The 144,179-nt window shown below is 39.6% G+C and overlaps 2 protein-coding genes and 1 long non-coding RNA gene across 13 annotated transcripts; 1 reads left to right on the top strand and 2 right to left on the bottom strand.

The window, feature by feature from the left end:
- Window positions 1–34,870: 34,870 nt before the first annotated feature.
- Window positions 34,871–47,110, bottom strand: ATP6V1G3 (ATPase H+ transporting V1 subunit G3). The gene is made up of 3 exons (XM_087733998.1): window positions 46,867–47,110; window positions 38,560–38,660; window positions 34,871–35,375 (listed from the first exon to the last, which is right to left on the bottom strand). Exons 1-3 carry the CDS (start codon window positions 46,946–46,948, stop codon window positions 35,202–35,204), a joined length of 357 nt encoding a protein of 118 aa, XP_087590124.1. The 5' UTR covers window positions 46,949–47,110; the 3' UTR covers window positions 34,871–35,201.
- On the bottom strand, window positions 35,406–37,504 carry LOC148052167 (uncharacterized). Its single transcript, XR_015699151.1, has 2 exons — window positions 37,245–37,504; window positions 35,406–36,250 (listed from the first exon to the last, which is right to left on the bottom strand). It is a non-coding gene; the product is annotated as an uncharacterized LOC148052167 (long non-coding RNA).
- Window positions 47,111–78,363: 31,253 nt separating the features above from the next.
- Window positions 78,364–143,959, top strand: PTPRC (protein tyrosine phosphatase receptor type C). 11 transcript variants are annotated; one of them, XM_087731852.1, is made up of 33 exons: window positions 78,364–78,434; window positions 78,520–78,637; window positions 113,640–113,735; window positions 114,564–114,659; window positions 115,021–115,047; window positions 115,497–115,634; window positions 116,438–116,524; window positions 117,822–117,854; window positions 118,632–118,847; window positions 119,404–119,508; window positions 120,361–120,507; window positions 121,370–121,495; window positions 122,956–123,111; window positions 126,001–126,194; window positions 128,610–128,670; window positions 129,419–129,527; window positions 130,712–130,743; window positions 131,920–132,035; window positions 132,576–132,666; window positions 132,763–132,839; window positions 133,069–133,105; window positions 133,544–133,641; window positions 134,616–134,741; window positions 136,220–136,377; window positions 136,851–136,986; window positions 137,699–137,848; window positions 138,286–138,376; window positions 138,744–138,877; window positions 139,905–140,039; window positions 140,365–140,487; window positions 140,906–141,084; window positions 141,744–141,879; window positions 142,674–143,959. In XM_087731852.1, the coding sequence occupies exons 2-33, from the start codon at window positions 78,571–78,573 to the stop codon at window positions 142,944–142,946; spliced, it is 3,750 nt and encodes a 1,249-aa protein (XP_087587978.1). In that variant the 5' UTR covers window positions 78,364–78,434; window positions 78,520–78,570; the 3' UTR covers window positions 142,947–143,959. The 11 variants fall into 11 exon arrangements, with proteins under 11 accessions (XP_087587978.1, XP_087587970.1, XP_087587969.1 ...); XM_087731844.1 differs by lacking the exon at window positions 115,497–115,634 and having other exon boundaries at window positions 113,643–113,735; XM_087731843.1 differs by lacking the exon at window positions 115,497–115,634 and having other exon boundaries at window positions 114,567–114,659.
- The last annotated feature ends 220 nt before the right edge of the window (window positions 143,960–144,179 follow it).

The following is a 144,179-nucleotide window of genomic DNA, read 5'->3' as shown; positions in this document are numbered from 1 at the left end:
GGGCACTCTTCCCTTTCTGCTTTTCCCTCTAACTGAAAAATTAACCCATGAGGGTTTTTTTTGTTGTTGTTGAGATTGGAAGAGTGAAAATAGTATCTGTAGGGGGGAGGAAACATTCTGTGCTCATTCCATCCCTATGTCCTAATCTTTATTTAAGGCTGTAAATTAGGGAAAAAAAAGAGTATTTGCTCTCTTCTAGCGTATCTGATTTAGAAGAAAGGAGATCTGTAGGGATTATCAGCTTGTAACAGTATATATTCATATGATGAAACTGAATTACCCAGAAGACAAAAGAAACACTTGAGATACAGCATTCATCTTTTGTACCACTGTGTGCATTCATGTGTTACACCTTGGGGCAAATCCCAGGCAAGTGCTGTTGGAAGGAGGGGGGGAGCAGAATCTTGCTTTTTCTAGATCAGCAATCCTGGAGGTAATTATTGTTCACAATAATGTATTGTGCGGTAAGCCCACTCATTCAGATCCATAAGGATATTAATGAAGTAAGGTACTATTAAATAGGGGCTCACACTTTGACTCTGACTAGAGATGCATTTGGAAATCTGGGAGTGAGAAAGGAAGGCTCCTTTGGGAATTTGGACTCCCTCGGAGGGGGACGGGAAATATGGAAGCAGACAGTCTATAGGGCACCAATTTAAGTCCATCCCAAATCAACCGTACCAATGCATGCTTTGATGTCCGTTGGCTTAGGTATATGCTTACTTCCAAGTAATTTGCTGAATCAGGACCGTAGGCACTCTCCAGCCACTGGTGCCGTAAGGTACGATACAAAAGCAGGAAGTTAGGCAATTTTGTAGAGGTTTTCTTTATAGGAAACTTCACATTTTTATAGGGCTTTTCATTTAAGAATCTCAGCAAGCTAAGCTGGAGCAATTAATTAAATTTTACAGCTACCCTGTGCACTAAGTAAACACTGCATTATTATTTTTTGCTTTAATAAAGAGCAAATGCAGGATGCAGAAAGGAAAGGATTTTGAAGTGTGTCCAATCAGCTGGGGAGGCTCCTTCCCTCATTTGTAACCCCCTCTTTTTTGATAACCAGAGTCAGATGGACAGTTTCGTCTTCAGCGTGCTGTAAATCAGCGGTAAATTCCTGGAAGACAGCCAGAACAGATAAATCCAACCCAAAGAAGGGCAAAGTCCCTTTGTAAATTTAGAGAAATGCTTAGTTTGACTTTTTTAGTCTTGGTCTCCCTAAAATGAGCAGATTTTGGTGCGTGTTGTAATCAGCATGACTATTTGGCCCCAAGGATACAGGACTGAATAGTGGATGCTAGGGAAGCCTTTGTGCCTTACTGGACATAGACTGTACCTAAATATAATCTATCCTCGCTAGCTGTTAAAAAGAACAGGGATATCCTTTCTTGCCTGCCTGTGTTCGGAGCATGAACGGTGCATGAGAGCGAGCTCCCACATAATGTGTCAGAGGAAGGGGAGACACGGGGCTTCTTTCAGCTCAGCAGATTCTGTGCGTAGAAGTCCTTCAATAGGTTATGCTCCTCCCATCTTGGAGAGAGTACAGGAGAAGTAAAAAAAAACCAAAACAACAACCAAACAAAAAACCAACCCCCCCCCCCCCAAAAAAAAAACCCAAAACAAACAAACAAAACAAAACAAAAAATCAACACCACCCCCCCCCCCCCAAAAAAAAGGAGGATATTGAACACTTCAGAAATAGAATTAATGTTTTCTTCATAGCCTTTTGTAATAAGACAAGCGTACAAGGTGAGAAAACTGTTCTAGCTGTGGGAACAGTTCCTGTACTTTGTGCTATTTTGTATGATTCATTAGGAAAACAACAGATATTCTGTGCATGAGCATCATGATTCTGGAGTGGTTGGGTATGTAGTGGTGGGTATCAAAAGTTTGCATGGACTCAGGAAGAGGCTGGGCACAATGGTGGAAGAAGGCTTCGCTAAAGGCTCTTAAATGAAAGGGCACAAATACCACTTACAGAAAAAGAGAGGTCAGCCTCTCATCTGACCAGATATGATTATTCTTTCTGTACATGGATAATATCCTGTACTTTGCAATGGACTCTGTAAAGCCCTTGCCTCCATGAGGAAAGAGTTGTATTTTTAGTTTAATTGTTGCAAGGAACAACCTGAGCTGAATTTACACAATAGAGAGTAGCCACTCTAGAGGAGCTGCTTTACTTTTTATTTACTAGCTGCCATCCCCTCCTGCAGGCTCTGTATGAGATGATGAAAACAGAAGAAAAGCAAGGTTCTGCCCCAACATGTGCTTTTAACTCAGCTGTAGTGCCCTTTTGATTGACTTTAGTCTTCAAGGAAGCAGACACCTAGCTGGACGTAATCAACTCTCATCCAGTGACTTTCTCCCGAAGTCCGTGCAGCAAATTGTCACCACTAGTGCTGTTTGTGGGACATTCGTGCTCTGCAGATGGCATTTCCCTCTGTCAGCCAAGGGGAAACCTTTCCTGGCTGAGCCAGGAGAGCCGTGTGAAGCGTGTCGCAGCTGGAAGCTGTTCTTGGCGTTATTTACATTTAGCTCATTGAAACAGCATACCTGTCATTGGGGGTGGTTTCTGTGAAACTCTCCATCCTGTCTGTTCATAACCAGGCCAGCCTGGCCTCTCCAGAACTGCTCCTTTCTTCCATGCGCCTACAGGGGTTTTTTTGCCTCATTTGTTGGACTTTGATGTACTTCCAGACGTCCTGCACACCATGCCAGAGAAGTGCATGGAAAGATGCAGAGGGATTTCGTAAAGCATGAGAAAGGTAAGTCCTTTATGACAGTTGAATGTGGCTTTTTCAGTGTGTGGAAAGTCGTTTTTATTCTGACTCTTGGCAGCTCTTACAGTCACGTGTTAATTGAGGTAATGGAAACGTATAGGGTATGGTACTGGTTCAAATAAAGAGCCTGGAGGTGCAATCATCTTTCAGGCAGGCTGGGGACAGAATGAAGGAGGGTGGGTGCAGCTGGCTGTGAATGAGAGGCTTGTGGGCATGACTGTGGGGCAGAGAGGCAACAAGGAGTAAAGATCTGGAGTCAGATCCTGGTTTCCATGGGGTGCAGGTGTGCACAGGGCCCCAGTTCTGCTTGCTTGTTTCCGCAGTAGAAGCGAGGCGTTGGTGTGAGCATGGATACAGGGATGAGCATCCCCCAGGTGACGAAGCAGGAACAGTTGGTAGCATCATATTGGAATTACAAGTCTCATTTGCTGGATGCCCATAGGTGAGTGGCTGAATTCAGAATGAACGTGGAAAAGCCGACTCTAAAATATGGCAAAGAGAGGGTTGGAAAATGCAAAGCCCAGCCATCAGGTTTAACAAGTGAGACTGGCCCCAAGCTGATTGACGTTTGGGACCAAGTGAGAGAATCCTTTGCATTTTCAGTAGGAAATTTGAGAGCCTTAATTATTTAAACCTGGAAAAAGTCACTGAAAAGCATATTAAAAGTTGTTTATGAAGTGAAAGAAGGTTCTCAAAGTGCTGGTAGTGTCTTTCTCCTGTTTGTCTTCCGTGCAAATGCTGCTTTGGGGATGTGACTGCCCATAAGCATTTCGCTGCTCACAGTTGCTGCAGGGCTGAACCTGGAGAGATGTGTTTGCTATCATGAGGCCGTGGGACCTCTGTGAATTTTGGATCATTTTCCTGGGCTGCTTTGGGAATGCCAGGCTGAACCTTTTTACTTGTTTTGAATTGGCTTTGGCTGCTCAGAGGCTGGTATGTGGTACCATCTGCCCGGCTTATTGAATGCGTGAGGGTGTATAGCTGCCTTGGGAAAAAGGGACATATGGAAAATGATAGTTGGTGAATCCCCAGAAAGAAAAGTCACGGGAAACCACCTAATTACCAAGGCTTAATAGCCGGTGAATTGATAGTAAGGAGCTTGGTCCTGAGGTCCTGTGGCATAAATGCCTGATTACGTTAATGCCCCACTGCTACTGGGATACTTTTGTGTTTACAGGGCTTTCTCCGTTATTGCTAGAGGCCTTCAAATCCCAGATAGTCAAAATCTCTATTCAGTGCTGCCTGCTGGGTGTTTAACAAGGGTCCTTGTAATGGGTCCCAGTACAAGTACAAACATGAATGAAGAGTGCAGGGGCCACCATAGCACCACAGGCTGCAAGGTAGCCAAATGGAGGCAGCCGCAGAAAAGCAGGAAAAAGTAGACAATGACCCTCGGCGCCTCAAGGCATTGCTTCAAAAGGTGTCAACACCAATTAAATTGTAAAGGCTCTGTCAGCTTCTGAAAAGTTATCTAGGCAGGGACAGAAAGTACAGAATCAAAGGGGCTGCAATGCGGTTTTGTGCGTCTCACAGCAAAGCCGGTGTACACATGCTCCTGACAGTGTGGGATCCAGCTGGGAGCCTCCCAAAGGCACAGAGCCATGCTTGGAGTGGAAAAGAGGCAAGACAGCTAGCGTGGGGTCTCCTGCACCACTGGTTTTTATCAACAGTGGGGGGAGTGTTTAATAACACAAAAACAGGGTTGGTTAAAGAAAAAGATGAATGTTTCTCCCCCCTCTCAGTCAGGGATTAATACATTTGAGAACTGGATGCAATGTCTTCCCGAATAAATTTGCCTTCTGTGTGCTCTGAGCTTTTTTAATTTCCTTGTAATAAATTCCAGCTCTCAAATTTACTTTATTCATTGCTCATTAGAAAAGGAAATGGTGTTTTAGCAGCTAATTTCTTTTGTGGTTAGGTATGTGTAACTACGAAATTCTTGTGCTATCTTTCCCCTTTACTCGTGGGACTGTGACAGTCTCATCCTGTTGTTTAAAGCGGTTGGAGGTTCAGGGCGAAGGTATGTGTAGGCATTACTCTGTGCCTTATCGACGAGGCCGTTGTGATGCACGCAGATGCTTATCATGGTCTTTTCGGTGTGACAGTCGAGCTATGGAACCTAATGCAGAATGACAGGGGGTGAATACTGAGTCTGGCGCTCATCTGCATTTGTGGGGAAGAAGCATGTTTTCTGTGTGTAGTACCTTTCCATGCAAAAAGGTAAAATGGTTTGCATATAAAATAGATTAAATGGTTCATGCTAGAAGAAAGCTTCTAACTATAGTATTTATTCTCCTCTATGTTGCTCATTAAAAAACTGCAAAAAGGAGTTTTTGCTCTTTTTTAAAACCAACTGAAAATGCTAATTAAAACAAGGAATTAAAATTGTTGCTTTTAGTCTTAGAGTTTGCTCACAAGGCATTTTTATGGCAGTTCAGATGACTGAATGATGTTGATGTTAACTCATCTTTGGAGGTATATATGGTTTTTGTACAATGAGTCCTAAATACGGTATTTTGCCAAACCCCCCCTTGGTATTGTAACAAACCATTTAATCAAAAATCGATTCGGGAGGAGGAATGGGAGTTGGAAGGTTTGGGAAAGATATTTAAATGAATCGATACAGAACTAATGGTGTATTGCTGTGTTTTTGAAAGCCTTTTCCAGAAAAGTAGGCAATTAGGTTGACCATAATATAAAAGCAACAATGGAAATTGCTGGAATACATTCATCTATCTACAGATAAATTTGTCTCTGACTAGAAGTTTGGGAAGTGTTTATTTTTCATTACCTGTTTATTATCATGTCTTTGAAATTCATCATTCCTAAATCTCCCGATACCACACAAAACCAAAAGAGCATTTTCTGATAAAGTTGAAGGACATGTCAGAAATACTCTGAGTCTCTTTGCTTGAGTAGCAGCTCAGTTTAGCAAATGTAATTTTCTCAAATGCTAGAGCAGAAGTACTTTAACGGAGGAAAAAAAATCAAGCTGTATGCGGCGGTGTTAGGCAAACGGCGGAGCAAGGATGCTGAGGATCCTGTCTCTGGCCTTGCCAAGACCACATGCTTCCTGGCATCTGAGAGGACAGTGGGTATATTTTGTACACCCATGAGGATGATTTCATGAGTGGTTTTGGGCAGTCAGCCGTGCCCTGCGGCTGTCCCAGCTGTGCCAGTGGTGAGCAGCAGCCAGCTGGCCTGACCGAGCAGCTGGGTGGGCTTTGGCAGAAGTGCCCAGCTGATCTCTGAAAAACATCACTGAGCAGCCCTGAGCAGGGGGCAGAGCCCCTGTCTTTTCCTGCTCTTAGGGAAGAGCTGGCAGGGGGAGCTGGACTCAGTGGCAGATTACTCTCTGTGCGTGAGGATTTCCAGGCTTTGCATAGGAGTCAGGGCGAGCTTTTGGGACTGGCACCACAGTGCACCTGAGGTAACGCCTGGTCCTGGAAGCAGGTGATACTGCCCATAATCCAGCTCGGTTGAAATGGACAGTGAGCGAGAGTGTGAGTACAGCAAGGAGGTTGGGAGGAAAACAGGAGCATGCTTGGACGGACGCTGATTAGTATTTATCCGTAGATGATGATAGAAGACCGAGTTGTGGCTGTGCTTTGTGTTGGGAATGGAAGAGAGCGAATGTGCCAGAGCTGCCACGTCTGCACTCATCAGAGGTGCTGCTGGCGAGATGCTCCCCACAGGTGTAACTCAATCAGAAGTGATAGGGAAGGGGGATAATCGCGTGAGCCGTAGCTCAGTACCAATTTCATCCTGTGCATTTGTCAACTGTTGCTAGGGAGCTGCCTGATGGGAGTGGAGAAGTGTTGTTTTTTGTTGTTTTGTTGTTTTTTTTTTTTAAAACAGCTTATCACAAATTGCTGTCCTTCTGTGCAAATGGGGAGAGTACCTCCCAGCGCTGCCCTGCCGCCCGCTGAAAGAAAGTGTGACTGCAAGCGGGGCTGTGCTCCTGCCGGCCTCCACGCGTGGGAGACGGCACGGATGCTGCAGCTCGTGTTTGAACTGTCTGTAAACAACTCGTAGCAAGCTTCTCCAGTTTACAGGAGAAAGGGATTAGTGTGCAGAAGGCCACCTGATTATGGCAGGAGACTAAAAATTAGTAAGGTTTTGTTGTGGTTTGGGGCAGAGTTCCTCAATCTAACACTGATTTGCTTTTTACTGATTCATTTTTCATGTGGAACAAAAGAGCTCAAAAAGAAGATATCATTTGCATCTTGTGTTTTGCTATATAAAGCAAAAGCATTGGAGAATTTGGAGAGTATAATTTCTATTGGTAAATAACAACACAATCAGCAGAGCAATTTTTGCCCTTCTGTGTGCATCAAAACAAATTGTACAAATAGACTGTGATTTTACTGCAAAGAAAAAATAATTTTGCTTCTTTAAAGAAATGACACGGTGCAGGCATTCCTCAAGATTTAGCAAAATTCATACAGCTCTTTCTGGCCAGCGAGAGGAGAAGCGTGACTGTGTGTTGTCCTGCAGCCGGCAAGTGTGTAGGCACTCCTCGGCGTCTGAGGGGTGCTTTGACTCTGCCCCGGTTTTGTGCGGACGTACAACACAGAGGAGATTTTACATGGCTGAATGCATTGTGAACTCTGTCACTTCAGGGTATCGCCCACTTAAACAACATCCTCATCATTTTTCTTAGGAAATCATCTGAGACAAAATATTGAATTATTTAGAGTACCACTGGGAGAGGGAATTGATTCCTTGCTGTATCAGAGAGAAATAGCTGCTCTTCTGAGGCTTGATCCAAAGCCTGGAGAAGTCAATGAGAATCTTTCCATTGATTTCAATAGGCTTTAGATCATGCTCTTGTTCACTCATCAACTACTTCTCTTTAGTTAGAACAAAACAATGCATCCTTTCATTGCAAGATACTCAGTTTGCTGTACCTAAGAGAAGTACATTCTATCCCGTTCTGCTGTATATAAAATCACTTATGGCCTGCTGAAATAAGTAGCAAACAGCTTTTTTAACATCACTGAAAGTTAGATTTAGCCCCTATGCATTTGAAATTCTTGTAGCATGTGCACAGCTACCTGCATACATGCATTTTAAACTCAATATATGAACTTGTGATACTGTCTCCTTTCTTTGCAAGTAATTCTTCTTGTTTGGGATAAAAAGATACATCCTACTTCTTCTCTTTCTAGGTTTTCAGATGTGTTTCAGCCTCTTTGCTGCCAAAGGAAAAAGTATAGTATGCTTTCATTAGTTACCAATTCCTATTCTTTTCCTGGGAAAATCAAGATACAGTATCTTATCTATGTTGGAAATGCTGAAATTTCCCATTTTGACACTGACTCTGAAAGGAGTAGCCAAACTAGGCAGGGCTTCTGCAACTGCCAGCAGCTTTTCCAACAGCTTCTTTTTAAAGATGCAAAAGTTATTTTCTTGAATGTCTGACTTGCATCTTCTCTTTCCTCATGCCATACGTGTTTAAACAAAATTTAACCATGTGTAACTAGCACTACTCCTATGTGTGCCTTCACAAAGAAGCCTGAGAGCAGATCGTTAATCCAGTCTCAGCTTGCCATCTTTATAAAATGACTCAAAAATGGACCTAACACAAAATATAATAGGAAAACAAATAACAGGGAGTGCCACACTCAACTTTTGACCTCTTAGGTTGTGTTTGAGTGAGGAGCAAAGTAGATTCATTGTTCACCACCTACAGTATACCTGCTTCTGAGCTCAGGCTGCAGAATACACCTGATGGCTCTTCTGGAGTTGATGGAAATGCAGTTTAGCGTAATTTAGATTAAAAGAAGATGACACTCCTGATATGTGGCTCAGCACAGAGCCTGTAGGGATTGCGTATAGGTACCAGTTTGTAACACTTTGAACATTAACATATTGTGGAGCAGCCTCTGCTGATTATCTCCTGGTGTGCCACAGTCAGCTGCAGAAGGCCGGCATGCCGGCTGGAGACAGAGCACCAGCGCCCTGCATGCTGCGCTTGTAGCGTGCTGTGATTGCAGCATGCTTGCAGCGGGGTCCAGCTTGCACACCTCCTGGGGCAATCCTTAACCCTGGAGGGGGATCGAGAACTCTGTCCAGTGCGGGCTTTGTAGCAAGTGACACGTATTATAGAATTATATTCATTAAATGATTCAGTGGTAAATTACAGACTTGCCATGTAACTTCCTATCAGATAGGTTTCTTGTCATGCCCTGTTTTTCAGTAGAGCAATTTTTACTTCAATAATTTAATATTTTCAGTACATTTTGCTTCTTATCTTGAAGGAAGAGTTTTCAGCTATATAATTATTCAGTCATCCGGAGGGACTTCTGAACAGCAGATCTATGGTGCTCTTAATAATGTTATTCAGAAAATGGGTTGTATCAAATTGTAAACATTTCAAAATGTTAAGAAATGATGAAAGCAAGATGAGATTATCACAGCAGGGACAGGGACAGCGTGTTAAAGCACCACCTGTGAAGACTTCTGCTTTTGGGAGCTATCTCCACAGTCAAAGGCTGGTGAAGAGTTATGGACTCCTTAAAGTAAAAAAATGGAAATATTGTTTATATTACTGTATGATGCCTACCTACAAGTAGACTAATGGAAAGACTGGACTGGATTGAAGTTATTTTTGTTTTTAAGATGACGGAGGCAAGAGTTGAAAGACAAGAAGCAGAGTGTGGTTTCAGAAAAATGCTGCTCAGTATTCATAGCCAGAGGATTTCTGTCAGGGAAAAGGAGAAATAATAGCTTATATAAAATTCTGAAATTTTATATATATTTGATAATACCGAAATATTCACTAGAATCAATCACAGAATCGGTAACAGGAACACATTTAAGTCTTGGTACAAGTTCTACTGAAGGCAATCTGATTGCTTGCATTGATTTTGGGAAGGATGAGAGCGATCAAGATTTTGTCAAAGATTTTGCAAAAGAACCCAAGAGATTCCAGCTAGCAGCCCTGCCAGCTCCACAGTCACAGGGCAACATACGGAGGCTATAATATCAGGAGACCTTGCTGAGAAATTCTGATAGCCATTTTGGGGGGAATTTATCAACTTCCTTTGTCGGTGAACTTCATCCCTCAGCTAAGAGTTAGCAGAGAGCTTGTTTCATATTTCAAATGGGATTCGGTGCTGCAAAGACTGGATTATAGCCTACTAGTAGGATATGAACATGTTGATATCTTATCAGTTTACCAACATGAAGGGAAAGTGTTCTTGAGGTAAATGAATCCTCTTTGGATAGGATAATTAACCTTTGAAAACCTAAACTTGCCAGGATGTGATTACTTAGGTGAGTGAAGCAAGCAGGATACAAACTGTTAAACAGCACAGTAATACTATAGAAGGTTTAATTGTCTATGTTTTTAATTAAAATAACTCTGAACTAAGCACTCTTTTTTTCTTTTTTTTTTAAACAAGTCTTTAGCATTTGAAAAGATGATTATTTCTAATCAAAATTCTGCACACTTTCTGATAACTCTTTAAATTGAAACTTTGAAAACTCTTTAAATCTTGCTGACAGGAATCCTTGTGATTTTTGTAGTTGCTTAAATCTGCTTTCTGTTTAAGTAGGTGATAGTTTGGCAGATCCATAAGAGAGAGAGTTTCTTTCCAAGAGCAAGGACAACGGCAGTTATTCCACAGAGTGGTGGGTTTATTTTCCTGCCCTGCTCCTGTGTCAGCCATCTCTTTCCCCTTGCTTGCTCCCCTTGCATTGTAGTAGAGATTAAGGAGTGCAGAACAGCTTTAAAAACAAGCTGAAGAACCTGGTCTCAAAAGCAGGCTGCCTTTATTCTGAGAATTATTTTCCACCAATTAATTGTCTTTTATTAAGGATTTTCTGTTGATGCTGGTGACTAAAATTTACAGTATTTGAATGAACCATTCTACATGGATACATAAGCAGACTGAATTTGGAACAAAATAGCTTTATTATTAATCTTGATTTATTATTTCCTTGAAATATGAGGGTAAGAAGAAGATTACAAGACCTAAACATTTGGAGATGTGCATGTGTGTGTGGATAAGTAGTAAGGAGTCAAACTGAATTTACTGGTAATCATCAGGGTTGGCTGAGACCGAGTCAGCTCGGTGCTGCCAGCTCTGCTGAGATTTCCTCTTTGGATAAGGACTTGCAGGGCTGGGTAGTTCTTAAGTCTCTTGACGGCACAAAGCCAGTTCCCTGATTCATCTGCTTGTAAAATTTCTCCTTCCAAAATAAAAAGTTCAGAGCATTCGGTAGAGTTAAAAATCTGTCAGTGACTGATATTTTTGTAAATATGGAAAAAACCAAAGATAATATTAGACTCAGAGACACATTTTGTCTTAATTTTTTTTTCTTTATCTGGCTGTATTACAAATTTAGTAAAACTGTGTTTAGCCCTGGCTATTTGCCTGTCCTGACAAGTATAGATAGATACTTTGTTATCCATTTGTAAGCTTAAAATATTTAATAAATGAGCTGAAAATTAGGTATTGATGTTACTAGTGCCTACTAATACATTTATAATTTATAATTGGTAAGATGCAAAGTTATCTGTGTGTTTTTTTACCTGTATGTTTTTGATAACCATTCCGATTTTAAAAGGAAGTAGTATTAGTCAATCCAACAGAAATTTTGATAGGATGCAGTTACCTTTAGTTCCAATCTTGGCTCTCACTTGGACCAGATGCAATATTATCTCTCAATATAACTCATGGTTAAATTTTACTGAAACGATATCCCTATGAAATTTCTATTTGTGCAACAGACTTAGTATTTATCTATCTATCTTATTAAAATCTGAAATAAATTGGGGCAATCCCATCCCACATTCAGGAAAGTGTCCTATTTTTGGTCTCCATGCCAACTCTCTGGAGAAGTGTCTACTATTTTGTACCATCATTACGAGTACATTCTCTTGTTACAAATAATAAGCCTGCTCTCCTTTCTATCGCCCTAGTCTATTCATTTAAAAATTGTTTCATTTTTACAACACTAATGTTATTCTCACCAGCTTGGCAACCCTGGGATAATAGCATAAATCAGTGAATTATTATTTTTGTTTAAGGCAGTTCTAATTTTTAATTAAAAAGAGAAGTCAGACTCTTGCTGATCACCTACAGGATTGTGACTCTCCATGGTTACCTGTCACTCAAAGAGATCTAGCTCTGAGGAATGCTAATTAGCACTGTTAAAGCACTGGTAATTGAACTGTGGAAACAGCCTGCAGAAGGAGGCTGTTTGCATTCAGCACTGCTTTGCCATTTAAATGGACTAGTACAGTCATGAAGGTACGGCGGATAAAAGCAAAAAAAGCACTCAGGCTGTAATTTTTCATTGTGACTTCAAAGTTGTTTGCCAAAGCGTTTCCTAGAAACGAGTGCCCGTACCAAAAAAGTGCCATGCGTAGCAACTTCACTGACAACCTATGCCTAAAAAGTGTACAATGCCCTTCATCTCTTTTCTTGTTGCCTGGACCAGCCACTTGTAGCAACGGAGCTCAAGATGCTGCCCTGGATGACCCACGCCGCTCCCCGTTCAGTGCTGAGGTTCCAAGCAAGGGATTAAAAATTAAGGAAGCACCAAATTTAAAACAAGCTTAAGAAAAACCCTAAAGGAAATTAGTGTTCACGCTGCAGTTGATGACTCTTTTCCAGATATTTATCTGACTCCCGGTGCTGTGATATCCATGTGCCCTGGAATAATGCACCTTCCGTCATAGTATTTTACAGGTTTGCTGAGTAGAGACAGAAGGTCTCTCGATGCAGTAGAAGTGAAACCCAAGCCTTCTGTCGCAAGGGCAGGCTTCTTGTCTGGCACCTTCAGATTGGCTTGATTTTTCTCTGAAGGTAAATATTCAGCATCTCCTGAAGATCTAGTACTTTTAAGAAAAATACCCCGAGAGTGAGAGAGCCATGTCATGCTGATCTAACATGTCTTTGTCATCTCTTTGATTGCTTGTGCGATCTGTTTTCCTATTGTACAGTTTAATGTCTCAAATTATTCTCCATGCCTTCAAAGAGTTGCATATTTGTTTAGTTTAGCAAATATGAGCAATTTCATTCACAGGTATGAAGCTAGAACAATTACCTTGGTCCTTAGGTTGTGATGTGACGCACACGCGAGTCATACATTTAGGTACTCTGAGAATACTGAATATTGATTTTAAAATACGTCTATCAGCTAATAGATGAAATGTGGATTTTTTTCTCTCCATCAGATAAGTGTGTGCACATTTTAGTACCTGCAAGATCATGAACTGATCATTTGATTATGTAAAGTGAATATTTGCAGCATATGACAGCTATACTTTATTAAGCTGTGAATACTTGAGAGAGATGCTAACTTAAGCATCTCAGGATACTGATTACTTTTGTGTTAAAATGCAAAGATATGATAATGCAGAAAGTGTCCAAGTGTTATCTTCACTGATGAATTAAACTTGAAATCCCTTTTATCTTACGTGTAATGCTCCCACCTGTTCTCGATGGGCAAAACTCTGACCCCAAATCTCAGTGAATCCACGGCTTCATGCAGACATTTCAGTGTGCGAGACTGTTAGATGGGTAGCACGCAAGCGCTATCTTTATGCACCTCCACCTTAGTGTTTTTTTAACCAAAACTGTTCCTATGTGAGATGTTCCCAGTTTTTTAATTCTTACTGCTTTCTGGAGAACAGTATGGATGGAAATTTGCCATGTTATGAGAAAAAAGAAAAGGTCAATAGTTTAATGTTCCTGAAAGATTATGATGGCAGTTGAAATCTAACACTTTCCAGATTGTATTATATCTGGAGAATGGTAAGGCTGACCTGAAGGACTGTGTGCCAGCATGTTTCTGTCTTGCTCCATTCTTTCTAATGGGACGCGTTGGCACATTCACCACGTTTCATTTCTCACGGGCATTTTGCAGGACGCGTCATCTCTTTTAGCCTCCTGACCATGGCCTGTGCCAGCTGGGTGGAGAAGGACACACGTACCTTTTCACATGATTTACACTTTGTTATTCAAAAATACTAGGGGAAAAATTTATATCCCAAGGTGTGCTCAGAAGTATAATGGCACATCACTGGCTTTTAATCTGAATCATCTCAGACTGTTGCCTTGGGAGCACTGGCTTTTTTCGCTTATTTACAGGTTGGGTTTGAAGGGGTATTGTCTTTCTCTCATTTATGTCATGCTGTTATCTGTTTAGCCTTCATGTTGCTCGTGACTTTTTGTCTTTGAAATGCTTCCTGCATGCCGGGACTCCTGTGAAACACGGGCAGGGTGCAGTGTGTAGTCAATGTAGGGCATCACGCAGGGTCCAGACCCAAAGTGGAGGGCACAGGGCAGCTGTGCTCTTGATGGGGCCTTTGCCATGTGGTGTGGTGCACCCAGCACGGTGGAGACATGGTGTTGACATCAGGCTGACCTGTCCTCGCTGTGGATTTCCCTGCCTGGCATGCCTCATGGGTGCTGTGGAGGGGCAAGGGTGCTGGCTTTGCTGCTTCTTGCTGGGGCTGGGTGCCTGCTGGAGTCTCCGGTGGCTGTGCCCATATCCCTGTGTGCTGGCAGGCACCTGAAAATAAGAAGGAAGATTGTTCCTAGCTCCCACCTGTCAGTTAAGCAAGCAAAGAAAATCAACCTCAGAAAAGGAGGCTGTGACTTAGCTACCCCAAAGGAAGCCTGGAGTCATTTTGACAGTCCAGGCATCATCCAGCCCTCGAATACATGACATTATTGATCCCCTAAATATGAAAGCCCACTAGTTAAGGCCTGCACAGTATGCTGAAGAATTGAAGGGCAACACACCAGGGTAGTTTCATCTCCCCATAGCTGACCATATTTTTGCTTTTCTGCCCCAGGCAAGGTGGCCCATCCCAGACCAGCAGACTGCTGTACTGCACCAGCTTAGTGCTAATGGAGCCTGAGAGAGGACATAAGGAGAAGCACCTCAGACTGGTTCCTACGGAGACCAGATAAAGTCTTTACTGGGAACAGGGAGCTGTGGCAGAGGCTGGTAAATGAATGGGAGATGCTGTAATGGGGTCTCCAGAGGCACATGGGCTCCCGTGACCCAGTGCCTGGCTAGGAGGTGCCGCTGTTTCTGCAGCAGCCCGTCATGCTTTGGAGCAGCGGCACAGCACAGCTCTTTAATTGCGGTGAGTCTTTTAAATACACAAGTGTGGTTTTTGAGACTAGATCAACACTGACCTATCAGCAAATAGACTTTAAGGTCATTTAAACCAGGTAGTGGACCTATTGTGTATCCCATTCGTCTAGCAGGGCAAGATAGTGTTGTAGGACCTGTTTTTGGACATGTGAGATGGCAGTGACCATGTGGATCTCTGCAGCACTGCAGGTAAAACTGGAGAATTAAACCAGGTAGATTCACACAGAAGAGCTCAGTTTTGAGCTTGGATAGTTGTTTCTGAATATGCAAACCTTTTGCAAGTGCCGGGAGCGACTATGTTGAGCAGAGGAGTTGTATTTGTGTGGGGACCGTGGCGGTGTGGAACACTGGAGCAATAGATCTTTTTTGGTTTATTTTAGTCAATGTTAAGAAGAAAAAGTATCCGAGTTGGGGAAATTAAACACTGACTGTATTAAATTGTCATTTCTCCTCTATTGACTTGCCAGAAGAAATGCTGGTTTTACCAACAAACCCAAAGGCAAGCAGAACAGGTGACTTACCTGGTGTCACTCAACATGTGAAAACCTGAGATGAGACACTAGCTGCCTTGAACCTGTGCCCGCTTCGTTAGCCCAAGCTGCTTGACACACAGGCTGTCAACAGAGATACAGATAAGCAGAGAAAGAAAAAATCTGATAATACATTATTTGCATCTGCCTAGTCTTTTCCAGGGCAGAAAAGCCTTTCGCTTCCTAGAAGCTTTCTGCAAAGGGATATTTCCTTTTATGCTTATGCAAGTATAATAATTATATTGCATTCAAAGCAATTTCATCTGAACTGCAAATAAGTACTTTGGTACTAGGGAGTTGCATCAGTGTCACTAGAGAGGTTTAGTGCTCAGTTACAGCAGTATAATTGCCTCTGTAAATCTCCCCTATGTAGACAAACCCTTAGACAAGCAGAGTAGTACAGATTTCCCATAAGCAGATGCATTTCAGAGCACTGACTTGCCCCAGTGCCGATGACATTTAGATTTGGATTTTTGGAGCAGTGGTACATGCAGACACACTCAAAGCAGCACGTGGCCAAATTTCATACCTGCTGTGTTGTGTATGGACAGGTGTATTGTCTTATGAATTAGGCCAAGAAAATGCATGCAATGTGCTCTACAAAAAAGCTAGTACAAAGGCACAGCTGGTTTTGAACCAGCAGTGGTTTTTCAATACTTGTTATACCAGCCTACCCTCTTTTAGACTAAAGGTTGCAGTGTGTCCATTTTAATTTGAAAACACAGAGGACCCTGGAGGCTGGATCCTTTGCTCATGTAAATGAGCATTGCACCGTTCTCTTCCATGCAGTTGAGTTGTGCTGTCACCTGATCACGTTTGTTTTACTTCTATGGCAGAAGAGTTATAAAAGCCTTCCACTTTTGCAAGTGAACAATAAGTAACTGTACCAATGAAAAAATAGCTTAATAAAACACTAAGAAACCTTTCTCTGCTAACTGTAAACAAACCTAGGTTTGCTTATGTATATTCTCTTACTGTTGGAAACAATTTGAGATTAAATGGATTTCAGTGTCTGTACGGGCCACACTTAGCTGTTGTACGCAGCAATATCGCACAGGTACAGCCTTCGTGGCACAGCCCGAGCGTCTGTATCGCATCCTTCTGACACCTGCCAGGCTCCAGAGAGATGCGCACCTCCGTGTTTGGAGGGTTATTGCCTTCCATGCCAGCCTGATATAATTCGTTATCCTGTTCTAACTGAGTCTGCTCCAGCAGTGAGGAGGAAAGCACAATATTTAGAGCCGCTGTGTCCTTTAAACTACTGCTTTTTGGGGGTCTTCATGTGATGTTGGGTAAATGTTCCCTGGTGGATAATCTCACTGGAGACTGTTGGGCAGCCGGAGTTTATCGTGGCGTGCTGGGGGTTGTGTGCCGCAGCAAGGGTGCTGCTCACCTTGTGCATCACCCACTGCAGTGTGTGGTGTTGCATGGGCTGCCTGTGGTGTGCCGGGAGAGGGATGCCAGCCTCAGCTCCCTGGTTTTCTGTCCCCCAGGAGCTCCCCTATGGCCTTATCCCCTACCAAAGTCAGCAGGCAGAAATGAGTGACTTCAGCAGGTCCTGGATCATATACCACTTCTCTGGGCTGGGATATTTGCATTTCATTCTTCATTTTGTGCTTTTAGAGCAGGTCTCACCCCCATCACCTTTAATACTGAAAAATTTAGCCATTTGATTTGAATATCACATTTCTTCTTCTGATAGTTAAACCATTCCTAAAATAGACTTAGAAACCAATTTGCAGTTTTGTCCCTGGAGCAATCACCCTGGTAGTGGGACAAGGGGCTTTGTGTCAAAGAAAGATGTCTACCCCCAGCACCAGCCTCAAATAAAAAATGATAATAAAACACTTTTAAGAATGCATTTCACAGTTTATCCTTAGTGTGAATTGCTTTTTACACTGTGAACTTTTTGGACTGTAGGGCTGAGAATTTTCCTTCGAGTCTGTCCTGGGTTATAACCAATAAAGGTCTCGGAGCAGAGATGGCAAAGCTTCTGCTCCGAACTCCAGAGAACATGAAAATGGAGCACTAATGAGGACGTCTGTCCTGTGACAGCTTTCCCAGCAAAACAACAAACTGGCCGTACTCTCGTTGAACACTAGAAACCCTTAGGGGATGCTAATGTGGCATGTACTCACTTCCTGATTAACTATACCTGCTGAAAAAGCTTTTTTGTTCTCAGGATCTTATGAATTGCTCCAGTCTGAAGGATTACATTACAGAGCAGTTCATGAGTATGGCATTTCCTGGAACATATTTAAAGAAATATGGTGCAAGTGCATATATTGGCATACAGTCTTCAACCTTCCTGTAAATGAAATATTACCAAACGCAGAAAACAACCCCCACTGCGAAAAAAAAAAAACCCAAACCATTAAGGTTCTGTGAGGCATCTAAAACTAGGTGTGGACTATGTCATAAAGTGCATTTTGTTAGTACAGTATTTTCAGCTTCTGAAATGTGCGTTGAAATTACTGTTATACAGCTACACATTTTCTAGGTTAATGCTGACATTAGCTCAATGATACATTTGAAGTTAGATGCTTCTTTGCAAAAAAATGCAGAATTTAGACAGAAGATTATCCACAGCTCCGTGGTCGCACAGTTTGAAAATGTCCACGCCTCTCGGGTTGAATTCACCAGGCTCTGGTACTAATCTGTGGTAGAGCTTTTACCGTTTTGTGAATGTATGTCAAACCTCTGCCTGCTCCGCAGCTCAGGTACGCTTTGAAGATTATTTTTGTTTTGCTAGCAGATGGATGTGAAGCCTGCTGAGGCTGGTGGGATTTGTTCCATCGTCTTCTGCGGCTGGTGGGATGCAGTCAGGCCTGGGTCTGCTGCCAGGTGACTACTTTCCTCCTGCACCTTGTGGAGTCCTGCAAGGGGAGGTCCAGAAAAGCATGGCCGGCTGCAGTGGCAAGAGGAGCGCGAGGTGAGAAGGGCCCTGGAGGGACCATGCATTGCGGAGCAGGGAATGCGAGACGGAGAACGTAAAGGAAAACTTTTTCAGACTTTAGCTACAAATCAAAATATGTAAGTAAGTTCTTGAGAGAAGGTCTGGCTACCAAAAAGCTGTTCACAAAGAAATATCCTTGGTAATCTTAAACAGTGAGTGACTTGGAGAGGTGTGGGTTTGGTGCAAGAGCCACGTTGCTTATCACCAGAAGTAATGGCTAAATTGCAACACATATCTGATTAATTTGGCCTTGTTTTCTTCATGTGAAATATTAATGAAAATTCACACATACCATGTTTATATTTGTCAAATAAAATTCTCCCTGAATTACTTAGCTTTACCTATGAGGGCTGAACAGCAGTGCTTACAGTGAAAATACTCCTTCAGGCTTAAGATCAGTCATTGCTACTCTGTAGTAATAAAAAAGTTGTCTAAGCAACAACCAGCTGCAGGTACACAGAAAATTGGAAATAGCAGCAGTTATGAAAACCATGGACTGGTGCTAAAGGCCAGTCATTCTGTGATAAGAGAGGTGGGGTGGCAGGGGGTGGCAGAGGGATGGTGCCAGCCTCACGGCTGCCCTGTAGGAGCGGCAGCCGTGCAGAGGCAGCAAGGCAGCAGGCACGCGCCCTGGGCATCTTAAGGATGTATTTTGGTTGCTAGCTTAAACGTATCTTTTCTGGCTAAACAAAATTCCTAATGATATCATACTAATACACCATGGCGCAAATAATATTCATTTTCCTAAGCCATGCTGAAGAGAATAGTTTTCTCCTCTTAAGCAGCTAGTTTTAAAAAGATTTTATCCAGCTTGAAGCTGGGAGAAAATTGCATAGAAAACCCTGTTTGGCAAGGGGAAAAATATATAGGGAAACAATCCCATACTGGTAACAAGTGTGAATGAATTATGTAGATTTGTTAATATTGCTGCTGGCCACTTTCTCCTTGCTATTGAATCATGTAGCGTCAGCTGCCTTTTTTTTTTTGTTTGAGCAGAGCAGAGCAGCAGTTGCAGGTTGCTGTATTTCAGACTGACTACCAAGCAGGCGATGGCTCTTGTTTCATAACTTACTCTTCTGTTATAAGCAGGCACAGGAGACTGGTTTGGTGAAGACATTGCGAATGGCCTATAGACACTTCGTCACCAATTAAGGATCATTTCTAGTACTGGTGGGGGTTAGAGGCCTCAGGTTTTAATTAAGACCCCACAGTCCTTGATATCATGCAAACATAAGCTAGTGTCTTGCTGTTGCATGGGCACAGCCCTGTATCCATGGAGAGCATCAGAGGTATGGAGGAACCTCCTTGCAAGCTCAGAGGCTTGGCAATGGGACATGTGCAACAGGACTACGCTAATTGTTTGCAACCTTTCCTGCCCTGATGTTTTTAATCTAAATAAATAACAAGGACAAATGGGAGAATGGATTCATTGTACCTAAAGCTCTTTGGAAAACGGGGCAGAGAGAGGCTGCCCATGAATGCAGCTAGTTTTCTAGTTTTAAGTAATTATTATTGTCACTCCAGTTTTACAGGCAGGAGCTGGAAACACCAAGTGAAAATTCAAGATTGAAATTACAATGTCTCTGACAGACCTGAGAGCTGACCACAAGATTTCTGAGCTTTGTACCAACCCGAGCGATGGGCCGAAGAGGCAGGGTGGTAGTGGCTGCACACCAGCAGGAAGAGGCATACAGAGCTATAAAGCGAGCTGCATCCAGCATCCCCATGTATTACTGCATCAAAAGCAACAAGGGACTTCCCAAATCCACAGCCAGCCTGAAACATTACTCCCCAGCAGTGCTATAATTGGATTTTGAGCTTATTTACCAAGACTTTGAAATTTTGCTGATCACTCTTGCACAAGCATTTAGCCTGTTCCCAGCACAAATCTGGGAAAGACAATATCAAGGTTTAAATTTTCCACCTGACTCACACCAGAGGTTTAAGCAAAGGTGTCTCCACATCTGCCTGGGAGGCTACGGTAGCTATCAGGCTGCTACAGACTGAGCTGATTGGTTCAGTTTTCCCTGTTCAAGCTCTTTCCTTGTCTGTGGAAAACTTAACTGTTGCCTGGCATTAGGGCTGGAGCTGACGTTGTGTCTCTCAGGTGAAAATCCTAAATCTCTTGTTACCATCCTCCCAGCCAAAAAATGTTTTACCGGTCCGTGTAAGCTGGAAGAGCATCCAGAGGAAAAGGTGCTCAGGCACCAAGTACCCTGCCATGTGATTTGGGCACACTGTTGAAAGGGCAGGTGTGGGTTCAGGGTCCCTCCCATCCCTTGGGAGAATGGTATAATTACCACGTTAGCAGTGTATAAGTGGCCTACGTAACCTCCTTCGATTTATAGCAAGCAATTATTTTCCTTTCTTATTACAACCACTTGGAAGTGAACTGCACTATTGCAGCAGGAGGTATGCTCCTGTGCAGAGAGAAAGAGTAAAAAAAAGTTGGACTTGAAGCAATCCTACTGTTGTTTTCCAGTCCAGATTTCAGACTGGAAAACCGGCCGAAAAGTGAGTGTGCAGCTGGACATGAAATTGCATGGCCCATGGTTTTTAGAAGAGCTGCAACAGATTTGGCAGGTTTTCCCTCGGTGTCTTGGTGCAGGCGCGAGACCTCTGCAGGGACTCGCCCCAGGTCCTCCCCTGTGCCTCTAGCAGGTGTCGTGGGGAAGCCTGGAATATCTGAGCCTTGGGGATGACTTAATTCCTTGATTCTGCACTGTCATCTAATCTCCATTGTTCTGCCTTTTCCCTGCAAATATGGCTTCTGACAGTATGTTTGCTGCCCTCTCCGTCAAGCTCACTTGTGCCTTGCTCTAGGGACAGATGACATAAAGCCCTTCTTGCTCAAAAAGCGAGGCCCCTTGTGCTGCCATTACAGAGCTCTGACTGAATGCAAAACCCAAGCTGGTATTGCTCATACTTAATCAATTGTGTCACTGCCGATGGTATTGGTAATTCCTGAGTTGGGTCTGCTAGGCAGGCTGGGAAAATAATAAGGAATGGCCAGGAAGAAAAATCACTTTGCAACAACCAGGCGTGCAGAGCCTGAGATGGCAGAAATTTACAGCATGTTCTCCTTGGGCCTGAGACAAGATGATTCCATGCAATGTAAGGTAGGCTCAGCTTTTTACTGTTGTGCTTCTTTCCTCTCTAAATTTTAAACGTCAGAGTTTTCACTTCTGTGCCATGGTTGAAACTGTTGATTGAACTCTCTCTTCTGTTGGCAAAATTTTTGTGCTTCACATGGTAGAGCTATTGCTTCTCAGAGCAATACTTCTGTTACTGCAGATTTTAATTACTGCTCATTGAGAAAAAGATAAATGGAGCTTGAAGTCCATAGCATTAAAGCTATCCGTAGACAACCTAACTGTGCCTGTTACTGTGCTTAGATGATGTCAACAGCATACTATTTACTTAACCTATAAATGTCACTGATATGATCTGTGCTGCTGAAGAAGATTTGGGGAGAAATTCTAACATGCAGCAGAAGAAAGAAACCTTTAAGGAACAGATGGACAGGCAGGATTTTCACACTCACTGTTCAGATGTAAAGGCATGGAGAGCCCATATTTAAGGCAGCAGATTTTTGCTGGGGGTGAGCACATCTTGCACATCACTTGGCATGCGCGCAGGAACACGCCTTCTCTCCGCACTTCGCACCGGCCAGCGAAGCCCTGCGGGAGCCCAGTGGGCATGAAGAGGTGCCAGGTGGGTGCCAGCTCTGTGCCTGTCAAAATAGTTATCCTACCAGTGCAGGTTAGGATGAGTGCAGCTGGGCCAGGAGAAGAGTAAGCACCCAGATACACCAAGCTGCTCCTTTGAACAGAGCTTGCCTCCTGGCAAGCACACGCTGCAGGCAGCAAGGCTCTGCTGCGGAGCTGCTGACTCATGCCGTGCTCCATCAGGGATGTACGGTGCTGGCGAAGGAGAGGGTGAGGCTGCCTCTACCAGCCTTTGGATCCCAAGTAGAAATTTTTCTATTTGGGTGGAAGAAAAAAAGTCTCATAAACTCTTCTCCACCTGTCTGCTCTCAGCCTTAAAGTTGCCAACAGCCCGCGGTTAGCTGGATGGACTCACGGACCCCCTGCATGCATTTATACATGTGCTGCTGTATCAGAGCCAAAGGGGGTTCGTCTGTGGAGCAGAAGCCTCAGGCGAGGCTTTCCAAATGCCAGCTCGACCTCTGGGGCTGGATCTGCAACTCTGCCTGCCAACTTCTCCTCTGAGCTCCCTGGTGGGTTGCTCCCGGGTCCTCCTTCCAGCTTTCTCCTCCGGAGACGCCATTGTTCAGAGCAAGGGAAGGACAGAGGAAAAGGTGTTCTTGGTGGGTTTTTTTTTTTTTGTTTCTCTAGGTTGGTTTTTTTTTTTTTTTTTCTTTTTTTTTTAAATCTCACAGGAGGTCGTGAGCTAATGTAGGTCAGTGACGGGTAAGGCTGGGGACGTTTTAGGTATAGCTGTTTTTTGTGCATTGGGGTGTAACACAGCAGGCTCCACAGCCGATTTTATTTTTGGATGGGTGGCATGGGGGGAAAGTTACACCCTCTGAATTTAATTCCTGGTGTGTGTCAAGTTGGGTGTATACTTTTTTCCCCTCTATTTTTTTCCCTTTTTTTTTTTTTTTTGATAAATTTATACCTCTTTCTGGTCTCCATCCTTTTTGATGAATTCATGGTGCCATCTACTGATTAGAGATAGAATTAGCACTGAGTTCTAGTCGGGGATAGCATTCTGCACTATCTATTTCAAAATAAAATTTAATTAAGTGATTAAACAACAGCTTTAAACATGGAAAGCACCGAATACTTGGGATTTTTTTTTTTTCCACTGGAAGAGCTCGGCACCTCTAAATCACCCTGACTACTTTGGGATATGTGCCTGTCTCTGCTGGAGGCTGAATAAGAGCAGTGCTTTTGAAATCTTGCCCCAAATGTACAGTGGAGCCCCAAGGATTTCTTCTTCCTCCTGTGCTCAGAGCATTTGTACGCCTCTGCTGCTGCTCTGCTCCTCAAAATAAGAAATAGTTTTCAAAAACATTGTGAGCTTTTTGGAAACATGGAAGATTATGGGTTTTTTTCCTTTTTTTAAAAAAATAGCAGTAACCAAAACCAACAGATCAAAATGTTATGTTTTGAGTTTTTTTGTGAAGCAGACAAATTCTTTCCTCATTTATCTGGAATCAGCAATATTATACAATCTGATCACATGGCCAAATCCGCAATTTAAAAAACCAAACAAACCACCAGTGAGAGGGGAAAAATTGATCTTAGCTGTCTTTATGGATGATATTTCTGAATTTCAGATTTCAAAAAGCCCCAAACGTTTTGATTAGAAAATAAATAAATATTTTGCTGGTTCTACTGAGGGTACGTGAACGGGGATGAGCTTTGCTCCTGCTGATCCCTCCTCCAGCTTTAACTACTGTCTCATGCTATTATTGTCTCTTCCGTGCTGACTGCTCCTTCTCTCCCAAACTATCTGTTTCTCCTGAAGCATCCTGCCCTTCCGGAGTCTGTTTGCCATCCCTAGGCAGATGCACAGCATCAGCAACCTAAGAACCTGGCAGTCGACCTGGAAAACAGGGTATGGGGCTAGAGTTAGAGATCCAGGACATCTTCATCCCCAGGTGGCTCTTGCCTTTTGAAGGACTCTCTATGAGGAGTGATCAACAGAAAAGGTGTCTCAAAAGTACAAGCAAGTAGAAACATCTTTAAAAAAAAAAAAAAAAAATTGAGTACCTCATGGAATGCAAAACAACTGGGAGGCTTAACTGAGATACATTGGCTTTGCTTCTGAAATACCTAGTTTTTTCCTTTAGAAGAAAATGCTAAATGTATCCTAAATGGCAAACAATTTCCACATACACCTTTAAAGCACAGCCTCTTTTCTGTCCTTTTTCTGTAAGCACAGCGATTGCCCATAATAGCTTGCCGATGTTCCTAAGGTTAATAGATAAAATAGATAAGAGATAATAGTGTTCCATGTAGTGGTGCTTTAGGGAACACTGCGAATATTCAGGTAATTGGGAAGTCTGTAAGGGGGGGGTCACCAAAGAGGAGTCGAGGTAAGATTAGAAAAGCTGAGCTGCAGATCTCTGGAATATTTGATAAAGGTCAGAACTAGAGGCCACTGGATCACTTTCTCTTGAAACACTGAGTCAAATAAAGAAGAGGGCAGAACTAGAGCAGTACCTGTTATTTCTGACATCTAATTCTTGTATAGATATTGTTATTTTAATAAGATTAGCCAGTGGTAATGGCAAAGCAGTAGACCCTTCCCTTCTTTGTATATCTGATAGATTAGTCTGCCTGCCAGCAGAGCAGTGGCATGCTTAGAGAGGGGCATACTATAGTTAGGCATGATAGATCATAGGATGGTTAGAAAAAACTTTGATGGTTTCCTCCTCTCCTTGTACAATCAGGTTCAGCTTTGCACAAGCTGTTAATGGCAGGTGGTGGGGAGCCAGCTACAAGTTAAGAACTGGCTCAAACGATTCTGTAAATGGACAGCCGGTATTTATATGAGGAAGGCTTGGAATTTGGAGGGTCATTATTTTTAATCCAGGTCAGACCTGTTAAATTGAAGTCTTTCAGTAAAAAAAAATGCAAATGGGATTTGTTTTTTGGTTTATAATGTGCCTTTTTAATCCCACACAAGGAATATTCTTGCTTTCTACCAAATGTAAGAGGGACGGGTCAGAATTACCCACTGCTTCTCATTTAAAAAGGCCAATGGCCTAGTTCAGCCTGCCCCCCTTTTTAGTCTAAGCTGAATTTAGGAAACATTTTGTTCAACTTGTAAGTGATTTGGTATAGCTGTGTTGATGTAAGCAGGCTGTAAACAACTGTTGCATGATACTTCAGGAAAGTCAGATTCACATGGGCAATAGTGGGCAATGCTCTGAATGTATTCATCGGAGCCCAAACATGTGCAGCAGACTTGCAAACCAGTTCCAGGCAGGGACTGCTGTTCTTCAGTTTGCGTAGGGCTCAGCACAACAGAACCACAAACTCTGTTGTTTACTAGTAATAATTTGTGTTTGGTAACTCCTGGGCACAACAGTCATGGACCAGGACTGCACTGAGGTTGGAGGGGAGGATGGTTCCTGTCTCCAGGAGCTTGTAGCACAACATGACAGCAGTTGAATAGGGATATGAGAAAACAAATTATTGAGACATTATTGGGTAATATGATAGTCGGTAGTCCTGTAACACAACTCATTTTATGGTTGTCATGCTCTTTTAGTAGGATTTGTGGCAAAATTAATCTTCTTATGCGGAGTCTGGAGGAGGAAAATGAAGCAATGCGGTGTGTGTCTATGAGGAATTCCTGTTAGAGAAGGAGAAAGCATGAAGAGGCTGATTTGAAAAAGTAATTATAGGATAATGGAAGCTGGATCCATAAAGTAAGTAGAAATTAAGGAGGTTATGGTGGGAATAAATTAGGATACACGTTAGTAGTAAAGAAAAGGAAGTTACATTTGGTGTGAGAGAAAATGTTGGCCTGATGAAAGTAAGAGGCCAGGAAAGTTTTGGGGTGGTTATTTATTTTTTTTTCCTTTTTTTTTTTTCCATTCTGCACAATGACAGTAGTGGCTATGAGAAGGAGAGTAACCAACAAACCAATTACTCTAGTATCTACACTCTCTTGGTGTGGTAGATATGTTTAATTTGAGCAAGGATCCTGTGAAAGGGACACAAATTCAGTATCTAGAATTATGGAGAGATGACTTCAGGTCTTTCAGTCACAGCAGTACCTCCGTGTGATCTTTGGAAAATAGGCCTTCTCTGCCTCATGGATATACTAGAACAAATTCACAAAAACTATAGGACACCCCAATGGTTGGTGAAAGCCACTGCTGTGCAGAGGAGCTGGATACTGCACCTCTAGCAATTTCCTTAGGGCATTAGCCTGAGGTTTTGGGTCAGGAACTGGACCTCTTACAAACCCGTGTTGTTGGAGTGTGCTTCCTTTCGTTTATAGGTCTCTGTTAGGATTGCTCTTTCAATTCCCAGCTCTTTCATAGGCGTGCTGAAGTCTGAACTCCAGTAGTAGCCTATAAGGTCAGCAAATGCTTGTGCATGTACCACTAATGTTTTTCCTATGCAAACATTTGTAACTGCTGCAGTGCCAATTTATTGGTTGACTTCTGAACTTGGTTGCTGTTAGTACTCTGCAAGACTCCAGCCTCACAAGAGCAGCTGAGCGGAAGCACGGCAGTGAAACACAAACTCAGACACGCTCGTTATGTTATATGCACCTTCAAACTGATCTTCACCTCTCATGGACCCGAGTTTACAAGGCAAAAGAATAGTTAAAAGAGTTGGAATAAGTCGCAGGGGGGTGAGAAAACAAAGAGGCTCATTAAACTTTATGCCTGCATCTCACCTATAAACAGCATAGTGCAGTTTTTGTTAATGCTTTGAATTTTAATTACATGCTGCCTTAACTAGTACACATCTAATCTTATCTTTTTCCACCTGGTAGTAGAGAATGAATCTCAAGTTTAATTTAAAAGCTGCACAAGATTTTGAGGAATGCTGGAGTACGCGTTTGTGTGTAGGATACAAGTTTGCTCACCATTTCAAAGAGAGGAAAGATATTTTCATTCTGAAGCACATCAGGGACTTGATTTTACTATCCACAAAGCAATTAATAATGTCTTAGTATATATGACGGCATTCAGTGTTTGCTGACAAGTCCACATGCTTCTGTGTAGAACATATTTTCTTCTGAATGTGACATCTTTCTTAACCGCCGAAGAGTATAAATATTGGTCTTAGTGCTTGAACGAGTCACATCTCAAACAAGTGAATCACATTTTTAAAGCACCATGCTATATTGTGGAATTACTGAACTTCTGTACAGATCAGAGCTGTGACAAATTTTCCTGTTGAACATGGCCATATCCATTTTTTCTGTCCAAGCAGGCAGTATTCCAGGGGGTATCACAATGTGTTTCAGAATAAGTTCTCTTTTTAAAGTTATTGTCATTGAAAATCACAATTTAAAGCTTGAGCTGATTGAAAAACTTTTAATGGAAAGTTTTCTCGGAAAACGCCAATTATACTGAGACACAATCCTGCTTTGAAATTCTCTTTAATTCTCTGGTGTACTCTGCAGTCTGTTTCACTGACAGCAGGCTATTTTGGGAGGCCAAGTGACTGCACACAGGCCTAGCACAAACAGTGACCATGCACATCGGCCTTATTCTTGTGCCTTGTTAGTCTAGCAACTCTCTCCATCACAAAGTGTTTTTCTTACTGAATCTGGTTTCAGATAAGAGCAGTAGTATAAGCACAGCAGCAGAAGTGCTGGGACATTACGGAACAATGCAGGGACATTATGGAACAACACAGTGTAGTAAGTGCCAGAGACATGCCAATGCAGAGCTCAGAAATTTTCACAAAACTGAGTTGATTGCTGCTCCGTTGGTATCATCCGACTTACGGTGATTCCCAGCAGATGACAATGAAATCTAAGCTGTTTTTCTCACAACAGTTCTACACAACCAAAAGTTCGGAAGGAATATTTCCAGGAAACCTCTGATTGCTTTGGAGAGCATTCTCCTAGGTCAGATTTAAAAACCTTTATGGTGAATATTGGCTATTTTTAGCAGTGATTAAATGGAAACTGATGAATGATTCAGGCTTGAATTTGATGCAAATAGGAAAGTAGATTTTTTTTTTATTTTTTCCAGGGTAGATGAATAATTATGGTCAAAACCAGAAACTAAATGAATAATGAAAATTACTTTAGCTTTTTTAATACAAAGGATACAGATGGGACATTTGTGCTCATATACATACGTATCTGTAGGTAAAAATTGTTTATGTTGGTAGGAATTGGAGTACTTACGGAAATGTGTGAAGATTCTGCAGATGCTTTATCTTGGAGTAAGTTATGTCTCAGTGACGCTTTTGTGGGTGACTCCAAAGGATACTTAAGAAATGATATGGAAGAAAAATGGTTTAAAAAAAGAGGAAAGTGCTGAATGTTAATTTACTTACTCCAGAGCTGAATGGAAAAGCCATTAGGGAAAATATGCTGAACAGGTTTGGCAGCCTGTGCCATGAGAAACATTTCCCAAAGCACATGCAGACAGAGCAGTTAAGTGTTAATAGGAAACAATGCTGTTTTTTTTCCTTGAAACTAATATTAGTAGATATGTTGTTAAGAAGTGTTAATCTGATATAAGACACAATTATTTCATTTATTAAACGTTCTTCACTACTGCTAACAGCTGGGAAACCACGAGTAAGAGGTAAAATACCCCCTCCTGATGCATGGGGAGCCAGGGTTATAAAGTAGGTTATAAAGTAGCTCCTGAGGTTATTAAAGAGTCACAGTGTATGTTCCTGGGATGGTAGAATAGCGATGCTGGTGCAAGCCAGAGGGCAGCCACCGGGCGCAGAGAAGAGATGTGGGTCAGAATTCACGGCAGGAGCAATTTCCAGCGCCCTGCAATGCCCTGGCAGCCTGTCCTTGCTCGTAGGCCTCAATTCTGCTCTCCGAGCTGCCACCGTGCTTCACCTTTGCTTAATTTTAAGCACATGTATGAATTATCCTACTGCCATCAATGGCATTGCTCATGTATTTGCACTATTTCCCACAAATAAGTCTGAATGGAAAGAGGACTGCCACAAAATGCGAGATTTATTTTCCAAAGTGACATGTGCATGATTAAATTACATTTATGTTATATATCTGTTTTTATCTATCTGTCTAATTTCTGCAATAAATCAGCGCCACAGGATTGTAAAGTAAATATTTATATGAAATATATAGAAGAGGTTATACAAATTGGGTTATATTAACATTGCTGTTCTGTTTTATATTGGTATTTATGCTGTTTGGTTTGTTACAAGTGAATTGAGTTATAAATACTGTGTTTCTTAAAGTCTATTTAATAGCAAGTATTGAGGTAATTTTGCTGGCATGATATTTCATGGAAAGCTTGTTTTTAACCAAACTAGCAGTTTTTGGAACACAGCTCTACTCAAAATTTCTGTATTTCAAAAAGTGATATGGAAATTTGGTAGCATATTGGAGTCTGATGTACCTGTAAATAAATCAGATATCTGGGGCAAGAGGGACTTTCAGGAATCACCCTGGGTCAGGTAATTCAGTTGCAGCGTATCTTTCATAAAAGCAACGAGGAATCTCAGTAAGTTAATAAGCTTGCAAGTCATCACATTTTCCGCATGTAGTCATGTCCTGTAAGTGCAATAGAGTGTATTAATAGTACTCCGATGTAACATTTTCCAAGTGTTTTGTAGTAATACTAGTTGGGCCATGTACTTCTAACAAGCATTAACATTCCTCGGGGAAGACTCAGGGTCTGAAGTGCCTTATGCTACCATAAAATGCGGAATAATCAAACCTGTGAAGGACAGGCCACTGTGAACATGGCAGGAATATATGACACTTGTGTACTGTGTAACAGGCATTTCCTCTATTTCTGTGACAAACTGGAGAAAATTATTTTGAAGTATATGCATTGTATACATGAAGCAGAACATAACTTTACATAACATTCAAGTTTCCTACTTAATCAACACAACTGTGGTGGGTTCCTGGAATGGAAAACAACTGGAATTGCTGCTGTCACGCCAAAATCTTTGCCTGGTATCCTTTCCTCGCCTTATGTTTATTTTCAGTAGCACCTGGCTCCCCATTCGGTTGTTGGACAGTCAGGGAACGTTCTTTGCCCCAGGGTATGGAGAAGGTGACGATGAGATGCCACACAGGTATGATTCTCACAGGTAACTCTTTTGGTAAGGACATCCTAGAGTAGGAACTGACAAGTGGCTGGGCCGAAAAGAATTGTGCCTAGATAACATTTGATTAATCTGCACGCTATTATTTGAGAGAGAACAAATCCATAGTCGAAAGGTGCAACACACTTTCTTACAATTTTAGTTAAGAGGAATTCCCGTTGAAGGTAATGTCTTCCCATTAAGTGGACCGTAGGGGCAAGGGTCATTCTTTCTTTTTTAAGAACTGTTACTATTTCACAATAGCTATATCTTTCATTGATGACAGTACAACCTGCCTGTCAATATAGCTAATAGCCAATGCCACTGCAAATGTTGGAAGGTATTGCTTAGTAGCCTAAAAACACGTTTATATTTCATCCCCAGACTCAATCTGGGGGTGAAATATAAATAAGTGTCACCCTGCCTAGATATGTACCTGAAGATCGACACAGCCCCTTGCTGCAGGGATGCTCAATAAATCCTTACACATAGACATCTTTCCTGCTTTGTCTGCAGTTGAGGATGCTTCTGGGCAAGGCTGCTTGTGAAAGTATGTATCTGCGGGTTCACGTCTCCAGTGATCATATGTCATGGCAGCCTGTTGTCACCTGTCCTCCTGTGGTTGCTGAGCTCTGGAACAGCAGGTCATCTTGTCCCATCTTGCAGGGAGACATTGCTCACAGTCCTTGAACTACAAAACCTTTTAAGTCAGGGACTGAAATACTTTGTTCTGTAAAGAGCTTCACACATACACTTACATCCTACATATGATCATTTACAAGAATGACTTACGTTTTACAGATTATATGAACTTCCAAGTGTATTTTAATATGGAAAAATAATTCATGCAACTATATACAAGGAATGAAATCTGATTTCAGTTAATATCATAATCTGTGTAATAGATTAACATCTCATTCTGACTTCCCCAATCTCTGCTTTCAAACTCTTAAGAAATTAACGTCAGTAGAAAGCCTCTACATAGAGCACAGTATTAATTCTTCATGTCTGTTTCATTTTACTTTATTTAGACTTGAAAGATATTCTATCTTACCTGCATGAGTTCAGATATCTTCCCTCATCACCCATGAACGGGAATCACATCACTATGTCCTCACATATTATAACTCAAAGGAGAACACTGAGGGAAAACAGCCAGAGAAATTCAGCCCAAACCATGTCATGAGTTGTATAATAAAACAGTTCTTGTACTTTCCACTGGTCTGACCTTTTCCACTACTTGTTGTCTGAGACACTTTAATCAGTGAATTTAGAATTTATTGTATAATACATCTCTTCTTTTCCAGACAGCAAAAGCCTTGTTAACCCTCTCTTGTAAGTCAGTGTAGAGTTTGGCCAATCTGGGAAACTCCCCGAGTTTGTTGTTTCAGTCCTAATATTTCACACTGTGGGTGTTTTGCAGTTGATTTTCATGGGATCGGACATAGACCTTGAATCAACTCCATTCATTTTATTGATTACTGATTTATTGATAATTAGAAGATACTAATTGAAATACTGAAAGTGCTAATCACTGTTGTTATGTACACTTATCACTGGGCAGGGAGGATAATAGCTGCTCCTTACAGAGTCTGGCTTCCAATGATGTGAAGAAAATCCCTCTGAAGTGGTGTCATGGTCAGGTAACCACTGTTTCCAAGGGAAGAGCATGGGTGGAGAGATGTAAACCTTCAAAGGAGCTCTTCAGGTGTTTGCTAAGACCCTGATTTCAGAGGTATTTATGAAAAAAAAGATTTTACAAAGGCATGCATGCTATCTATATGTGACTTTCTTAGATTTGTGTGTGTTGTGATATGTGAAATATTGCCATTTTATTTGGCAATTGCCTTGGTGCCTATTAGCGTGTCCGGGCACTGTGAGGGCCGGGGGCTCCCTGGGGTCTGGGGCTGCTCCCCAGGGGATGGCAGGGCAGGACCTGGCAGCCAGGGCCCATCCCACCCCAGCCAGGGAGTGAGGCAGGCGGGGGGGCAGCACTGGGCACCTCCCCGGGGACTGGGATGGGCTGAGGACAAGCTGGGAATGTGAGTCATGGTGAGAAGCACATCACGGGGGAGGGGGGGGGGAAGGGAGCATGTGGTCAGGGCCCTTACAGACATCTGTACAGACTGATAGATTAAACCTCGAGGGCTTGTTTTGCTCAAGGGTGATCTAACCAGTCATTTGTAATCATCCGTGGTAGGTAAACTGCTAATAAGTAAGCATTTTTACTTTTTTTTTTTTTATGCGTTTGAGAGCATTTTGAAATTAAACCTCATTGCTTCTATTATTTCTTTTTCTTTTGTGTGGAATGATTATTTGCTGTTATCCTGAATATGCAAATGTCACACACAAGATATTTTGTGCACTTGTAAATTCAGCAGGCATTTTCTTGGCACCTCAATATTCCATTGATGCAGCTGGTACTTTACACTCTTAATTTAAAAAAAACCAATATCTTGCCAAATTACATAAAGTCTAATTTGGCCTTTACCTCTGTATAGCTAGAAGTAGTGGCATAACCACCCTTTCCCTGTCCAGAAGTAGGAATGAACGTAGAAGAGAGCAAAGGCACAGAGTGCTCAAAGCTCTCAGATTTATATCTCTCAGGATCAGAGACAATTGTAATGAATTAATTCCTTTTTCATAAGCGGTAGCTCTTCATTCTGGCCACTGTTCAAGAAAATAATCACGTTCAGAAAATTTGAGTGCTTAAGACCTTAAGTGCTTATATTCCAGGTATGCAGGTGATAGCAATGGTACAGGCAGGTCATTGCCATGATTGCAGTGCAGTGTCATGGCATGAGAGATGGCACAGCTGTACTGTCCTCTACAGACAGTGCTTATCCATGCTGCGGTGATTTCTGCTGTCCCCCACCATGTCCTCAGGTTTTTGTCAAGGAGGGTGTATTCATGGGATAATGTATTTTAAGGAAGATTTAATTAGGAGATGTGTTTGTGGCTGTTAGGACCAGAAGGGTAGAGAGTAGCCTTGAAAGGAGGGCAGAAGCATTGCAAGAGAAGCAGTTGGTGACAGAAGACAGATTTTTGGCAAGAATGAGGGAAAGGGGTAATGTCATAAAAAGAAGCAGGGCAATGCAAGAAGCCAAAGCTTTATTTCATGTAACCTGGGTGGCTGGCCCCCTGAAAAGCTGCTTCTCTAGTTTGCTGCCCACCACGCTGTGGCAATTCTGCTCTCACCGTACAGGGGTGTGTATTGTTATCCTATACAGCTGGCAATGGAAACCCCATTGCTTTAGTTCTGCAGCTGAACCTTCAACGTTTCTCTGTGTTTAGAAGTGGTAACCAGTGGAAAGGGTGCTGAGGTAGCCCGGAAGGGAAAGCAGAGCCGTCCAGAACAGTGCAGTGAGTTGTCATGAGAGATTAGTGTCCACCTTGGTGACCGTTTAAGTTCACAGAAAATATATGCTTCACAGTTGAGCACTACACTGGGACTGCAGCCGTGACCCAAACTGGAGGCATGTGCGCCTAGGCAATGAGGCAATCCTGACTGCCCTGTGCTGTGCAGGAGGGTGCCTGAGTTGGCTCGTGCGCATAGGCTGGGACTGAGGTTCCTTCATCCCCTTAGTAAATCAAAGCCTATCACAACTTGATTCAAAGCACTCCTAAATAAATGAGCCTTTTAGCTGATGTCAATAGGATTTCTAGTCTCTTTCCCATTCCTAGGCATCGTTGCGTCCCCAGAGAATATAACCAAGCACAGGAGACTGTAGCAATCAGGGCTTGGGGATTTTGTAGCATCCAGGCACAGCCTTGAAGAGTCATGTTTGCTGACATTAAGAAGTTGACTACAGCTTTACGGTCATTTTACACATGACAGCATGTCAGCTGCGTAAACCTGGCTGGAACAGGAGATTGCCTATGACTAGCTGCTGTGAAATTGAAATGATTTGTCTGTGTCTACGTGGACTGAAAATCATGGCTATTGTTTGCGAGTCATTGCAATTTCTCAAGCTTCTTTTCTAATTCAGTGTAATTTTGTAGTGGAGACAAGGCATTAAGGGGGTTCATGATGCAGGTGTGTGCCAGACCCCCACTTCATCAGTGCCTCCCATCGTCCTCCCATCAGATTTAATAGACTTCACCTTGAAAGCACCAGATCATATTGTATTTTCCTAACTTCAGTAGAATTTATTCCAAGGGAAAGCTGTGCCATTGCAGAAGGGAGGTATTACTCAAGGTCGCTTAGGGTAACAGAAGTGAGCTCTAACTGACGTGATTTCTGTGAACAACCCATGGACTAAGGTATCGTTTAGTGTAACTGGTGTAGAGTTTGAGCTCATGGATTCCTGTGCTTTCGGTCTAACTGTATAGATAATGATGGATGTGCTAGTCTGCACCTTGAACCAAAACAATTTCATAAGTAATGATTACTCCTCTTCTCATTTTTCAGACTTAACAAAGCTATATAAAGTTTGTGGTGTAGTTAAACAACAGGACAATACTCTGAGTATGGCTTTTGAACATAATTCTGTACAAGACAGCTGTATTTTTCTTTAAATTAGCATACAAAAATTGAAAATGTTTTGACCTATTCTTTTTGACCAAAAGCTACAGAGTTCCTATATGTTCCATAACCCGACCACTCCCTGTGTCACAAGGAAAACAGAAATGCTTTACTTTAAGTTTTTGTGATATTCTATTTCATGTGACTTGAAGTACAATAAAGATTGGGATAAACAGACTTTAAGCAACACCACGTCTTAGTACAGAACATTTTATAAGAGAAAGGGAATAAAGACTCCCACTGAAAAGCTGCTGGTGTCAAATAATCATTTATTCTGCTGTTGTTGACTTGCCCCCGTCTAAATGACAGGGGCTTAGCTACCAACGGGAAACAATATTCCAAAAAATGCTTGTGAAACCCTGTATAATTCTTGTCACAGCAAAAGCCTATGTAGAACTCTGTGCTTTTGGCTTTAGTGTTCTTTTTTTCTCACACATAGAGAAACTATAAATGAGGAAATATTTATGCTTATCAAGAAAGAAGGCTACTTTTTATAAACATCCTTCCCCAGCACATCAACGGATCTTAAACTGCATGTCTGAAGTTTGGGTGAACTTCAGGGTTGATGTCACATATCGTGCTCAAAAGCTTTTTCATCATGCTCTCCATGTTCTTGTGGTAGCTGCTAGTGAGGTTTCGGACGGTTTCTGTTGTTTGCTCTTCTATTTTAGCAGAGAGGTTACCTTGGGAGCCCATTACCTGAAAAGCAGAAGTCCTCTGAGCAAAATAAAGGGTTACATATGATTATGTTTATTGTACTTTTCTTCTTCATCTAGAATAAACATAACACAAACACGTCACAGTGCTTCCTAACAGTAAGGGTATCATCTAGGTTGAACTGTATACATAAAAACAGGATTAAAGGGAACTCTTTCATATGCTCATTAGCAATGGGAATCTCCCCATGTAATGAAAGTTTCCCAGCTCACTGTGGGAACAACATTGTACATGTTTTGTCTTTTATATCGCTCATTTTAATTTGTTTTCTATTTTAATGACTAGTCAACTAAGTTCTATCACCAGTATGCTTTGTTTGGCCTCACTGAGAATGAATGTGAGTGCGGCTAAGGAGCAAAACATGGGAAAGTCTTCCTGACAATGCATAATTACAGTTTCAGAGTACGTGAAATGTCTTCAGCAGTTAGTGATGTATAACCCTCAACAGGCCTCAGACAAGGTCTTTTAATGTTACATTTTTCTTATCTGGCGAAATACCAGACAGCTTCTGGCACAGTTAATATCAGGACATTCGCATAGAATTTAATTGACTCTAGACTCGCTGAACAGTTTAGCAAGGTTATGTTATAAACAGATGCACACGTTCCAAATCCGTGACTTTGTTCCCTCCTCCCCCACTGCCCCAAGATCTCTTGAATTCTTCCCTTATGGAGAAGTCCTTCAGATACTGGCAGAGAAATTGCTTTCCAGCTAAAGAATTCCACAGGGGAGAGCAGAAGACATTTCTGCATGCTGACAGAGTAAGAAAGGAATAAGTAACATATTCTTCTTGTTCCTGCCATGGTTCTCTGGGGTGGACTAGCAGCTGAAGCTAACCTGTGATGTTAGTGGGATACCTAGAGGATGACCAGAAACAAGGGTGGAATCATTAGCTTTATTTTCCATGTGATTTCAGCCCAACTTAGTCCTTAAAAGAAGGAAAAGCAGCTGAGTTAAGATCATTTGCACAATTCACCGTTGCAATTCTATTTATCAGTACCTGGCAATGTGGTAAGAACTTTGTCTGTAAATATCGGGAAAAGATTATAGTCTTCTATAGTAACTATTTTTAGCTGACATTTTATTTTAGATTTTAGACAAGTTGTAAGGGTCTCATGTGGGAAAGATTGTACAGCTTAGACCAGATTTATGAAGCATATTTTTTCCCCAGTGGAAAATAACTTTCTAGAGATCCCAGATGGTTGCATGTTATCCAGCTATTAAATACTTTTGAAAAACCTCAAGAAAAGTATTATAATTTTAAGAAGAGCCTCTGTAGACTGGGAACCTGCTCTCTTCAGTTCATGCTAATACTGTAACTTGAGGTAGATGATTCTTACTCTTCTACCTATTTTTCCCCCCTATTTCTGCTTCTGAATTTGAAGACCTTTTTCTTGTCAGAATGCAGACAATTCTCTGCTTAGTCTATGATTTCTGCTAACCTTGAAGGTCTGCCCCTTATTTTGCCCGTACCGGTTTTACGCTAGTGTCATTCCAAAGTCGTTAAAATGTTACATTGACTTGGAAACCACAAAATTCAGAACTAGGCTGCAGATCTCCAGGGTTCAGTGATCTCAGACCCTGAGTACAAACACCATGAGCACTAGCAAAATTGGTTTGAGATCCGGGCTTCAATTTTGTATATTTTGAAAAACGATCTCGCATATTGTCACTCTAACCTCAAATTAATTGTTATTTTCTGTTGCTGCTGTTGTTCATTCTGGAGTGATGTGGAACATCTCATAGTATGAGAAAATTTACCCCAGTTTGGATACAACATCACCAAGTAAGAGAAGGAATGGCATTAAATGAGACTGCGACAAAGAATTAAAAATACTTGTGTCCGAATACCTGAGCTAATAAACCGAACTGGGCGTCAGACTTCCCTCTGCACTGGCTTAGCTGGAACTCCTGACTGCCTTCCAGGCACAGGTTAATAATGATGACATTTGTCTGGGTAGATAAATGTTCGACATAACGGGGTCAGGAAATGTGAAGGAGGACTGCAATGATCTTGTACAACATGCTGTCATTTGAGGAGCAATATGTGCTCTGTCCTGCTTGTGTGAACTGTTCAGTCGACAAACAGTGGCCTTTCCCTGCAGCTTTAATTTTGTTTGTGGTGAAAAAATTGAGTTCACTCCAAAGCAACATCTTTTCTCTTCTGCTATTTCAGACCTAAAACAAGAAGTCTGGCTTGACTGAAAAGGTGAACAAACTCTAGAGGTGTTTTTACTTTATTTTAGTGTCAGTAAGCATCTGAAATTGTACATCTGAGACAATTCCACCTGGCCTGGCTGCGTGACAGCGTGTCTGGGGGCTGGCTGTGTATGTTAGAGATTTTGTGTGTATATCTGTTCCTAAGGCTTGTGATCTCTGCTGGAAAATGTTTTACGTGAAGTGTGACTAAAATGGCAGGTTTGTAAAGCAGATTTTATTTGACCTCTTTGGGGTTTTTTTGTGGCTGCTTTTGCACATGTAGTTTCCTTGCCTTTGCACAAAACAAGCAGGGGAAAAAACAAGAACAAAAACGTAAGAGGAAGGTCACCAAGTAAAAAGAGAATGATTTGTGAACTTTCATGAAAATACTAGAGAAAACTGTAAGATGGCATAAATTTATAAAATGTACTATAATTCAGATATGAAAATATCAGCCAGCCCGCTTTTACTATGAAAACGTAGTGAAAAACTCCAAAGTTTTGGTGATTTCAGTTCATCAAAGAGGCAGTCTTGTATGCAGTCAAAAAAGTCAGCTAAAGTGGAACAGAAATAGAAAGACAGACTTTAAATCTTTGCTTTTACCAAAACATCCACCTTACTGAAACCTCCAGTTTCAAGACAGGAATGAGGTCTGTCTGGAGTTAAAGAAAGAGGACCCAAAGCTATTTTTCATTACAGGAGATACGTCTTCAAAGGACAAGCATGAACCAAATACAGAATCTGGACAATTTTAGTGGTGAAAGTCCACAATACCTTCTACAAATGCATTCAAAGCCTGTGAAGAAGTCAAGATGAAGCATATACACATCATAGGTGATATCTCTGTGTTTAATCCGTACGATCACGTTGGTTTGCAGAAATCTCCATGTAACACTGTTTGAAGCAATTTGGTTTACCATTGAGCAGATTGACACTACAAAAGAACATATACAGGTTTCTTACTTACATTTGTTTGCTTGTTCCTAAATTCCTTCTCCCTCTGTAACCGGTAGTGGTCTATTTCAGCTATGGCTTCTTCTTTGGCCTGCTTCAGTCTCTTTCCCTTTCCTAATGGGGGAAGAAACAGGGATTTGCTTCACACTTGTTAGTGTATTCCAAAAGATGAATCTCTAAATCAGAGGTATTTTACATGGCATAGTAAAACAGACAAAGCTTTGATCAAAGTCAACAGCAGCTTTATTTGCACAAGAATGGTCAGAAGAGCCAAAGTGATTTAGGTAGGGTACTTTTTGATTGAAAGCGAGTCACGCAAGTACCCATCTTCTGAGACCAACTCCCTGTGCAAAAGCACACATCAAATGAAAAGCTTGTTGCTTTGCTAACAACAGAAGTCTTTTTGCAACTACACATTTTCTCATAACACAAATGCTTTTTTTTTTTTTTTTTTTAAATCACAGCTTGGCGTTTAAATAAATATCTATCTTTCCTTCATCAGCAATAGTAGCAGCCAGATAACAGATTTTAGTTGTCACTGATGGGAAAAGACGTTATTCTGTAAGATTTGCTGTATTGATTGGTTGCCAGCATCCCTTCATCCCACACCAACTGGATTCTGCTTAGAGCTGGCAGATTTCCAAAGTACTGCAAGATACATCTTAACCACTACCAAACTGAGTCGCAACCTTCAGGCTTTGTCCTCTTCTCCCCCACCCTTTTCCCTAACATTTTGTTAAATGCAGAGCTGAGTGATTAAGAGAAAAAGGAGGTCAATGGTATTGTTTACTAATGCATAGAAAATATAGAAGTGATTAAAAAGTCTTTTTTTTCCTTTTCTTTTTAAACAGGAGGATCATCTGTAAGGTGGAATTTTAGGCTGTAGTGGAAACTGGAGCCTTCCTCCTGAATAGGCTTGTTTGCATACTTAATTTTGTTCACTGTGAATAGTTACTTTGCCTTAGATAAAATGGTAAGGGTTTGTCAAATCAAGCCTGTGTAAATCATTGCAGTACTGGGCATAAGGTAGTTCCTGGGTCTAGCAGGGATGTTATGTAAAGGATAGGAGTAAAAGGTTTGATGGGCATGTGTTGCTTAAGTTTTTCCATGAAGCAAGTGTTGAATATGGCGTAACTACCCCACGGTGATGCACCTCTGTCTGTTTTGTATGAAGTTGGTAAAGTTGCACAGGGCTCTGCACAGGACTCTGCTACACTACTTTGTGAGGAAAGTCACTTTGTAACTGATGGGGCTGTAAACCTCTTGCATTAAAAAACCTCTTGTTATACTTCAGACACTGGGGCTGATGCTGATCTTTGGGGTGTCTTTCTGCTGTTCGGCTAGAATTTTAGGAATGGGAGAGGATAAACTTGCTTCCTTTTCTTAACGGGAGAAATATCTTCGATGGCTGAAAAAGCCATTGCTTAGTTGCTTAAATTAGGATATCACAAGAATGAGAGAATGGAGGCTAAGGAACTGAAAAAGACATCTTGATCTGATGTGTGAAACATCCATTTATTTATTTACTTATTATAACCGCCTACTTAACATCACTGAGCAATATGAATACTTTTGTAAGTTGTTTTTTGTTTTTTGTTTTTTTTTTTTAAATCTTTCAGTTCAAACATGGAAGTTGAAAACAGTACCTTTTCTGAAATCCTAAGGAACATTCTCCAACTAGGCTAGAAAGATGAGCATTAGTACTTCTGATTTTTCTCCAGGCTGCTACACTGGATTGGTTACGCCTGTGCTGAGCTTCTGAAGCCTTATCAGGTGGGCATATAGCAATCTGTTTCCACTGAGCATGGCACAATGAGGAAGCTGAATCTTGGGAGGAAGACTGTTATTTTTGATACATCTGAGATTCAACAAAAGCCTGGGTAAAATGCCTCATCCAGCAGTAAATTATCTGCCCAGTTGACATCTCCTTCTGAAGTCGTTACCTGCAGATGGGTGAGTAGGAGCAGAGAGATGCCTGAAATGCGAATTTCCTTTTAAAGTCTTGATTCCTGGACTCTTTGATTTTGTGGGTGTGCTTATTGTGGGACCTGGGGTGCGTGACTTTTTACAGGAAGGAGCAACCTGGTGAGGAACTTGATAGCTTTACTGACTCTCAGTTCATCAGTGCGGTGCTGTCTTGTTTAGCTAATTTTATTTCTCAGAGTTCTTCTGCCACCGAGGCACTGTGCTGATGTATAAAGGGGCAGAGAGGCAGTTTAAAACATAGCATGTACTTTTCCAGAGTTTGTAGTTGTTTGATAAGGGCTGATTCCCTCAGCTTCCGCCACTCACTGTATGAAGTCTTGGGACCAGTATGTGTGAACTGACAGATTTGTGTGAGAGCCTGACATCAGTCTGGACAACAAAATTTGGAACGAGGTTTAGATCTGTATTTTGAAGTTTCCCTTATTCTCCTCTCCAAATTTGGAGCTGATCAGCCTTTTATAGAGTTTTCCTCTAGGACCTGAGCCGGGGCATGATTCTCTGGAGCTGGAAGTCGGGGGGAGTGACTACGATGAAGTTCTGCCAATTTCACCAGCTGAGGAACTGGATCTCTATAGCAAATTAAATTATTTCAAAATCAGTGGGATTTTAATTTCAAATTCCATCTGGGGGGCCATCTGTAGTAAATATGTTGCATATTTGGCCACCAGATAGATAAATAAATCCATTTAAATGCACAAAATGGAAAGAGATTAACTGTAAAACAACAGTTCATTTGCCTCTGACAATGTAGCTAGTGAACCAAAAAAGTATATATATACATACATGTCAGCTCTTGACAGTGTACTGGAGTAAGCACAATACATAGGGTGTCACTGTAGGGTGGCAGCCATTTCATTTTTCCATGATGCCTTTAGGATTGGCACAGCAGGAACCTGCTGCTTCCTATTTAATTAAGCGGAAAAGCTGTGAGTAAATTACTGCTAGTTCAACAATGTTGTGGACAGAATCGGCAACTGCCAATGTATGCAATAGTGCATATGCCGTACCTGATTAAGTTAAGCAGAAACTAGAGCTTAACCTGCTGTTTCACTAGAGACAAACCAAAATTAATTAATCAGTCTGTTATTAACCACTTGTCTGCTACCTTAGTTGTGCAATATGGGATCGCCTTTTCAAAGTCTTACTGATCTTCAGGATGGGATTCTCTACAGAGCACGGCTGAGCTGAAATCAAACCTTACACACTGAAGGGTGGCAAAGCATTGAAATTCAGTCAGGATCATGCAAAAAGAGGGCGAGAAATACAGGAGGATGGGCAAACCAACCGGTCCCTATGACATTTCCTCTAGGGTCATAAAGGTGAGGTACAGAAAGCTCCAAGTTTGAAGAGACTTTTGCCCCAAAGGGCATGCTGTGGGGGCCAGGTTTGCTGCTGCCCCGTTGTCCCTCCTTCCCATCCTTGAAGATGGGGAGCAGCAAAGCAGCTGTGCTATGCCTGATTTCCTTGTCCGCTGTTGTCCATGATTACGGTAGCTGACAGCCTATAAATTTCGAGGCATTACGTTAAATTGGCCAAACTTAACCAACTTTCTGTAACAAGTCAGCCCTGTATTATATTTTCTTACCTAACCTGAGAAGGCATTATGAGCATGGAGAAAGGTTGTATGCTTCTTTCTAGGTATTTCTGTGATGTTAATGAAATACCTAGATCTGGTTAGATCCAACAGAACTGGCGAGGTTTTTTAGGTTGCTGGGCATTTTTAGATCTTGCAAGAAGAAGACAGTAGAAAGCAAAAATGTTGCATTCTAATTTGCTCAAACACTAAGTTATCTTCCTTTCCAAAAACTGCCATGCTAAAATTGGCTTTCTGTTTTCAAACATATCCTCTAGGCTTCTAGCTGAATTTCTGCGTAGAAATCATGTCATATTAAGAAGTTGCCAAAAATTAATCCTATTTTCTTTAAATAGGACCACTTCAGTTGTCTTCAAGAGTGTTAAATTGTCTGCAAAATGGGATTTAGGGATGCTCATTTTGAGAAGACTATTTTGCACTTGTAATAAAATACAATAGAAGCAGCTGATCAGTATGTATAGCTTTTTCAGCAGATAAAATATGTCCTGGATATTATCCAAGAGAGCGTCATGGATATAATTCTGTTTACAATAACTTATTTTGTTTAACATTTGTTTTTAATCTGATTTCCTGAATTCTTTCATCTGAGTTTTCATTTTATTAGGCACTAGAAATTCAAGCCAAGATATAAAAATCTATAGGAAAACAAGTTTTGCTAAACCCAGTGTTTGTGACACATTTGTTTCCCTGGTTTTCCCCAGAAGGATTTTCAGCAATTGACGTCTTGGCTCTGACAATGCTCAGTTATTTCTGGGATCCAAATTATGCTTAAAGCAAAAATGATAGATAAAGCAGTGCTGTGTATAAAAGGCCAAAGGATCGCAGACTGTTTTGTTTGCGTTTAATGAATGTAATAGTTTCAGCCTTGCATGTGTGTATTTACCAACAAACTATTAATAATTTGTCAGGTATAAATGACATCAGCCAATGATACAGTAAAGATATTGCAAGCCAGAACAAAGAGTATTGAGCAAGAAGTATGAAAAAGCATGTACAGAGGAGCTTTAGCACTATATTTTTGCTTTGCTTCATGTCTATAAATATAATTTTATTTACTTTCTAATTTTTCAGTTATCCAAAGTGGATTTTGCTTTACAAGCAGCTGCACATATATCAGCAAAAACTAGGCCCAATATCTGTTTATATACAATATTATGTGTGTTCATGCTACATTTTGATCTGGTTATGCAAGTATCAACTGTAAACACTGAAGGGTTTGTATAAGGGTAGTTTTGCTAATCACATTTCCTTGAAAATGGCTTTTCCTGGCTGTGTCCCATGAATGATCTGCCTTTCATCCTTCTCGCGTTACAGTGTAAATAGAATAGTCGAACTCATTCGTACAGAGGTGTTGTGCAATGGCTGTTTGCGGTGACAAAGGAGGGTCATGTGTACAGGTTAGCAGGGACGGGACTGCATTAGCACTTGCTGGACGGGTTCATTGCTTTCACTTGCAGCCCAGATCTGCAGAGTGCCAGGCCCAGAGCAGAAGCTGCTGATCTGAACTGGTACCAGGTGGATCTGGGCTGGTGTTTCCTGGGGTGAACCAGCATGTCCTCACCTTGTTTCTCTAAATTGTGTGTGCACAGGTTAACTGATTGCACTGGATATATTGATTGTTTCGTGTATTTCCTTTTATCTTAGTTTTTACGCTTAGAGGCAAGCTATGCAATCCTTTATGCTGATCTAACTGCAGAATCACTCTGGGGAAGAGACTGTTTGAGTTATTCTGACTTGGCATAACTGGATTTGGCACAAAAAGAATCCTTTTTGTCCTTGTCCCACAGTATTCAAGTTATGCTGGTATAGTTAGGTATCTAAGGTGGTGTAGTGACATTGCTATGAAAACTATTGAAATTAAGGACAACATGGAAACTTTTAAATTTTTATTTTGTAGCTTCACTGCAAACCTATTGCAATGTTGAATAGAATAATGATTTTCTAGGTATAATTATTCTGCTAGATTAGCTATAATGCTTGGGTTAGCACAAAATCCGGGGTGGAGTAGTCCTTAGAAAAACCCGAATCGGAAACATTAAGGCCTGACCTTGCTCGTCTGATCCATGAGATCTAAAATTCACAAGAGCTTTGCTGTTTGCACCCTAGTAGAAACTGTTGGCAGTATTTAACATGAACAAAAAGATCCACCAAAGTCTTTAGGCAGTAGGTGAATATGCCACGTCGGCAGTTATTTGCATTTTTTGCCCTTGATCTGCTATACCTAGGAATAAAATCTCTTAGAAATGCTTGAGATTTTTCATGGCATTGCACAGAGCTGCTGAGGCTGGAAGTGGCTCCAACCCCCTGCTCAGGGCAGGCTCAGCAAGGGCAGCTTGATCGGGGCCATGTCCAGTGGGTTTTGAATGTCTCGGGATAGACTCCACAGCTTCTCTGGGCAGCCTGTTCCTGGGTTTGACCTCCCTCACAGTTATAGAGTTGTTTTCTTATGTTTAAATTTATGTTATTGTCTCTTGCCCTTTCAATGGATACCACTGGAAAGAATCTGGCTCTATCTTCTTTACCCACCTCCCATCCCTTTTTTTTCCTTCAGATTTTTATGTATGAGAAATTTTTATTTTCTTTCATAGTTTTTATAAAGGCAAAAAAATGTTTGGCTTTAAAAGTAATAGAGAAGTCATACTAATGAAATATTTTTACTCTAAATATTTTTACTGATAGCAAAATGCTTAATAGCTGTTTTCCTGTAGCTGCTGAATAACTCCTACCTCAACACTAATACACTGGTAGGTGTAGGCAGTGGTTTAAGTTGAGTTTCTGACTCAGAGTTGTCTGGAAGATACTTTATCTGTAAGAAGCCCTGTGCTTATCACAAGCACTCTGTGTGGGGCTGAGGTGATGACAGGGCAGTGTGTTTTTTTAAGAGTAGAGTAAATGTACCTGTAACCATGTCTGGATTCCACAAGACACTGATCTTCGATCATTACTTTCATGTTATAATGATGCTTTTTGTTTTTTGAGTTTCTTAATTTATGAAACCTCTTTTTAACTGGCTGTTTTAGAAAAAGCCAGTCTGACCTTTCTGGTTTTAAAAACAACAGCAAACCAAACAAAACCAAAAGCAAACCAAATGAAAACAAAAAAATTAAAACCAAAAGTAAAGGGTAATCAACATCAAGCTATCATAGCTAAAGGCCTGATTCTGCAGCCCGTGTTCAGACCAAACCCCAGCTCCTTCCTCTGGGCGCTGTGCCTTTCCAGGTGACACACTTTCTTGCTTCTTGCTTTGGGGAACAGCGTGTTTCCTCTGCCCTATGTGAGAAGGGAAAAACGATCCTACTGAGAGCAACTTGTTTGGCTACATAAGGGTTGAATCACTTAATTATTCCTTGCTTTCAGGCTGGGAGCAGCAATGCCAAACACCTTTTTGTGAGCCTTCTCTTTTATGAAGATGGGAGATTCTCCCCCCCGCCCTTGCTTCTGCAAGGCACAGGCAGTGGCTGGGTGCTCAGGGAAGGGGTATTGCCTTCCTACTTATTTTCTTTGTGCTGTCGTACAAATTAACACGTCACACTAATAATTAATGAACACACAGCAATGCTGATTTCTGTGTAGAAGGGATATAGGAACTACAGAAATTATTTTTGTTCAGCTTCTATTTCTCCACAGAAAACAAAATATATTCCTTCATCACACTTTTGCAGCACATGACATCTTCATGCATTTTAGTTAAGTCCTGCAGGACAACATTGTTTTCTGCTTCTGGTTTCTAAATCAAGATAACTCCATGAAACGGTATTAACGTTTCACTGCTAATGCAGGTCAGTGACTCATGCGGTTGGTACCTACGTTCAGGAGAATAAGGTCACCATATTTTGCATTAAATCACTGGGAGATGAATGCAGAAAATGAAAGAAATAGATAATGGAAAGACTGCCAGGAGAATTATTTCTTTGGTTGAAATTATTCTAGCAGATACCTTCATTTTTACTTTTTTTTTTTTTACTTTTTACATTACTTTTTTGCTTATATTTGACTAGAATAAAAATATATGAATTTATTATTATTGTATATCTACACATGCTTTTCCCTGGGCATTTAGGCATTCAGCGAACAAGATATTTATTTTAAATTGAACATTTAATCACTGCTGATTGCTTGTACCATGTAATAAGACTTACAGGAATGACCTATCCCAGTACTGACAGTTCTTGTGATTGTACCGTGACTTTCATTACTATCATTGTGCTGAAGTATCCCTTTGTTTTCATACAATTTTTTTTGAAGCCCAGCTGAGATTAGAAGACAAGTTACTAGATTTTGTAAGTAAAGAGGAACACCGAAAATTTTATACAAGACCTATAAAGAGAAATACAGAGATTGGAGTCTGGTCCTCTAGAGCTGGCAGCCAGAGGCATGCAGGCTTCTAGTTTAAATACCTAAGGAAGGATGTAATGATGTTATTGGCATTGAGATAAAGCAAGACTAAATCTAGCTACAGGATGTATATAACAAAGAAAACCTTGTTTAATGTAATAAGGCACTTGTGCGCGCACGCACACAAGCACACATGGGCACAGAATTTTAAGCAAACTCTGAATGTTCAGGTTTGGTTAAATGCCTGGCTGCAGTCAAGGCACAGCACTAATGCAACTGAGAAGAAAGAATAGGAGCAGCACAGCTGTGATGTATACAGATGAAAAATGTTGTTTTTCTGTGAGCCACTGTAATTATGAAGAGCTTACAGTAGAAAACTACAGTAAAACCAGGCCAGCTACTCACTTTTTTTGGCTTCCTCCAGTTTGTCCTTGGCACGTTTTTCTGCCTGCAGGAGCTGCTGGATTCCCTGAGACTGACTGGTCATGCTGATTGCTGAGGCTGGTGCACTTCTGTGGGGACTGGAGCTTGGAGGGAGTTTTATACAGCTGCCAGGCTCTTCCTTGTGCTTTTTGTTCTGTCTGTTATTATAACAGCTTTCCAGATTGCGCCAAACCAGCCGGCTCTGCCTGGATTGCTGCTGGGCAAAAAGGCCTGCTAGCGTAATCAGAAAAACACATCAGTGAGGTTGAAAGGAATGTTCTCCTCTCCTTAGGGTCACTGAAAAGCTGAAGTGTCCGATTAACACATTGGGAAAAGAAGAGAAGAGCACTCCAAGTGACTTGTAGTTTAATTTTTTTCTTTCTAATCTTCTATTGCTGAAGCAGAATATAGTTAATCTTGTCAGAGGAGCTGAGGAAAAAAAAATTGTTTCTTGGAATTTCCTTTTCATAAAACTTCCTATGAATGTGAAGAATCAGACTCAGGCAACAAGTAGTTTTGGTTGAACACAGTGAACTGGTTGCAGGCTTCTGTTTGGTGTTACTTCTTAACATTATTTGTTAGAGTTTTTTCACTTTAAAAAAATATTCATTGGAAATGAATTCATCAGGGACTAAAGTTTACAAAAGCATGTGGTGGTTGAGGTGTGCTCTGTGTTTTAATCTGCCATGAGGGAGATGTGTGCTGTGATGGGAAGCTGTGGGATTAGCTCTAAGGTACAGACTCTGGGAAGGTATGACTGGTGGTCTAGGTCTTACTTTCAAGTCCTGCTAACACACACAACAGTCAAACAAATGTGTGAGTGTGGCTGTAGATGCACATCCCATTCCCTACAGTAGGAAAGAGTGTCTTGTGAGCTACTGCATGGATGAGCAGCACATTCATATTTTGAATCCTTATAAAAAAACCCACAACAAATCCCACTGTCAAAGGTACTTTGGCCATTGCACAGGAGGGGGATATGTCAAGATGCATAATTAAAATAGATTTTTTTAAAGATACTATATAGCATGAGTAAAGCATATTCATTGCAAGTTCTTCTGACACAGTTGTGTCAGGACCAGAGATCACCTTCTGATGTAAATGGGCTTTTCTGGCTGCAATTTTTTATATATATACACACATATTTGTGTGTATATATATATATATATGATTTCTGCATATATATTATAAAATAAACTACGTCTATATAAAAATTATTTGGTGCTCTATGCTAATGGCCCTTGCTGTAGGGCCCTTTCTTTTCTGGGGCTTCCTAGGGCAGCTGTGCCATGCTACTTGCTTGCTGCAAGGCTGTTACCTGGTCCTTATGGGGAAATGTGTACTGTTATGAAGTTCCCCGCGCCCCCCCAATAGCTGAAGCCTTGAGGGTAAATGGAGGGAGAAGCCTCTTGCCCTATTGCTGTCTTCATCTGTGCTCTGAGTGACAGTAGCACTGAGACTTTGAAAATGAAGTTGGTTTGTTTTCTGATTTGTGATATCGGGGAGTCAAATTCCACCCAGGCTCCTTCTTGGGAAAATGCCTACTTCTTACAGCGTATTAGTCACTGAGTTTCTTCCTTCATCCAGAAATGGTGTGAGATGCCTCCTTATCTCCAGCACTGAAATCAGAGATCTGCTCTAGCTGCAAGAGAGCAGACATGGCACTATTTTTAGAAGATTTTAACGCATAGCCTTGAAGTTTATTTTATTCAAACGTATAAGAGGAAGTGATGATCAGTTGTACAGAAACTGAGGAAACTGTAGGATTAGGAAGCCTGTTGTGCCACTGGGTCTTGACTCCAAATGATCTGACTGGCAAAGAAAAGCAGAAGTGGAAAATGAAAGTAAAAAATGAAGAGATTTGGTTTACTTGGGGCAGGAAACTTGGGCTCAGAACTTTAAAGCAGTAGTTACTTAAATAGGAAGCAGAAATGTTAGGCTTGTCTTGAACATCAAAAGTAGATTCCAGGCAAAGGGTCTTGTCAAGCAAATCTCATTGCTACAAGAAATGTTACGAAACTGCTAGCAAACTAAACTGTTTCAGAGTTTCTGAACTTGGCTGAAAGCATCAGGGGTTGGACCCTTTGATTTTTCAGAGCAGTTCTCAATGCTGTAATTATGTTATGTGGCCCTCAGTAATGATCTGAATTTTGATATTTACAATCTGTTAATATTTCACAGAAAATAGTTCTGTATGATGAATTTTTATGGAGAAAAAAAAAAAGCCACCCTTGAACACATTACAAAGCTCTTCCATTGTTAAAAAAAATTCATTTATGTCTTAAGCAGATCATTTGAGCTGCAGATGTCACAGTTCACATATCTCAATGTTTTTCTGAATAAAAAAAAAAATCTCAGTTTATAATTTTCCTTGTAGTTAGTTCATATACAGTGTGGTGGCATGCCATGCTGGCATTCCTCACAGCATCAGGCAGGTACTGGTATGCTTCTGCAGGGGAGATGATGATCATTTATTTTGGCCGGTGCCTATACACATTTTGTTAGACTCCACAGAAAGTACTGCTGCTTAGAACTAATTTCAAAGCTTGTCTGATGATGATGGTGATGACCTCAGACTATGTTGACATGACTCTGTGTATCCCACTTCATGGATAATTCATTAAAATAAAGTAGGTTAAGCCACCAACTGACCGAACAGGCTCCTACTTCATCACACAAGCTAATAAGAAACTTCTCTGTGTCGTAGTTACTGGCTTTCTTTCCAAGTCAGCTCCAGACCCATTTAATTAGAGAAGAGAAGCCGATGTGGTGACTGGTGGGGGGGAGGAGGAGAGGTGTTACCAGAGGGAGTGAGGGCAGAGAGTTTTTTGTTGTTGTTGTTTTCTTGGGGTTTTTTTGTGTTTTTTTTTTTTGTTTTTTAAGACTCCTCTCTTTTCTTCTCAGCATTTCATTTAGCTATCTTGGTCCCCAGAATTTCCTGAGGTTTTTCTGGTTATCCCCACTGACAGAAAGGGAAAAACGGGCTCAGTTCTGGCATTCTTGCTCCCCCAAAACAAAGCTGTGGAGCAAGGAAATGAAGAGTCTTACAAGTGGTGAGAGACCCTGTTGAGCTCCCCCTGCTCATCCACAGCTTAACCAGCAGAAACACGCTAAATCAGGCATTTCTATTTTAGACAGAGGCTGTGCAGCTGCTGTCTTCTCTCTGCAATGGGAAGGTCAGGGCCAGTGGGTAAGTTCACCCCAGGTAGTTCAGATTGTTTTATTTAGAAAAAAAATCTGCTTGCTGTTACTCAGATTGAGCCTTACCTAGCATGAATATAACAACTTCTCAGTCTATCTACCACTGAGCAGTAAAGGCAGTGCTGTGGCATCCTTTTATTGTGGTTTAAGTGTGCACAGGTTCTTCTGTATGTAGGAGGGCAGCAGGCAGAGTTTCCACTGAAATGCATTTAAGTTGAAGGTCTCCCATGCATTGTCTCTGTGGCTGTATTTCCCAAAGCATGCACATTTTTAATCACTTTTTTTATTATAAAAAATATTCTTCCAAATAAGCTGCTATGACTACTAAGTAGTATGCTTTGTTCAGGCTACAGCTTCAAAGCAGTGACATTGATTCAATGATAAAGCGTTAAAATCAGCAGCACATCAGGCAGGGCAGCTGGCATGGATGCTTTTGTGTGTCAGTGTGCGCCTTTTGTTGCTCTAGAAAGGCCTACGTAAGGAAAAGCAGGGTGCACACCTGCATAGCTTCCCACATCACGAAGCAGGGTGCACACCTGCATAGCTTCCTACATCACGATGGGGACTGCTTTTCTGATGAAAATGGAGCACCCTCAAAAGGAGTAAGATCTATCATGTGGAGAAACAGTAGCAGGCTCCTGTCAGCGTTAATGTTAAAAGGTCTTTGTGCATAAATAAAAATGTATGCAGTGAAAATCATCACACGTTTCTCAAAATCATGGCCTTTTCTCTCTGAATTCAACAACTATGTTTGCTTACATTAAAAGAAAAATAGTTATGAACTTTGTGCTGAAGTTGTAATTATGTCTGCAAGCTAGGATTCTTGCTACAGCATTTTCTGACAGTGATGTTCTTGCTCTGTTGACATCAGTGCAGTTGACCTCAGCAGCCTGAGTTTCACCCAGAGGCCTGAAAAATATGGGAACAAATAGCTAGGCAAAGATGAATAAATATTAAAGTATTGCTAGAGGCGGGTTGCTGCCATACCATCTGGGTGAGCTTATTGACTGCTGGCCAAGTCTGTCGACACAGCCTCAGCTTCAGCTGGCATAGCAGTCTGCCTACTCTATATTGAACACCTACCTGTAAACCAACTCATATTTTTTCCTAAATCTGGCCTGTGTCTAGATATGAGTGATTATGTTTGCAACTATAGTTGGTTTAGCATTCAGAGAAAGCCAGCATGAGCTATGTATTTAATTATTTTTTCTAAAAATCTCTTCAACTCCCAGGAGAAAAATTAAGAAAAAAAAATATGGGTTTTTTTTTTGTTGTTTTCTCACTACCCCTGTTATCACATTACAATTCAGGTAAAGTAAATAATAAAAAAGTGGAAAAAAAGGAAAAAAAAAAAAAAAGCCGTAGTCTCTAAAACTTCCAGGTTAATTTATAACTTGATCATCAGTATTGTTGTGATTATTTGCTGTTCTCAGTGTATGGTGTGTTCACCCCAGCCAGCAGATTGCTCACTCCCCCACAGTGGCATGGGGGAGAGAATCAAAAGTGAGAAAACTTGTGGGTCAAGATAAAAACGTGCAAAGGCTGTCACTCATTACCTCCCACAAGCAGACCAATGCCCAGCCAGCCTCCAAATAGTGGCTGCTTTGGAAAGACCAAACCCCCAGTTTTATTGCTGAGCCTGGCATTACATGGCATGCAATATCCCTTTGGTCAGTCCTGGCTGTGTCCCCTCCCAGCCTCTTGCCCACCCCAGCCTGCTCCCTCAGGGGGGCAGCGTGAAGAACACGGAAAGCCTTGACACCCTACAAGCACTGTTCAGCAACACCTAAACAATCGGGGCGTGTATCAACAAAGATTTAGTCACAAACCCACAACGTGTGGGCTGCGATGAAGCAGTTAACTCCATCCCAGCCAGACCCAGCATGCAATGTTTCATTTCAAATAATGTTTCCTCTTTTTCCTTTTCCCAGTGCAGCTATTTGCTATCTTCTTTCCCACCCTTCTGCATAAAGAGCATGCCTCTTGCCTTATTATATCCTCTCTATGATTTTCAGCATTGCTGCCTTCCCCAAAAGAAGTTTGCAGCCTCATCGGTGTATGTGTGCAGGCAGGCAGGGACAGGAAGGGAAGTGGGCAGTCATGTAAGTATATTTTAAACTATGTAGGCTGACCAACAACTCGCACCCATGTCACAGCTCAACATTCACTTGAAGAAAACAAAGTGTGATACATCAGAAAATTTCAGTGCTGTCTCAAATTGGATTTGCAAAGACACCACAAAGAAAACAGTTTAACTTTGCAGCCTAGAGGAGCTGAACCTGTAGTCCTCTGTACTGTACTTACATGTTGCTGCTTTCTATATAGCTCAAGGTTGTTTAACCAATTTGCTGACCTTTGACAAAATCTTAATTTTCTACTCCATCGTTTCATTGTATTTCATTCCAGCTCTGAGCAACACCAGCTTAAACTGAAAGTGATTAAAGGAATACAAAGAAAGTGAAAATATTAATACTAAAATAGGAAGAAGGAAAGTTTTTTTTTTCAGTCCTCATAAAGCAAGTGGTTATTTGGAAAGGTAACACACAAAACCTGGGGTGGAAAAATGACGAATACTTGCAATCTGTCTTTAAGACCAGAGTAGACATTGCCTTAGCTAAGCTAGTCCCTGTAAAATTTCCTGACATTGTTCCTGATACAATTATGAAGGTGAAAGGGGCGTTTTTCTCCTTATTTTTGACCTGCTTTTGAATTAGTGTTCCTAAAACAAGAAATGTGTACATGTATTTATGCTAGTACATGTGTATGTAGACAAGCATGTCTCTGTGCATTGAGATTTAAAATCTCTAATTCTTCACTTTCCAGTGCCTCCTAGGATTTTTGGTTTAATAATAAAAAAAAAAAAATAGAACTTATCCTCCCTTCGTAAAAGAAATTAGAATATTAACTGATTTTAGCCTGTTCACCACTTTACATCATCTCTCTGGTATTTCTGTTTTCTGTTTCTCTCACTCCTCATGTGCCTGTGAGAGTAGCAAGTCTTGCATGTCAGGCAGTTCCTCATCTTAGAGGGGGAAGGACTTTTCTTGTCAAGCCTTCATGCAGCAAGCACAGTCTTCCCCCCCCCCCCCCCCCCCCGCCCCTTTCTTTTTAGCCAGTCTGTTGGTAACTCATAGGGGTTTGAGTTTTGCTTTGCAGAAAGTAATTCTGCTGATAAGAATCTCTGTATGTTTGATGTAAGGCATTTGTCCCTCTTACCAGCTTGGAAAAAAGGTTGATATTCACCATTAGTTTTGCTTTTCTTTCAAGTACTTCACTTGCAAGTGATTTCAGAGCTTAGCTAAACTAAGCACAGTTATAGCACCTTAAATGTCTCCCCTGCCTTCTAGTGTCAGACTTCTTTAAAAACTGGTTGATTTATGCTGCTGCATGCAGAGCGTAAAAGATGCTAGCACGTCTGTGCGCAGCATACTTCACATTTTCCTACTGTGAGAAATTTTGCTGCTTTATCCAGCAAGGAGATGTATCTAAGGCCTTCCTGATAGATTTTCCTTAGATTTTCAGGGCTGCCACTGCAAAAATTGCATCAGATTATTTTGTCTAAACCAGCTCTGGTGAATATTTTGGGTAATGGCATGATGCGTTGTCAACCGGTTAGTGTTTCTAATCCAGTACTATCATTTTTAAAGCATTACTTTATGCATATAGTATTCTTTAAGATGCAAATACTATAGCAGATCCTGTGAAGGAAAACATGGGAACCGCAATCAGAGAGTTAGAGCTAGCTAATGCTTACAGCTGACAGAAAAGCAGCACTGTGCATGGGTGCGAGGCCTTGTACACTGACGGAAGCCATCGCTGCTAGATCCAAAGGCCGCCACACAGATTATCTGCTCTTGGTTAAACGCGGGAGACAACCAGTCTCACAGTAAAGCTTGGGGCCCAGCAGAGACCCCCCTCCTTCTCCTTGCACTACTTGTGCCTCCCATAGGCCTGTTGCTAGGCTGCCTGCTAGTCAGGCATCGAGCCGCCGGGCTAACCTGATGGGGAGGAAGGTGTGAGGTGAGGAGGCAAGACATGGCGTCTGGTTTGAGGTAGCGGGATTGGGATAGGAAGATGAAGCTGGTGGAGCCAGCTGCAGAGAAGTTAAGGCCCTCATAACACCTTTTCAGAGGAAGGGTGAGACTCAGCTCTAAACTTTGCTTTTGGCCCAATGTTGTTTGAGATTGTCCTTTGTGTGGGATGGAAAATAACTGTAGTGGTGATCCGGAGATAGGTCAAAGATGATGTGTAGTATTGTTCTGGAAGTGCAATAGGCTGAAAAGCTGCATTTCTGACAGGAATTGTGCTCTTAATGGTGGATCTTGGAGCAGGGGCCACCATGGAAGAGCTACTCGTAGGTCTCCCTCACAGCTCCTGTGTGGAGATGTTGGCTCTGTATTTCTGTGGTTATTGCACAGAAGTTTTAGGGGTCAAACCTTGCCTGGGAGGCACAAAGATCAAAAAGGAACAAAGCACGTACAGTAGGAACATTTTGGAAGTTCCTTGTCTACCCGCAGGGAGTATTTTCTGGCCCTGCAGAGAGCCACGAGATTTCTGGTATTGTGCAGCATTTTAAAGGGGAATGTCTGACCACCGATCTCTGCTGTTCTGAAGTCATCACAAGAACAAGGCAGATCACTTTTTTTTTTAGCTATTTATATTTTTAATATAAAATGGAACTTCATTAACATGCAGTTAATGTTAATATGAAAAGTTTTCTCTAGTAAATATATGGTCAGACAGGAGCTGCTGGAAACAACAGTATAGACAAACAATTATCAATTTGGTTATTCTGAGCAGCTGCCTAATTTATCTTTGAAATAAATCCCTAGAAAGATTTCTTTTTCTAGAGAATGAATTGGAATCAGACTACTATGAAAGCACGAAAGCATTCTCTTTATTTCTGTCTGAGGATATTGTGAATATTTGCATTGCTCTTTTTTGACACTATGGGTAACAGCAGAAGCAGCATGGATTAAACCCTCTCTCACAGAGCATGGCACAGGCTATAATAGAAGTCTCTCAATAGAAAAAAACATTGCTTTGAAAAACCTCAAAAGATATATTAAAAAAAGAAGCTTCGTACTTATGGTAAGGTAACCCTTCATAAAAGGCTACACAATATTGGCTCTCAAAACCCTCTTGAAATTAAATTAAATCCATTGAAATTCTTTAGTGAAGGCCTAACAAGTAATAGCTTTTATTCTGTCAGTGTACCCTACTGGTTGTTTTCCTTCCAAGCCACCTGAGATCCTCCTTTTAATAGCGGAGGTGATTGTAGATATGTGTCCTAGAATTCAGCGTATTACAGTAGTTCAGCTGTCCATTTCACTTCTCCCCCTTTTCTAGATAGGAGTGAACACCTTATGCCAAAGTATGGAGAACCTCAGAAATTATTCTTTTTCTGCCTCTTTCTGGCCACTTGACTCCTCCTTGCCTTCAGAACAAAAACAACTCTGGCTTTATGAAATGACCTGTAATGGTACGGAAAGCAGCGCCTGCATTTTGTAGGTGCCAGCAGCTCCCTCTTAGCGCTGGCTGTCCAGAGCATCGTGTTCAGTACAACCTTCAGGCAGGCTTCTGCACCCACCTGCGCGCGTAGCACTGTGAGCCCTTTCGCTTGCTCCTGCAGCTGTGTTTTTATGAATCCCACCTGGGAAGGAGAGGGATAGAAATGGTGATGAAAAGTCAAGGCTTTCTCCTTGTAAGCTGCAGTGAGGTGGGAAGCACTCACCTGTGTACATCAAATAACTGTGTTGTGTTCAGTGTCAAACTTTTTCGATGTTGTGCAAACCGACTAATAGCAACAGGTGGATACATTTTTCATAATGTGCATACTATGTTCTGTATACTCCAGAAAAAAACAGGAATATGTGTTATTACACAAACAGTCCCTGTTTGAAGCATTACAGGTAGAGCATTATCATTTCCCTGTAATTTCCCAGTATAAATTATCTCCTCTCATTGTAATATCTTTGATATCAGTGTTTTCTTCTGACCCTCTCACATTTCTGTTTTTGCAGTTCTGCAGTATGTGAAATGCTTGTTATTACACCAATGATGATACTGAAGAAACAACAAGGCTCTACCGCATAGAAAGTTGTGTCAATAGGTATGTGAATTAAAGGGTGGGAGGGGAGCTGGCGGTAAGAAGTTCAGAAACGTGACGCTTTACAGTAACTTTGACTTCCTCTATACAAATTTTTGCTGTTTTGAAGTTTGCAGATTAAAAATATAAAGGGATGACTTGGTTATGGGAACCTTCCCCCTCCCCAGACAGTATCTGATAGACTTGTTACCAACAGACCAAAGGTTTCTGTGAAAATATACTTATGCCTGCGGCTAGGTGTATGTTGTGGTGTTATTTGGCGCACAAATCTTAACAGAATCCCTTGTCAAAGAATCTGTGTTTATTTTAGAAAACTGACCTGAAAAACAATTTTGCAAGAGGAACCTTCAGAGTTCTCTGCAGGAACATGATTTGAGCATATTGAATACTACCCGCATTTAAAGATGCTTTAGTTCCTTATCTACCAGCAGTTTGCTTGAGCTCTGAAGAAGCAGATTAGTGGTGCAGCAAAGAGACGTCCTCAGTCCCCAGAGGCAAGAACTATGGGTGCTGGTATGACAGGACCTCTACCACACAGTCTACGGACAGCCTGTCTGTGTCCCAGTCTAGAGAGGATGCGGAGATGACCCAGTCCTTTCCTGTACTGCATGATGTCTTTCAAGTTGTCTAACAGCTGCAGGCAGCAGTGGGGAACAAGTAGTGCATCCACGTTACTTTAATGAGTGAAGTTTCATTTCTAGCGTTTGTTCAAGGGACGTAAAGTGGGAAAACTGCTGTACACATCTAGTCTCTAAATACTTCCTAGAGCTAGCATTCTCTAGCTTGCCCTAATATCCATGTGGGAAAATGGAGAGGCCTGAGAGGCTGTATTTCTTCCTATGAAATCACCAAGAGCTCAGTTAAATGTTTTCAGGCCTATGGTTTTCAGTAATGTTACTAAATCACAGCCTCTGCACAGAAACCTTAAAGTGGCAGACTTCAAAATTTGAGCAAAGGGAAGTCTAAATATTTGGAAATGGCTGGAAGATCTCATTGCCTTTACTGCAGTGATTACAGAGACTCTTAATGCTCAGTTTTAGTAGAAGGTGAGTGGCAGTAGGCTCTGCGTTTGGAGGAAACCCTCACATTAAAAAGAAGAGTGGCATAAATGAAAACCTTTGCTTCAGTTTTGAAATCATGAAGTAAAAAATTTCTTCTTTGTAGACTGTTCATTCCAGAGGTGGAGTTTTTTGTTCCTGTTTGTTTCCTAGTGAAGTGCTATAAAAATAGAAAGAATATCTAGCAATTTCAGTATGGAGTGTGCCTAGGTCTTTATCAGTGATTGGTACTGACTTTAAAGATCATTGTACCTATCTTTCTCTCTACCTACAATTTGATTATTGCATTGGGCTGTTATCTTAAATCATATGCCAGGATTAAGAGATTAGTTTTGAAAGCCTTTTTTTTTTTTTTTTTTTCCTACTGCATAGTTTGTGGTATCTTGAAGTTCCTCTGCTGTCTGGATATTATCATCCATGGTATCATTATTGATAAAATAATGGTATCAGAAATATATACTTATATTTTTGAAAACAAAAAATACAGGAAATATTTTTATCTCCAAAACACTATCTCAAATAGGCAGGAAATATCTATATTTATCTATCCAAAAATCAAAAGAGCAAATTGAAGTTTAAGGCGAAAAAATGAAAAGCATAGTATTAATTATGTGGGGACTGCCTTTTCAGAAAAAATAAATAAATTTAAGGTGCCCCAAACAAACTTCATGCACAATTCTGCAAACTGCTTTTAGTTGTAGCTCTGTATGCAGATCTATAAACTCTAGATATTAAAAGAAAGCTGGATTCAGTTACTGATTCATAACCATCCTCAGAATTCACCGCCAAGTGTCCACACGAAGTAATGTCGCTTCAGAGTCCTAACATTTCAGAGCTAACTTGTTAATTATGCAGAGAATAATTGGGAGATACGTATGTCTGTAATCTTCTTAGTCAGCTATGTAGATATTTGCAGCTACAGAACCCTGATTATTTTTTCATAGCATTTGTATGCTAGGCATGATGTATAGAAAAATGGATTCTTATAATGTTGCTCTTCAAATACACAACATGATTTTAAGCAGTATGAAGCATTCAGCTAGCATAATTGATTTAGTCAGAACTGATTGATGGTTAGTAATATTTTAAAATTATTATTTAAGACAACTTTAAAAATTAATCAAATTCTTAATTAAAAATTCCTAGTTACTAAAGCAGGTGAATGGGAATGAATGCAGATATTGGGTAGCCTTAACATACTTTTTAGGTGTTCTTGCCACATTGGAAAGCATTGTCAGATTAAAATATATTCTTGTGTGTAGGCTGAACGATACTACTGTGTTTACAGTAGTGGGAAGATATGCCCTTGATGAAATCTAGAGAGCTGCTGTACAAAAATACCAGACACTTATTCTACTGTGTTTTGCAGTGTGGAATTTTTTTTCAGTCCTTACTGGCAGTTACGGATCAGGGAAGAATCCTCAGTGGAAGTGTATACATGTGCGCATGTGTGCATGTGCACACACGTGTTGATGAAAAGGTCTACCAGTCCTACTCTGTGCCACAAAAATAATTTTAAAGTCTCTCCCCCTCTCCCTGAAGCATCTTAGGGCTAATTCCAGACATAAGGAAAAACATAAAGGTGGGATGCAGAAGCCAGAAGTACTTACGCATAAACCAGAAGGGGAAAAAAATGTTTTTAAAAGAAAAAACAAAAATAAATGCAATGATCACTTTGAATTGCCTAACTAGACACTACTGATTATCTGTATCTTTTATCTTTTCTATCCTTCTCTTCCTGAAATATAGTTTTAATATGTTTATTTGAAGCATGCAGCAATCGGAGACTATAGAGAAACTATTACCTAATGATACCAAAGACTATCTCAGGAAACTATTAGCTAATGATACCAAACAGTACGTAAGTTTCAATGTGTTATGACTGAAAATAAGAAGGGGTAGGCTTTTTAATCTGGATAGCTCTATGTGGAACGAAGTCTGTGTGTGTTTACATGTGTATATATGTGTCTGTATAGACACATACAAATAATTACATAAATGTCAGCAAAAGCTACTCAAATACACTGTAATAGGTCTCTAGTGTTTATTGGGTGCATTTTAAATGCAGTTTTTCTTTCCATATGGGCTGTATTTTCAAGCTCCTTTTCTTTCTGCTCGTCACCTCATTGGAGTATTCATTTTCTTTGTACAGAAGACCAGCAGGAGGTCTGTAAAATGACTTTTTTTTAGTAAGGACTACAGGATTTGGCCTATAGTTTTAGTGTAGATGAAAGAAATAATGGATTTCTTTGAAAAAACAAGGAAAATCAGCACCATTTTGTTCAGTACTACACCACTGTTTCCAGTAATTGCCTTGTACAGTTTGCAAGTCTTTCCACTTTATGCAAATACATTAACTTCTGAAAATCCCTTCTAGCTGTGAGGTGGGGCCTTTTGAAGGAGGTGTTCTTTTGAAGGTTCATGGGTCTCTTAAACACACATTTTTTCTTCAAAGTAAATCTTGTAGACTCCCTGTCACAAATCCTTCTTGTTAGGAATTCTGCTTGAAGAGCTGTTTGAATTTCAATATCAGGTATTTCAAACAAATACATCTAATGCCTCAATACATTTTTCTTATGGTCAGTCAGTGGCCCTAAATAAGAAAGGGAACCTCTGATAATTTGAAATCTATTCCTAGCAACCCTTTGAAGAAAAAAAAAAAATAAAATCTGAGGTTTTTATAGTTACTCCTGGAAACTAAGAAAGGGAAAGTAACTGTAAAGTAAACTTTCAATTTTTGAAGCTGTTGAAAACAAAAAAAACCCAAGTCCCACAAAACTCCCCCAGAATTTCAGAAACCAACTCCCCTCCCCCTTCCCCAAGCAATTGGTGAAACTCTTCTGGTTCATATTTATGCAATGGTGTTACAGAGTTACAGAATAACCTAGGCTAGTAAAGCTCTCAGAACATCATCTACCTGTATCCCTTGCTTACAGCAGGGCTTACTTCAACGTTGGTTGCTCACAGCCTTTTCTAATCAAGTTTTCACTCTGAGGATGGATGCTCCACAGCTGCTCTGGGCAGCTCATTCCACTGGATGACTGTCCTTGTGAAATTTTGTGTTTTGATATAGAGTCATAATTTTGCTTGATGCAATCGGTGCCTGTTGTTCCTCATCCTTTTGTTTTGCACCTCTGAGAAGTATTTGACTCTGTCTTCTCTATAACCACCCACCAGGTAGTTGAAAACAGCAATAACATCCCATTTTTAGCATTTTTTTTTTTTTGGTCTAGACTGACAAACTTCGTTTTTTGCATTCTCTGCTGCTTCATCATGTGCTCCAATTCCTTATACTTCTATAAATAAGATAAGAGGTGCAAAACTCTGTAACAAAAACAATGAAATAGCATACGGGTATGTTTTTGTTTTGAATCCTAAACAGAGGAAATAATTCATTGTAAGCATGTCTGTCATTATCAGTTTAAGCTGTCAAGTGAATAACAGTTGTATTTGTTTTCTATAGTGAAATCCTATTCTATCAGATTTTCTTGATTGCAAGACAAGGGGTCTGTTTTACACATTAGGCAGGAGTGAGGCCATAAGGTTTTAAAGCATTTACCTCTGAATTTCTTTCTGTAGCTAAGAATGGCTATTTTGTTTGATACAATTTTGAAAATTCTGATATGCTGTAGTGCAAAGATTTTGTAGGCTACAAATCTGGAAAGAGAAAAGGTACTTTTAAAGTTTGGATATGGAGAAAAAGAATATCATAATCTCAAGAAAGCTTCATAATAAAAGCTAGAATTTTTGCTCAGTGTCTCTATGCAGTCGTGGACATAAGGAAGTACATACCTCATCTTGGATTTAAAGCCTTTAGCTCTAAGACAATTAAGGGAGCACATAGATTACTTGAAAGCTTGTCTGGCTTATGTTGGATTGTTACAAGATTCCTACAGCTCAAGGACACCATCTTGTTGTTAACAAAAACAGAAGTGAACTTGCTTCTTGAAGTCCAGCTTCATTTTTACAGTCAGGGTCTCCAGGAAGGAGAATCATAAACCTGGAATGTTATAAAATCTTTTCCAATAATTCAAGGTCAAGCTATAAATCTAAGTTACCAGTTATCTTGCTAGATATGTATTTTCTCTGGTTCTTAGAGCTTAAAGCTTCCAAGAAGTGACCCTTTAAATGCTATCGACATCAATTTTAGGAGCAAATGTGAACATTGACCTTGCTGAGCTGGGCAGCATGAGTTGTGTAAAACAGGTATATGATCAAAGGTTTTTGTGTAACATGGAACACAAAACATGTTCCATGTTACACAAACATGGAACATGTAAAGGATCCTCTTAGCCTGATAACCCTTCCATCTAAAAATGACAACTCTTTTGCACCTTTGTACATGTGTACATACACATGTACATGTTCCTATATACACCTACACACACACTGAGGATCCTGTGTATCATTGCCCCTTTGGACACTCCTTGGGACTTCCCAAATGGCTGTAGAGCCCAGTGTAGAGCACAGCAACCTGACACCTATATGGAGTTGGATATAGTGAAGCACATGGTACCAGCGTTCATGCTTCCTCTGCTGAGATTATTACCAGCATCTTGCTTTCATCTGCAGTGCTCTGAGTGATCACCACTTCTTACTTCATGATCTACATTTCTCCTCTGCTCTCCTCCCACTTCCCTCCCCCCCCCCCCCCCCATTTGCATGGTTCGTCCAGAACACGTGTGCTGCACAGAGCTGGATTAATCAAAGCATGCATTTCCCTCAACAGTAGTATGGTTAGGGGACATCAGGTGAAAAAAGGAAGATGCTGTCAGTGCTTGTCCCCAGCTTAGGAGAAGGACAACATAGATCTCTGCACTAATAATATAGTATGTCTTCCAAAGATGAAAATGTTCAAATTATTCCAAAGAATGCTGCAGAAATGGCCATAAAACAACAGCTATGGCTTTCTAAACATAGAAAACCCAACCTCACACCTCATTAGCTGGTAAGGGAAGGAGGAGATACTAGCAACTGTGTATATAATAAGTAGATTGAAATGTATGGTTAAACTACAAGCCAAAACACACTGACACATAACACACATCCCATCGAATGTAGTGCTGAAAAGTGGTATTAGGGAGGACTATCTAATGGACCATTTTGTTCCGTACGACATGTTCAAGTCCTATCTTGTCAACTGGAAGCCATTAACAAGCTGAAAGAGCAGCCAGGGGCCAGGCAGAGGGAGAGATGTGCTCTCAGCACTTGGACTGGACAGAACTTCAAATTTCTGCACACTTCTGCAACCCCTCCACTGCCCCAGAGCAGGGTTCGTTGGTCCTGCAGGACCTAAGAGTCAGTGTCATATATGCTTTAGTTCAGTGCAAACTTCAAATCATCCAATGTATCATGACAAGAGCTAAGAAACCAGCTTATCAATTTAGAAGAACCTGAGGCAACTGACTGAAAAAGTTTTGCTGAATTTTTAAAGTAGTCCTTAGATGAGAATTTGGGTAGTATTTATCTGTCACTGTACTTTTCTACTTTCAGTAAGAAAGTGCTGGCTCCTGTGGCACTTCAGATACAAAGCCAGACTGGTGACAAGGAGCTCGATACCTCTGATGTACAAAATGAAATCCAAGATATTAATTAGATTGTCCCCAAAGGACCAGCCTTTTCATCTAAACAATCCAAAGGTAAGAAGGCATGCACTGACATAAAAGGTTTCAATATGTTAAATTGAGGTTGGGGAGTGGAGGGCTGGATATCAACACTGCTGTTTTCAGCTCTGAGAGTATTTAACTTCAGGGACCTGCAGTGGGCTGCATCAAAACGCCTTAGCTGATCTCCAGAAAGTCTGTCTTCAAAGAGATCTACCAGAGACAACATGAGCAAAACTGTGGCTTCACTGATGTAGCTTGGACGTCACTTAGCCAGAAAAGAAGCATATATTCAGGCCCTCGGTTATGAATTTTGCAACCATTGCTGGGCCTTGGTAGTTATCATACAGGAACCAGAAAGTGAAACCAGCTTGGAAAGCTGCGAGCGGCATTGTTTTGCAGGTCAAGCTGAAGCAAAAGCAGAAAGCAGCAGTCAGGAGTTTTTATAGTTTTTCAGTTATATGAACTTCAGTTATAGTTTTTTTTGGGGCCTAATAGTCTTAATCTGACAGTCTTGAAAACCTTGTTGCTGATCTTTCATGCCATAATTGACAGTGAAGGCATTAAATGTATCTAATGTTGCAGTTAAACAAAACTTGCTTCCAATACATAAACTATTGATAAACAAGCATAAAAAGTAGTATCAGCAGTAAAGTAGTTTAAGTGGGTATTTGCTTGGATTTGAGACAGATAATCTGTTTGACAGGACTTTTAGTTTTTGAGCTTTTACTTGATCAATAAGCAATTTTAAGAGGTTTTTGAAGATTGGTGTAGAAAATTTATAAAACCGGTTTTACACAATTTAACTATTGTACACCATGCAATGCAAACTGTTTTTTCCCTTAATTAATTTGAATGCTAATGAAAGCATACAACTCTTTAAAATAGGTAAATAAGTAAAGATGCATGATCTACAGAGAGTTCATGTGATTGGATGGTTGTACAAAGAATATGTACATTTTCACCCTGCTCAACTTTCCAACACTGAGCTAGGACATATATCAAACCCTGACTTTCTCATAAACACTTTTTCTACTTCCCATTACCCCTTGGAGCAGAGCAGAGGCCACTGTGGAAACAGCAGAGAAAAGCTCTTCCCACCTCATTTTGGAACTTCTCTTTTCTCACCCTGCTTGTGTTCCTCATGCAAAAAAAAGGGAATGAAGACTGAATTCCCCAAACTCAAGGGTTTGATTGGAGCTCAGTTTCCTCAGGACTGGTATTTGGCGCTTTCACTGTCTGAATATTGTAGTAGTATGCGAAAGATAGTATTTCCAGCTAGAAGGAAGTGTAAGTCTGACCTTAAACGTTTATGATTTAAGAAGGTGAGTTATCTGTGAACAGTAGTGAGAAAGTTTAGACGCTGGTAGGTATTTTTTCAGGCTAATGTGGGAAACTTGGAGAAAGGAAGGTTCCAAGGGCAAGGAATAGCACAAAGGATTTTCTGGGTCAGGGACAGTGGAGGGCAGGCTGGTCTTATTTTGTTCGCTAGCATCATCTGTCTTTAAATTGTGTTGCTGTTTACAGTAGAAGGAGGAAAGGAAAATGAACAGATTAATTGCTTTTCTGAGAAAAACTTCTTTCTGAATCTGTATTTTTCCATAGTGGTTGGTATCTTCCACCTAAAATGACAGTGTGCTGGACAAGGGGGTAAAATCTGTCAGAAAATTCACCCCCCCCTCCCCCCGAATGCATCTACATTGATCAGTGTGGGGCAACTTGCTGAACATCAGCAAACTGAAAATAAAGCTGGGGTGTCAAACTGAAATGAGGTTGATATCTTTCTCAGTATACCTTTGTCTGAAGGAAAAACCTTAATTTTTGTTTACCAGTTTACAGGCTTGATAGACTGACTTTGCTCTAGGAACTGGCAAAGTTTAACTAACAAGTTTTTCTTGTTTTGCATAAAAACCAGTTTTAAATAATGCCTATGTATTTTAACACAGAATTTCATAAATTCTAAAGCAGATCTTCTTATGAGAAGAAGATGACAGACAGAGCCTCTTGCCAAATAATTGTTGCATGGAGTTTCATCTTCTGTGGTATTTCCTAACTTACTAAGTACAGGAAATAACACTTGCTCTAAGGTAGAAAGAGGATGTGCAAATATTTTATGCTGATCTTGGGAGGCAGAGAGCACATTACCTCAGTATGTCAGACTGAGCTTGATATGGGAAAAATGAGCTATTCTTGCTATGCCAGAATTTATATTGTTAACACTTTATCACTTTTTAAAACAAACTTAAGAAACAATAGCAATACTAGGCCTTTTTTTTTTTTTTTTTTTGACAGAGACTAGATTTTTGGCAGTATACACATGAGCACAAATTATAAAATTAGATGTTGTGAAATTGTGATATTTCTTTGTGAGACGTGAAAAGGTTTTTTTCTTGAACTAAAGGGATCTGATACTGTTTCACTCCTGTTGTGATTGAACTGTTTACATACTCTGAGAATTCCAGGTGTTTCGGGAATTTCACAGAATGGACTGTTTCAACATGATAGATTACAAGCTTTCCCTCCTCCTTCACCATCCTGTTTTGGCTATTTTTGGCTATTCCATTGCGTTGCATGCAGTAAACATACTGTATGTGTTTATAAGGCCCCAGCAATATGTTTCTTGAGCTTTTCTGACACAGTTAAAATAGCCAATTTGTGCTAAATGTCTTTGAGTGTTTATTACAACATATCCTACAGTGAAACAGAAATAAGCTATAAAACAAAAATAATGAAACAAATCTTTTTATTTCAGAGTGTTTAATTTCACAGTGCTGTCTTTTCTCTTACCTGTCTTTAAATCACTCAAGTATTTACTTGGCTCTCTGCCACAATTTGTGTCTCGCACAAGAGCCTACTGTTTACCTGGCTGTTACTTTAAAAGTATATATTTCCAGTATTTCTGCACCTCTGTTAGCTGACTTTAATTATGCCCGTTAACAAGAAGTGATAGAGAAGCATTTGAAATTGCATAAATTACTTTTATATAATACTTATTTTAATTCTTTTAATGAAATTGAGATGCTTAATAGAGTCTTTCTTTCACTTTTGCTCAGATTTACCTTCTGCAGTTCTCATTCAGACTAGACACCAGTCTACCCCAGTAGGATGATTTTCACTGAACTTTCTGAATACTGTAGAAGTTTGGAGAAGGCCAAATGAATATGTGATCTGAAAAGATCAGCCAGACCATCTTAAATTTGGTAGGTCCTAACTGCAGACCTAATTTTTCCTGAATAATCTAGTATTGCCTTCAGGCTTTCTCTTCCATTGTAATTTTTGATCTGCAGTAAGCGTTTTCTACGTCCCAGAACAAATAACATTCTTGATTAAAAGAAAGGATAAAATCAGTATGGAGGTAGCAGAGAAAATGAGAAGGCTGATAGTTTGGTAAATTTGGATTTAATGTAACTATTATTGCAGACAACTAATCGATTTGAAATATTTTGACCAAGAAGTACATATAACATGCAGCAAGTAACCTTCTATCCATGCTACTGCAATGCATCTCACTTAATTTTTACTTCTGACCCCGTCCTTCCCCCATTTCTTACCTGTATTCTGAAATTTTTTTTTTTTTTTTAACACTGACTCATTTTATGTCAGTCAGGCAAGATGGGTGGTAATATCAGACTTTTTAGCACTTCTACTAAAGGAGCAAATAAGCAAGGTACATAGACTTTCACAAGACTGACTAGAAAGTGTTTCTGGGACAATACTTTAAAAATATGTTTCAAAAGTGTATGTCCCAGGATGTAGCTTCATGTGATTTTCAATGTTACAGAAGTCTTTTTATGCTACAGAAACTTCTCAGAAAAGTTTGTCTCCACTTATAATGAATTATTTGTCAATGTTTCCTTCCAGTTTTGATAACTCCTTTCCTTTAAAGAAGCTTTGAATTTAGTGCCTGTGCTAATTTCTTTGTTGTTTTTATAGTGTGAGAATAAGCAAAGATGTCCAGTGTATCTTTATACAGACTTTTTCTGAGTATCAGCATTGTGAACGTGTGTGTGCGTGCATGCATATGTGTGTGGTAGATGGGTAAGTCTATGGGTTCAGTCTGGCTTCCCAAGTCTTTCAAATTCAAAGGTGGATATTATGAGTTAAGATTATAGAAATCTTCTGGACTCTTTTAGCGTTATAGCAGTGGTTTCTTGACAAGCCACTGAGGAAGAAGTAATGCCTGCCACATGCTTATCTTTGGAGACATCTATCTAACCCATTTGGACAGCCCCAGAGAGAAAAATCATGTCAAAATGTGGAGAAGGGTATGAGATGGGCTATCAGAAGATGACCAACAGCGTCACTGTAAGCAGACCAGCCTTCTAGGTAAATATTTGTGGTTTATGCTTGTATATACCTTGCTCAGAGGCATTTTTGTGCTTCTGTACAATAATAACTGCAATCAGCTCTGGAAATACATTTACATCCAAAAAATAATCATAGTTTGGATGTTAGGAAAGCATTTAGTATAAAGTTATCCTATATCTTATTGGAAAAATGAACACAAATACTCTTGGGTATAAGCACTGTCATCTGACAGATAGCAAAACACTTGGACGACTTGCAGACTACAGCTAATACTGTATGACAATGAATCTGGCATCCTAGGTGAGGAGCAGTCCAGGTGGAAGCAGAACACAGTGCTAGAAGCAAACAATACATAACATCACAGAAGATACCTACTTGGGAAAAACTGAAAAATGGACAGAGAACTCCCAGAAAGCAAGCTGGTCTATTAATTTATGACACGGACTAACCAGCAGTTAGCTCAGAAGTATCATAATGTAGAAAGCCCAAAACACAGGTTCAGTAGCCTACCCTGACATTGGTCCTGACTTGCTTCAGCTGACGTTGTGCTTTTAAAAAAAAAAAAAAAACCCAAACTAAAAATCCCCCCCCCCATTTGGTTCTTTCACACATTGGCTTCAGAATAAACAGACATATCTTTAAGTATGCTACAGAGCACACAGGAGACAATGTCCCAGAGATAAGGGAATGTCCAGAACTGTGATGAAGTACATGAGTGCTATTTTGAAACCAGAATGGAAATACTTTGGGAAAGATTTTTTCTGTCGGCATTTTGTTCTTTTTCTGTGTGGGCTCTTTTGTGTTGGTTGGTGTTACTATTGCTTTGACTCATGTTCTCTCAGGCCTTCTGCAAATACGGTGCAACTATGACTTTCTGTATGGTGCAGGTAAGACAGCATTTACTGGAGAGTGTCACATAGTTGTGTATAATTTTGCATATAATTTAGGAAAATTAACTAGCAGACATGGATTGGCTAATAGGAAGCAAGAAAGTAATCAGTTTTGCTAAAGGCAGGGTGGATTTGGTGAAGGTAATAGGGGGGATCCTGCACAGTGGGAGCTTATTTATCACCTCCAGCTGCGATACTCCTTCTCAGTTTCAGTGTGATTGTGCAGAGCACAGCTCCCTGCCTGGCATTCAGCTCACTGCTTTTTAAAGCTGTGGTTGTTCATTTGCTGAGGTAAAGTCATATGAGTGTCTATAAGAATCTAGAGGTTAGCATTAGGAGAAATGAAACTGGAAAAAAAAAAAGGAGAATCGGACTAGGAGAATGAAAAATCTGCCATTGTTGAAGGGCTCTTCTGAATGACGGTTCAACAAGGAGTGGTCCATGGGTAGCAAATGTTCAAATAAATGTTGTCCCTCCTTTTCATTTTCCCTTTCAAACTGGATGATGGAAGGATACAAAGAAAAGACACTGTGGGTAAAAATGTTTATTTGATGTTCATAATGTGAAATGAACTCATTCGTTGCACAATGTTTGAACACTGTATACAAAGGTAAATCCTGAGCTGTTCTCAGCATCCAGCCCTCATTCAAAGCCAGGAGGAGGAGCAGATGTTCAGCACAACTCTGACTCAGTGCTTATGGGCATGCTGCCACTTAGTAAATTCTAAGGGGGCATGTTAAACGGAGCTATTCAAGAACACCCATTTCACAATAACTGTGCCTAGTGTTATCCTGGAATGATTTTATGTGTAAGCAAGAAGTAAGTGCCTGGCACTTCTGAGAGCTTATCATAGACTTATAGCTCATTTTGGGCCAGATTGTGAATAGTGCCTCAGGGATACCAAAATACGATCTCTGTCCTGAGCAGGTACAGCATAGATCATGCAGGCAACATATGAAGTGAAGATGTCAAATCATCATTGCCTGAGGGTTGATCGCAGCATAGCAGTATGCCTGCCCAAAGAGCTGTATTGTTTACTCTTGACCTTAAAATAATGTGATCCAATATGACATATTAAGTAAAAATGTTTTCTTTCTTCAAGAGATACTTCTTGGCAATTGCAAACAAACCTGAAAACGTATGTGCAAAATAAATTCCTTAGCAAACATTCAGCATAAATTTAAGAGCATTATAACATATATTCTTTAGCATGAGCAATGTTTTCACAGTAAGGCTGTCAAATTAATTTTACAGGATGAAATGCATTATGGAGGTACCTCCCTTGATATAAACAGAGTTGCCCTTGGGATGAATTTATCCTGTGACCATTAGTGTTTGCTAAGGTGTGTGCCTTCAGATTCTGTGGAACTGTTTAATTCTGATGCACAGCCATGGTGAGCATCAGTGTAACTGAGCTGAGCCATAAGAGCTGACTTCCATGCAAGGAATTTATGCAAAATGAAGAAAGTGTGCATAACTTTAAATCCAAGTGATGTATGGAGTATGTAGAGAATTTAATTTTTATTGAATTACATGCTCTGTACTTTATTCTTTCAAGGCCTCTGGACAAAAAGAAAACAAAGGTGGCTTCCCAAGAATACATTTCTTCAGAAAACAAATTTATACAACATTTCATAAACACGTTAACAGGAAACAGCATCAGGTTGAGGTACCAGTAGAGAGCACCATTTCCTGAATTAAAAACAAACAAACAAACAAACAAACAAACCCAACCCAAAAAAAAAATGCAACCCACTTAAAAATCTTTGCGATGAATGACAAGATGAAACCATATTGAATTTGAGAATCTGCATTTGGAAGTTGTGTTGGGTGAGGAAGACGAATGCCTCAACGTTATTTGGCTAAACTTTTAGGGAAATGAACACAGGGTGAAAGCAATCAGCATGAAAGCATCTGACGAGAGAACAAAAAGAGCGCGGTTTCATTGGCATGTTTCAGTCACAGTTCCTATGGCACTGAACGCAGCAAGCACCGTGAATGATAGCTTTTGGGTGGCACAGGCCCTGTAGGTGTTAGTGTGCAGGGTAGGCATGGCTATTATACCTGATGGCAGATACAGGGTGGCCCAATCTTTTGGGGGCAACCTGCGACAATCCAACCTGACACGTATTTATTTGGCTTGTGTCTGGATGAAAATGCTGCTCATACCCTGGTTACTACTACTCCTGCCTTCTCTCCATCTTTCCGGTCTGTTTCCTCCTAGCCCTGTGGTACCAGGCAGAGATATGGAACAGTTTTGGGAACACTCTGTGGGGTGGAAAAGGGGAGTCTCAAAGTCACTTACATGGATGAAGAGTTCATGCCTGCCTCTAGGGTAAATAGTGGTGGTTTTTATGGCTGTTCTCTACTTTCCTCTACCCTTCACTGGAATAGGAACCAGCTCCTTGGCTTCTCTCCAAAGAATAGTAAGGGATTTTTTAGCTGCATTAGCATATGATGGAGTTGTTCAAGGGCAGAGGTGTCCCGCATCCTCTCCCTCCCCACCTCTCTCTCCCTCGCCCCTCCTCTCTCCCTCCCCGTGCCTTCTCTCTCCCTCTTTCTCCCTCTCTCTCTCATCCCCCCCGCTGTTTCCTGGAGGGAGGAAATAAGGCAGGAGTCTGTACTGAAAAGAGCAAGATGCCACACACCCTGAACTGCCTCCAAGTAAAACTGTTGTAAAGCAGGGAGCTATGGAGAAGTGCTTATGTTTATCTAGCCTACAGGGGTACCTTTTTACTCTCCAGTCATTGCTCATCCTTCCCCTTTCCTAGATGTATTTGAAAATGCTGTGGTCCCTTTTTGCAGGTTTTCCACTTGAGTACAATTGCCTTCATGGGTGACTTCATTCCCTGTGAGCTCCTACAGAAGCAGGTACAGACCAGGCTGTCCATTTGGTTTTGTTTGAAAGTCAGTGAAATACTCTGAGAAAGGAAATCTGCTTAACCACAGAATCAAGCATGTTCAGATGCATTTTCTCTTCCTCTGCCTTGCTTTTGCCTACTGAGGGAGCTGGCAGAGGAGCTTGCCAAGCCACTCTCTACCATTTATCAGCAGTCCTGGTCAACTGGGGAGGTCCCAGATGACTGGAAGTTAGCAAATGTGACGCCCCTCTACAAGTAAGGTCGGAAGGAAGATCCGGGGAACTACAGGCCTGTCAGCCTGACCTCGGTGACAGGAAAGGTCATGGAACAGATCATCTTGAGTACCATTATGCGGCACGTGCGGGACAACTGGGGAATTAGGCCCAGCCAGCATGGGTTTATGAAAGGGAAGTCCTGCTTCACTAACCTGGACTCCTTCTATGACAAGGTGACCCGCTTAGTGGATGAGGGGAAGGCTGTGGATGTTGTCTACTTGGACTTTAGTAAGGCCGTTGACACTGTCTCCCACAGCATTCTCCTGGAGAAGCTGGCTGCTCACGGCTTGGATAAGTGCACTCTGCGCTGGGTTAAAAATTGGCTGGACGGCCGAGCCCAGAGAGTGGTGGTTAACGGAGTCAAATCCAGTTGGTGGCCGGTCACGAGTGGTGTTCCCCAGGGCTCGGTGTTGGGGCCAGTCCTGTTCAATATCTTCACTGATGATCTGGATGAGGGGATCGAGTGCACCCTCAGTAAGTTTGCAGACGACACCAAGTTGGGTGGAAATGTTGATCTGCTGGAGGGTAGGAAGGCCCTACAGAGGGACCTGGACAGGCTGGATCGATGGGCCGGGGCCAACTGTATGAGATTCAACAAGGCTCAGTGCCAGGTCCTGCACTTGGGTCACAACAACCCCATGCAATGCTCCAGGCTTGGGGAGGAGTGGCTGAAGAGCTGCCTGGCAGAAAAGGCCCTGGGGGTGTTGGTTGACAGCCACCTTAACATGAGCCAGCAGTGTGCTCAGGTGGCCAAGAAGGCCAATGGCATCCTGGCTTGTATCAGGAATAGTGTGGGCAGCAGGACCAGGGAGGTGATAGTGCCCCTGTACTCGGCACTGGGGAGGCCGCACCTTGAGTGCTGTGTTCAGTTTTGGGCCCCTCACTACAAGAAGGACATCGAGGTGCTGGAGCATGTCCAAAGTAGGGCAACGAAGCTGGTGAAGGATCTAGAGCACAAGTCTTAGAAGGAGCAGCTGAGGGAGCTGGGGTTGTTTAGCCTGGAGAAGAGGAGGCTGAGGGGAGACCTTATTGCTCTCTCCAACTACTTGAAAGGAGGTTGCAGCGAGGTGGGGGTTGGTCTCTTCTCCCTAGTAACAAGCAATAGGACGAGAGGAAATGGCCTCAAGTTGTACCAGGGGAAGTTTAGGTTGGATATTAGGAAAAACTTCTTCTCCGAAAGGGTAGTCAGGCATTGGAACAGGCTGCCCAGGGAAGTGGTTGAGTCTCCATCCCTGGAGGTATTTGAAAGACGGGTAGACGTGGTGCTCAAGGAGATAGTTTAGTGGTAGACTTGGCAGTGATAGGTTAACGGTTGGACTCGATGATCTTAAGGGTCTTTTCCGACCTTAACGATTCTATCATTCTATGATTCTAAGACCTGGCCAAGCAGGACCACTGCTAAGTAATGATGCCTTCAGAAACAAAAAATGTGAAATGCTTTGCATAGTAGTGTTTGAGGATCACACCGTTCCCAGTGCATTCTGTAATCTGAGGCCTTTGTGCAGCACAACTTACAGAACTACAGAAACGCCTCCTGGTAGAAAGGAAGTCGGCAACGACTGTGGAGGCTATTAGAGATCTTGGACGCTTTCAGCAAGCTCCAAGATTATCTGGGATCTGGGCACAGCTTTTGCACCTTTAGGATCAGTCACTGAGTAACTACAGCATTTTTGCCTGATACGTCATGAGAGATTGTGCAGGAGGATGCGCACATGTAGTGTTTCGAGGATCACAACTCCTTGCTCCGATGCTGCGGTCTCATTAGCAGTGAGAGAACCAGACCTCCCTCCTGGCTTAACCAGGGGGACAATTGACTAGGCCTAGGGCTAAGACTCAGCTCTGGGAGCAGGAACAGTTGCCCTCCTCTTTCCCCCATTTAGGGAAACAGTTTAGGGCTGGCACTGAAAGGTCCATCTGTGCTGAGATTCCTTTTTCTATCTAACTCAAGTCACTCTGCCAAGAACAGTGGATGTGTGGTAAAGAAGGGAATACTTCCCTGCCAGAGGGGGACTCTTGGTTCAAGGGCTAGCATCAAATGCTGTGAGCATTTATTAGACCTAACCAAGGACTACAGAGGTGGGAGAGAAAGAGGATTGGGAATGAGGGTTGATGATATCTTCATCTCCTTATTCAAGAATTATTATTCTCATGTGGGACATCTGGGTCATGTGTAAATCAATGCAAATCAAAACCAGTGGGAATTTTCATTGGATCTTCCCGTAGAATAATTTGATTTTTCTCTCTCCTAACATCATCTGTTTCAGAAATCTATTACAAGGATAGAGATCTGAATATACAGGATCTAATAGCATGTTTCTTTGAGACTTAATTTCACTCTCACAGTAGAGCCAAATGTTTTTTTGGTGATTGTCAATCAAACCCAGTTGTGGTGTATTTTAGGTGTTGAAGCTGAACATAATGTGCATGTATTTCAGTAAACTATTAGCTAGTTCTGAAATGCAACTCGTTTTGTTTCTCTTATTTCTTGTGAGTTTGTTTCATTCGTTGTTTGCCTTTCCAATTTAAAAAAAAAAAAGTTTAGACTAGATCTGGGATGGTTAATTTATCTGCAAATATATGGTAGTTTCAGCATACAAATATTTTCAAATGGCATAATTAGTGTCATATAACAAACATTTATGTCATAAAACACTTTAGTTCATACAGAATTAATCTGATTATTTTATGATTATGATTTTGAAGTATTTTCATGTAAAATTATGTGAATTGCTTCATAACAACATTTGCAACTCATCTGGAGCAAGGACATATTGCTTTAATTCTTTCTACATTGAATTCCTTTTCTTTTCTCTATATTTCAAGGGCTCTTTTCTTTAAATTTTTGGTATGAAGGAGAAGGCATGTATTTGTGATCTTTTCCAAAGGCTTCAGATGTAAATTGAGAGGAAAACTGATTGGTTTTAGCCCTTCATATTTTCAGAATTTTATTGCCGTTGTGATATAATTGCCCTTTGAGCTGGTGTATAACTGCACAGAATATGGAGACATTTATGGTAATTTAACTTAATTTAATTTAAGTGATCTGGAAAATGGGATCAAGTGTAGCCTCATAAAGTTTGCAGATGACACCAAATTGAGTGGGGAAGTAGACACTCTGGAAGGGAGAGCCACCCTGCAGGAAGATCTGGATAGGCTGGAAGAGTGGGCTAACAAGAACCTTACAAAGTTTAACAAAGACAAGTGTAAAGTCTTGCACCTGGGAAAACATAATCCAGGAGTGCAGCTCAGACTGGGATCCACCTGGCTGGAGAGCAGCTCCGTGGAAAGGGACCCCAGGGTCCTGGTGGACAGGAAGCTCAACATGAGCGAACAGCGTGCTGCTGTGGCCAAGGAGGCCAATAGGATGCTGGGTTGTGTCAAACAGGGCATCACCAGCAGAGATAAAGAAGTCATTATCCCTCTCTACTTGGTGCTTGTAAGGCCACACCTGGAATATGGTTCTGGTCCCCGTTACACAAAAAAGATGTGGACAGGCTGGAGGGGGTCCAGAGAAGGGCCACCAAGCTGATCAAGGGTCTGGGAAGCCTGCCGTGTGAGGACAGGCTGAGAGAGCTGGGTTTGTTCAGCCTTGAGAAAAGGAGGCTTAGAGGTGATCTCATCACCATGTACCAGTACTTAAAGGGGAGCTCCAAAGAAGATGGAGACTCCCTTTTTACAAGGAGCCACATGGTGAGGACAAGGGGTAACGGGTACAAGTTACTCCCAGGGAGATTCCGATTGGACACGAGAGGTAAATTTTTCACAATGAGAACAGTCAATCATTGGAATAATCTCCCCAGGGAAGTGGTTGACTCTGCTACACTGAACACATTTAAGACTCAGCTGGACACAGGGCTGGGCCACCTTGTCTAGATTGTGCTAGAAAGGTTGGACCAGATGATCCTCGAGGTCCCTTCCAACCTGGTATTCTATGATCTATGACTTAACAAATCCACTGTATTGCAAGAGGGGTGAATCAGACAAGGAAAAAATTGCTTCTTATAGGGTTTTTTTTGTTTGTTTTTTTCTTTGTTTTGGGTATTTTGGCTCTTTTCATGATTTACAAAAGAGAGAGACTTCCAAAGAGATGGGTAACTAGCATCTACATGTCTTTTAATGTTATTTTAGAAATCCTTAATAGTACAAATTGATGGTTCTGGCTTTGATTCTTTCCAGTGCAGGCGAAGTATACCACTATAGTTACATACTAACGTAATCATTTGGCTGATTAAAAATTAAGGCTGTGTCCTGAGGAAGGATTTACTTTAACAGCCCATTTCTTAATCTGCAAGTAGAGTAAATTAATCCACTTCCACTTCCCCAAAACTGGGGTTTTGGGTTTATCCTTGGGAAGAAGACTGTGGTTTATGTTTGGGAAAAGACTTCATGTGTTCTAATAGCCTTAAACACATTTGTGATTAATTCTGGCTGAGCCATGAATAGGAGATAATATATGGGGTGTAAATACATCAGTGTAGCCATAATATATTAATTTATAGAAAGCTGCAGACTGAACCTATGTGACATGGAGCTCAATATAAGATGATGAGTGTAAAATCCCACTATGGCATCTTTATAGTATCGCTTTCAGCACAGGTCTGAACCACACTAGAACTGAAATTTCCATACTTTGTAGTCTGTTCTTGCTTGCTTACAATGCAGTGATCTTAGCTAGCAAAACCAAGCAATCTCTCCTTGACAGAAGAGTGAAACAGAAGAGCTTATATCCTGTCCATCAGCCAGCCCTACACTGTAGGCATTTCCCCTTCAAACCGACATCTTCTCTTTATTTTTCTGGTGCAACTGCTTTTATGGACCATGTTTTCCACTCAACAAGTCTACGACTACCGTTTCCTGACCTTCCCTGTGGCTGGGAGGAACTGAACTGCCCTCCTTTGTTAATCAGTAGAGCTGAGATTGCTCTGTCAGTTCTGACATCCTCCAATACACACAGCTTTATATCCCCGACATTTAGGTTTTTCTGAGTAATGAAAATGCTAGCAGAGTATACTGATTCCCTTTGGCTGATTCTATATTTTTTTGCTTAAATCTGAACTTTCTTTTATGTAACATCTAGCTTTGTGTACGTAGTTGATAATTACCTGCTTTCAAAGGCTTCTTATGAAGGGAGAAATCTTGAGAGAGTTTGCTTCTTGCCACATGCTTCCTTCCTCCTTCTTAGGCCAGGTCTGCAGCTGTTTTGAGGACTTAATGACTAAAATGCACATGGCATCTCTCAGTAAAAATACTGGCTTCTTAATTAGAGTCTTTGAAAAGTCAGTGGTTTAGTACCATGATATCCTTTATTTCTTCCTCAGTTGTCCGTATTGACAAATGTCAAATAGACAGACTACGGAGATTTGTATTTCAAATGCACAGCAAGCAGATGGAATATTCAAACATCTGAGACTAATCTGAAATCAAAGACACTATGTAATTTCTGTGAAGGTGTTTGCTCTCTCTAAGTTACAGGGCAATGGTTCATTGCCAGAAAATGGGCTCTGAAATAATTTGCTGATTGAAGGATCTGCTCTTGGAGAGATTTTTCTTTCTAGCACTTCACTGAGACTTATGATATATGGTTTGAGTCTCTGAATCCTCCATGAGTTTCATTTGTAACTTTGGTCAGTAATTTTAACAGTTGATGGCTTATGGTTTCTCAACTGTTAAATGACTGTAATAATATTACACCTGAATGGTATGATGGCTAGAGTGTGTGACGTTATCACTAAATAATATATATGATATGTTGCAATATTTAAGTGCTATGGGGGCTATGTAAATATCACACAGGCAGAAAAGGTCCACTGTGCAGGAATCTGACTTGCCGACACAGCTTGAAAAATTGAGTGAAGGTTGTATAAAACTGCTGGGGAAGGCCAGGTAGAAGTGGAGCCTGGTTCTTGTTGAGAGCCTTTATGTGAAATTCTCCACAGGATATCATGCATGCTCTTCATCAGATGGCACACTTCAGCCCTTCTGTTATCCTGGTTTTGTCTAGGATAACAGGGACTAAGACATCAGTACTGCAGATAATGTATGGCTATAGTCCAAATTCAATTTGCGACAACTCCAGGATGATGAAGATATTGTATACCAAAGCTGCAGTCTCTGGAGTGTCAGAGTGATATCACTACGTCAGTTTTGTTCTGAACATATTTACAATATAATTGTTATTACAGCCAGTTTATATAGAGACATACTGCTTAATGGAAGCTAAGATTTTGGCCTGTGTTATGAGACTTGACTCAGAGTTGGATGTGTAGAAGCTGGGTTTGATCTTACGAGGAGTTTGATTCATTCATGTCATCTGTGAATTATTATGTGAGTTTGTGCAACTTTTTCCTGTGTGATGCTTAGGAAGTCTCTGAAAAACTTATGAAGAATAAGCACAAATATATTCTCTTCCCTTCTTTATAGGTTTTGTGACAGGATTTTGCTGGTTCTTTTAAAACCTTTGACACCTCCAATAAGAGAAGCAATCCCAACATTTATTCCCTTTGTAATCTACTATATAATGGACGTTTGTTATCAAGTTGTTGAGTGCTATCTCAGTGCATGCAGTGAGGGAAAATGTCTTTAGTGTACCTTGCATCAACTCCAGGAAAGGGGCCACAATCCTCTGGCACTATCATGGTAAAAAATTGTATTGAGCTATTTAATTAGGCACTGAACATTACAGAAAACAGAATTAGACTGCCTCTATCCATTTGTTGTGTATTACTGTCATACCTAGAACTGCATCCTTGCAGAAAGATTCAGAAATATATCCTGTGTTTAAAGGGTTTTCATTCACTCAGCAGCCTCTTCACTTGAGGATGCGTCTTTTTATGAAGGCCTTGTTGCCAGTGTAAGGGTTTTGTTGATTGATGGTTTGGGTTTCTCTTTCTCTCAACAGAAATCTCAAGAAGCACCCATAACATAGAAGGGACTCAGTGAATGTATGCAATAGAAGAGTGAATCTGAAGAGAAAGAATGACTGTTCAAGTCCTTTGAAAAGTTAAGTCTTGTTTAGCTCCTCAGTAGAAAGAAATGGCTGAAAAGAATCTATTTCATTCGAATTAAGGAAGCTGAGCATTACTGCAGCAACTTAAGAAAAACCCTCTTGACTTCCTGGAAACTGAAAGAATTTTTTTTGAAGAAGTAATTGTCTCTGACATCACTAAACTGCATAGCGAGTTTGCGAGTGGTTAGTTTGGGGTAACAGAGGAAGCAACTCCTTCACAGATAAGCAGGCAGTGCAATGTATGTGCCTAGTTATTCTCCTTTTTGCTTCAAGTTTTGCTGAGAAATTCTTTTGCAGACAGATAACACTTATTTTGCTTTTTAGAGAGAGACACATGCTGTTTCATAAGGATACGCCTGATTTCCAGAAATAACCATGTTTATGTGGCTTCAACTCTTAGCATTTGGCGTTGCATTTCTGGGACAGGATGCTTTTGTCAAAGGTAGGTAGAAATTGATATTTCTTTCTCTCATTTTGATCCCTTAGTGTCCTCTATAGAAGTAAAACAAATGGAAAGTTTTGCAAAGTGGAGAAATAGCATCTTTGTTCAGAAAACAGAATAGGAAGATTGACGCATAATGTACAAGGCTAAAATGTCTTCCGCATGGTCATATGTGAGAGTTATACGAACCATCTAAAAAAAAAAAAAAGATTCGTAGTTGTATTTGAAAAAGAATACATTTAGATCTCTTACGTGAACCTGTTCAATACAGTCTTTATGTTTGATTTCATCTCACGATGCAGTATGTTGTTTTCTGTGTTTAAATCCTTCAAGAAAAAATCTTCCCATCCATTTTAGCCACTCCCTACTCTCATACAGTTCCTCAAATTTTGATTTTTACTGCAGTGGGGTTAGTAAAAAAATCTAAGCATTGTAAGTTAAACTCTACAGTTGGGAAATTACTTATTTTATATAAATTTTATAAAATAAAAAATATTTATTTATTTCATAAAAACTGCTTCTTAAAGAGACTTCAAAATTTTTAATTGTCTGTCTGACTACCCCACTGCAGGTGAATTTGTTGCTTGACTTTTTTTTTTAATTTTATAAGAGAAAGATAGTGCCCAAGAGGCTGATCTTGCAAAACATGCTAGATGTGACAGATAATGTAAGTAGCAAGAAAAGCAATTAATTTTGAGGTAATACTTTATACAAAGACAAAAATGGATCTGTGTTTAAGAAAATATTTTCTTGAAAAGAACATGCAGCTTTCTATGTACATGTACTTTTCATCAGTTTAGTGAGTTAATGTAATTTGGGATAGTTGATGGCAGACACAAAAGCTTTTCTCTAAAACAATGTTCACTCTAAAAAGTGTCTTGAAACATATATTCTGAAATGGCAGCAAATGATATGCAGGGCTGAAACCTCTTTTCACAGACATTGAATTTATGCATGCTTCTATCATCATGTCACTATAGTAACACCAGGTTTATTCTGATGTAAGCAAGAAAATGATCTGCGTTTAGCTAAGAAGAGCATTTGAAGTCTGAGCATTAGTTCTCTTGTCCTTCAAAGTCTCTGAAGAGAGGCAGCACTGAATAAATCTGGTCGGTAGCTGTTGGATATTATAAGAAAACAAGTGAATGCTGTACTGTAGAGGAAAAGAGCAAAATCTCTTGCTTTTCCTGTCTTTTTTTTTTTTTTTTAATCTGCTGTCCTACTTTCCATTTTATAAGTCTTTCTGAGACTTCCCACTGCTCCCTTTTCTCCAGAAAGGGCGGGTTAGTGTCTGCTCTCTCAGCCACCTCCACAGTCAGTCGATGTGTTAGCTAACAGAGAGGGCTGGATGACAGAAGGAAGGGTAGCAGTATTTTATTTCAAGTAATAGTTATTTTCTCTGTCCACACACAGTAGTCTAGCTTGAGCCAGTTCCACTCTACATACTTCTACTAAAGAGAAGAGTCTCAATGAAATTATAAGCTTTAACTCCTCTCTAGTACACTTAAAGCAATTAACAGTCTCACACTGTAGTATCAAGTACGCAACCTCACAGACCTTGTTTTCACCAAGTAGTTTGGCACAGAGACTGATTCTCCTGTCAGGGTGATGGAACCATTATGCTTCATCTTTGCTGTGCAGATTACTCTGCCTCATAGCTATGGGCGACTGGGCAGTCTTCTAGGGAGGAGTTTGTTAACAGAGGAGTAAAGTTCAGAAAATGTGTTGCAGGCTTCGGTTTTACAGCAAGAACAATTTTCAGGCACTTGTTACTAAGTGTTGAGTGGTCTTTGGGACTTGTTTTGTTATTACTATTATTACTGTTATTCTCTAAGAGCCTATTGTACCTAGTGATTTTGAAGACCTTATCAGGAAAAATTTAAGGTTGTCTGACTTCCACCACAAGCACAGACATCCTATAATACATCTCTAATTTCCTGTAATCACCAAGCCACTTTTAAGAGCACCAAACTACATTAAAACAAACAAACAAAAAGTTAGGAATATCTAGAGCCTGCACAAAGGCCTTTTCACTATGTAAATCCCCCAAATAAAAGGCATGTATCCAGCTGGTTATCCTGGTAAGAAATAGATGAGTAATGGTATTTGTGGATGTACCCATACATACCAATATATGGTACCAATAAAGACCAAACTGGGAGTTTGATCTGTCTTTGTAAACAGTTGCACTGCTGAAACATCCCATTAAATTCATAGGTGTTTTGCATGCTATTTGTTAGTCACTCATCTCTACATGGAATAGCTAGCTTTACTAAAAACTTTAGTTGCCAGATGTGTGCTTCTTAAAATCTTTAATGTAAGATTGATAACATGACAACTTCTAATATCTGGGCTGACTTTCCAATCAAAAAAGTTAAGCTAACATACCTGATACAATGCATCAATGCCTGTTTATGCAAAAAAACAAACAAACAAAACCCACAAACAAAACACCAAAACTCCCCCTAAAACAACCCAATAAAAAAACCCTAAAAACCAAAACCCAAAAAACCCCCAACACTTGTCTGCCGCCCCCCCGCCCCCCCCCCAAGCCTAACAGACAAAAACCTTTGCTTCCATTTAGAAAAAAGAAAAAGAAATGCTTGCAGGACAAGCACTTTTTTTTTTTTCCATTAGATCATTAATTCAGGTTCCTCCCCCACCCTCCAGAAAAGTATTAGCAATTTGACAACTTTCAAAAGCCTTCACCCACTTCTGAGCCACTTCCTTTATTTCAGGAAACTACATAAGTGCTTGATAGTTTTGGGTGTGACTTTTTTATTTTCCAAGTTAAAAGTACCAGGCTTTCGCAGGCACCCAAAATCTGGGGCTGTGCAGTCTCCAGGCCCAACAGCTGTGGAGGTTTCCACCTGGAAGTGTTTATGTTTTCTTCGCACAGATACCAGTGTCAGTGTAGCTCATCCTATGGCTTTGACTTTCTGTGAAAAGCTTTTTCACAGATTGGTCTATCCCTTTGGAAAGAGTCTGGCAGACCTAATTTTTAAGTAGCAGAACTTAGTAACGTTGGCTCATTTTACGTGTAGGATAAAGGATAAGGGGAATTGCTCTGGCAGGAGTGTAGGTATTAAGACAGAAGAAAATGAAGTGAGGCTTTAGAGCACCACCTCTGATGTTTTCCTCTTACGGATGCCCCGCTGCAGTTTCTCTTTAGGACTGTATCATATTCTTTTTTTTGTTTTGTATATTTGTTGGGGTTTTTTTTTTTTTTTGTTTAGGGGTGCACTTCAGGCTTTCTGAAATACGTATGCCAGAGTCCTGCACTCAGGGACCTCTTAATCATTTGAAACAAATTGCCTGCTTTTCACATGTTGCACAGTTCCAATACTTCATTCAACATCAACTGAGACAGAGCGTTTGTGTATGCACAAGGGTGCAGGCAGTCCTGCTCACTTCCTGGGCTGGCCAGACAAGCCAGTTCTAAACTGGAAGCCATTCAGTTTTGTTATAGTGTTGTACCTAAGCCACCAGCAGGACACATGTTAATTGGGGCACGGCAGCACACTAACATAGCTACATGGTTTCTGGACTAGAATTAGCTACTTGATTTGGGCCAAACATGTAATTTTCTTTACCCATGCACCTAGACCTGCACAAACATAACGAGCAGATGGCTGGGTTGTTGATGTGGTATATTGATTGTAACTGCAGATAGGGCAAGAGACATTGGTTTTGGACTAATGGATCTTTCTTACATAGTATGGAAAAGAGATTTGCTAGTCATTCTGTATTCGCTCACATCAGTATATTGACATACTGAGAATGTTTTACCAGTGTAGACCTAAAGCCGCAAAACTGCCATGCAGAGACCAGTTCTAAAGAAAATCCAGCTCTCGGTGGCATGGTATGTTGGAACCACTTCCTTTAGTTTTAGTTTTAATTTTGTGAACTTAACGTTTATATATTTAGGTTCTGAAGAGCAAATCAACAGTGAGTGGGTTAGAAACATAGCATATATAATGAGATAAGATAGAAGAAGTGAGGGGAGGAAACAGGATGAAGTGACTTTTCAAAATGTTCCTAGTATCAGGAATCAAGCTCTGTTTTTCTGACTCCTGTGACCTACCTGCAGAACTGCCTGCCTCCCTGGGAGCATGTGTATGCAATAAACAAGTAGGCAGTCTCCATACTGAAATTGTGAATGCATTGTATATAGTGCATGAAAATTATCCTGTTTTCTTTTCCTATGCAGCTGCATTGTGGTATACACTGTACCATGCTGGGAGCAAGGAAAGGAGAACAGCAGGCCGTGAAAATGTTCTGTCCTCTGTTTACATTCTTGATCTAGTTTTAAGAGTTAATATTCATAAGTATATATCTGGCCCACCAGGAAGACAGAGCAAATTAACCCAGAATGAACTCTTTGCTGTCACGGCTTGACTTCTCTTCGCACTCATTCAACTACCTCGTTTAGAGTTACCTCGAGTGTCTCTGCATTACCCCATGTTTTGCACCACAGACTTGCCCTCAGTCTTGCCACTGTTATTCCCCTTCATCTGGGTGGCTGTTCCTCCTGTGCTGCCAGCCCCAGGGGTGAGGACCAGAGGGGAGCGCAGCGCGGGGATGGCTGCAGAGATGACACCCGAGACAGCAGAGGAACGAGAGGCACTGCAGGAAAGTGTCATGTGCTGGGCAAGGCTTACTAGCATGAGTTCAGCTCTTTGTGGCTGTAAGTGAACTCCTTTCAAACCCTAACAAGAACATGTGTGTTACAGGAATGTAACAGCATAGACAGGGCTGGACTGGATGCCTATGCCGTGCTCGGCGCAGGCCTGCCCTTTGAGCTGGCTGCTGGGGCTGTGACTGTCAGTCCTGCCTGGGAGACAGCGATTGTCCCTGAGCTCTGCTGCTTTCTGCATAGTGTGGAGATGTCCGTTGTTCACATTTATTCATCTTTAATCATATATAACCAGAAATCAAGCAGTTATTTCTTTCAGGCAAATTTATGAAATACAGAACACCCAAAACAGTTTTGGGGGAATAGTTTACTCTCTTCAATGCTCAGTTTAGGCCCTGAAGCACTTCTGTGCAAAAAATGGTTAAAAGTTTTTTAAGGTGGCAAAACTCTGACTTCCTCCTGTAAATATCAAGATTAAAATAACAGATACAGTTGCGAAAGCTGTTTTTTTCCCCTGCAACTTTACTGTCTCTCAGACTGTTTTACTGTGTGTCCTGATGTATTTCCAGGCTATCCATACACTTGCAAACAGATCTTGTTCACTAGCGTTTCAGTAACTGTTACAGCATTTTATCTATTTCCAGGCTTCTTTCCCTTTCAAGTAAAGCAGTTTGGGGCCTTCAGTGCCAGGATTTTAGAAACTAGCTGTGAGCACTTCAGTGCCAGCTTATGTTATCCATAGTGTTGTATAGCTAACAGGATCCACTTCTTTTCTTTTATACCACTACTTTGCAGTACTGTTCTTCCAGTTATTCCCTCTGTGTCAGTGCCTCCTCGGCTAGCCTGCTTGCTTAGGTTTCTATTCTCTGGTTTCAAAGACTTCTCTTAAATCTGTCTGTTCTTCATTCATAATCCCACCGCCCTGCACAGAGCTCTAGAGGTATCTTTTGTTCTGCATGAATGACTTTTTTTGTTGTTGCATAAATGTGGACTCCATGGAGCAATGTTTTTAATTGCCTTTTGAAATACATTATTTTCCTAACAAAAAGGGAAATACTCGAACTAGCTGTCTAACAGAAAAATGAAGCCATACAATGAAGCTTTCTGTACAACATATAAGGAAATAGCAATTTGTTAGATGAAGAATATATGTCCTATATGAGCTGAAACATTTTACACTTGGGGAAATGTAGTAGAATACAGAGCCTCAGCTGAGAAGATGCAAAAATATATGGCTAGTAAAGCCTTTCCAGGTAATCATATACATTGCAGAAGCTGTGAATGGAATATTTAAGATAGTATTAGTCCCTGAACTGTTTCTGGATACTAGTGAGTTAAGACATATATAGGTGGAAAAAAGGGTAAGATAAATGGCAGAGCATAGTCAAGCTTCTAGAATAAGATCTAAGAGACAGAAGTCAGCTGCAGTCTAGGCTGTCTCAGAAACTCATGGTGTGAAGTGTTAAGTCGTTTTCATTTCTCCAGATCTCAGTTTCATCATCTGTTAAGTTGAAGGTAGTAACGCTTACCTTGTTGCAAAATGTGGAGTCATGCAACCTGTAAACTACCACAAATTAATCTGAAGAAACTGGTTGTGCATTAGAGTATTGTTGAATAGTGTATCTGAGCAAAGAAAATGGTAAGTATGAAACAAATGACTTGTGCATAAATTTCTACCTTGTTCTCAGTCTTAAAGCACAGGTTTTGTCAATGGGGAGCTGATACTTTTGTGCTGAGTAAGAACAACTCATACTGTGCTTGACTTCAGCAAATCTGAAATTCTCTAAAACATGATCACATCAACTGTTGTCTCCATTTTAACCAATGTTGGGTGAAATAACTGAAGTTTGTCAATGAGTCCTTGTGAGACACAAGAACAGGACTGCCAGCTTTTTGCTTCCCATGTCTGTGGATGAGATGAGGAGGTGTGCTGAATGGACCATAGGTGCAAAAGGCTTCATGTTTCAAAGCATCCTCCACACTTAGAGGTAAATATAACAGTGAGCCTGTCTTAGGGGTCAATACAAGAGTGAGTAAATTAGGTGTTTTAGGAGTCTCAGTGGTAGCATTTGTAAATGTAAACCAACCGTTCTAGAGAAACTCAGGCCAAGCTGACTCTGTCAGCATATGATTTAAAATCATATGCTTGCATAATCAAAGGAAAGATGACCAAAGTTGCTACTGCAGCAGTTTAGTTAATCTTCTTGAGATAGACCTCAGATGTCTAAAATGAACGCAGAATCACATGCATATACACCTTAGAGAAATCTTTTGGTTTTAATGAGTTTTGGATAGAGTATCTGAAGGATTTCTTTATTCATATCACTCTTCTTGGAAGAATTTAAATGATAATGGAACATATATTTTTAAAATTATATGTATTTTTTTTTACTTGGTCCCTGATAGCAGTGAGAGATTGTTGTCCTAGGTGTCTTGTAAGCAATATACAAGCTCCCTCATCCCCAAATAACGTGTGTGAATGTGCATGCCTGTGCCACGTATCACGTGTGTGAGTGGAAGTACGACATTTATGATACTTGAGACTGCCCAATAAGTACATGACAAAACTTGGCCTCGTTTGCAGTTTCATTAATGCTTCTGTGCTCAACTGTGCGGCCTCAACAGAACTGAAAGACTTTTCTACATCCTCCACACACCTGCAGTCTAGTGTGTTAGTCTGAAGTATGAAATGTGGTTGAGGTTTGAGGGAAAGATGTGAAACAGCAGTAAGAAATATGCGTTAGTACAACTTGGTAGCATTTCTGATTTTGCTGTCCTAGTCTGTTAATGAAATGACTTAGAAATAAACGTTTCTGAGAGCCACCCAATACACTCACTCTCACTCTTAGAAAATATTAGGAATAATAGCAGCTTAACCCAGGGTCAACTTACATACTAACAGCTCAGAAGGTTTACAGTGGAATGGTGCTGAATAAGAGGGAGGCAGTTCAAGGAAATGAGTGTGAGATCTATAGTTATTTATCCTTTATATTAATGGATCAAGGTTTTGTAATACTTAGAGGTTTTGTAATACTTGGAGGTGAAACTTTCATAAAATCCAGTAATGTCTGGCCTCCTGCATTTAGCACTTTATACTTTTCTGAAGATTAGCCAGTATGGCCATGAGGATTTAGAAGTGATTAAAATAGGTAAGTTTTAATATGTAGTAAGATAGTATTTATAGAGGGCTACCATTTATGGAAATCTTGCCTACAGATGCCTTTTGAATCAACACAGGATATATTAAGTTCATTAGAAACCACAGAAGAGCTCAGGAGAAAAGGTCCCACAAAAATTCCAAGATTTGAGGATCAGATTATTCCAAAAGCTAATAAAAAAGCAATAGCCGCATTTTTCTTCCTGCTGTGATTAATGCTAGGCTTAAGGGCCTGCTAAGATGCAGTTTTGCACCACACTGAATAAACAGACAAGTGTTTGGTGCAGTAGCTCGTTTAAGTTTTTGTGTTAATGTAGGGAAGAGAGGCATTTACAACGTGGAAGTGATTCTTCTCCAGACATGTCAACAAGTGTGTCGTCATTGCAGGAGTGTGCCTTAAATGGCAAGGGAAGGATTGCTTGCAAACCACAGCTTCTAAAAAAACTCTTCACTGAGCAATGAAGACATTTTAATAACACTGAGCATGTCACATACGCCATTTTCGGCTGCTCTCTCTGCAGTTGATGCTCTCTGTTTCTCTCTGCAGTAGAATTGTTGCTCACTTAAGTCTCACCTCAGTGGTGACATCAGTGGAAAGACTGAAAAGGCTTTCAAGTGTCTTACAGGATTTATTTTATCTTTGTGGTTTTTTACTGTATTTTGTTGAATTTGCTTTGGCTTTATATTGGAACAGGAAAATAAAGTCCACTTTTTTTTTTTAACCTACTGGGGCTCTTCAGACTCAAAGTTCTGCTTTCCTGTTAGCTGCCCTAAGAAAACTGTTTGGAGGAGACACCCCCAGTTTTGACTGTAAGCTCCAAAACACTTGAGAACTGTTTTTTCATAGAAGAAAATGATAAGATTTTCAGAAGACCTCCATGTGTTGGTCACCAAGACGATCTGAAAAATCGGAGAGTGCAGCTGCATGTTAATCTTTTCTGAAACTTTTTCTAAAGTTGTGCATACTGAACACTTGGAAGGTCAGGAAGGAGCTGCTCCTGTGTGTGCGTGACTGTCTGACCTGTGTGTGCAGTAGGGCTAACGGCCACAGTCACGATCAAGCATTCTTGTTGGCCAGGTGCTGTACAAATATACGATGAAATATGATATTGTCCTCAAAGGGTTTATGATCTGATTCTGGACAGCACGGATACTTCTTAAAAAGGAATGGTATAGAGGCAAGAGGAAAGACAGCTAAGGGAAAAAGTAGTAGTGGCGTATGTGCCCAGCCAAGGAGCTTGCATAATCCCCTGTGCTGTTTATTTCCTTTTCTGAGAAAGGGACATACAGCATCTTATTCAAAGCAGCATACAACTGAATAAATTATTTCCTGGATCCAAAATAAACTCTTCTACATAGGTCCATGTGTTTCAGGTCTCACATTGTGCTATTATAGCTTCTTTACGTGACAACAACTGATGCACATATTCCTGGAAGATAACTCTTAATGATAAAACTGCTGCAGGTAAAAACTTGCAGTGCTCCAAAGCTCCTCTCTTGCTATATAGAAACAATAAAAAATCAGGTCACATATGAAGGCACTATATTTATTTGCAATGATTATTTTCTCCAGCTGTTTAATCCTTTCATTAACATATTGCATTCTCTCACCAGTGAGTGAAATACGGTAAACAAACAACAGAATGTGTAGATGATGTGTTACAAACACACACAGATTAACTCTCTTGTATGGGAGAGCACACAGTCTTACCACTCTCATTCTCAAATCTTGTAGCAGATACTCTATCTGCAGAAGATGAGCTAATGTGAACAGCATCTGTATGAGAAAGAGGGACCACATTCTGTTCACTTCAGTTCAGAAAATTTTTATGTTGCATTCAGCATTCTCATATCTGAGTACTCATAAATAGTAATAACAATAATAAATTAATTTTGACCTGTAATTGACCTAACAGATTTATTTAGACTGAAAAAAAAAATCACACTATAACTCTTTTCTCTTGAAAAAAGAAAGGAGAAAGAAATACAGAACTTATCTTCAGAGTTGCAGAGGATGATGTCATGTTTCCTGAATATCAGATGGTGAACTCTGTAGACACAAGCTCTGGGAATTGCGTGCAATTAATTCAAGTGTGACCTGGATCCATATTACAGTACAGAATATTTTTTGAAATATTTATTGAACTCTACAGAGGTTTTTTTTTGTGGAATTGGTTGTGATTCATTTGCTGAATTGGAGTTCAGGGTCATAAGGACTTTTGGGCTCTAGATGGCTGCAAGGTTGAGTGAAAAGATTTTGTTGTGAAATGCTAAGGGTTTGGAATGGCTGTGTTTGCTATTACAGTAGTTGATCATAAGATACAGCTGTGAGTAAACTCTCGAAAGAAGCTGATGTATTGTGTAATAACTGTTTAATGATATTGTCTTTCTGTAAAATCTGAGCTCTATCAAGCTTATGTCAGCTTGTCCGTGTGGCAATGAGCAACCATAGGTAGCAGGAAACAGGTATGTAACCCTACATCCTTTTTAAAAAAATCACTTCAAATCTTTATGGTAATCTTTGAAAAGCACTGCAATGATTGATAGAGTGATAGATCTTCTAATTTATGGTTGATGTCAGATCTTTACAGTGTTAGTGGATGCAACTGGTGTCTTTTTAGTGAAATTTTCTGTAGTTATAAGAATTAACATTCAGAAAGAAGTTCTGATCAAATATGAAGCCAAATGAGGGGAGATCAATGTTGTGGGACAGGGAGTCAGGATATGATGGTACAGCTATTGCTACCGCAAAGCGTTAGAGGAAGGATGATGAAACTGGATTGAGAGCAGAGATTGGATGATGGGACTGAGATGGCAGTGGGGAACAGAACAGCTGAAAGAAGGGGAAGAGAGAAACACACGAAAAACTGATAGAAAGCCTCTATGTCATATTGCAAGGCCTGAGATAGCAGCCGAAGTCCCTGAGTTTCATCACTCCTGTGCTGTCAGCACATATCTGCAAAACTCATTGACGAAAGTCTTCTAGCGCTGTCCCACACAAAAGATTAAAATATCCTAATGCTGTCAGTACTCCCTTAACCCCAAGAGGCGGATCTGAGCAAGGAGATATACACATCCCAGTCCTGATGATAAAGCCGGAGGAGAGCAGCATTGTGCCTTTTCATAGTGTTTCTGACTTTTTTTGAGGATGGAGAATGTTTTTAAAACTAAGAAATCACATGTACAGAGTGACAGAAGGTTACAAAGCTAAGTATGCCGTTTCAAGGAAGTGGCCTTGTCTCTGTACCTTATGGCAGTTTTTACTATCACATACCATTTTTCCGCTACAGGATTCTCTCCTCTGTGTAGACAATGAAAATATATTCAGTGTATTATTATATCTGTGTTGCTCAGTGTATAGATCAGGCCATATTTGCAGAATTACTATTCAAAACTTTCTGCAGCTAGAAATACTAGTTTCTTCTTAAGATTTTTGATGATGGTGCTCATTTTCTGTAGCTAAGTGCTGCACATATGGATTTTCATATTTGTGATGACAAAATGATCCAAAGAGAAAATCAATCTATTGATTCAGAAAGCTTAATCTGAGACAAACGCCATACTCTTTAAAGCAACCATTACTTCAGTTAATTTGCAGTTTGAAAGGTTACCACTTCTGCGAATCAGATGGGTACAATTAAGAACTTGTTAAGTGCAGACCAATTATTAATGACTGCTGTATGGAAAATTAGTATAAGTAGATTTTGTAGCATGATACTAGAATTCTGTGACAAGAGCTGGAATATAATCCTGTTACCTAAACCAGAATTTTACTACTTAGCTGTGAGATCCCTTTTCTTTTTTGTGGTCCCCTGCCTCACTACCTCCATGGCCCATGCACAGAATTAGCTATGCAGGCAAAAGATCTCAGTGACTGTTCATAAGTGTTAGGAAAGGAAAAGAACTAGGGCTTTGCAGTGGCAATAGAAATGGACATTTGCCAACTCTTGAATAATTACCTTTGCTCCCCAGACAATGTCTTTTGGAACAGCTTATGTGTGTACAATTTTATTATAAAATAGCCATTGTACATTGTGAAAGTCACACATATCTGCAACTTTTCAGGGTGTAATTCTGTGCTGAAGTTCTTCTGGCAACATTGTAAACAAAGCAAATCAAGCTTTTTCATAGCTATTCTTCCAATATTTGGAACAGAACTGAAGAACTAATACTGAAATTCTGGTTTGTTGTGTCTTGATGGGGGGGTGTTTTTGGTGTTTTTTTTTTTGTTTGATTTTTTGTTTGTTTGTTTGTTTGTTTGTTTTTTTGTTAAAGCACCTAGTGAGGTCTAGTTAAACATTCGGTTCTTTGTAGTGCCAAACCTGCCACATTCCTACACCTCTTGACCAAGGGCAGCCCGTTGGCAGCTGTCTTTCCTACTTATTTCTGAGGATTACAATTGTTTCTATTGTATTTATGTCCATGAAAGTGACTTGTATCATGTTAGTGTTATCATTATTTTTGTATTGTTTTCAATTATTAGTGTCAAAATGGAATTGCATTTGTTGATGTTATTTATTTGACAAAGGGCTTTAAACATTGTTTTATGAGGCATTCCTGCTTCTTGCAAAAAGGAATGAAACATTTTAAAGTAGATGCCACATTTAATGTAGATCACATGGATATTGATTTATAAGTTTATTGATTTATAAGTTTATAACAATTTCCACTAGATCTGTGTGATGCCAGGAAATGCAGAATTACAATTTTCAGAATGTGTTAAGTTTCAATTTGGATGAAGGACAGTATAATTCCCATTTAATGGAGCATAGAATTGAGATGGAAGTAGGAGGAAGACCCTACTGAAAAACCATCACTTTGTGTCTGTTTTGAGCTGTAGCCTTTATTTTTATATCCTTAATCAGCACCAACACTTGTGAAGTGGATGTTGGTAGGAAATTTAAGTGCAAAATATTGTACAGAAATTTTTGATATCTTTGCTCAGGTGTAAGACATGTTTGAGGAGAAAAAAGAAAACTGATTTGTTGACTATTTCAAGTCTTTCTAAGTGAAGATGTTGAGCAAATTTTGTGTTACTGCTGTAATGCCAAGATAAGAATTAAGTAATAAAAGGAAATATTTTGGTCTCTTTGGGTCATGTTAGGATTCCTGCAGCACAAACTGATTTTAGTCTCTCTGATAGCCGCCAGAACTAGAGCAGAGCTTAGGTCTGCTGACCAGTTAGCCACCACCAACTGATTTGCTGCTTCGTCCCTTTTCTCCTGTCACCAACTCCAAAGCCAGGGAAGAGCTGGATTGGGGGCCCACAGTGGAAGAAGCTGTGGAACCTGATACAATTGTAATTCTGAGCACACATAGTCATGGAAGCGATGTCCTTCGTTTTCTTAGTGATTATATCTGATTCATTTTGAGGGAGAAGCACTAACACTCTTGAACTGATTCATCAAGATAGGTAGCATCTTTGTCTCTAGATGAGTATGGAAAATTACCTGACCTTTGATGGATATTTTGATAAAAGCAGAGACACAGGCCTAGGCTGAGTTTCCAGGAAGTGTAGGCAGAATACTATCATTCTTCCACTTAAAACAAAGATTAAAGGCAATTTTTAAAGGGGAGGGGGAGGAATTCTTGCTCAGAGAAGTCTCTGAGAATGTCTCTCCTCTCTAGAGAGTAAGCATATTGTGTAGAACAAATGCAGAGGGGAAGAAGCAATGTCTAATTAAGAAAAATACATTATTTTTCCAGTCAGGAAGGTATCTCATTCATGTCTTAATAATGGTTAGAGCTGCAGTACTGAAATGATTATAGTGTCCCTTCAGAAAATTCTTACCTGGAGAAGCTTTCAAACTATGTTTGTGAGAGTTTTGCCTGAGAAAAAAATAGCTTGTCTTTAAAATAAATGTTACTAAGATTTTACTAATTTTACTTATTTAAATCTGTGCCTTCAAGAAAGCAAAGAGTTATTCACTAGTTTAAATTTGAGCCAACTTCAGTGGGATTCTTTATAATGGAAATAAAATACATCACTGTCAGGCTAGACACACAAGGCTTGATCCCTTAGCCTCCATATAGCCACCATTCAGGATTCCCAAACCATTAATGGGATGACAGTTCTTTACAGTGTGTGGTTTTATGTATGTAAGTAGAAATACAATAACTCTTCCTAAATGCTGAATGGTTTAGAATAGATATCCACATTCAGGAATGTACCTAACCTTGATTATTTCATACATGTGTAAGTGGTTTTGAGTGAAACATAATGTCAGTGACTGTCATTTTTATATTCTAGGTGAGACAAAGAAATGTAATTTCCTTTAAAAAAACACGGAATATTTTTCATTGCAATATTACCTTGCAAAATATTTGTGTCATTAGAAGGAAAAGTACGTATTTGCAGAAATCAGACCATGCATTTGTTTTAGTAAAATCTGCTAAACATTAGTTATTAAATGAAATGCAAAAGAAAAGAGCCTTGGGACACCTGTTCATCACAGCAAATTGTCACCTTGTAGAGCTGATATAAAATATTTCTGCTTCATAAATGGACTTCAATGCTCCTTCATAAATATCTTGTTATTACACAGAGCTCAAAACACTTTAGCAAAGAAAAGTCATTATTCCCAGGTTAAATGGAAACAGATCCAGAGAGTTAACTTCTAAAAGGTCACCTGAAAAGTTGTTGGACAAAAAGAAATATTGTGGAACTTTTGCTAGTAAGAAGCAAATAAAGGAGGGGAAATGAAGACACAAGAAGGAGCATTGCTGAATTCAAACTTTGAAGTTGTTTGTTTGTTTGTGACAGTTATTTCATAAAGGAAGTCGCGTATTTTGTAGGAAACTCAAGCAAAAATCATATTGAACAATGCAAAACAAGAGGAGAATGTACCATTTATTATTGTGTGAAATAAACCATTCATTTAATGAATCCTGTTAGTCAATCAGCAAAGTGGTAGGAGGCTTGTATATCACCTCAGCCAGTTGCAGAAATCCTGGGTTAACCTTCTGCATAAAGTACTTGTCACCCTACCAAAGGGTGGACACAAGAACTTAATCTGATATTCAGCAAAGACTAGTGGAGGAAGACATGAGGGTATTAATCCTTCTTCGCGGGAGAAGATTGCTGTCAGCTTCAAAAGAAAATTTCTGCCTACTTCCAGGCAGGGGTATCAAATTGAGGCACAAATAAAAGGATTGCTTGGACAGTTGGGTAAGATTAAACGGTGGCACCTTTCAGATGTTCCGGAGCATAGGCAAGAGTAACTCAAGAGCAGGGAAATAAGAATAATGCGCTAGTAATTTTGCAGCAGGGGTCAGTACGTTTAGCAGCTGCATTTAATTTTATGGTCTGGAATTATTGTGGTACTGCAGGAGGCAAATGCAAATGAGAGTTAACATGATCAGGACTATGACGATTGGTTTTAGTGAGGCGGATTTCTGTAAGAGTTACCCTCTACTCTCCTTGTAAAAGAAATCCAAACCCCAAACCAAAACAGTTCAGCCGTGCTGGTGATGCAGACTCCTGATCTATGTCTTTAGTGAGAGTGGCACATCTCTTCGAATCCTGTTTCAATCTGTGCGCATATAATAGCGTTTTCACTGAAGGTGGAAGGTGTTGTAGAGTGCGTGTGGTTGCAGTGTTGGTGCAGTCAGGGAGGCAGATGAGAAGCCTCACTACAGGAAACGTGATCATTAGGGAAATGATCTGTCATGAAATTCATTTTAATGCCACATTTCAGAACAAAAAGCACTTCAAAGCTTTTAGCCCAAAACCAAACTCAAAACCAAATCCCTATGACTTCTTCTCATACCGAGACAGGAGATTTCACTTATAATGAAGAATGCTGGGAATGACTGACAGTGTATGATGCTGAGTATTTGAAGTGTTGGATGTTGGTTTCTTGTTCGCAGATTCCATCTAGATGCTTCACAATGCAGTTGCTGGAGAAGAAACCAGTTCGATTACAAATAGATCCTAGCTTGGTCTCTCTGATCATTATCTTTATGGTACACTCGCTTTTCATATGCCTGCTGTTGTTATAATATCCGAAATGCTTTCTGAATTTCAGTTCTTTGATGATTCTTTGCTAAAAATAATTAGATTTAATATTATTTAAGTGTCCAGTGTTTACGATCTTAGTGGTGCATGTTTTTAATATTGCTTTTGATGCATTTATTAATGTAATGATCAAATTGGCGAGCACCAGCCCAGCTCATGCCTTCTTCATAGGTGGAGCCTTGCTACGAGAAAAATAGAGGAATCACAAAGATTCCTTAGAGTTTCTCACTTGGACAAGAGTTGCCTGCGTGCTACGAAAAAAAAATAACATTTAAACATCATACAGTACAGATTCTCCAGATCTGGGGGGTTAAAAGGATTCTCTGGAGATGCAAGTGTTCTTCATCTTCTGAAAAACCCAGTTTCTGCCACTTTCTTGGCTTACAAGGCCAGAGGCATTTCAAGGACACATCCAGGTCCATTGCACGAGCTTTGTACTGTCAGCAGACTAATAATTAATCAGAATGAACTTTCTGTATTTCTTTATATAAATGTACCTTTAATCCAGGGTAGGAACCCTTATTTTCAATGGCACTTGTGATCTGTCTATCAGGGCAACTTTATTGAAATCAACCGATTTTTTGCCGTTCTCTAATTTTTGTAATTCTGTTAAGCAGACAGAAAGAATTCTTTGTTGGGGTTTTTTTATATAAATTAAAGAAACTGTTTGTATTGATAGGAATCTTTTTCAAAAGCTTAACAATGCAAGCTATGAAATAAGCAAATCCTTAAAAAATTATATCGTAGGTAAGAAATATGATGTGAAATGCCCAGGTGTAAACATCTTTGACTGGATCGATTCTGCAGGTAGTAACATGCTCTAAGCTGCCCCTTGCAGCCTTGGCCCTCTGACTGTCCATGGGGACATCCTGGCACACGTTGCTGCTCCCTTCCCTCCTGCAGACACATGCTGATAGAGTCTCACTGCAAATACCACTAAGTTAGACTAGAAAACGGGCATACAAAGAAACAAAGTTAATTCACTCAATTGTATCACGCTCCCAGTATACCCAACCAAAAGACTCCTTGCACAGTTTAAGGCCTTGGTAGCGATTTATCATGAAGAGCTCCTGTCCTATAACTAGGTATTTGGAGTTAGTCTTATAAAAAGCTATGCGTGCTTGGTATTAGAAAGTGAGAAGTGTGAGGATGGTACATAAATGTAATGCCCTGCAAATAAATACGCTATCTTCTAGGTATAATTTAAACAGAGTAAAAGTTACATCTTCTCTGAAATCCCCAGTGCTATTTCTGCAGAATATGAGCACTAGTGTTCTCTGGGACAAGTGTTGTTTGGAAGTTAGCTCTAGGAGAAAGCATTTTAGAATGAACTGAAAGAAAATATATAAAAAAAAAATAAACTGAAATCCTAGAATCTGTAAGGAAATTATGTTAACACACTGTGCAAGTGTGTGCCTGAGCCTAAATGGAGAGGAAGCAGTAAAGCCAGAGAAAAAATAAAAGCTGGGTTATGAGTGTTTGTTTAGGTGCTAGAGGTGTTCTTCTAAAGCTGGAAATCCATCTGAAGTGATGCTAACTAAAGATAATACCAACTGCTGTAGGTAAAATTTGAAGTAATTATTACCAAAATGAAGAAGAAAATAATTCAGGAAATAACATAAACCACAATAAATTAGTAAATTATTCCAATGTATGAGAAAAGCTGTGAATAACTCAGTGGGTCTGCTAGATTGTTAAAAAGGTAATAGGAGCAATCAAACAGAAGACTAAAGCTGCCTTTTTACAAAGTTTTCATGCAGTTGTCCCCAGAGAGATTTCTGTTCACTGCCTGAAAGTATGAGGCAATGTTAGAAACCAGGATTAGCTACAATCTGTTAGTGGTGTGGGAAAGGGGGCACAGCAGTGTAACAGCACATGGGGTTTGCTTCTGTGAGCAGTGGGGAAGAGAAGAAATGGGACCTGTTGCCTTATTTTTTTTTTTTATAATGCTAGCTTTTCTTTTAGGAAAGAACTCTGCATAAAGCTTGTGAAAGTTGTCTTAAGGAAGTAAGCTTCAGAGCTGGATGATGTGGGATTCACTCAAAATTTCTGGAAGGACTTATGAATGTGAACTTACAATAAAAATAAAAAACAACTCCCTAAGCATCCGTTGCTGTGGTGGAGGTAGTCCGTGTACTACAGTAATCATCTTTTTAAAGATGTCTCTTTGGGCTTTAGATCAATGAACCTTCAGTAATTAAAGAATACTTGAAATAGCAATAGCAGAATTATAAAAGGAAAAAGTACTTTGGATGTTTGTACTGGGCAACTCAGATCATTCTAATCCAGGACAGTCACTGGATTTTCTGTGTACAGTGTAATGATTATGGAAGGTAAGCTACAAACAGTCTTATTTCTTAGATAATAACACTCTCAGACTGTGATGTACCGTGAGGCTTGTGTCATTGTAGAGGCTGCTTGTGTAGTGCTTTGTAGGTAAAGAAGCATGCTAAAAATGAAAGATGAGTCATTAGGGGAACTACAATTTCTGATAGTTTAGTTTTGCAAAATTCTATGTTTTCAAACGATGTAAGCTGAAGTGTTAATATTTTTGTACATTGCTACTATTCAGCTTACCTCAGTGAGGAAGTTTTACTCATTTGTGGGTTGACAGGCAGCCTTGCCATGGAAACGGGAAGGCGCTTGCTTACAATGCAAGCTGAGAGCTGGTTTGCTAAGCACAGGCCAGTGCTTTGCAAAATGGAGATAAATTAAGGCACCCACATCCTGTGACACCATATAGTATTTGCAGGCTGCCATTTACCAGGAAATTGAAAGAAGTCCATTAGTTCCAAACACTGTTAAAACACGAAGATGCTTGAAAAGTTATGCTTGATTTCCCTTATACTCTGTACAGTTGAAAGCATGCCTTGTGAGCTAGATCTTCTGCTGATGCAACTCAGCCTCTTCCTGGTGGTGTCAGAGGAGGAGCAAAAAACAGCTCTGGCTACTCGTCTGCCATAGTAGTTTTGCAGGTGAACACGAGTACATTCCCAAAATTCATAGCTAATGTAACTCTTCTTGTACATCTTATAATCATTACTTGCTGTTAGTACCTGTGTCTGTTCTTACCCTTGTTCAAAAAATGTTAAATATGCAGCCTTAAATTATTAAAAAAGTTCAACTGTGTTCTATTTCTGGAAAACATATGCATTTCACATGAAGTTATAGACTAAGTGGAAATGGACATTTTCTTTTTATTCTTGTGTTTGGCAGGAATAATGGTAGGTATTTAAATTTTTATTTATCTCCAGCAATAAACTATTAAACAGGACTGACTGGGTATATTTTGGAAATTACTCTGAAATGAGTAGGTTATAATCTGAAAAGAAACAGAAATTTTCATTAAGCTTGCTCATTTACCTGAAGTCAAACAATATTCCACCAGTGAAACCTGGTCAAGACTAGGAAGATAAACATAGTGCCATGGTCATATGTCACAGGCTTGCTGGGCAAGCAGATCTAAATTACTGTCTCTGTAGAAGCCTGAACCAATCTCTTTGATCTTGTCACCTCTGAATCTCAGAATTTCTGATCCAGTTAGCAGAGAGAGAGCAAACGGTCAAGGAATCCCAAAATAGGCAACCTAGATGGCAGTTCTGAAGCAACTGCAAGCTCATTGTGAAACTCTGGTGTAAGAATGGGTCAGTGTTTAGGCTATGGAGACTGGACACATCTTTTAGATGGGGATATTTGTGCTGTGGAGGCATCATCAGAGTCATGGACCAGTTTCCTGGAGCGTGACATAAGCAGAAGCGTGATGATAAGATGAACAGAGCCAGGCAGGAAGGGATCAACTCCTTGAACACAGGACCATTGCACTTTAGAGGCAGGCTGCTGAAACTGCTTCAGAAGAAGAGAATCAGGAACTTCTAACCATCACAGGGGTAGGGGGGGAGGAAAAAAAAAAAAAAAAAAAGGCAAGAAGTAGGCAATCACATATGGCTTTTGCAATTTTAGGCTTACCAGCAGAGAGTGGCATTGTCTGGTGCATGTGCAGAAAGCAGTGAAGCCCTGCAGGACCTGCAGCTAGCTCCAAAGCCCTCTCAGCCCATTAATGGATCAGCACTGCCTTATAAGCTGTTGTGTCAGCATTAAGGCAGAGCCTGGGAAGGAACACAAGAAGATATTTTGTTGGACAAAGTTACTACTAGAGACCAAACACATTTAACAACAGTTTTGTTACTTTTAAGTGTTCAAATAATTCTTCTGCCCCTTCCTAGTGAGGTGGTGGATTGCAGTGGGTTTTATTTACTTTATGTGATATCTCTATACCTCTGCCAAACCAGCATATGAAGAGTAAGTGAAACTTCAGGCTGACTAATGGGTAAACACTAACATTGACCTCTCAGTTTTGTCCCCTAAGGTCCAAAGGCAGAAACTTAACAAGACAATGGGAACCCTCCCATGGTTAAGCCACTCAAATCTAAACTGAAGTTGATTTATACTGAAATGGAAGTTTGACCATGTGGCTGATTAACTGTAATGACTCATAGCCAAAAAGGACGTGACTACAGGGTACAGCAAAGCAAGACAGAGAGGTCCCTGAACAAGCAGTAACACAACTAGCTGCAGAAGCAGGATTTTTACAACCACATTTGGTAGCGTAGTGCCAAAGCTCATTAACATTGATGAGGTAGAAGATGACTTTCATTAGCAACCTCTAACAACTTAAAACTGAAAGACAAAACATGCTTGGTGATTAAGCCATTGTGTACCTTTGCACAAGTAAAAGCACCTGCAGTCCTGGCTGGAGACCAGATGCTCTGGCAAGAGGCCCACATTCCTCATGTAATATAGACCCTTGTTCACAGGGAGAAAGCTATGGTCAAATAGATTGTAATTGGTCTAATTTGAGAAGTTCCCCATGATATCAAGTGCAGTGGGATCCACTCAGCTATCAGTCACTGACGTCTGCAGAGCCAGCTCCTCCGCTACAGCCAGTTTCCCAGTCACCCATGATGGGGGGTTGAGCAGGGGGGATGTCAGCTCAGGTAGGAGATGTTAGGGACCTCAGTGCCATTTCTTGCATTCTTTGGAGAATGCTTTTGTAAAAGTTCCATTTCCATTCATCAGAGAACCATATTCCTTTGGGGCAGCTATCTGCCCCAGACATCTCCCAAAACGATTTGACAGCCTTTAATTCAATTGTCTTTTATACCACCTGCTGTAGTCCTAGAGGACTGAGCTACTCATCCCCTAACAGAAACACATTATGTCCTGGGTAGGGAATTCCATTCTCTGGTAGCTGTGTTCCTTATTTTCTTGGGAGTTTACTAGTCTTTGTAAAGGTTTTCTTTGGCCCTGTCAACCTAAAGAAGGCTGGTGGTTTCCTGCTGTATCTGTCACTACACTATTTCAGGTTGCTTTATACAGTCACTGCTGCAGATGCTGTTGGTCTGTCCTTAATTTCTTTGGGTCTTGGTTATGTAAATGCTCATAAAGAACATAATTTATTTCCAAAAGGAAAGAAAGACATGCCATTGTGTTAACAATGCACAATCAATTGATTTTGCAGCCGATGTTATGATGGGCAGAGCATCATGCATTCTTGACCACGGAATTTCTTACAAAAACAATCTTGTGCGCCCAAGTGGGAATCCAGAAGCTTGCATTTTACTTTTTTATAGATTTTTTTAAACTTTCTGGATGTGAGGGTAATCTTGACAATTCTAACTGAAATGCTGCAGCCTGTTTGAGTATTCAGGTATAGTGGTCTCCATTGCCTTGCTAATGTTGGGCACCATTATGAATTGCCTGTCATAATTTTAATATGAATGAAACTGCCTTGAAACTTCCAGTTTTCAGTGTGAAGTGTTATAAAAACAGGCAAATTGACACAGAGTTTGGCTGTCGGTGCTGTAGATTGTGCAGGGTTGTGATCATAGTTCAGTTTATCCAAGTACACCTAACAGCATACACGTCGGTGCAGAGCAGCCCATGGAAAGCCAGGTGATTCCACACTGGAGCTGGTCTACATACACCAAGTGGCAGGCAGAGAAAAGGCTCTCATGTGCCTTCCTGAGCCAGCAGAGCTGAATGCTGAATTAAATGCTGTCAGTCCCCACTTCCTATTTGTATTTGTTGCTGGAGTGATATTAGGGATCTGTTACCTGCTTACACGCTGGACTCTGTAGCAGTCCTGATTCAGAACATCATCTTAATTCAAACTATGGGATTAACTCCTACTGAAGTCAGTGATGAATTTGTGTGCAGAAGAGCTTTCCTGAGCAACTACCAGAAGTTTTTGTCTTTTTTCGTTTGTTCATAATATCAAATTTGTGCGGCATATGCTCTATAGGTGCTAAATAATATCTCCAAGTGTCTTAATCTACACAACTGAAAAATTTCTAATATATTCCCTTAGTTAAAAATGAAAGAGCAGTTAATTTTATCAGGTCACATGCTCATAAATTAATCACCATTTCAACCTAATGCTGTTAAAGTATAGAACCTGAACGAATAAAATCTTACCCACATTTGCACATACTCTGTCTTTCTGCTTCAGCTTTTCTGTCTGTCCTTACAGAAGACATTATACATGCTACTTCCAAACTGCTCTACCTATGTGCATGTGTGTATAAAAACCGGTACTTGTTTTACAGATCAAATCACATTTCTGACCTCCCACTTCCAAGTGGGAATTGTTCTTGCTATTGTCATAAGATGTGTAATGCCACTATATACATCTTTCTTATTATTAGACATCAGAAATGTTTACAGGTCTGCTGAATTTCCTGGCTTGTGCATTGCTGTGCCTATATAGTGTAAAATTATTTGGAGCATGAAATCAGATGTTCTCTTAGCTTTGGCCTGAGGGCTTTCCCTGGGTCCCTATACTTTGAAAGGTCCATAAAATTGTTTTCCTAAATAAACTCTTGTCTAGCATCTTTATCTAGTATCTTTGATTTTACTTTTCTTTCCCAGACTGCTCACTTAATATTTTTAAAATAAAAAATTATAATAAAAAATGGAAAAAAAGGAAAATATTTATGAAATGCTAATGAAAATTGCTTGCCACATACAAAAGATGGAAGTATAGACTGTTTATGTTCCTTTTGCCTTGAATCATTTAAAGCGATACTGAAATTAGTGTTGTTCAAATCCTGAGGAACATGAGGTGTAGATTTCTCAGGTTCTTTGCTGGAATATGGCACACCACAATCCCTGTGAGCCAAGTGAAGTCCTTCCATTCTGAGCCTTCATTGTCATCTCCTGGAATGTTCAGCCTACAGTGTCTTTCAGAAAAGAATGGTCAGCACAGGATTTAAAGCAGAATCAGATGAACTGTTTTCCCCTCTTTTTGCTTATGATTATCAGATAGGGTGTTAGTTAAAGCTGGGGCTTACATCTCACGTTTGTTATAATGAAAGTTGCAAATAGAGAAAGAGAAAAAAAGGACACATTTAAAATGTAGGTAACTGCCCAGAGTTGGGCACCAAAATTGATAATCTGATTTTCAAAAGAAGAAGAAAGAAAGAAAGGGGATTGAGAAACCACTTTCACTCAAAGTTTTTACTGAATTCTGGAGGAGTCGTGCATGCTCAGCTCTCTTCTGAAATCTGTTCATTGTTGCTTCTGGTGTGACATGAAGTACAGGTACCTTCTTGATAGCGCTGACTCAGCTTCTCTGAAGGGGCAGAGCCCAGGTTTTCCAATCCAGGTTTTGAGACAGTGAGAGGCTTTTGTATGTGTGTGCATGGCATTCTGGGGAGCTCGAGTTCTAGGAGTTTCTCTCTTTGCAGCCCTACGACTGTTCCTGTTTATGCAATCAGATGGATGTGAGCGTATTTTTTTTTTATAACACTTTCAGATCCCTTGTCTGCAAACTTCATAATTTTTAATGAATTTCTAATTGCAATATGCCAGTTTAGTAGAATAGTGTCATTATCTCCACTTTGCAGGGGATGTTACAGAGGCACAGAGATGGAGGGTACGTCCAACCACTCACACGGTAGTAAAATGTGGAATCCCTGGGTAGGACTTGGTCACAGTCCCAACTTTCCTTATACCGGCTGAGTACAAGATGGATTTCAGGAAATTTTGATTAATGTAAATACTGGTAATTTTTGCTTGCCAATAAAAAAAAAATGATGATTCCATATTAGTTTATATAGGAAATATATATAAATAGTTTTTAACGGGCAGTTTTTCTAAAAGATATTGATATGCTTCACTGAATGATTTACTTTTCAAATTATTTTTGCATGAGTAATGGTGGTAGAATCTGACCCTTATATGATGCTTCCTATCAACACCTTGTGTGTATATTTTACTGTGTTTTAAATTGTACCCTAACAAGTATACAGTTGATTTAGCTGTTGATCAGTGAATACTGTGTGTCACAATATTTTATTCAGTTATTTGGTAGCATATTTGATGAATGATATTCAATTCTGATCTTTTCTGGCCTGAGTGTACGGAGGAAAAAAAAGAAGTCAGGATAGTCACCAAGTAAAATCACTCTCCCTTGAAACAAAAAGAGTTTGCTGGCTGCAGCTAGCAGCCTCGGGAGGGCGAGGAAGCTGCCCAGGAGGCAGAGTTGGTATGGGAACGGTTCTCCACTGAGCTAGCTGATTTTTTTCCCTCTGTAGTCTCTATCCTTTTAAGAAACAGAAGCTAGATGTCTGTCAGCCAGTGCTGGTTAGGATCTCTGCTAAATGCTGGAAGAAATCTGGGTCATGGGAGATGACTGAGACTAGCAGGATAGTTTAGAGCATTGCTGCTTGGAGATGTAAGGCTGGGACAGATGTGAGGCTCTTGGAGCACAGGGACTGCTGAGGGTCCTGTTAAGCTTGGAGCAAGAAGCTGTAGAATGACAGATCACTGGAAAATGAAATTTTTGTGGAGGGTTTGCTATAACCACATCTTTATTCTGATTTGTGCCCTTCTGCTGTAGTTAAGGATCTTTCAAAGGCTGGGGCTGTGCAGGCAGAGTAACTGAGCATAGTAAAACCCAGCACTGTGTACTGGAGGTACAGAGCAACGGCATGTGCATTACTTTGCTGTGGAATGAGACAGCTAGTTTTCTTTAATGCTGAACTGCACAATCATCAGAGAATCAATTAAACAGTCATGTCAATCTTGTGAGCAGATAAAGTCACATCCTCACTTTGACTCCACGGTGCTCATCTGAACCACGGGACCTGTTCTCATCAAAGACAGCAGCTGACTCCCCCCAGCCCCAGCCTTGGGATCTGTAACAGGGATGCTTCAGTAGCAGCAAGCATCACTGCAGTCCACAGTCCCTCCTCCTGTGGGCCACGTGGCATCTCCTGCAAGTGTGAGAAATTTTGTATTCAGGGCACTATCTGAAATGTGTGATTTTTGCAGCAATACTGAATTACTGGGAGCTTCACCTTGGTGAGGGGAAGAACTGTCCTGTGGGAACAGTGCAGCTACTGCCTGTGCATTTACCTGTGTGACTAAACCAGAGGTATTCTGTGACTGCAGCTTTGGAAAGACTTACGGGCTCTGGGCTGTTTCTGTTCCCAGCCCCTATTGCCGAGGGTCTTGATAGCCAGGTGCTGTCAGAGTGTCGGAGCAGCCCCCAGGAACACCCCACTACACCTTTGCAGAAGTACTGAGTGTTGCTCTCTTGTGGATTGTTGCTCTGTGGTTCATCACACTCTGGTCTGGCTGGCATGGGGCTGGTTGCCACCACTCAGCCCTGCTTGCCCTGCCCTCAGCCCTTGGCCAAGGTGAAGCCACGGCACTCCTGTGGCACCTTTATATATCCTTTTTAAAAAAAAAAATTTGCAATGCATAAAAAAAATGAAGAAGTTTTTTGTTAGGGACTAGCCATTCGTGATAGTAAAAGGATGGATTTGTGAATTTACACAGCACTAGATTGTTTGGGGATCCTGTTTGTAGCATAGACTTTTTCTAAGAATTTGTGAATGCATGTATCAAGTTTTTGTTGCTTTGTTTGTTTTTTAATCTTAATATACCCTTTGTAACACTAGAAATGTTCCTTTCCTTTTCTCCATCTGGTCTGACTGAAACCTTTCGAGACATAAGTTGTCTTATACAACATCTATAGAACATAGCACCAAGTAGTTATGGTTGGGATTGAGGAATACTGATATTTCTGCATTATAAATAAAATTAAATTAAGAGGAAGCAACCTCACCTTGAAAGTCAGATTTCCATCTAGAACTCTTTACTGGCTCAGAATACAACACACATCTAAGGTTACCAAAAAAAAAAAAAAAAAAAAAATTAAAGGAAATGTTATGGTCTCTTTTCAGAGCTTATGTGTTTTCTTTCCATTTTTGATTGTGCTTTGATCTTATTTTGTAGAAAAGCTAAGATTTGCATACCCAGGTGATGTCAGTTGGAGACATAGATGTTCAGAGCACCTGAGTATCAACTATTTATCTCTGTCATCTGCACTCCTCCCTCAGCTGCCCCAGGCCAGTTAGCTATTTTTGTTTGGATCTTTAACATAGCAAGGGATCAGAGAAAAATATTATTACAAAAAGGAAAAGCTCATAGACAGATGTCATTTCTTGAAAGAAATGTTCATTTATTTTTAAAAATCACTGACAGCATCTTTTTGAAAATCACTGATTACAGTTCCCACTGACATAATGCTCCCAGTAGATACAGAGCTGTTGATCCAAGGACTTCATGCTAATAGATCTCTACCAAACAGAAGATATTTCTGATTTCAACAGGCTTTATATTACCAGTGGCTGAAATGCTGCTATTCATGTAGTACTAAACTGTTTATGGTTTGACATTAGAGCTGATTAAAGATAGTCTAAAGAAATATTCACAAGTTGTTTCTGTTTTGCAGAGCAAAGGACCCATTTTCTATTGCTGGCAAAATTATGTAAAAAGTAACGTGCAGTCAGGAAGAGATCTACAATACCAGATAATGCTTTTATCTTGAAGGAACTCAGAGGTAGATAGAGAAGCAAGTCAGATATTTAAATAAACCATGGTCCAATAAGATAGCCTGAGATGAAGAAGTTTGCCCCTACCTCACACTCTCACCAATAGTCAGTCAGTTCTCAGCTGCAGCCTCCTTTTCTGGTCAAAACTCTTGAGAACTGAGCTGCCTTCAGCTGTGCTCAATAGCTTCCCAGGACTAATAGAGGAGGCAATTGCAAAAACATGGGAGTAGGAACTGAGAGGACAATGTAATAGTTGCAGGTTCTTTCCTCCTTCTGCTTGCCATAAACGATATTCATTCAGCAAATCCAGAACTGGCCTGTCTGTATCATTAAGCAGAGCAATATGGAGCAAGTGTTTCTGCTCATGGTGGATGTGGGAAAGGAAGATCAAGGAAGGTATAGCAGCTCTAGAAAAGTCATAACTAAAATTAGGGACTGGCCCTTGACAACAGACAAGTTTAGCACAGTATCAACATGAGTCTGGCTCCTGACTTTATACATGCACAAATACTGAAAATATACAAAAGGCAAAGCAAACATTAACACAGTTTTTCTTTTGCATGTAGCACAAAATTGCCAAGCAAATATCACAGCCAATCTTCCATTCCTCATGTATAGGTGTTTCTTAATGACTGTGGATAGTAGCCAGCGTTTCACAGTTGAAATAACTGTTACATCAGGGTTTGATATTCTTCCCTCTTCCAGACAATTCACATAGTGACAAGTATTCCCTGCAAAGCAGCAAATCCCAAAGATTGCCACCCCCCACTGTATCATATTAATGAACCTGTACAACTAAAAATAATTACAAATGCAAATTTGGTGAAAAGGAGTTTAATAGGGAAATTTCATGACTGCACTAGAGAAGTTGTGGTTTAGCACTAAGATAGGTCTGATTGCTTGAGCATGCGGGTGCTATGGTAACTCAGTTTCACCATTTGGAAGCACTTAAGCTCTAAACCACAGTATGCTGCACCCTCTTCCTTTTGAGTAGGGTTCTGTAGAAGAAAAACAGAAGTAAACAGCATGAGAGAAACCACAGAGCAGCAAAGGCGTCGTTAGCTGTAGTTGTACAAGTGGGTTACTGTAGTTAAAGTCCTCCTATGAAGACTGAGGACGTCATTTAAAGTGCAGTGCAATTGATAGAAATGCCTTCCTTCTGCCTGCTAAATACACAATATTCCTGGATGTTTATTTTAAGTTTGCAAGAGCTGTGTACATGGCAAAAAGTATTTCAATTGTTGCTTTTAGTTTTTGTTCTACTTCAGGTTTATGGTTTTCAGAAATTCTAGAAACCATCGGTAACAACTGTTGTTTCCATGAAATTAATATTTCTTGAGGGAAATTTCTGTTTTTCTCTGTGTTTTTATTTTTCTCTGGAAAAATTAAACTCTTAAATTTATTTTGCATAATCAAAATCAGGAAATTCCTTTTTTTAAATGGTCAGAAATATTTCATTTGATGTCAGGTTAGTTGAGAAAAAAAATTATTTCAGTATTTTTCTTGTGCTTTTCTTTTTATCTCTTCCTTAAGACAGGCTCTGTATGTTAGCAGAAGTTATGCTTGGTATTAATTTGTTTTAGCTGATGAATGCTGACAAACTTTGAAGTTTGCACTTCCTCCTCTTTCCTGAGCTTGCAACATTGTGTTCCTCCTTGTATCCTCCAGCTATAAATTCTTCTTAATTCCATCTCTTTCTTCTGGCTGCTGCCCTTGTACTTGATTGCTGGTTAATTTGAATTTTTTGCCTTCTCCAATGCTGTAAATGCTGCTTAACGCTTATAGTTGACTCTGAAATTGAGAAGAAGAGAGACAACTCCTGTCCTGGAAGCTGGACAGCAAGGAAAGGGTCATAGATGTTGAGAACAAAGAACAAGCATTAACTTCAAAGGTCAATTTTCATTTAAAAAATAATACCACATCCTCTCATATTTAGCTGTAGTGTAGGCCTGCACTTATTCCTGAGATGTGGTTTGCAGGAAGACTATGCCTTCCACAACGCAATTCAGGTCTGAGCACTGGTAGGTGTCTTGGGAACTAAAAAGCCCTTGGCTCCCCAGATACATACTTTAAGCAAAGATTAGAGGTGGTAGGAAAGGATGACAAGATCAGGCCCTTAGACAATGACTGCAGTATGTTAAGGAGCCACTATGGGGGGCAAGTAGTAATGAACGTGTATAAAAGGAAATATTTTGAGACATTAAAATGGAAATCATTTTAATTATCATTTTGGAGAGTCAGAATGAATGTTACATCCTGATGCCAAAAGGAAACAATTGGCATTTCTCAATCAAAACATTTTAGAATTTCTGTTGAATTAAAATTTACAGTTTCAACTTTTTATCCCTAATTTCTGGTGAAAAGAAATATTGTAAATATTGCCTGTGGGAATAGAAATTCTAATATTTATTTAGTTTTAATTCTCAGCTACAGTAAATGCATAGCATTCCTATGACTGCTGTAGGGCTATGAAGATTTTTAGCAATTAATTTATGGGTTACTCTGAAGTGATTTTGTGGCTGCATCTTCAATGACCAAAAGTGTAGGCATTTTTTTTAGGACCCTCTGAAATGTCCCAGTTACCTGGGGAGTTTCTACATGTTAAACTCATTTGAGTAGTTTGTTTCTTTGACTCAGAGCATGCAAAATTTCACATATTTTTAATGTGAACTTTATACGGCATTCTTTTAATCAATTTTCAAAAAGAAGCATTTTGTCCAGAAACTGGGAACATTTTTTTTTTCTTCCCCAGAGTTAGTGATAAAGAATAAAGTGTAATTCTGCAGTCTGTGATTATGAAAGCACTTCAGCACACATAATCCTACCTATAAAATTTGAGGGGTCCTCTGTGGTATAGAATTACTCAGATGTTTAAGTGTTTGCTAGCCTATTCATAGGTCTGCCCAGATCTATTTATAAAGTAGCAATGGATCCCTTTATTTCGTGTTTGCAGCAAAAAGAAGCAGTAACATCTCTAGCCCTGATGCTCATTTACTTTAAGATCCCTTTAGCTGATTCTGGCAGCGCAAGGGAGCCTTCAAGTAGGTGTGAATTACATCCTATCCCACTTGAAGTTTAAAAATAAATCAAAGAAGGGTGGCTGGCAGCATTCTGTAAGTCTCCTTGCCTTACTCACCCTTCACCTCCCACCAGGAACTGTTCTTTTTTTGCAATTTAGTATTGGCTTGCAGTGGAGCTGACTAATGTCTGTGCTGTTTGCTAGAAGACCCCCTCAAAGAGCTTTACTCCATCTGAACAAGTAGACCACATCCTGTTGCTTTCTGTGCAGATGTGAAGAGCCCTGACCCTGCTGAAGCAGTGCCGTTCAGCTGTAAAAAGTGGGAAGACAGAATCTGGACCTACACTACCTGCTTTATGTGAAGTGCTGCTCGGTGGGGGTTGCTGGGGGCTGTCCAATATGCCAAAGGGTGGAGAGATCCTGGGAAAAGGGCAGCAGCTCTGCAGGATCACTAAGCATTTTTCCTGGCAGAAAAAACCCAGCTGCCAATGGTTTTGCAGACACAAGGCTGAGAGGAAGGGTTACTTCCTCTGCCCCCTGCCCAGGTCTGTCAAAGACACACGGAGTGCAGCTGGATGTGAAGAGCCAGCCGGTATGGTACCATGCTAGATAGAACACCGAATGCACTATTAGCAGAAAGGGATCCTCCTTTCCACATTTCTCTATGCTGTGTGCATCGAGGAATGCAATACTGCAGCACTCCTGTGCTCAGAGGGGACAGCCTGAGCTACTGGCATGCAAACGCAGTCCCCTGCCCAGCCCAGCAGGAAATACCATACAGGGTCAATTTTACCCACTCTGCCAATTAAGCAGCAGAATGGAATTAAAAGGCATAGTCCCTGTCATCAGCTAATGTATTTTTGCCCATATAAATATGATAATGTTTTTCAGCTCTTAATGCAGATCCAACAGTATCTCTGTCTTATCAGCTGGAGTTTCCTTTAGTAACACACGCACACAGGAAATGTGTGCTGGCCCTTCCTTCTGCTCAAGAAGATCAGACCCTGGACTTACTTGGAACACAGTATCTTTTAACATATCCTAGGTCCGAGTTGTCTTCTGTTGAGTCGCTTGGTCCTGCCAAGTGGAGAGCATTTTCACTTTATTCTCTTTCCTGGGATGACAGCAGCGAGCAGTAAGTTATTCTATGGGTGTGACCACAGTTCACTGCAGCAAGAGCAGAGTCAGTACTGCAGCGGTGATATAGCAGCTCCTGTGCCGCCAAATGTGACCTGTACAGCCTGCTGTCCTTGGGGTTTGAAGTGTTTGGCTTTTTTTTGTGGCCTGGTTTCTTTCACAGTTTTTCCCATTTACTTTTCTTGTTGAACTTTGAAAGATTTTTCCAAAATATGGTAGTTCCATGTTTCACTCCCAGGGCCTGTATGACTTTGAGCTTTCAGGAGAAAGGGTGGTCAGCTCATCCGTTTTAGGTGTATTTCTTTGACAGCCTGTCATCTCATCTAAAACCTTTCTTTCAAGCAGCAGCTGCACTCTGTCTGCTAACTGGTAGTGAGGGGAAGGGGAACGAAAGTGATTAGCCAAGCTCCCATCTCCCTGTGAGATGTACTGGTTGTATTTTTTTGCAGGGCACCCAACTAAGGCCAGATCTGCTCCAACATTACTGATGGGTCGCAAATCTTTCGGGTAGGTCAGCAGGAACCAACTGGTGGCCCAATCAAGAGAAGGGAAAGGGAAGCTTAGAAAAGTCCTTCAGTAGCATGACTTTTTGTACACTTTAATTCTTCCACTTGGGTTATCTGAGCCTATACGACACATATTATCTTAAAAATGTCTTATGGCTGGATGCAGTTTAAGATTTGTGAAAAGGTTTGGCATAGTTCCTATTTAAACCCAGACCAACTTGCTTAGTTTGGTAATCATCAGGCTTTCATACTACACAGAATGGTTTTTTGGGGTTGAACATCCTTATTAAATTTTAAAGATATTCTTAGATTTCAACCTTCAAGATTCCAGAGATATGTTTTAGAATATAAACATGAGCAGACAGTTTTGACTTTGAGGTTAACTTTGTTAACCTAACGTTAGCTCAGACGTATTTGTTAGCTGTGGGACATTTGGGGAAAAATAAAGTGTAGCGATATGCCTATTGAATATTGGAGTAACACAGTCTGGTGTGTTGGGATCGTTCTTTATTTTCCTTCAGTTTATCTAGCATCTCTCAATAAGGTTATATGGGGAAATGTATCTGCTTTGCTGTTTGAGAGGAGTTTTTTAGTGTTCTGGTGCCACCTATTGAATTCTTTTCAACTGCATCCTATTCTGTTGCTATAATAAATCATATAATGGAATAGAATCATAGAAGAGCAGGAGACTTTTAAAATGCCTAGAAGGACATAAAACTGCCATGAAGTTCTGCTAAAATGCCAGTGCTTATTTGGAGGGAAAAAAGGGCAATCTAGGACTATTATTTTCCAAACTGTTTTAAGAAGTGATATGCTCTAGTTGACACTGGCCTGAGCAGGGCAGTTGGACTAGATGATCTCTTGAGGTCACTTCCAACCTCGAGTTCTATGATTGTGTGTAATATTTAGCATCTGCCACTGTGAGTGAGCAATAAATCTTACGTTATATTTAAGCTACTAGCATTATTCCTAACTTTACCAGGGAGAGGATGGGGAAAATTACTTTCACGGGAATCTTAAAGAGTGAATAAGGCAACCAGAAATACAACACTGTGACAACCTTATGAGCCCTCTTTTGCTCATATTATCTTCACTTGGAAGAAGGAATCTTGAAGTATATATTTTTATCTCCATCATGTTTGCATTAGAGATCAGTGAATAGCTTGAAAAGTGTTTCTACATGTTTCACTAATCTCTGAGCAGAGTTTCATTTAGGACTTTTTCTGCAACTCCTTTTATTCTTTTCTTGGAAACAGTTATTTAAGTGAAAGTTGATCTGCGTAGATGCTCATAGAAAGTTAATTTCAGGCTTGAGGTATATTTAATATGCTGAACCAAAGTACAATCTGGAAAGGAGGGGGAATAATTGATTCTTCAGCTGATAAACCAGTTGAAGAAAGAAAAATCGTATTATGGAATTTAGAGTGACCAACTGCCTGCTTTCAAACACTGAATTTAAAAAACATGAAGATACATTGAAAATTAGTTGCTCATGGCAAATATGAATGAATATACATTTTAGCTTTTAGAAGGTTCCTTGGCAGTTTAATGTGTACAGTTAGATTACACAATTGCCGTTAATAAATGTTCCAGTCCTTACTGGAGATTTGAGATGCTGAAGATATATTGATAGGTCAAAAGATCATCTATATTTTTGTTTCTTGCTGTAACATCTCTCAGGTTAGGAAGCTTCATCCGCTAATATTCTGTAGCTCTGAAAAGTATACATGGTCCTGTGTTTCAGTGGAGATATATATAGATAAATGGGTTAACATACTAGAGCTGTTAATATAGTGGCTTCTAAACCCATGTTATTCACTCTGTTGTCAGTCTACTACATTTTTTACAGATTGTATTTATTACAATTAAGAGCAATTGTATTTCGACAGTTTCATATGATTTCAGACAAACTATAGGCAGGCCTATATCCTCATCTCATGGACCAGATTTTAGGCAACACACTTCCCCACTTCTGTAAATGATGAATGAAGTAGCTAGCTCTGCATTACTATTTTTAGCTGAGCTTCATTTGACTTCTGTTGATACTTTTTCTTTAAAATATCAGACTACTGTCTTTTTCTAAATTTTAATTTGTAGGAAGAGATCTTGAATAATGTACAGTCCACAGCAAATTCAACTGCTCACTAGGAAAGTACTTACAAGATTTTAGCTTTTCTTTACATTCTTTTTTATATCATAGTTTATGCACATTTCGTGACAGTTCTGAGCATAAAGAAATTGCTCACTCTCCACAGGTGACTTGTCGTCACTGGTCGTGTTTTTTTAATGGCTGTTGTTGGTCTTCTGAACTGTCCATATGGGGTGCAGAATCCATGGTGGCTATTGAGCAGCCAACATGTGTGCTGCTGCTTGCTGGGTCGATAAGGAGAACGTCTTTGGAGTCCTGGGACATCTGCCTATGTTGAGCTTCTCTGTCAGAGATGAGAGACATGGTTTTGACCCTGGCACATGAACAGAGGAACAGAACATGTATCCTTCATAAGTATCGCAGTTTTTCACATAAACCTGGGTTTTTGTTTTAAAAGTTGAAGGATTTTATTTTTAAAAGAGCAGAGCTACAACAGTTGTGAAGTACCACGTAGGGAAGCTAAAGTAACAGAGAAATTATAAAAACTGAAGTACTATTTGAAAAATACACGTGCCCCCCCCCCCCCCCCCCAAAAAAAAAAATCCAGGAAAGAAACATAGTGCGAAAGAACTAGTAGAAAAAGGGAGAGAAAGGAAGAGCCAAACAGGTGGATGAAAGATGGTGGACAGTCACAGCAAGGAATGTGTGAACAAGTGGAAGTTTGTTCCTTGCTGAAAGCATAGCAGGCTGTGTTAGAGAGAGATGTTTTGAGGGAACAGGCATGCTTTTGGGATGGCTTTCAGGATTCTTATGTCAAAGTGGAAGCTTCTAATCCTCAAAATGAGTAAAAGATATAGTGATGAGAACAAACTCATGGTTCCAGCCATTGCCATTTATTTTTTTCTCTCTTTCTCGCAACAGAAATTTTACAGTACACAAAGACAAAAATTTTTGGGTCAGGATTTCAAAGCAGAGTGTAAAAATGAGGCTTGTTTTCATAGGTGTGAAAAGATCATATCTCCCAGCTCAAGTCAGGAAGTAATTTATAATCTGGAGATAAGAGTTATTTGGAGAGATTCTTAAATACCAGCCGGATGGTGCAGGAAGGGCACTGCCATTTAGAAATTAATATTAGGGAAAGCAAGCAGCTTTCAGCAATGCTGAGGCTGGGCTTTCCAGCTCTTGTATAGTGAGGATTATAGACAGGTAGGATTTTTCTTGACAACAGAATTAGTGTTGGTATCTCTTCTCAGCAATAAAGTCATTCTTCATTCAGTGAAAAGTGACCTTCTATTTGTTGATACTGTGTGGACTTTTATACACTGCTGTGTGATGATGAGAAAGATTTTGGGGGTTTTAGCTTTTGATAATGCAAAATACATCATTAAACATGAAAGCATTTAAGTATTCCCCAGTCAAATCTGTCCTGAGAAACGTGGTTCAGAGAAAGTCGTGCAAACCATTGGCCTTTTTCTACTATAGATGAACTTCTCACCTTCATGCATTGCTCACCTGGTTATATCTTTTCCCCACTGTGCAGCAGGAGAGGAAAATCCGGCAAATGCCAGCTCTCCCTCCCCTGTGTCACCTCCACCTGCACGCTCCACATCACTCTCACCTGCAGGCACCGCTGAAGGTAATGGTGAATTCAGGACCGCGACATTGCTGCTCTTCTGTTTCAAGCTGAACTGGCATCTACTTCTATCATATGTTGGTTGACTCCATCACTGTTAAAGCAATCTGGTGATTTATGTTGTCTGAGGTCAATTATACTACAGCAAAAATTGTTAATCTGATGAGGACATGTTTAGTATTTTTATTTTAATTAAATCAAAGCTGAGGATTTGAAATATGCTTTTCAAAGTAAGTGATCAGAATTCAAGCTATAACATGCTGTTGTTATGAGTTCATGTTTTCCTTATGGACATCCCTTCCCTTAAGCTCTCAGATGAGAGTTTCATGCTGAGCTGTCACAGTGGCACTTCCCCACAATTCATGCAGACTCCTTTGGGCACCACAGCAGTATCTGATGATTGTGGCAAGAGGGTCTTTCCTGGGTCAACAACACAAAAGAAAAACACCCCAATTGGTCTGGGCTTTTTGCAAGCTGCATATTAATTCACCCCCTTCAGCTGGTGTTTGCAAACACCTGAAAACAGTGCAGCCCCCACACCTTGCTAAAGAATGATCAAATCTCTTCGCCACAAAGGAATCCCAGACAAATAGGTGGGAATTTGGAATTAGTGGTCTTGCAGACCTAATTGCAAGCCATGCTTTTGTGGTAAATCCAAGCAGATGTGTTGCACAGCCTGTGCAGGAACTGGAGAGCAATGTAAATGTGTTCTTTTTGCCAGTGTTGGAGGGAGAAATATAATTCAGAGAGCAGCTGGCAGCCTTTCTGCTTGCAATGAGCTTCTCACTTTCATGCATTGCTCACCTGATGATATTTTTCCCCACTGTGCAGCAGGAGATGAAAATCTGGCAAATGCCAGCTCTCCCTCCCCTGTGTCACCTCCACCTGCACGCTCCACATCACTCTCACCTGCAGGCACCGCTGAAGGTAATGGTGAATTCAGGACCGCGACATTGCTGCTCTTCTCCTGTTTCAGCTGAACTGGCATCCACCGCAGCCTTCCTGGTGCTATCCCCACCCCTCAGGCTGCACAGCACAGACTCCTGGCTCAAGGAAAAGTGATTTTTAATGTGGACAATGTCAGTCCATATATCATATGCTTGATATTATGGGGATCTGGTTGTTGCTACATGCCACTAAATATTACTTAAGAATGTGTAATTCCTTGGAGAAAGTTCAGCTGATAGTTGGGAGGAAGGAAAGTTTATTTTTATATTTTTGGCATATGATTGTGTTTAATTCCTTGAAAGTTTAATTTACACTTTCTCTCTCTCTTTCTGTTTTTAAGGAGTTGAGTCAACAGCGACTACATCTGGTAAGAAACTTTTAATTTACATGACAGAACTGCACTGATGTTTTTTCCTGGTCGTTTCTTCTCTCCCTTTCCTGAACACAGTTATCTCGCAGAGTGTGTAATGCCTTTTCATTCAGCCCAATGATGTGAAATACACTGTCTTAAGAGGCAAGAATATCAGACAAGTCTGGTTTTGAGTCATGAATTTGAGTATCTTTTAAAACAACATTTAGCATGAAAGAGGTGCAGTCAGTGCCAAAAAGGATTATACTTACTGGATGTTCAGCTGACACCCGTTGGACTCCCTAACACCTTGAGCGTTCGGTGTGCCTTTGCTTACTAACAAATTCACAATGCCTCAGTACGAGAGAACTCCAGCCCCGCAGTCCTGTGTTGTGTGCAGCTTTGTGTCCTTCCTTGACTGGGCAGCCTCTGCAGCATTAATGAAACTGCTGTACCTCTCACCACAGGTGTCTCTCCTGCAGACAGCACATACCTCTCCACGCACACAGGCTCCGTCCCTGCCACGGGACTCAGCAATCTACCACGCAGCAGCACTGCTGCCCTCACCACACACACTCCCATTGCCTTCAAGAATGCTTCATCAGGTTTGCCGTCTTCCTTTGGATGCCACTTACTGCTCTGTGAACTGTAGGGGAAAACTAAATAATTACTGTACTGGAAAACTAAGTAGTTCAGCCTCAGTATAGCCTTTTCCAGCTTATGGTTCATCAAATAGAAAAGGTATCTGCAATTTGGCATAGTGGCAATACCAGAATTGTTTCCAGGATCTGGTATCTGATGGCCAAGGCTTGTAGTCATCACAGTAGTATCAAAATGCCAGCTGCTGTCAACGAGGCTGTTGCCAAAGCAAGAACAATGGGTATGGACCTAAGAGAGAATGTAGAAACCTGTCAGTGTTTTATAAGCAGAGAGATAAATACTGAGATATAGTAAGTAATATAGTGAGCAAGGTATGTGATCTGGCAAACGAACACTACTGGAGTGCTTGTCTCTGAAAGAGCACAGGTATTATTCATCATTGTGTTTTACTGTAAGAACATAGCAAAATGTTTTAGTTTTTCCCGGTTCACAATTATTAACGCCATTTTTATGTTGACTCCATCCTGGATTATGCCCAAATAATGACAAAAAAATGTCCTTTTACATTGCAAAATTAATTAGTAAGTGGTATATTTCTAAAAGGTTGCTTTCTATTTAAATACTAATTTTCTGTTTTATTGGCTATATTAACATAATTTTTCTTTCAGCATTCTTCTCTAAATAATGAAAATCGAAGAAGAAAAAAAAAGTGGAGAAGGGCTGTAGTGTAAGACGTTTCTGATGACATAGCCATATGAAATAATTAATTTTACTTCTTAATGCTGATATGTTGTTTATTTCCTTACAGATGATTACAATTCAACATCCTTGCACAGCACCATCTCACCAGTCAGCATGCCAGCAAACACTGGGATCATCCCCACTCACACGATAGGTGACAAACTTGCACACAGTTATTGCAATTATGATACTGCAAGCACAGAAAATGTGTTAGAATGAGGGAATTTGTTTTGAATTTCTTTTATTGAACTTAAGAATACAAATTAGACATACAACTGCATTAAACTTAAGGGTGTTTTTAGGAATCTTATTAATAGTTTATGAGTAATATTAGAGATACCAGAACTGCTACTTGTCTACAAGTGAGAAATAGAAATTATTTCCACACAGTGGCACAGTTGGAGGGTAAATCTGTCAGTTACTGTGTCAGTGCTCCTCTTGATATTCATAGAAATTTGCCCAAGCAGCAAAAAAGTATGAATACATCCACAGATCTGTGTGCTTCTCTGTTTTCCGTTGGCTTCCCTTTTGTTTCATGCAGCATTAACATTTTCTTGGGATCTAATACTGCAAACACTTACACACATTATTATTGCAATTGGGCTGTAAGGAATTACTCAGCTCAGTAAAATATATGCGTGTGCTTGAGCAAAGTACATCCAGGAGTTGGACTCTTACCATCTTTGCCCTTCAAGGAGCTGTAGGTTGCTGTCAGCTCTTTGACAGACTGAGCTTAGCCTTTACTTGTGGGTGTTCTGCCCCTAAACATCCTGGTAACTCTCCACTGGACCGTCTCATTTTACCCTGTCCTTAAGGGCACTACTCAGCCAGATGACTCCCAGCCTGGAGGAATATTTTTAAGTAACTGTTTTCAAGATGAAGTTCTTTGCTCAAGCTTCTGTACAGGTTTTCTAAATACCAGCTCGTAATTTCTTTTGGGTATTTCAGTGTAAAATAGTTGTAAAGCAATCTGTACTACTGTATAAATCTCTTTCCAAAGGTAAGAGTAGCTGTGCAAAAAGTAGGTATATTTTGTCTCTTTAGTGACATTGGATACTGTTCAGTTAGCCGTTCCACAGCATATGTATCCTGGGAAACTGCTATAGTTTATCATACCTCTATAAGAATGTGTGATTTTGGAATATTCTTGTGTAACTTTGTATGCAGAAATGTTATGAATAACCAGTTTGATTTGCAGTCAGTGATGTCATCGGAAAATGATGAAAGACACATGATCCCTAAAATAACTAGTTAAAAAATGGGGTTATATGTAGCTGATGTTTTCTTCCCTTTGTCAAATGTGAGTGGAGTGCTAAGTACAATTACTTGTATTGAATATATTGAATAAAGAGTTTTGGGCAGTACCAGTCACCCTCCTCCAATGCTCTAGGAAAAAAAAAAATAAACAAACCTGCTGAGCTGCACTTTCATTTTGTTTTCTTTTCTTAAAGCAGCTTCCATAGGAACAACTGAAGAACCTTGTGGTAAGAACCAAACCCCTTATTTTTCTCAGTCCTGAAATTTGGCCAAATCAGTAAACTTAAATATAGAAAGTTAGTATCTCAGGTTATTTTATAAACTGTCTTCCAATTCTGGAAGAGTAAGATTAAAGTTGTTAACATTTCTGGTCTTCTCATTTCCATTTACAGTTCTGTTAAATTGCCCTGCACTAGGCTTTTGATATCAGGGCTGCAGAAAAGATCTACCTTCATTCCTCTAGACCCTCTCTAATTTTTCCCCATCATGCTGATAATCACGTGCTGAAAACTGCAATTCATAACTAAAGAAAAACTAAAGTTTGGACATTGGTTTATCTCTCTTCAGAATTAGACACCTCTCCTTTCTAATTTTCAGGAATACGCTATAGCCATTATTTACTAGATGGTTATGAAATGCTTTGAATAAGAAAATTTGAAATTTCTGTTCAAACAAATGATTCAATGTGTCAAAACAAAGTATTTCACTTTGAACTGACATTTTAAATTAAGGCTAATCTGGTTCTGGAATGTTCATCTTTTTAATTCTTTAGTTTTCCTAACTTGAGAATTATTTAAAAGAATATTTTCCTAAGGAAATTTTCTGTTTTGACTAAACAATTTTTTAAAGTAAAAGATAAATAAAAATAAAGAATAAGAAGCAGCTAATTTTGCTGTATTTTTTGATTCTTAAAAGGCATGAAGCTGGGGGTGCCATAAAACATTTAATGGTTCTTAAAAGTTGTCATAAAATCATTGTTTGCTATTTTTATCTTGTTCTTTTAGAGGATCATATTAGGCACAATATAACAAGTGGAACAGATGAGAATAACATGGTTTCAGTTACACTGACAAATCTCAGAAAAAACAGATACTATTTTATTTTGGAGACTAACCAGACCTTCAGTGGGAGTTCCAGCACCTATGAAACAAGACTTCAGAGATGCATGAGATACACAGTTAGAGTTGATAATTGCATAGAGACTTTTGTTATTCTGCCTGGTAGGTATAGAAGGGTTTTAGTAATTTCTTTTTTTCTTTTTTTTTAATTTTTTGTCATGTAGTAATTCAGCTTTCCTGGATTTCTTAGTCTATTCTTGTCTCTTTTCAGAGAATCAGACAGAAGGTTTTCATACTCTGTGCTTTGCTTACAAGATATTTTGCATTTTGAAGTTGCACCTTAAAACCTCTCAGTATTTTCTTAAAGTAGGATGTAAAAAAAATGTAATTTTCTCATTGTAAAGGAAAAAAGCGAACTTTACATTGGCCTCATGCAGCATGGTTAGCAATAGCAAACTAGACAGCACTTGAAAGCTATTATTTATGCTGGATGTTTTGTTCACTAAAGAGATTGTTGAATTAAAAGTTGCATTTATTATTTGAATAACAGCATTGTCTTTATCTCATGTAGGCTTTTTCAATTTTTACTTTCCATTTCTTGTTAAATTCTTTGTATATGATTTTGTGCCAATTCTCAACAAATATAAAAGAACAAATTGCGATTTAAAGAACCAATATAACCAATGTCATAGTGACACATAATATTAATCCTTTTCAGTCGGAAGCAAGAATCCTTTTGAAGTCAAGAATGAAACTGCAACATCTGCAAAGCTATGTTGGGAAAATTCATTTTCCTGTGCTAATGTGACTGTTAACTGCAAAGGTAAGACACTTCTAAGATATTTTAAAAGTTGATTATTTATTTTTTTGTTTATTTTTAAAAGCAATGTTGATGTTATCTTTTGATGAGAGACTGGCAGATTTAAATTAATTGTGCCAGCCTGAGGGAAGGGCTGTTCAGAATTCTGGGATTGCTAGGTTGGGGACTGCCATCCCATGCACTGCAGATCAGGGGAAAATTCAAACCCAGAGAGCTCATTTCCTGAGTTTACTACCTTCACAAATTGCAGACTTCTGAAGATTTTGAGGTCCTGCTTGATGGTCTGAAGGCGAGCTGAGAGTTTGGAAATCCTGCAATCTGCGGATCTGCTGGGGACTGATCCCTTGCAGACTATCCAGGCAGCTGGCTCTGCAGGCTCCTGGATAGTGAGAGTCCGGGTTCTCTGCTCTTGGAGCTGGCCAGCCTGAGGAGATGCTGTCTCAAAGGCAGCTAGTGTGGTAGGGAAGATATGGCTGTCCTCATGTGAAAAATGCACGATGAATGTCCAGGGCTGGAGATTTCGCGTTTCAGGGAGCTGAAGGGCTAAGAACCCACGCCAGGGTTCTGCCAGACTCCCATGAAATGTTTTGATTTCTGTGGGAAAGCTGTTTTCTTAGAAAGTCAAATTGTATGAGCTTTACTGATGAAAAGTAAAGATCTATGCTAACTAAGTTAGTATAAAAGAACCTAAAACCTAGTCACTGGATTAGGTTGTACACTCTTCTGCTTGGAATATTATGATAGTTCATTACAAATTATATTGAATAAATATGCTAGAGAAAATCCCAGGTAAAATGGTACCATGTACTTTTGGAGTTGTGAAAAATATTGATAAAACTCTTTTAATGTCTACAGATTCACTAGGCTTTACAGTATCAAATCGAACTTGTAAAGACCTGAACAATTTATCACCCAACCATAACTACAGCTGCAGTGGTACCATACATTTTTTTGAAGAGCATGTTGTCGACCAAACCTTCACCATAAGAACAGATTATGGGGGTAAGAATAATGCTTATTTTTGTTTTATGTTCCACATATTTCTGGAAAACCCTACCATGAGTCCCACTATCTGTGTTTCCTGGGGTTGAAGATATATTTTGAGCAGCATGCTCAGCCACTCTCAGGTTCTCCTGCAGCTCCTCCCGCCTGGTATCCTGCCCTTGTGGTTCTTTGAATGCAGTCGCAGTCTTCCTTTCCCTTTCCAGCCCCAGTCTCAGTCTTCCAGTCTGATGCCTTACTCTCCTTCTCTCAGAGATTGTGATTTTTTTTTTTTTTAAGGGTGAGAACATGGCCAAATGTAAGGAAGTTTGAATGGAGACAAATTAAAAAAAAAAGTGCAGGCGTAGTCAAAAACAAGCGTTAAATTCTTGATTTGAAGAAAGATGTAATACAATAATTGCAAAGAATGCCTCCAAATAAAATGACAATGTTCCAACATTGTCCTTGGAAATAGCTTAGCTTTTTTTTCTGAATTAAAAAGGAAATCAACCTAAATCAAGTAACCTGCAAATAAAAATTCAGGCAAAACATTTAAAGTTTGTTAAAATTGTAAGGAAATCAAAGCAATGTATCATATTTGGAAATGTTGGACAATTTTAGTAATATGTGATATTGTTGTATTCACCTCATCCTGAATTAATTAAATTTATGAAATTACTGTAATATGATGCTTTTACATATATTCAGTTTATACTTATGTATAATTTCTTTGAATGAAATAGACTACGAAAAATATTACATGTTGGTATCTTGCTTTAGTATCCAGTGAAATTTAATTGAATCAAAGTAGGTAAAAAGAGGAATATTCTGCATTTTCATTCAAACATTTCCTTCCCTCCATGTTATTTTTCTTTTACAACAGCTCCAGAAACACCAGAAAACCTTACAGTAGTGTCTCATGCCAGAAATGTATCAGTTAGTTGGAATGAACCTAGCGATATTTCAAAGGGTCCTATACATGGCTATAACGTGACGTGCAATGGCACATGTAAGTATATGTCCCTTCAGTATTAAATGATTCATTGCATGTTTTAATATTTACAGGGCACCAAGCATGATGCACTGTCAAACCATCTTGGAATCTCTTCAAACTGTGCAGAATTTTTTTGGTTTTTTGTACAAATGTTTCTTTCCTTTGAGATTGTTCCCGTTGAACCATATGGTTATTCAGTTTACTGTTTCAGGACGCAACTCTGTCACTCTTCAGTTCTCATGCTTGTATTAAGAATAAGTTATGACAAAATCATCACTTGCCTGATCAGTTTGTAGCATGGTGCTCTGTCTCAGAAAATGCTGCTGTAGCTGGTAATATATTCTCTGAGAAGACAGGGACCTGCCTTCTGAGTAACAACAATGTATGTAAAAGTCAGGGGTCCTAAGTATGGCAGTTAGCATATACATGTTTAGAAAGGTAAAGCCAGGTGGTTGTCTTCTACTAAATGGTCATTCTTTTCAGATATGCTGTTTTAGGCCACCTTACATTTAGGTGGATAAGTCTGTTATCTGTTATACTGGGACCATATTTTCCAGGTGTGAGCTTTTCTTCAAAACAAGGACTGGAAAATGATGTTTTGAAAATGAAGAGCCTGATACATGATTCCAGGAAATATATGTCAGGTTTAAGTTAGTCCTGGGTTAATTAATTCTTTCTGTTCACATACTTCATGTTTTGTAAACCTGGACTGCCACAGGAGCCAAAGGCTGTCATGCTCATGCACTCCCTAGATGTAAACAGTCTCTCCCATTCTCGATGCCCTGAATTTGACCACTACCCAAAAGGGTGGCAGCCCCATGCACCAGTTTCTGTGGTTCGTCTGGCTCGGCCAGTGTAGAAGACTGAGGTATTATGCTGGGGTGTGGGGAGCTCGCATCTAAAGCAGCCAGAAGGAAACATGGAAAGGCCGTTGCTCCCCAGTTCCCCAAGCCACCAAAGCCCCAGCTGCACTGTGGGTAATAGCTTTGCTCATGTTTCTTCTCGTGCAATTTCTTTCTGTCCTGCTTGCCGCTACCAAAAGCACATGACATCTCTTGCGTCATACCAGAGCAGACTTGCCCAGTGTGCATGAGTGACTTTTGACATCTGTCTATTAACCCCTTCCCAAGGTGAACACAGAAGAAAGTGTGAGCCTCTCTCTATCAATGTGCTTTATGTTAGTTTTTAATTACACCCATTTAAATGACATGCTGAGAAAGTAAAAAACAAAACAGAACAAAACGTCGACTTTCTACCCTTTTGCCCTTTTGACTGGGGAATATATTTCTTCCTCTTCCTGAGTCTTCACTTAGCATTAGTAAGCAAGACAAACCAACCACGTACAAGGTAATTAAAATAGAAGTACACATGACAGTGGTTTCAGGGAGCTCTGATGAAGTGTAAGAGTTCCTGTGCTCCTAACATAAATTTCATTAATTGCATTAATTAATTTCTTTTTTCATTTTTTCTTAAAGGGGGAGAACTTGTCAACGTGACTAACTTTACTTGCCTTGGATTAGAACCTTATGCCTCAGGTGTTGTATCTGTGACTCCATATACGATCAGCAAATATACAGGTGCAAAATATATGGGAAAAAACCAAACAGGTACCTTTAAAACAAAAGCAGGAGGTAAGTCTCTTGTTTGCTAACTGTTATGAACAAGGCTGATACTAACACAGGCAATATGTACTTTCCCATTGTAATTCATTATATTTTATATGTTATTACTATTAGCGAAGAAAGTGATTAACATTAAAAGAATTTTATTGACATTCATATAATTAGTGTTTCTTTTTTAATTACTTAATCTATTTTAAATTATGCATTTAGTATTGGTATTCTTATAGAGACTAGATTTAAAAAAAAAAAAATCTGCATTCATTTGAAATTCTTGATAGGGTTTGAGAAAGCATTATGTCCCAATCGAAAGAAAATATTCAAATTAAATAAAAAGAGAATGAAAAACATTCTTTTTTTCTTTGTGGCATGAAAGCTCCAAGGATGTACAGAATGTACCTTCTGTTCTGTAGCTGCCTGTTTGCTGAAAGCAGACCTGCATTACCCAGGCTACACCAATACCGATGTCTGTACCAGGTTTCGGTTAGTTTGGATGTACACGTACACAGTCGGCTTCTAAGACTCCACATTAGGTTAAAGCCGAATGTGTGCCAACCGTTGTGCTGTCAGAAAAGTCTGTGCACATTTTTGGGTATGCTTTCAAAAGCTTATCCCTGTCATCCTGATTCTTTGTTTTGCCATACATGTTCAACTGACAGAACTACAAGAAAAGCTAAAAAACCCCAAAAAACAACAGACTGCAGAGATTTTCAAGGAGTAATAGAGACACAGTCCTTTCTATTTTGTTGGGGCTTTTTCCCTCCCACCCTTTTAATCTTCAGATGTGAGCCTCGTACTGTTTCAATTCCTTCTTTGAGGAAAAAAAAACCAAACAAAACCAAACAAAAACAAACAAAAAAAACCCAAAACAAAACCACCCAAAACCCCATGTTTATCTAACTTCTTCCAGTACTCTTTTAGCTCTAGTTTCACCACTTCCAGATTCAGCTAATGTAGAGATACAGCTATAGGGAAACTATGACGGTTTATACCTGGTAAGATACTAAATTAGTATTTCCTCTGCTTTCACTGAATAAGGAAAAGATTTTTTTTTTTTAGTGAAAAATAGAATATTATTTTTGTGCTAGTAATGATAGTTTAAAGTGGTGATTCCCGCCCCTGCCCCCCCCCCCCCCCCCCCGCAGGAATAATGAAATCTTTGTTGCTTTTAGCACTCCTGAAAAGTGTGTAGAAATGGATAGATAAGAACATTAAATCTGACTGCTTTTTTTATTAAATGAGTTTCCGTAGAGATCTGGGAAATACAGGGGCTTCTGGCAGTCTATTGTCTTGAATTTCAATCCTATCCCTCTGTGGAATATACAGAGCTTTTGTATCCAGTTTTATAGACAATCCATGAAAACATTGGAATCTCCCTGTTCCTCTGGGTCATTGAGCTAACAAATTTTAGTTTATAACTGGAAGAATACAGGGATCAAAATTATCACCTGAAGCTCCATGGAAAACAAAAAGGTGGTAAATGAATTGATTGATAATGTAAACCATTTGATCTGAGACTTAACTGTAACAGAGATTGAAAAAATGTCTTTAATTTTTAGACATCCCTAATTTGATCATGATCATGTTTTTTCTCTCTGTGATGATCTAGTTTGAGCATAGTATATTTTGGAGCCCCCACTTTCTAGGGCTCCACTGATTTTAATAACTTGGGTGATGATTACAGTCCACAATATAAGTTTATGGGTCTGGAAAACAACCTCAGTTGCCTTATTTTTTGAGAAAATAACACGTTGCTTGCCTTCATGAATTAATGGTATTTATTAAACCTTCTTCAACTGTTACAACAGTTGATAACATGATCAAGCAGATAGTGGAAGAGTTTTAGGGCTTCTTGAACAAGAGAATATATCAGTAGAGCAAAACTCCTTGGAAGTAGAAAAAACCCTACGTTTTATAAAATATTTTTTTCATCTACAACAAACACATTCCCTCCAGAAATGTTCATTTTCTCCTTGTCACAGCTCTCTCAGTAGTATGCTGCATAGGAATCTAACAAATCTGCCCTGTGGATAAAAATGAGCAGATACGTTGTAACTGCACACTCAGCCAAGTAAAATATCCTGCCACTCCCCACGTGGGATATTTGATCTGCTCATAAAGCCTCACACATCTTAGCTCGTCACACGAAAAAAAAAAGCAGCTGCCTTTTACTTTTTTTTTTTTTTTTAATATGCTAGCTTGCAAATTGAAGTGATTTTGCAGAAAATTTCCATGGTGGTGTTCTACTGAAATGTGGCTAATGGAGCTGCCTTACGCAGAAGGTTATTTACTTTCTGAAAAGTTTTATAAGCTCTCAGTGAAAGGTCCCTTGGGCTGTGCCCCCAGTCTGAAACCCATTTGTTACAACATGCAAAATTAGAGTTAGAAAACACAGATTAGACTTAATAGATTCCTTGTCATTAAAAAGTAAAAAGTTTTTGTGGTTTTAGGCCAGTTTTAAGACAATGTGACACTTTAAGCAAAAGGATACTGTTCCAAATATTAAAATATACTAGTAACTCCTGGTAGGAAATTTCATTTACAGAAGTTTTGAAACATACACTTACACAGAAAACTGTTTGTTCCCCTGTCTTCTCTGTTGTCCCATATTTCTCAAATGAGAAAGTGATGTCAGACGCAAGAAAGACAGTGGCCATCATATTATCTTTGCAGCCTGACTGTCAGTAGAGCTCTGATGTTCTCAGCTTAGTTCAACTTCACACCTTTTCCAGTTCAGACAAGCCTATGGTTAACTCAAAATTGTTTTTATTTATCTTGTTAAATTTTAAGTATGAAATTATTAAGAGAGAAGATAACAAACAGACAGGAACACGTACAGCTGTTGAAATGTTTCATTTGAAATTATGAGAATGGAACCAGTAACACTTCTTTTGTGAACAGAACCAGAGCAAGTGACTGGTGTTAATGCAATATTGACAGCTGATAATGCTGTCCAAATTAAGTGCAACAGTCGACAAGTGTACGGACCAAAAAAGATATTTGAATTGACTTGGGAAAATGATGAACCAAAAGCGTCCAATTATTGTGATTTTAAAAAAGAAAATCTCTTGTACTTGACAAACTATACGTTTACGGTAAGTAGGCTTATCAAATTAAATCTGTAAAACATTGCTGTATTTTCATTGTTTAAGCATATTATACTTGGTTTTAGGAAAAAAGGCCAATATGGTGGCAGAGGAGTTAATCTATGGATCTGTAGGCCACAGATGTAAAGAAGTAGCTATTACTTCAGAAAAAAAATGCATATGTGCCTAGCCTATCAATCAATCCCTTGTGTGCCCACATAGGTTTTGACAGCATGAAAAATACAAGCTGAATAGATTGTTTGTACTTGGGACAGAGAGAAATTTGAGGTTTCCGTAAGTTTTGAAATAGTTTCTTAGGTATAACCGATATTTTAGTGTTTAAAACACATTTCATTTAGTGAATGTGTGACTGTCATGTCAATCAGAGGATAAATATGGGATTTAAGTCTTGAGATAATTGCTCAGAAATAAATTGTTCAGAATTTTTCACTGTGAATATTTTTGATGCTTCAGGGACTAGTTAGCGTAAAACAGTTCAGATCCTTTCGCATGTCCTTACATCAACCTTTTACAAGTCAGTCCTTGTTTCCATACAAATACATCATCCTCTGTTTACAAGCCTTACTTTCCTGAAGGCGTCCTGCTATTTTTTCTTCTTTCAGGCATTTCACCCTTTTGACATTTGTTGCTTGCAAAGCCAATAGTCTTGTGTGATCCCCTTAATGTGGCCAGTAGGAATACTTTTTCTGTCCTGATAGCTCCCCTCAGTAAAGTTTAGGTAAGAAAGTAACCAGTAGGAATGACAGGGTTTTATTACTTTTAAGAACCAGTTTCACTCATTTTCCACAATCTTTTCCTCTTTTCTCTGTGTTTTCCTGAGGAAATGCAGTATCAGAGAACTTGAGTAGTCTAGGTTTTGTTCCAAGGCTTTGTCAGTATTTTTCCAACATGTTCTGCTCAGAAAGCTTTTTATTTGGAAAATAAAGACAAGGTCCTGTAGGAGCAAGAGATGCTTGCATTGTGCCCATAGTACAAGACTCCTGCATTCTTGTAAGCTTTTTGTACACCACTTGCAGTGAGCAGTTTGCCTTACAAAAGAAATTGGCTTCTGCTTGGCTCTAAACTCTGGCTTCTGCTTCGAACTTATTTTGCCCAGTTCTTACTGGAAAAACAAAGAAAGCCTTATGGCCTTAACTAGTAATGAAAGGATTCTGGGTCAAGTTATGGAAGGCTCAAGAAGAAAACCCAGATCAACGCTGAGAGTTGGTGGATGTCACGATTCCCTTCTATCTGCACACTGAATTGTTCAGGGAATAAAGCAGGAGCCTACCCAGCATATGTTTTGGTTTAGTGATGTTTTGACCCCGACTGCTGCACTAGGTTTCTGGCTTTCACTATTTGAGAAACTTCTTGCTTGTTTTCTCTGCCACCTCTGCTACTCCTCTGAATGTTGCCACCTACCATGGCTTTCTTCCCAGCTGCAGAATTCAGAAACCACCAACCACCAACATTGGCCTTTTAGAGCTGGGGTGGGAGCTGGAGCACAGTCCTCTGAATCTTCAGGAGAGGTTTCTCTTAAGGGATTGGGTAGGCTCAGTAAGAACTCAGCCTGCAGTCAGCAATGGTGCTGAAAGCCTTTCTCCTTCCCTTTTGGATGATTTGCAACAGGAGAATATTACTAGTAAAATCACTATTATTCAATCCTGTTAGTATTCTCCACTGTTTAGTATTAAATCTTTAAGTTTAAGATTAATTTTTCTTCACAAGAAAAGCGTGAAATATTTGACATACAAACTTCAAGCTGCCTATTGGGTCTGACAGGAATTTCTATTAAGGAAATTTAAAAGATTGGATAAATGTAAAATATATTATGAAATATAAACACGTCTAAACCAAGTTAGTATTTTAACACCAGTTAAAGTACCCAAAAGTTAATGTTGCAAGAAAGCAGCTTATTTAAGTTTATTTTGGCTTCTATAATTTAACCTTTTATGAATTACTTCCCATATAGGAACTTGTATTATAAAGATCCAATTCAGTAGACTATTTGTATATTTACTGTTGAAGCAAATAAAATAATGATGTTTTATTACATGTTGCATGGGTATTTTTCAGATTTGAGAGATCTGATTGTGTTTTGACAAGAGATAAATTTGATATTTTCCTTGAGATACATCTGATTTTGATTTTATAAAATGTGTCTCCCATTTCACTAACTTTTTTTTCCAGCCATCTACATATTTTTGGATCTAGATCTTGCTGCAACTTAGGTGGAAACCTGAGCTGCACTATAAATGGCTATACAATAATTGACAGCAGATCCTGCTGGCAATGAGGTTGATTCATTGAAAATAGATGGATGTATTTTGAGTATCCGTTGTGCTTTGCTTTTAAAAAAAATTATGCAGAAACTTTTACTTGTTATATATTAACATCTCTATTATTCTCACCCACTGCATGCAGATCTTAGTGTGTAATGGAGAACATAAAGCGCAGCCAGTAAAGGGGAGTATAAGAACCAGATGTAAGTAAACATATGCAGCATTTTTACTTTTAGACTTCAGCATAGTATAGAGTAATTATCTAAATTGTGAATTCCATTACAATTGCTCCTAATTAAAAATCAAAACTGCCTGTTGTTATAGTTGATAGTTGATCTGCATTTGAAAAATAATATCCTCATTCAGCATTAATGTAACAGATGTTGACAAGTCATTGACCGTAATTCAGAATTATTACACAGCTGTGGTTTCTTCAGGAAACATTCAAATGCAACTAGAAAATCATTTCTCTAACTTAAATAATTCACTTTAGGATTATTCTCCTGTGTTCAGATCCTGCGTTTTCAGGAGCTGAACATCTGTGACTTGTCAGGGATTCCCAACTCCCAAATCAGGAGCAGCTGAGAGCTCTACTGCTCAGGTGTACAGGTCACACAGAACAGGAGACAACCATGGTAATGCTGAACCAGTGAGTGAGTTGTAGCATTTTGACAGGTGGACATGGAGAGTTTGAGTGAAAGTTTCTTTAATGACGAAATAAAATTCCCTCCTTTTCTGTGATCTTAAGAGTTTTTGGCACTTTGGAATAACAAATTTAAACTAAACACTCGAAGTAATTGTTTAATTCTTTTCACAAAAAAAAAATCAATGAGCCCTGGTTCCAGGAAGTATACAGATTTAAAAAAAAAAAAAAAAGGAAAAAAAGGAATTTTTAAATGCCATTAATTATGTATTCAAGAAATAATAAATTTATTCTTTTCCTGTTTCTAGATAATTCTAGAGCCCTGATTATATTCTTGGCATTCTTGATCATTGTGACATCAATTGCTTTACTACTGGTTTTGTACAAAATCTATGATCTTCACCAAAAAAAGCTTAGGTAAGCTTCATGTTTCTCTCCCTCTCTTATATAAATGGGGGGGGAGGCTTTCTGTTTTTCCACAAGATTTCCCAAAGGGTAATGCAAAAATGTTACAAGTTTGATATTTCATTAATACTGGGAAAAAACATCCTTGTACCTTTTAATCCTTTCAAAAGAAACTCAACTTTTGGTGGTTTGTCTTTGCTATATGCTTTTTCAGGGCACAGAAGAACTGATCTGCAAGAACAAAATGTTTTGTCACTAGTTTTGTGAAAAAATGTCCACAAATATCTGGAAAACCCTTCCTTCATGATTTAAGTTAAAAGTTATTAAAATAATGCACACTTTCTTGGAACTCTTTCAAATGCTTATTCACCCAAAACAATATCTCAGGGAGGGTTTGTTTATTATAGTCATCTCTAGGTAACTTGGCAGTTCTGTAGGACAGCGGATGGTGATAGAAGAATGGTCATTGCCTTCCCTGATGTCTGTGCCAGAGCTCTGGAAAGCCAGGCTGACTACTGCTATTGCTGTGAAGGCAGGTGGTGCAATGTGTGAGGGGGCATTTGCTGGTAGAGACGGAGGAGTTAGGGCAATTTCTTCAGAAACCTCTCAGCCCTCTGGCAACAGCAGAACTTGGGGACTCCACTCTTCCAACCCCTTTCCCCTCCCTGCTCTTCCCCTTAGAGGGACAAGGGGACACTTCTTGCCGAGATGTGAACTTTTATGCTTAGGGAAGCAAAACTAATTTTTGCTTGTATCGCTCCAGAGAGTCTGGCTTGTTCTTGGCTACTTAGCATTTAAACTTAATTTAATTATATTTTAGGTATGTGTTATTTTTTTGTCACTTATTTAGCAAGAGAAACAAATATGGTGTGAGCAGTCACTCCAGTGAAAAAATTAAAGACATGTTTGCTGCAGGTGATATGGACAAAATTATGCAAGCAGTAAAGGTGTTTGATGTGGTTCCCTTGTTTCTCCCCCTCAATGGTGGTTAGAGTAGGAAGACAAGGATCCCAACCACCTCTGTGTAGGGCCTGTAAGTCCCAGTTGTAGCACTCTGGTTTCACAGAGAGCTTGTAATGTGGTCTGCTGGTTATGAACAGTCTTGGTGTTCACATACAAAACTGCTTTTATTTAACTCATTATCGTATATATGTCTTACTAGTCAAAGCTTTTACAGATGCTTTTGCTTCTTACAGCAATTCTTCTGAAGGCGTGAACCTTGTTGCAGGTGAGTATCTTTACATATTTAGCAAGTGGAAATAAAATTAGTCACATGTCTTGCTGCCACCTTTGGATTGTTTACATTCTAGGTTGTATGCAGCAGTTACAGATATCAACATGGTAACACCTCATATGGAGAAAAAACAATACTTCAGTAAATGCATAGCAGAAGTATTTATACTTAAATGAACTGAAAGTTTATCAGTGTTTGAAAAACTCTTCTTTACTATTTAATTACAAACCCAATTTTGTTATCCCAGACAATGGTTGTGATATGTTTAATCCTAAGGGTAAGTCCAGAATCGAATACAGCTTCAACCAGAATTTCCCTTTCCTGTGCACCTTTTTCAAAGCATGAATTTAAACAAAGCCAGTTGTTTTTTACTGCAAAATTTTGAAGCCTTTCAAATCCCAAAGACTGAAACTGAACATTATGTGCAACTTTTTGCACAAGATTTCAAAGCCTATGAAGAAAGACTGAATCAGTCAATACCAGAAAGCCTCAAGAAAAAAATAATTTATGACATTCAAACCCACAGAAATTAACTACATTAAATGGGAAGTAATACCATGTTGATATTCAAATCCATTTGCTTAGACACACAGTGGTTAAAAAAAGAATCTTTTCAATGTAAATGAAAAATGAATAAATGTCTATTTAGAGATGTTAAAACTTGTTCAATCATTAGTTTATCATTAAAGACGATATTACAGATTATTGCAACGCAGACAGTAAATTGGAGAAAATTTGCAAAAGTAGACAATACATGTTGTTACATTTGTAGGTTGTTTGCACAGTAATCCATTTTACCACTAATGATAAATGACCAGAATTGAAGTACAGGGCAAAGCCATATAACCGTTGTGGGTGTTGGGACTGTTGCTGTGACCTGAATGTGACAATCGCCACTTTGTACAAGAGTGCTGTTAATGCAACGTCCCTGCCTCCTCCTGAGGTGTCTCCAGTCAGGCAGCAGAGCTGAACAAGTTCTGTTATTCCCAGGGCCTGTTCGCTCACAGCTGGCTTTGGCCACACCATTTTTCTGAAAAATAAACACGCTTAGTTAAAATAAAGAGGTTTGTCCTTTTGTTAATTTATCTGACAATTTGAGAATCATGTTTACTGAAATGTAATTTACGTTTTCAAAGTCAGTAATGAGAAATGTTCAACGTATTTACACAGTTAAAGATGATGACAGGCAACTTCTGAACATAGAGCCAATACCTTCGGAGCAATTGCTGGATATGTACAAGAGGAAGATTGCTGATGAAGGAAGACTTTTCTTGGATGAATTTCAGGTTTGTCATTGGCTCAGAATGTACCACAGATTTGTAGCCAGGTGGTTGGAAGAATTCTGTTCAAGAGCATGTTTGAAGTATATGCAGTGGTTATAAATAAATAAAAAAATAAGAATCTAGAAAATTGAGTGAATTGTCATTTAAGGTCAAATAGGCTTCAGTTAATTTTGCTGCCTCCTCATTATAAGATGATGGTACTTTTTTTTTTCCCTGAAGGTGTTTTTCAGCAGAAGTATAAAATACACAGTCCAAATACTTCTCATTCTAAAGTACCTTTTAAAGCATATTTTTAATACTCTCTCTTACTGCATAACCATGGGGATATAAATAATATATAATTGTGGAGATATATATTATTATATTTAGGAAAATGAAAATTGTTTATTTTCAATATAAGAAATATATGAAGTAATATTGTATGAAACAGAATGTTGTCTTCCAGACACAGTAGTACCAAATTTCTTTCATATGCATTTGATTGTAAGTAGAAGCTATTTTAAATATATGCTTACCTAATAAAAGAAACATTTTATTTTACAGAGTATTCCTAGAGTTTTCACTAAATTTTCCATAAAGGAGGCCAAAAAAAGCCATAATCAGAACAAAAACCGTTACATTGATATCCTTCCATGTGAGTGTTTGTGACAATTTTTGCATGTTCTATAAATATTTGTTTTCTCAGTACCTTGGGATAATATAATTATTTGGTTTTAAATTATTTAAACAGATGATCATAACCGTGTGGAGCTCTCAGAGATGGCAGGAGACCCAGGATCAGACTATATCAATGCAAGTTATATTGATGTGAGTGACTTCTACTTAAAAAACATCTCAGGCACTATTGAAGAAATTCTGTAGTCTGTACATTTCATGTGTCAAACACCTTTGAGGACTTCCGTTTGAGTTCTTTCCATCTTTCTAATGTATTCGGTATTATTGGACTGTTGCATATTGAATTTGTTTTTAAAGTTGCAAATCTTTTAAATTGTTCATGCTTCCTTTCTAAAAGTTGATAACATTGTACTTTTTACAGGGCTTCAAAGAACCAAGAAAATACATTGCTGCACAAGGTAATTTTAACCTTAAAAGAATATGTGCTTTCTTTATTCACCCATTTTTTGCTAGAGAGTAGTAAACAATATTAGTGAATTTAAAGAAAAATTGAAAATATGACATTTTGAAATTTAATATGAAAAAGTTGCCAATGAGTTTTTGCTTAGGGGATTTTGTAAAGATGAATAAATTGTACTTCAAAGGCAGATTTCTCATGATGTTTAATTTTATACCAAAAGTTTTCAGATTTCACAGCTATGGACTGAAGATATATATGAGACTTTTAAAATGTTGTAGCCTAATGGCAGCAGTCATAATGAAATCAAGTGTGTGTCTGTTATTTGCGTGATCTCTGGTTAGCTTTTCAGACTGCATGGCTAAGCAAGTCAAGAAGGCAAGTGTTTTTTCATGTAGCCACACTCTTTGAAAAACTCCCTTAAAATATCTCCTGCTAGGCCCCAAGGATGAAACCACGGATGATTTTTGGAGAATGATCTGGGAACAGAAGGCAACAATTATTGTCATGGTGACTCGCTGTGAGGAAGGAAAGAGGGTGAGAAATAGCCATCCATCCATCCATCCATCCATCCATCCATCCATCCTTCTCTCCATCTTTCTTTTGTCTGAAAACAGAAAGGGTTGCTGTGCTGTAGTGAATTACATTTTCTTCTTAGTACTTTGTTTTCATTCTTTACTGTTCTCTCATTGTGGCAGAACCTATGTTGGAAGGCATACCAAAGCAGTGTTGCCTTATGGGATTCCCAGTCTTATCAGAAAATGTCACTTTAGTCACAGCTCTAAGTAGCAGAGGATGAGCTTCCAAATTACAGCTAATAAATCCAGAAAAGGGGTCAAGGGAGAACTCTAGCTCCTCACAGACTTGTCATAAAAAGTATGGTTTGTATTTTTCTTCTGTCTATTATCTTCTGATATCCTGTCAATGCACTCAGTAAATCCTAGACAGAATTTTTTTTTTTTATCTATTGTCTTTGCCTTTCCTTTAACTAGAAGGTTGGGTGCTTCTGACTTGCTTTTCTTCCTTATTCCAGGTACAGCAGGAAGAAGGGGAACTGCTGTTTTAACTGCTTTTAAAGATGAAAAGGTTGTTAGCATGCAGATTTACAGCATCCCCAAGCTGATGTTATAGGCAGGCAGGAGCAACATCCCTCACTGAAGACTGAAAAAGAAAACATAGAAGTTACTACAAACTTTTCTACAGCCTTCGGGCAACAGCAACAGTAGCTGTTCACTTTTTCAACTAGCGTACAGGACTTTTTCCCCACTTTATGTTCCAGGTTAAATTCCATGGGCATAAACTTCAGGTCAGAGACATGAATTGTTGGATATTTGGAATTATTTAGCACTGACATCCTAAGCAATGACAGCCTTTTCAGGAGAGGACAAGACCTGTGAGAAGCGGGGAAAACTATACTGAGTTGCCGTCTATTTTAAATCACTCTTTCTTCTAGCTCTCAGCTCTCTGCCACTTTGCTGTCGTGCTGCTCACCTAACTTCATATCTTCATAGAACAAATGTGCCCAGTACTGGCCGTCAATGGAGAATGGCTCTGCAACATATGGCGACATCACTGTGAAGATCAATGAAAGTAAAACGTGTCCAGACTATGTAATTCAGAAACTAAACATCACAAACGTAAGTTGATTCAAAAGTGTAAGGCTGACTGGAATTTGAGTGTCTATTTGAAGTCTGTAGGTATTGTTGCGAGATCCTTTTAAGAGGAGAAGAGTCAGCTATCAATGGAAGATGCTCTGCTGTTTTTCCTGCAGCAACATATAGTTTAAGAGAAAACCTCTCAGATGTAGGTGTCATTCTTTACAAGAAATATGAGCTAGACATATATTTCCCAACTTAAAAATGTATTTTCCTTAGTACTCTGGAATCTACATTTAAGAGGAAACTGTTAATATGCTGTTAAATATGGAAAACTTAATACACTGTGGTTTCCTTAGATATTTAGCTTGTTCTTTAATACAGAAATTTTACTGTTTATGTGTATCTCAGCATAAGCTTCTGCAAGTAAAATCAATGTGACTCACAGAGCACCATTATCTACCCTCGTGATAATTGTACAGTGAGACAATTACAAATTCTAGTAATCTCAAGTGCATTTATAAACATAAGTGTTTTCAAGTTACCATTTGGCTATGTGTAGAATCATTAAGGCTGGTTAATTGCTCTTTTTTATACATCTGAAATGACATTAGTTGCTCTGTGCATAATTGAGAACAAAATTTGCCATCTAAGTCTAAATGCTCCTCTTAGGCCCTTTGCAAAAATATTTCAGTGAGGGTAAATGGAGCGTAAGTCATAGCTAAAAGCATTAAGACTCAAAGAGTAAATCTGCTGACAGATCTTCAGCAAAATAGTCAAGCAACAGACTCCACCCATCTTGATCCATGATTACAGCTGGAAATTTCTATTCTGCCGTCTCATGTTGCATTAAAATTTACTCAGGAAGTGATCTGATTAAAAGAAAGGTGTAAGTTATTGTGAAGACAGCGAGAATACCAGGATGTTAAGAATTAACTTTTAACAAAGACAGTGCTCCGTGACTAATCAAGTGATTTAAGACAGTCAGTCTCATAGAAAATCATAGGTTTTCTTGTATCTATTTCTAAAAGGTAGAAGTCTGAGTTTAAATTTCTTTTTTTTTTTTTTTTAAATCTGTTGTACCCTCAGCAGGCTACTCCTGGGAGACATAAGAGAATTACCAGTCTGTATCGCTTGAAGTAAGCAGAGCCATACACTGGCCAAGTTGCTTATGAATAGAGTGAGGAGACATGTTATGCTCTGGATCATAGGCTAATCTGAGAAAAATTATTTTTAGCAACACTTTGAACCTCCTGCTTGTCCTCCGTTGGAGTGATTGTGTATTCCTGATTCATGGATATTTTTAAATTAAAATTGAATATGAAAAATGTCATAACCTGGGAGGCCATTGGGGATACAACTTTACAGCACACTGTTTGAAATTTCTGTTTCAACATTTGATGACTACTGCCCTTATTTTTCTTCTGCTTTGTATATCTGCATTTGATTTTGGCTTCGTGTATGTATATATATTTAAAAAAAAACAAAACAAAACAAAACACACACTTCACTTTGTCCAGGGAAGAGAAAGGACAGCTGGAAGAGATGTCACTCATATTCAGTTCACAAGCTGGCCAGACCATGGAGTCCCTGAGGATCCGCATCTCCTTCTCAAACTCCGACGCAGAGTTAATGCTCTCAGCAACTTTTTTAGCGGCCCAATAGTGGTTCATTGCAGGTAAACATATATTATTCTTTAAAAATTTTGTTAATGTTAAATGAACTTGAAGTGCAGCTATTCAGAAAAGGGAGCTGGCAAAGGTATTTGGCTGATCCCAAATTTTGTGACTTGATTACTTGAGAGTGAAGCAGCCAAAGATGCATAAAAAGGCTTGTTTTCTGAAGGATATTCAGGTCAATAAAATCTAAGGATACATAGGCTTTTGGAAAGAAGCCAGATAAATGTTGGGCTATGCTGGCTATAAGCACCACATTTGGCAGTTTTGGCCTTACTTTCATTAAAAGATATTTAAAATACAAACTCATAATTGTTTCTGTTGCCAGTTAATTTACAGCAAAACTGTTTTCAGTTGCTTTATATTCCTTTGATACACATCTTCACTTTCGCTTTCTTACTGACTGCTCCCCTCTCAGAGTAGGACTGGGAGATGCCATTCCTTCTCAATAACGAAATCCCTTTGTGCTTTGCAGTGCCGGTGTTGGGCGTACCGGGACATATATAGGAATTGATGCCATGCTGGAGGGGCTGGATGCAGAAGGCAGAGTGGATGTTTATGGCTATGTTGTGAAGCTGCGTAGACAGCGGTGCCTCATGGTTCAAGTAGAGGTATCTCGCTGAAACTGCTGTCACTTAGAACTCTCCTTTGCTAGGGCTTCATCAGTATTTCTTGAAGTGCACTGTTCAGTCCTGGGTACTGCTACAGTGCAGTTGAAGTCGTTCATAGAAAATACAGCTCTGAAAAATATTAAGAGAGAGAAAAACTTCCAATGCAGTTTTTCAGTTTTAGAAGCTTTAGCTTTTTAATTTTAGGTTTATAAAAAAAAGAAGCCAAGAAGAACATTTTAGATTTGATAATCCAGCTTTTGGCATACAATTCACAAAGGCAAAATTGAACTTGCAAATCAAACTCAGTTTTCAAATTCTAAAAGCTGTCTGTCTAGGTGGGATTTTCACTTGAGTTGAGAGTACAACAAAAGTTACGGACTTATGTAATGCATGTTTTTAAGTTATCTAAGCGTTTTGCAAATCTTTCAAATCTCAATTGCATATTTCTTGAATGACATTACATTTATTTGCAGAACACATTTCGTCCAGCACACCAAATGTGCTCCAAAATGTCTAATTTGGAAGCCACTCTGATTTTTAATACTTCTATTTAATGCCTATTTAAGGTTAATGCTTAATAATATTAACACTAATAACATCATGGGAGTAATAGTTTCTTATAACGGTTTTATAAAGTGATATGTATTGGGTTTTTTCTTTTTTTTACTCTTTAATAACTTCATTTTCAAACCCTTCAAATGGGAAACACCAGTCACAGTACATCCTCATCCATCAAGCGCTAGTGGAATACAATCAGTATGGAGAAACAGAGGTCAGTCTCTCAGAACTGCATTCCTATCTTAACAATCTGAAAAGAAAAGATCCTCCAAGTGATCCTTCTCTGCTGGAGGCAGAGTTTCAGGTAAATAAGCATTGCATTTGAGGGCCCTTACCTCCCACTTACATTAGAAAGTGCCTTGCACAACAGTCATGAGATAGAGATGCCATACATAATAGATCACTTCTGTGCTGTTTTGTTTCTCTGGCACAGAAACAGTTTCTTTATCTTCATGAAAAAAAGCTGTAAATTAATGAAATTTTATTCCTGCTTTTGATGTTAATATTTTTGACAAAGATGGGGAACATAGAACGATTACTTGTGTCTATGTGCATGATTTCCTGTGCCATCATACATGGTATAGCAAGCATTTTTAAACTGTAGTCCAGATGTGTCCAAAGTTTAAATAATTAAAGAAGTGAGGCACTGGGAGATGGAGACTGAGTGTGGGTGTCCAGAGGGGACAATGATTCCAGGAACCATTTCAATCAAGCATAATACCAAACATCCTCTTTCTTTAGAGATTACCTTCCTATAAGGGGTGGCGGACACAGAACACTGGGAATCGTGATGAAAATAAAAGGAAAAATAGGAATGCCAACATAATTCCATGTAAGTATTTTCCATGAACCTTCCCTTATTTTATGTTATCTTCTGTAAGAAAACCTACTACATTTTGAAAAAAATGAGAACAGTAAATTACCTTACTGAGATGTATTTGATTGACTAATTTTCTCAACACTGTAAAATTAGAAACTTCTCATAGTGTTTTAGAAAAGAAGAGATGAGTTTTTAAAAATGTGAATTATTGGGAGTGTTTACGTTTATTTCAAATAAAGTGGCCTTTGGTCTGCAGTCCGTTGTGAAAGAACTGGCCTTTTTCTATCTATTTTCCCCCCTGCACATGCAGGGACAGCCCTCCTCTAAAGCTATACCTGAGCGGCAGTGTGGCATGACGGTGACACTTTGTCTCATGCAGATGACTTTAACCGAGTGCCCATCAGGCACGAAGATGAATGCAATAAAGAATGTGAACATGATTCAGATGATTCCTCAGATGAGGACAGCGACTGTGAGGAATCAAGCAAATACATAAATGCTTCCTTCATAACTGTAGGTATTTAGAGGATGCATTATAAGTATTTCATAAGCTTTCAGCTAAAACTGTATTCTAGCTTGAGCTCTTATTCTCTTATTGGCTTCACCAATAGAATAGGATTTACCTGAATAAGGGAAAAAGATCTGAGAGTCGATTAGCAAATCCATTCATAGTTTTAATCATTAAAATCTTCTACATTTTGCTACGGTAATAAGATGAATTTTTTTCCCTTACATGGTCTTAGACTGTGCAATCTCAAATAGTGAGACTAAACATAGAAACACTTTTTTTTTTTTTTTGCGTGTGTGCGTGTTATGTTTAAAATCAACAGCTTTCAGACTGGCCTCATGATAACGTGTATTTCTGTTAGTGGGCATCTGCCCACGTACAAGTTGATCCATATTAATATTTTCCCTGTTAGCAAAATGTGAGTATAGTTATTCACATATACAAAACCCTACTAGTGAAAATTGGGGCCATCATTTTTTTGGGATCATATATACCTCCAAAAGAAGAAGAGCAGTTATTGGTCACTAATGAAGTAACTGATTTTAATGGAATTGCTAGCTGAATTTGATTTATCTGAAACCTTTAAAATGCTGCACAGTTAGGATATCTATTCAGAGTAAATCTCATTTTACTTTTGGGTAGCTCAGTGTGAACTGACTGGTGCACCAACTTTGTGTGGTGTAAACTCAATTTCCTAGTGGTCAAATTAAAGAGCTGTGTAGAATTAAATGTTTTAGCCCTTAAAAATATGCTTTGCAGAAAATGGCAGGTTGAGGTCTCACCCACCGCAGCATGAGTACACCTTGTTGTCAATCTGGAAGTGATACTGTTGGGAGGATTGAGTTTAATATCATTTGGCTCGTAGAATTCCTGTAAGACCATTGCCTATTGTGATAGGCGTATTTTCCCTATAAACAAAAGGCTTCATTAGTCTGTTTCAATGGGTAATCTTTAAATGACAATGAGTTCTGTTTCTTGACAATCACATTTCAACTGAATTTAAGAAAAAAATAGTAAAAAAATCTTTTATAGGGTTACTGGGGTCCGAAAGCCATGATTGCAACACAGGGACCACTGCAGGAAACTATTTCTGACTTCTGGCAAATGGTCTTCCAAAGAAAAGTCAAAGTCATTGTTATGCTGACAGAGCTGAAAGAAGGAGATCAGGTGAGGGCGTCATCTTCGCACTGACATATTAAGGGTCCTCTATATGCAAAGAAAACACTGCACTGCAGTCTCTCATTCCCATCCTCCAGTTAAGCGTGTTTCATAGGATGAGGAATTTGGTTTTCTGATATAATTTGTTCTATTATTTACCTTCTTAATTTACTTTCTAATGAATTTTTGAGGGGAAGAGTGTATGATGCTATATTTTAAAATACAATGACACTCCTACTACTTTAAAGTCAATACATTCTGTAAGTGCATGTGGAAGATAAAATAAAAGGAGGTTTGAATGGTAAGCACTGACTTGTACTTTTATCCATTTTAGGAACTCTGTGCACAGTACTGGGGAGAAGGAAAACAAGTGTATGATGGCATAGAGGTTCAAATGACAGATGTCAACTGTTGTCCTAGCTATACCATACGTGCATTTGATGTTACACATCTGAAGGTAAAAGTTTCTTTGCAAATTCCAAAAGGAAGTTTTACATTTGTTTCCCTGTTATAAACTTAGCCTAAAGAAAGAGAAGGGACAGTTCCCACTGCACTTGCCTCCTGCTCCAAGAAATGGAAATATTTTTCTCTTCCAGACCAGCAGCCAATCATGATAAATGCTATAAATTAGCTCAAATTTCCCATTTAGTGAATTGCTGAGATGGTGGTAGTGGAGCCTCAGGAGATCAGCTGTCTTTTGTACTTTGAGCAAAGCTTGGATGTCTACCTACCTCATATTCATGAGGTAGAACTCACATCGCCATGCAGTTCCTCAGGAATATATTTTTTGTCTTGCAAATCAGCTGCAATAGATGTACTACATGAATCTTTATTTTAACCTCAGCATTGACTACATCTCCACTGCTGTTTTTCAGACAAAAGAAACACAGAAGGTGTATCAGTATCAGTATCACAAGTGGAGTGGCTTGGATGTTCCAGAAAACCCCAAAGATTTAGTCAGCATGATTCTCAACCTTAAACAAAAAGTCCCAGCCAGACCAGTCACTGAAGACAATAGGAGTACCCGCAGCGTCCCGCTCGTCATCCACTGCTGGTGGGTCTGAATTCAGCACGTACCTTAACCTAGCTCGAAGTTCTGCATATATGTAGCAACCACAATTTTGGGATGCCAGCCTTTTCCCACAAGGCTTTCTATGTGTCTGGAGACTCAGCTCTCCCTAGAAGATTCCTTGAATTGCTCAAGCTTGACCTTTTTGATTGTAGTGCTGAAAAGTGAGCACACTTCTCTTTGGCAAGCGAGGGAGTGGAGTAGGTGGCTCTTGCCCAGTACGCATATTTTGAGATGAAATACTAGGTCAGAGTGCTCTTGTAGCATACTACTAATAAGGATCCAGCAGAGCTTTTAGGTTTATCTCTTGCTCCAGTACATAAGGCCACTTTTTTAGGACCATTTCCAGGAATAGCCTTGCATACTAAACCAGAGGATAATCCTGCTAACAATTGTTGAGACTGTAAGTCTGAAGCTTCTGATTTCTCTCTTACCCCTTAAGTGGCCACATGAGATCCAGGTAGCCTCTAGATAAACTTGTGTGTGTCCTACAGATATTCTTAATTGTAACAATTTCAGTGCAGTAAAAAATGTTTTGGAAGTGTAATTCATTATGCGGACTTTGAAATAAATCTAATATTTAGTCAGAGGACTTGCTGATTTTCCATTTTAAATTTACATGTACATTTTACATCATCTTCTAGTGATGGATCACAGCAGACTGGTGTATTTTGTGCTTTAATGACCCTCTTGGAAAGTGCAGAAGTAGAAGAAGTAATAGATGTTTTCCAAGTAGTGAAAGCTCTTCGTCGCACCAGGCTCGGAGTGGTCTCCACCTTTGTAAGTAAATCTTGTGAATTACCAGAAAAAAATTATGAGATTACTTATCATGGGCACTAATATCCTCGTAACCTTGCTCATCTTTTCTGCGTAGGGAACGCTAGTTCTAATCAGGGCATTCACAGCCACTCGCCACTACTTGGGAATTGGCCATTACTGATAAAAATGAAGGAGTCTGTGAGATGTCCAGAGCTGCAATTCTATAACACCTTTGTGGAAGGGTGCATATTATAAAATTAAAAATTACATAAACTGGTGTTTCTGCAGTTGCTTTGTGGATGTACGTGTACAGTGTCCCTTAACTTCTGCCGAGCTGGGAGGCTAACTCCATTTCACAGGCTGGCAGCCATCGACCTGTTTCATTTAAATCACTCCAGAAGAATTGTGTCTTTGTAGCATACACTGTGTATTTACTAACAAACCAGACCCAGCTGTCATTGATATGAGGCAGGTTATTAGATGACTTTCCTAGACTCCTTACAATACGTGTTGTTTACAACTTAGGTACTCTAAAAAACATGGTTTTGGGACTTCGTGAACCAAGAGGGTACTGAGTGACTCAACTTGGAACGTCTGATGTGGGCAGTTACAGAGACATTACATACACATGAAATCAGAATAAACCATAGAAGCAACACTCTGTATGCCAAAAACTGTGGAAGCTGCTTCATACAGTCTTGCATGTTCAACTACATGTTACATTTCTAAAACATAAGAAAACAGAGAAAGAATGGGTTTATTCTTGGGCTCTGAGCATTATCAATTCATACTAACTTTTTCTCTTTATATTTAAGGAACAGTACCAATTTCTGTATGACACCATTGCCAGTACCTACCCTGCACAGAATGGACAAATAAAGAAGAACAGCCAGCAGGAAGATAAAGTTGAATTTTGCAGTGAAGTAGAAAAAACAGATCAGGAAACTGATTTGATCACTATTGATCTTACCCCATCAATGCCAGAGGAAAGTGAGCCTTCTGAAGTATGTGATGATTCTAAGGCTGCAGATAGCACTAAGGGAACAGAAAGCTCAACAAATGGCCCCACAACTCCAGTTCTAACTTAGAGGCTATACTAAAAAAATAACTGCTTTTTCATGTGCAAAAAATCTTAAACAAAATAAGTGTAAGATGTCCTCCTCTTCCCACCTTTTCTTTTTTGAAAACATTTACTGTTATATCAGTTCTTCAAAGGTACAAATACGAAGGAATACTTGAAACTTGTAGAGAGTGACAAAGAACTGTGAAAGTTTAATTTTTTTGTAGATTTACATTTAAAACTTCTTCAGAAAGCTTTTCACTATTTTTATACTTTTTCTTTTAAAAATATGTACACTGTAATACTATGCTGAGCAGGGGGAAGGGAATTTTTTTATTTCTGTACCAAGATGAAAAGCAACTCAGGACAAGATTAGTGTGTTGCAAAAACAGATCTGTTTTCAAAACTCTTAGCAAGAAAATTAATCTACTTGGTAAGCATATATTCTAGCATTTCAGGAGTGCTGACCAAGTACTGCTTTAATAATACTCTGTGGAACGTGTGGGACACTGCCAAACAGTTCTAAGAGCTTATCATTTACATCATGTGGCAATTCCAAGGAATTCAGACTTAGGGAGAATCTATAAGTCCTCCCGTATCAATGTGGAATAGAAATTTTTGCATTTTTCTAACTTGCCTCAAGGTGTCCTTGTTGCTCCACATATATTAATCTGAGATTTCAATGTCAGACTCAAAGAAGAGTTTGGAGATTGGTGTTTGAATGATTGGTGTTTGAATGATTGCAATGATTCTGATAGAAAACACATTCTGTTTCTCTTAGAGCTTAAAATACTGTGTGCTTGCACATCTATTTCTTATGCTTACTGTTATTTAAAGGGACTGCTTCCATGAATGCATCTGACGTTTTCAGAATTGGAAAATACTTAGATGCTTTTCCTCCAAACCTTGTAGATTTTAATTGGATTTTTTTTTTCCCCTCATTATGAGTTTTTGTATGTTACAGTTGTGGTATTTTTACTACTTCTTGCTGGATTTTAGCCTACTGTTTGTTTTTAGAACAAATAAAAAAGTTAATTAATAGTTGACGAGGTGGAAATTATTTTGTTCTATTTGACTCTGCAAATGGATCATTTTCTTCTAAATGCACAAGATCTTGTGCTAGCCCATACATGGATAAAATTTACAAATTTCAGTAGGAAAACACACCATTTAATTCTTATAAAACTGTGTGTGAGCCCAGGTAAGTGTCATGATTCTCTCATTACAGAGGAAGGAAACATAATTTTTCTTTTGCTTGAAG

The sequence above is a fragment of the Nipponia nippon genome, unplaced genomic scaffold (genome assembly GCF_047370975.1).
Source record: "Nipponia nippon isolate SJK-2023a ecotype South Korea unplaced genomic scaffold, ASM4737097v1 scaffold_5, whole genome shotgun sequence".
Classification (NCBI taxonomy): domain Eukaryota; kingdom Metazoa; phylum Chordata; class Aves; order Pelecaniformes; family Threskiornithidae; genus Nipponia; species Nipponia nippon.
This window is presented reverse-complemented; position numbering and strand designations above follow the sequence as displayed.

Bases quoted from the DNA above. Each gene is read 5' to 3' on its own strand.
- ATP6V1G3 (XM_087733998.1), bottom strand. From the start codon at position 46,948: ATGACCAGTCAGTCTCAGGGAATCCAGCAGCTCCTGCAGGCAGAAAAA. The intron at 38,661-46,866 runs GTGAGTAGCTGG...TTCCCCCATTAG, and splicing joins ACTGGAGGAAGCCAAAAAAA to GAAAGGGAAAGAGACTGAAG. The intron at 35,376-38,559 runs GTAAGTAAGAAA...TCTGCTTTTCAG, and splicing joins TTAGGAACAAGCAAACAAAT to GTAATGGGCTCCCAAGGTAA.
- PTPRC (XM_087731852.1), top strand. From the start codon at position 78,571: ATGTTTATGTGGCTTCAACTCTTAGCATTTGGCGTTGCATTTCTGGGA. The intron at 136,378-136,850 runs GTAAACATATAT...TGTGCTTTGCAG, and splicing joins CCAATAGTGGTTCATTGCAG to TGCCGGTGTTGGGCGTACCG. The intron at 138,377-138,743 runs GTAAGTATTTTC...TGTCTCATGCAG, and splicing joins GAATGCCAACATAATTCCAT to ATGACTTTAACCGAGTGCCC.